Raw genomic sequence first — 144179 nt, 5'->3', positions numbered from 1 at the left:
GCAAATCAAACCAGAGGTCAGATGAAGCATCACCAGAAGGTGCTGTGGTGTAGGGCACATGGACCGTTATATTTGGTGTAGGGCACATGGACCGTTATTTGCCCACCTCTCTCCACTACTAACATATTTTGATATTCATGGCAGGGGTGAAGGCACTGGGGACACAGAGTAAGTGAACTAAGTTTTCTACAGAATGAAGTTGAGTCATATAGCCTCTGTCATTCCAAAACTATTCTCTGCTGCCGCATTCCTCTGTAACTCTGGAGAGGGGTTCCGGAAGTCTGTTCCTATCATGGATTATGAAAAAGATGAACTGTTCCAAAAAGCTGGAGATCGTTTCTAGCCTATGTTTTCCTAGCTGTGGCTACATGACTGAAGTTCAGTGCAGACGAGACATCTGAATAAGGTGCCAAAATGTCCCCATGAGCGTGTAGAGAACCACCCTGTGGAGGCTGGCTCCTTTCTTGCTTCTCTTTTTTTGCAAGTTAACACATTCCTTTGATTTAGAGAGACTCCTTTTCGTTCAGTGGTGTTCTTACCTTCAGAAATATAAAATAAAATTTGCGAATCACTGTAATCTAGTTTGACTTTGGAGAATTACAGCCCAAGTTTTAGAAAATCACAGAATTGATAACTGAAGAATCACAATATTGTAACACTGTGGTTAAAATATTGTGGCATTTGATAGGAAACGAGTTATCGCCATGCCTCCATTATTTTCAGACTTTCGCAGCCCCTTTTCAACACAGAGACAGTTCTGGTGGAGGAGCCTGGGCGCGGTGGGTGGGTGGCAGGTGGCCGAGGCAGGGGTGCCCGGCAGTGCCCGGACGCGGCGAGGGCTGGCGCGCGTCTGCCAGCAGAGAACCCAGGTTCTGCAGGAGATTAGATCAGAACGCACGATAGCGGACCATCTTCACGACCGCATGGAGGCATCTCTTTTCACCATCAAGTTTGGTTTGCTGAATCACACACACAAAAAAAGGGCAGGTCAAAAAAACTTTGATTTTTAGGTTGATATTAGGAAGGTAAGATAAACTGTGCCCGGCAGGTTGTTCCGGCTGCTCCTGAGGTCGGTGGCACGTTCCTCTTCTTTGAAATGGACCCCAGCAAAGACTAATGATGTGCGCGCCGTTCCTAAGCTTGGAAAATGATACAGCAAGAAAAAATACATGATTTCATGCTCACGCAGACCTTCTGAAACTTAAAGCTAACTAACACGTTCACGTAGAGTTCAAATGACAAAACTCGAGATTGAGTTGGCAGTTCCTGGAGCAGGATGGTGAGCCCCACGTGGCTGCAGGGTGATAGCACCTGCTTGGGCTCAGCTCCGCCGCCTGTTGACCACGTGATCTTAGGCCGGCTCTGTACCTCTCAGGGTCTCTCTCCTGCAGCCCTGCTGTGGGATGCTGTGAGGTGAGGATGCTCAGCACCTACTCAGTGCCTGGCGCAGGGGGTGCATCAGGTAAGTACAGTTCTGTGGCATCAGAGTAGATGAGGAGGGTCAGAATTTAAAAAGCTGGAGCTGGAAAATTCTGTTGTGTCCAAAATGCTTTCAGGATTAATTAGGGACATGAATGAGGAGAGAAATGGAACCCACAAGAAAGTTATTTCAAAGTATTACATTTATTAGAGGAAGTCATCCGAATGGAAAATGTACACTAAAGCAAATAAATGCCTTAACAAGCAAGCAAAATAATGATGAGGCCCTGAAAGGTTAGTTACTGGTCCATGACGTTCAAAACTTAAAATGAGGACCCCTCATTGCTCTGTGTCAAAAGAACAGTCATTGTTTTGTCTTGGCTTCTGTTTTGAAATATCAGAACAATAATAATTTTCCACAGACAAAAATCCTCAATCAACACCATTTTTCTGTCTCATATATTCTTTTCTTTAAAATTTTATATTGAAATAAAGTTGATTTACACTATTCTGTTAGTTTCAGATATATAGCCTAGTGATTCAGTTACTTTTTTTCAGATTATATTCCATTATAGGTTTTTACAAGATAATGGGTATAATTCCCTGCACTATACAGTGTATCCTTGTTGCTTATCTATTTTATGTATAGAAGTTTGTATCGGTTAATACCACACTCCTAATTTGTCCATCCCTCCCTCTCCCCTTTCGTAACCATACGTTTGTTCTCTATATCTGTTAGTCTGTTTCTGTTTTGTATATACATTCATTTGTATTATTTTTTAGATTCCACATGTAAGTCATATCATATAGTATTTGTCTTTCTCTGTCTGACTTATTTCACTAAGTATAATATCCTCTAGGTCCATCCATATTACTGCAAATGGCAGTACTTCATGAATTTTTATGGCCAAGTAATATTTCATTGTGTGTGTGTGTATTAAATCAATCATCTGTTGATGGGCACTTGGGTAGTTTCCATGTCTTGGCTATTGTATATAGTGCTGCCATGAACATTGGGGTGCATGTGTCTTTTCAAATTAGAGTTTTTGCCTTTTCTAGATATATGCCCAGGAGTGGGATTGCTAGATCATATGGTAGTTCTATTTTTAGTTTTTTAAGGAACCCCCATACTGTTCTCCATAGTGGATGTACCAATTTACATTCCCACCAGCAATATAAGAGAGTTCCCTTTTCTCCACGTCTCTCCAGCATTTATTATTTGTAGACTTTTTGATGATAGCCATTCTGACTGGTGTGTGGTGATACCTCGTTGTGGTTTTGATTTGCATTTCTCTAATAATTAGCGATGCTGAGCAGCTTTTCATGTGCCTGTTGGCCATCAGTATGTCTTCTTTCAAAAAATATCTATTCAGGTCTTCTGCCCATTTTTATTAGATTGTTCTTTTGATATTGAATTGTATGAGCTCTTTGTACAATTTTGGATACTAGCCCTTTGTCAGTCACATCATGTGCAAATATTTTCTCCCATTCTATAGGTTGTCTTTTTGTTTTGTTGATGGTTTCCTTTTCTGGCAAAGGTTTTTAAGTTTAATTAGGTCCCATTTGTTTATTTTTGCTTTTAATTTTTTGTGCCTTGGGAGACTGATCTCAGAAAATATTGCTACAGTTTATGTTAAAGAGTGTTTTGCCTGTGTTCTCTTCTAGGAGTTTTATGGTATCACCTCTTACATTTAGGTCCTTAAACTATTTTAAGTTTATTTTTGTATGAAGGAATGTTCTAATTCCACTGTTTTACATGTAGCTATCTAGTTTTCCAAGCACTACTTGTTGGAGAGACTGTCTTTTCTCCATTGTGTATTCTTGCCTCCTTTGTCATAGATTAATTGACCATAGGTGTGTGCGTTTATTTCTGGGCTGTCTATTCTGTCCCATTGATCTATGTGTCTGTTTTTATGCTACTACCATGCTGCTTTGATTACTGTAGCTTTGTAGTATAGTCTGAGATCTGGGAGGTTTATACCTCCAGCTTTGTTCTTTTTTCTCAGGATTGCTTTGGCAACTTGGGGTCTTTTATGGTTCTATATAAATTTTACGGTTATTTATTTCTATTTCTGTGAAAAAATGTCCTGCATATTTTGATAGGGAGAACATTAAATTGTAGATTGCCTTGTGTAGTATGGCCATTTTAATAATATTGATTCTTTCAATCTAAGAACATGGGATATATTTCCGTTTCTTTGAATCATGTTCAGTTTCCTTCATCAGTGTTTTGTAGTTTTTAGTGTATAGGTTTTTCACCTCCTTGGTTAAGTTTATTCCTAGGTATTTTATTTTATTTTTTGATGTTATTTTAAACAGGTTTGTTTTTACACTTTCTCTTTCATTGTTAGGGCATAAAAATGCATCAGATTTCTGTATATTAACCTTGTATCCTGCATTCTTGCTGGATTCATCTCTTAGTTCTAATAGTTTTGGGTGGAAGTGTCTCATATAGTCCTCATAGACTTCAGGCTCGATATTGAAATTCTTTTTCTGAAAATAGAGAAGGATACAAAAACAAGATTCAAAAGAATCGATGTCAGGCCCCTTCTCTTTTTTATCTTGTTTCCTGCTCCCTCAGCTTTCCTTGGGGATGGTGTTTCTGGTTATTTCTGGTAGCAGCACATCCAGATTAGACAGTGGTTTTCTTCACAGATAGTCTGCAGTGAGACACCGAACGAGGTCAAAGCAAAGATTGCCTGGTACAGTGATGGTCAAGTACCTGGACACTCCCTGGGGACTTGCCCTGGGTGGTTACCATCCTCTCCTCCTGCCAGTCCTCACCGAAGCCATGACCACAGTGCACGGTGGGAGTCAACGTGTCAGTGCCTTCAGCCAGGAGGCAGTATTCTGTCAGCATCTAGGAGCAAACTTGGAAGAGCTGAGAGAAGAGAGAAGCTCACCTCCACGCTCATGTTAGAAATGTATGGAGGTGAGCAGATGAGCAGGGCTGGGGTGGGGCAGCAGGGCAAGAGCGTTAGGACATGTGTTCCAAGAGGAGAGGTCTGGCTTTGTTACGGAACTTCCAGGGCCCTTTGGGAACAGTAGCCACTTCTTTTTGCTACTGTTTCTTTAGAGAAAGGTCGTGAGACTAAAGTCTCTTATGAAGCAGTTTTGAGACATTCAGTTCCAGACTGACTACAGAGATGAGTATGAAGCTTATTTTTACTGTATTTTTTTAAATGGAGTTCTCATTTCAGGAAAGGCAAAGAAACCAGTGAGAGCTCTGGAGTTAATATTTCTTCTAAAATCAGATAATTAAGACGCATGAGCATGTGAAGAGAAAAATTTACACTGGTGGCCCTGGAGTTCCATGTGTTCAGCTGCAAAATGAAGTCACTTATGGTCACCTATTTTAGCCCTTGTCATGGCTCTGCTCTGCTACACATATATGTCCAATAAGTATTTGTTGAATAAATAATAAACAGCCTCAGAAGAAGAGACAGTGGATGGTGCCAGGTCTAAAAGAACCCCTCGCTCCACCCATCCTGACTCCCCCCGGGGTTCCCACAGGCCAGACTGAGCAGACTCGTCAGACCTAGGTCTTGCTCAGTCCTGGGTGCCACAGAGTCCAGCAGGTACTCTACCCACCAAGACCAGACTCTCTATTCCCTACTCCCTTTGTCCTCCTCTCAAGGATTGGAGACCTTCTAGGTCACAATACTGTGATGAGCACCCACCTCCCTGTGACATTGCTGACTAGAGTTTACATATCAGACCACTGACAATGGGGTCGGGTAGATGCACTGAACCCAGGAAGATGCCTGAAAAGACTCCCCTAGTGTTTGAGGAGAAAATCCTTACAGGCCATGTGCCCCAAACTGATCTACCTGCTACCTGCACTAATCACAGCGGTTCAATTACACACACAAATACACATTCTCTCTCTCTCTCTTTCTCTCCCCACCAACCTCCCCCGCCAACACACACACACACACACACACAGAATCTTGTTGCATAAGTTTCAGATAGTCTACTTTCAGAAGAGTTTCCAGAAATACATCATGTACCAAACGGAGATATTACCAGAGCTTTTTTTTAGTTCTAATAGAGAGCAACACAGGCTGCATTATTTTTCAAATATCACGCTTGAAAAGCACAGACAGGACACAAATATATTTAGAAAAATAGGTTATTAAAATTCTTTTAAAAGAAGAATAACGCTACATGCCTTATCCCACCTTTCTCTGAATGTGACATTTCTCCCCTGTCCCAGGCTGCATCTAAGAAAAACGAAAGGGAATACACTATGTCTTCTTTTCTGAGTAATGAAGCTCCAGTTTTTCCCCACCTTTTCAGTGCATAGCACCTTCTTTTATTTCTGGTCAGACAGGCGTAGGTTTGGATCCCTGAAGTTCACTCTTCTGAGTCCCCTAATATCACTGACTGACTTATTCTCATCTAGGTGATCGTAAGCATCACCAACTTTCCTGCCTCAGCAAAACCTCCACTGCTTGAAATATAGCAAGCTTATCCATTTTGGAAAGGACCGCCATAACTGGAGTGGGAAAAGAACCAAAGTGTTGAACTTCTTACCTAATTTCCATTTAGAGTTCTGGGATTTAAATACATCTGTGCACACATACCCACATGCAAGAAAGTGGCAAAAGCATTTTATTTTTTTTTTAACTTTATTTATTTATTTATTTATCTTGGCCGCATGGGCTCTTTGTTGCAGCACGCAGGCTTCTCTAGTCGTGGTGCGCGGGTTTCTGTAGTTGCGGCATGCGGGGTCTAGAGCACATGGGCTCCATAGTTGTGGCGCATGGGCTTAGTAGCGCATGGGATCTTAGCTCCCCGACCAGGGATCTAACCGCAGACCCCCTGCATTGGGAGCATGGCGTCTTAACCACTGGACCACCAGGAAAGTCCTGGCAACAGCATTTTAAAAAATGATGAGGTGCTGGAGTTAGAACAGGACTTTTCAGTCTCCACTTCAATGCTCCGCTTTTACAGATGAGAGAGTTGAGGCCTGTGCAGATGGTCATTGGCAAATGATCCTCCAGTCTTCCAGTTTATGTTGTACTTCACAGTGAGTGCTGATTTTAGAAGCAAATAAACAAACGTGCAGGAAGAAATCACACAGACTGTGGCTTGGGTAACCTCCTATCTTGGTAGGATCGTTGATCAGTGTTGCATTCTTCTCATTCCCCCACGCCAGTCCCGCAGAAGGGCAAGGAAGTGGAGAAAAGAAAAAGGAATGAACAGAGCTGATGGGCTTTCATCCCAGAAGAATCCTATTTAATCCCAGCTTTATAAAGTTTTGCTTTATTCCATGGTAACGTGGGTGTATACATCCCGCTGGATGTTTCAGTCGCTTGGAGCAGGTGAGGTCTGTGCCGAGCTCAAGCAGGAGGCAAAGTGGAGACGGGCCCCAGAGGTAGATGCCGGGCCTGTCATCCCATCTGTGCCTCGGCCTTTGCTGTGAGATCCAGAAGGATCCCCTGACGCTGACCATCGAACCAGAGCAAACGCTGTGTAGGCAGCTTCCCACGTGGCCAGGAAGGAGAAGAAGGGAATCGGGCAGGAGGTGAAGGGGCTGTCCCACCCCACTAGTTGTGTGCTACAGTGGAGAACTTAGAAAAGATGCAGTTTCCAAAACTGACTTTGTATGTTTTGGGGTTAAGGCTTTTGGGGGCAAGAGGAAAGAAACAGTTGTTTTGAATACATACTTCCTTTTGCTTCTGTTACTTATAATTGTGTTTTGCCTATTTTTTAAAATTCAGAATCTTCAAGAGATAGATGAAAAGTTCTCTCAGAATGTTTTGATTGAAAGGAGAATTGAAACCAGGGAGCCTGAGGGTGTCCGTTAAACCAGGGCCCGATGACTCTCTCCTTGCAAGCCGCCCATGTGTGTTGGCAGAGTCCTGGCAACTCAGTGGCTTCTTGGGTCTCTTCGTCTCTTTCAGACTGTGACCCTCCTTCCCTTCTAACCACTCTTACCCATGTGCCTGTGTGTGCGTGTCTGTGTGTGCTCACGTGTAGCTCACAAGAACTCTAAAGAGATATATTTCTGCTTAAATACTGGTATGTTTGCAGTCTACATTTCAAATCAGTATAGAATCACAGGATTCTCTCCAAATTGTAGTTGAAAGAGAAAGAAAAAACAAAATTTATCTTACAGATATACTCAGGTCACACACACAGAGATGTTCCAGAATGTAGCTTATCTCTTGAGAGACAATTGACATGGTTTTCTGGGCAAGACAAGGCAAAATATTCTGTAACTTAGCAACATAAACAGAATAGAGCCAGTATGGCAGCACACTTTTCTCTTGGACTGGGCCAGAAAGTAACACAGAGCAAACAGTGCCGAGAAAGCTGAAAGACTCCTGCAACCAGTGCTGGGATTAGCGCTATCCCCGCAGTAGGTATTCTGCCAGGTATGCACCAGTGCCAGCACCTCCTTGACCACGACATTGAGTGCAGCTCTCCCTTTGTATGTGACCTCCAGGAAAGTGAAATGGGTATGCTTTATAAAGTTCCAGTGCCTACTTAACTGTTACTTTACAGAACACCAGTCCAGGTGTCATAGCTATTACTAGCAAAGTAATTTGGGAGTGACCTCCTCAGGGGACTTTGCACAGACTTCAGCACATAACAGCCCGGCACATGGTGTGTTGACCACTGTCATTAGTGGTGCTGGTTTATCTTTTTAAGGAAGTGACTTTTCTATGCAAAGGCACCAGCTACATAAGGACAGCTTCCTGTCAGCACATTTGCCCATTAATTGTTTCCACTAATAGGACCAGGAACGGTTGTTCAGCCTTTTTATGACTCATGGATGCACTGTAGTCAGATTGCTTGGATGGGTTTAGATAAATACTGATAAATGCTTTTAACAATGTGCTGTTTTGTCTCCTTAAAGAGGTCCTTGAAAGATGACAGCACAGGTGAAAAGATGTCAGGAGTCACCTGACATGTCCAAGTGAACCTGTTTTCTTTACTTGTGAATTTGCCAGCTTCTAAAATGTCATATACCTAGGACTTTCGGTACATGGCTACAGTTCAGTTTAATTCACCATCTGGAAGGTTCCCCAACAGTCAGACTAAAATTTCTCATGCTAACATCTCACTACTTGTACATAAGCATGCAGGCTTTGCTCTGTACGATCACTTTTGCTCACTCCCTGATCACCTGTCATCATTTTCCTCCCAACCTGTCAGCCTTTCTTCTGTCATTTAACCACTTAATTATCTATGATTTTTCCAAAAACTGAAGGAGTTTCCTCAGTTCAGTGAGTCCCGGATCAATGAAGGGTTGATTCTGTCCTGGGCAGCCTGAGTGTGCTGACTGCTGTCGTCCACATCAGCCTCCCAGGTCTCCCACTCAGCCTGCTCCCTTGTCTGTGGAAAGCTGTGAGTGTACTGCCTTCCTACTAGGATTTTTTGTGAGAATAAAATCAAATACTCACTGGAAAACTTTAGCACAGTGAGTGGCTGAGGCACGTACCACTGATGGAAGGGGTGTGCAGTGTAGATGCCTCAGCGATGCATACAGGTGTATATCACCCCAAACTCCCCACTGCGACTTTGAGTGCAGTTCACACTTTGTATGTGGCCTATGGGGATGTGAAATGTGTATTATTCCATAATGTTCAAGTGTGAACTCAGTTTTGAATTTACATAGCATTATGGGCTCTTAGCTGCTGTTAAGAGCATTTATATCCACTTTGTCCCATTTTTCCCACGAGGAAACCAAGGAGCAGAAACTAGAATACTTTCTAGAATCATCTGAACCACATCCCTGTTAAGTAGAGAGACAGGAACACCTACATCAGATTTGGTTTTGCCCACCTCTTAAGATGTTATCAGTTTCATTTAAAAAAAAAACGGGGGGTGGCCCTGGCGGTCCAGTGGTTAGGGCTCTGCGATGTCACTGCCGAGGGCCCAGGTTCAGTCCCTGGGGACTGAACTAACATCCCACCACCCTGGCGTGGGGTGGCCAAAATGTTTTTTAAAAGGCAAATATGTTGTCTACTCTCACTTAGTCAAGCAATTATAACATATTTTTCTTTGACGACTGTGAACTTACTGGGATGTGTATCTTCCACGAGGAATAACTTTTAGGCAAATTATGGTTAAAATACTGTTTGCATCTTTTCCCCTTTAGAATCGAAATAATCATGTCTTAGATTGAGTTAAACTAGCTCTTTCTGAGCGAGTGAGTGTAAGCCACACCCTTCGCCTGGCCTGGAGAGGCAAGTGGGCGGAGCTACTGGGTGTGGGCGGGGCTCCTGCGGCGCTGGGCATGGCCAGCAGTCCCCGGCGCGTGCTCTGTCTGGTTTCCTGCCGGTCCGCCAGGGGCACCGGCTCTGCTCCCCCTGAGGGGCCCTGGCTCAGTCTAAGGTGCTCACTATTAACCCCAAGAGAAAATCAAGAGGCTGGCTCCCCGCCCTGCCCACTTGCTCTGGGGCATGCTGAAAAGGTTTCAGAATATCTGTTTCGACCATGAGTCCCCATCCAGATCCACAAAAAAACTTATGTAGTGTGTTCACGTGTTCACTGAGAGATGCCATTTTGAGTCTCCTCCTGGCTAACCAATTACTTCATGACTTTAATACCTTGCTGCGTTTACATCCTGGTGGTCTCAGTTAGAGCTGAAAGTTATGAGGATGTCATCAAACTAGAGCCCTGGTTTACAGCTGATTCCCCTTGTCTGGTTTGTGTTTATAAAACAGAAACAGAAAGTGTAAGTAGTGACATATTCTTTTTTTTTTTTAACATCTTTATTGGCGTATAATTGCTTTACACTGGTGTGTTAGTTTCTGCTTTATAACAAAGTGAATCAGCTACACATATACATATATCCCCATATCTCCTCCCTCTTGCGTCTCCCTCCCACCCTCCCTATCCCACCCCTCTAGGTGGTCACAAAGCACTGAGCTGATCTCCCTGTGCCATGCGGCTGCTTCCCACTAGCTATCTGTTTTACATTTGGTAGTGTATATATGTCCATGCCACTCTCTCACTTCGTCCCAGCTTACCCTTGCCCCTCCCCGTGTCCTCAAGTCCATTCTCTACGTCTGTGTCTTTATTCCTGTCCTGCCCCTAGGTTCTTCAGAACCATTTTTTATTTTTTTTTATTTTTGGGGGGTAGGCGGGCCTCTCACTGTTGTGGCCTCTCCCGTTGCGGAGCACAGGCTCCGGACGTGCAGGCTCAGCGGCCATGGCTCACGAGCCCAGCCACTCCGCGGCATGTGGGATCCTCCCGGACCAGGGCATGAACCCGTGTCCCCTGCATCGGCAGGCGGACTCTCAACCACTGCGCCACCAGGGAAGCCCAGAACCATTTTATTTTTAGATTCCATATAGATGTGTTAGCATACGGTATTTATTTTTCTCTTTCTGACTTACTTCACTCTGTATGACACACTCTAGGTCCATCCACCTAACTACAAATAGTTCAATTTCTTTTATTTTTATGGCTGAGTAATATTCCATTGTATATATGTGCCACATCTTCTTTATCCATTCATCTGTCGATGGACACTTAGGTTGCTTCCGTGTCCCAGCTATTGTAAATAGAGCTGCAATGAACATTGTGGTACATGACTCTTTTTGAATTATGTTTTTCTCAGGGTGTATGCCCAGTAGTGGGGTTGCTGGGTCATATGGTAGTTCTATTTTTAGTTTTTTGAGGAACCTCCATACTGTTCTTCATACTGGCTGTATCCATTTACATTCCCACCAACAGTGCAAGAGGGTTCCCTTTTCTCCACAACCTCTCCAGCATTTATTGTTTATAGATCTTTGATGATGGCTCTTCTGACCAGTGTGAGGTGATCCCTCATTGTAGTTTTGATTTGCATTTCTCTAATGATTAGTGATGTTAAGCATTGACATATTCTTTCACTCAGTGTGAAAGGCCACTCAAAGTCTTCAAAATTATTTTTGAGACTAATATGGATTTTTTAAAAATATCTAATCATTTTACACATCTTCTTGCCTGTTCCCCAAATACATGATGTTCTTACCTAGGATGTATCAGGGAGAGGATAATTTCTCCCTACCTCTCTTGAGTTCTTTAGGCTGGTCTAATAATTAAATTGACACAAGACATTAACAGGAGGAAAAAACCAATTTAATTCATATGCATGAAGGTCTCATAGAAATGGGACCACCGAAGTGACCAGAGCAGACTGTTTTTATATCATTTTTAGACTAAGAAACACTTGTGAAGATTTAACAAACAAAGGGGCTTGTGCTTGGGGCAGCAGCCTAATGAAGAAGTGGCCAGAGTTTGTTTATACGGCCTTCTTAGCCTTGATTTCCCTAAATCCGGTGCTAAGTATGCCCTCTATCCTCTTGGTACAGGAAGGACACCGTCACATGGGAGATTATTTATTTCCCACTTTCTGGGGGAAAGAGGAGGGTCAGAGTGTGGGGTTTTATACCTTTCTTTCTACCAGCTGTTTGTTAAGTAACTTTAATTCAAACTAATCAATATGCCTTTGAGGCATGTTTTGGGGTGGCCTGCCCGGGGGCCCAACAGATGTATAGTATTACTAAAGAATATCTAATATTTAGGAATGCATATTTTCATGTTATAAACTACTACGACTACAAATTGACCCATTCATTGAAGTCAAAAGAAATTTGTAATCAGTGAGTAAGCTTGTTGGCTGTCAAAATCAAGGTTGTATTTTCTTAAGGTAGCTAACCTGTCATTCCAATTACCAAATAAAGAGCTCTCTTCTGAAGAGTTTCAACAACACCTTTCCATCCAGAATCTGAACCATGAGATTGTATTTCAGAAGTCTATTTTAGACAACTTTGGTGAAGATTCTAAAAGTTACGTTAATGGAAAACCGATATAAGAACAACCTCAAGAAGACATTTCACAATACTAGTGAAGTTCCTTTGTCACCCTCTTAAAACTCTTACAGAACATTTGGAAGTCACTGAGTGAGGGTCAGGGGTGTCCAGGTGGCTGCACGGTCAGCCAGCTGCTAGAGTAAGGTCAGATAGCTCCAGGCTGCGGGCTCGTGACTGGCACGGTGAAGACAAAGCTCAAAGGAGCCAGTGTCAACTTCACCAGCCGGGACACCACCTCTGACGACCTGGCCTTCCTCGGCACCTACAGCCACATTCCTTTCGCTCAGCCCTTCTCCTGGAGGTCATTCTGTCAACCAAGTTGTAAGCACGGTGGCAGAAGTTCTCGTCTCAGGGCTTTTGGAATAGAAACAGTTTTCAGACCGTGCTCACGGGGGAGTGGACTTAGCAACGACAATAACACAAGCAAAAAAGAAACCCGTGTATCTTGGAACACAGTTGGCAATCTGAATTTTTCCCCAGATTCGGTCACGCTCACGTCGCAGCTGATACATAGCCGTGCCCCTCCCGGATCTTGGGAACACATCTTCTTGAACTCGCTTACAAACGGGCTCCCTGAAGCGCGGGCTCCTCTGACAGGGACACCCCAGGGCAGGGCCAGAGGCAGCGGGGAGACAAGACGGGAGCTCGGGCCCATCACAAGTGCACCACAGCTGCCTTGGCTGGCAAGCGCTGAGCTACACGATGTACTCCGGGATTGGAACCCCTTTTTCTTTTCTTTTTTTTTTTTTTTCAGTTGGTTTGTAAATAGGATTGCACAAAAATCCATGCAAATCAACTCTCCGGATCAGAATTTGCTGAGCTAAGAAGACCGATGAATCAGAGGGGCTGCTTTCAGGTGTGGGACTGTGACAGAGTAGCTCTGCAGGGCAGGGCTTTAGAAAGACAGACAAGCTCACTGCACGGTAATTTCCAATAACCTAGAAATGTCAACATTGTTTAGCTCGATTAATTGTCCTTGTTCATTTGTCCAGCCTAGCAGTTATCCATTACTAACTAGAAATGAATGGGGTGTTTGCTGTTAGAACATCTCATTTAAGTAAGGTACTGCGACATTCTATTAGCGATGTTTCATCAGCTTGAAAGGTATTACAATCCAGACTCTGTGTGAGCTTTATTAGTTTTTCAGGTGGCATACCTAGCTAAAATTCTAATTGAAATATGATTTTCATCATAGTTGAATAAATAACCGAAATGGTAACACATGTTAAATATCCGTAAAACGTAAGAAAGACCTGTAAGTTCCTTCAATCTGAGGGGCACTACAAGACAGTTTTGTTATCAGACTCAGGGATCCCAGTAAAAGCTGGATGCATCGGTTAGAGAGAATCCCAATAACCCCTGTGCTTATTCACTTTGATGATTGAAATTTCCAGTATGTTATGTGGCCTGGACTTAGGAACACAATTAATGTCGAGAAAATAATTCTCCTTTTTATTGCTCTCATCTAGTTCACCTATTTTCACACACACCAGCCAAAAACAGCCAAGCAAACACACACACGCACACACGCACGTTCACCTTTTTCATCTCTATCGATTTTTCAGAGCTCATCTCAATAAGACCTGTTTACTACTTGATCCCTGCTTCTTCCAGCAGTCTCCCCTGCAAGGAAATAGTTTCTTCTGCTTTGTATTTCAGTTTTAGAGGATACAGCTCATTCACCCTTGAGGAAGAGTTACTTGGGCATGTATTGTCCCTCCCCTACTAGAACATAACACCCATGGAGCTCTGAGCACCCCTTCATTTATTTTGGACCTTTGTAATGCTACCCCATCACTGGCATTGACATGTAGGATGTCAATAAATATATGATGAATAAAACAGAGAATGAGGGAAATTGACTAGCAACCAAAGTCCTGAACCTTCTCTGCTTTGGTGTTTGAAAACCGAATTCACTACCATCACAGGACATAAAAAGGCAGAATGAAAATTGTACAAAAATCTGTGTTGGTACCAGTGTCTGCACGGTTGTTGAACAAATACCCATGTAGGAATAGAGGAGTTGCTGAGTCATTCAGTGTCTTGGTGAGATCAATTACAGATTATTATTTAGACTCAAAGATTCCAAAGAAGATATTTGGATCAAATCTTCATTCTTTGTAAAGCTAGGTGGAAGCTGGCCGTTTAATATTCTGTGCTAGATGTGGTATTTTTAAAAACGTATCAGTGTGCCTGGCATAGGACCTTGGCCACACAGAAATTCCCTGATAATCGTTGAATAAAAGTTCAATGTAAAAGATCACATTAAGACTGTGAAATTATTTTCCTGGATGGGTAAAATAGTAAATAAAATAGTAAAATAGTAAAATAGTAAATATTTTGCATAAGCTGTAGGACAATTTGATTGCTTAATTTTCTACTCTCAGTCTTGGTATTTACTTGGAAAGTAAAACTTTGGCTTCCTCCTCTTTCTCTAACAGTGAAAAGCATTTATGTGTCATGTGTCCTACTGCACACTTCCTAGTCTAATATCTAGATCGATGATGCGTGATTGTGATGTAATTAAATGACAGAAATGTTGACTCCCGAGTGGAACCAACCCAGGGGAAGCCAGGCTGGGCAGCGTGTAGACTGAAAGATCCAGGTCTGCCAGAGTGCCAGAAACAGGCCAGAGCAGGAACCCAGGTCCCTGAGCAGGAGTGGAAACGTCCTGTGAGGCCGCAGGGGCTCTCGGGTGCTAGATTTAGTGAAATGCTCTTGCAAAAGAAGGCTTGGAGAGGTGCTCTTCTGGGTGCACTGTCAGCTTTTCTTTTAAACTAAGGCAGTGACAGAGAGCTGGACGTTCTCTCCTGGGCTGGGGGCTGCAGAACAGGCTCTGACGCCCTCGGGCTCTGCTTGGTTTGAAGCTCACAGAGCTTCACAGGATCGCAGTGTTTCACCAGTTAAAGGCGATGGGTGGTGAGCCAGGATGCTGTGGGTGACGGAGGGAGTGGGGCGGGCACCTTAGCTGCCTCTCCTGGGGTAAAGTACACAGCGGGCCTGCCTTTCCTCCCTGGGCGGGAGAACAGCCTAGAATAGGCTTCATATGTTCCTCCTGGCTTTCTAGAAACTCTGGAGTGTTTACCCTTCCCCTGCGGTATGTTCCAGTCCCCGTGTCCCCTTGCCTGTGGGCACGGGGGGAGGGGAAGGGGGGGGCAGCGTGACAGCTGTGGGGCCAGGGGTGGGAGGGCGGATGAGGGCCTGCCCTCCACACCGGCGTATCTCCCTAAAGCCCACAACAGTGCCAGAAAGGTCCCTTCTCACAGCCATACTTTAGGTACCTCACTTCTCCAGAGGTGCTGCACTTTTAGAGAAATACTTTTCTTTTGCTTTATTTTCCTTAACACTTAGACTCTATGCTGATCATACTAAGTCAAACAATACCTAAGTGTGCAAAGAGTCTGTAAGTTTCCTCCTTCCTTCATCTGGTCCCAACCCCCTGAGGAGAACCGTTCTTACACGCTGTTACATGTCTTTCCACCTGTAGAAAATGTTTATCTCTACCTGTCAGCTTGGGGACCACACTGATGCTGCAATTGCTGAATCTGTCGGATTAAGGAACTGCCAATGTGGCTGACGTGGTGAGAGCCTGGAAGCCGTGATGGGTCCACGGTGTGGGGCTCTGCTCAGAAGGACGGAGGCGTGGGCAGCCGCTGGCAACACTAGGTCTCTGGGTCTCAGAGTATCCCCTCCATCACCTGGGCATCCTCCACAGAGACATGGAGTAAGAAGAAGGTTCAGGAACTCTGCTGTTTCGTGCAGCCCTACATCCTTGTATGGCCTAGAGCGTGGTAACAAGCACAGGGCACCAGACTCTCCTCCACCTCCAGGTACCAAGTACTTATGTTCAGTTTTGGTTTCAAAAGAGAGAAGAGAATATAAGATCGGCACGTAGGGGTTCTTCACTCTTTCCTACCCTGAGTGACAGGCTGTTGCCAGAAGTGAACATTTGTGTATTTTGCGAGCTCTTCCTATGTTCTATTTATGAGTCCTCTGTCAGATATGTGGTTTGCAATGTTTACAGACCACATGCAACCAGATGGACTGTTTGCCCAGTCCGTAGCTTGTCTTTCCAACCCCTTAGAAGGGTCTTTGCTGAGCAAAGAATTGTAGGTGATGCGTTTCTTTTTAGGGATCATGCTTTTGGTGTCATATCTGAGAATTCCGCACCAAAGTCCAAATCCTGAGGGTTTTCTCTTATGTTATAAAAGTTTCATAGTTTTGCATTTTAGACTTAAATCTTTGATCCATTTTGAATATAAAGTGTGAGCTTTAGGTCGCCGTTCATTCTTTTGCCCCTGAAGTCTAGTTGCTCCTGCACCATCTGTAGAAAAGACGCTACCCTATTTCAAGACATATTACACAGCTGTAATAATCAGGAGTTCTTGTTTCTTTTTGTTTTGATAATAAATGCCGGTCACTGCAACGTGGACATGGTGGGGACAAACAGGGGACGTTCCTCCCTGTGGCACTGTGACCTCAGGGTGACCCGGTGGTTGGGGTGCTGGTGATTGATGACAAGACCTCCCCGCAACCCAGCCACCAGACACTTAGAAAAATGCCCACAAAAGGTGCGCTGCAAAGCATGAAAGCTCAATCCTGGACCTGGAATTTAAATGCTTAAAAAAAGTACTTGGCTACCCAAATGTAAAATCGATAGCTAGTGGGAAGCAGCCCCATAGCACAGGGAGATCAGCTCGGTGCTTTGTGACCACCTAGAGGGGTGGTATAGGGAGTGTGGGAGGGAAATGCCAGAGGGAAGGGATATGGGGATGTATGTATGCACACAGCTGATTCACTTTGTTATACAGCAGCAACTAACACACCATTGTAAAGCAATTATACGCCAATAAAGATGTTAAAAAAATAAATTAAAAAAAGTATATGGTTACCACGTTTATGTCAAACAGTTTTTCAGGTGGAATTTTTCCTAACGTAAAACAAAAGCAATTTGAACAGAAAGCGTTTTGAAACATGCTTTTGGTGGGGCTCCTTGCAGATAGGGAGTGGAAATGATTAACAGGGCAGTTATCAACTGTGGACTTCCGGCAGCAGAGGCAATGTTATTTTTTGACATAGTGTGGGCCTGAGGCACGTACCCCAGACATTCGATTTTGTGGACAGTCTCTTTCCTCGTCCACGGCAAGGAACAGGAGGAAAATGCAGTGCTGGCAGAGGACGTGCATCTTTTTCTTGGTCATTCCTGCTGCTGGTAAGAAGCAGACGTATTTAGCCTGGCTCTGCTTTCTTCTTTGCTGTGTGTTGCAGAACCCCAACAGAGGCCAGGTCCGCAGGAAGCTGGGGTGTGGGTGAACTGGAGCTGCCGTGCCGGAGCGCACCTGCCCTTGGCCACGGTGCAGATCGGGGAGGGCAGCCTCTAAATTCCCCGTGGGCAAAGCCTCCCCTTGGCAAGCAGGCCGTCACCAAGTTACCCACCAACCTAGGGTAACAGTGGCTGTTTCTGCACAACTCCTTGGTGTTACCGGGAAGAGAATGGGCAAAGAGATCATTTTGGAGTAGTGAATTTTCTTTCTTTTTAACCTTCCAGCTCTTTTCCTCTCTTCAGAACATGCTGTCAGTGTTTTCTTGTTTATTCTATAGATTTTGAAGCCAGTCGTAGACTCACAAAAAGTTGGCACAGGAAAGGTGTCAAGATAACATTTGGTTCAATGGCTTTCAAACATTACCAAACTGAGAAATTCATTTTAAAAATTATGACATTTACACATGAGTATATATGAAGCTTTATGAAATAATAATCTTTATTTAATAGTCTTTATAATATCACTCTGATACTGTCCATTTTCTTTTCTTTCCATTCTATTTCTTTTTCTTATCTGTTATGCTGGTCTTAACCCACTAAGATGATTTCACAGCACTGCTGGGTTGAGACCCACAGTTTGAAATAGCATCTAGGGCATGACTCTCATGTACAGAACAGGAAATTGAGGCCATTAGTAGATAAGTGATTAACCCAAAGTTGTTTAAAGCTAGTTACAAAGTGGCAGAATCTGGATTAGAACTGTTTTGGCATCAGGAACTTGGGTCGTTCTTTGTACTTCAATGAGTAGAAAGATAGTCTTTGAACCTCACACATGGATAGAAGATACGTTACCTTACATTATTCCCCATTTTCCTTTTCTCCTTTCTGCCCCAGTCATTGGATTAGGACCCGCCCCAGTCAGGTATGACCTCATTTTAACTTGATTACATCTTTAAAGACCTTATTTCCAAATAAGGTCACATCACAGATACCAGAGGTCAGGACGTGGACACCTCTTACTGAACAGTTCAAGTCACAGCACACTGTCATCTACATACTCCACTTGGAATTCCACCACTGCAGTGTCAGTGTCGTAGACGGCTTGGAGCATATGATCTCTGAAATGCATCGAAAACATTGTGCTCCCTTCCTTAGTCTGCAGTCAGTCAGCCTTGAACTCCAGTGAAGGGCTTCCTTTGGATTCTCTTCATGACTCACTCCACTGAGCCCTCCCCATAGTCCAGAAGGACTGTAGCAGATACCTTTGCCAATGGTCTAGAGCCCTCGCTGAAAGCTTTCTTTGGTGAATACAATATGAGAATGACACACAGTAGGTCAGGTCACTCTTGCAGGGGAATGACTTACCTGCAGTAAAACAAAAAGAGTGATATGGTGAGACACTATATAAATCCCAAGTTTTAAATGACAGCTAGGCTGAGTGGAGATCTCTGGTGGGTCTACAGATGATAACAAAGACTGAGGAAAGGGAATCCTTTTTTGCCCTTCGAAAATTGCAACTCATTAATCAAACTTGTGTTTTAAAAATATGTGAAGAGGAGATCAAGATGGTGGAGTAGAGGGATGTTGAGCTCACCTCCTCCCACAAATACATCAAAAATACATCTACATGTGGAACAGTTCTCACAGAATACCTGCTGAAAGCTTGCAGAAGATCTCATACAACCAAAGCTGCAAAAAAGATCCCCATGTAACCAGGTAGGATGAAGGGGAAAAGGAGAAGAGGAGGGATCGGGAGGGGACCTGCACCCCTGGGAGGAAGCCGTGAAAGAGGAAGGATTCCCTCATCCTGGGAACCTCCCTCACCAGCCAGGAGGTCAGCCTGCACAGGTGGGGAGCTTCAGAGGATGGAGAGGAGAGTGTGGGAGCTGGCCTGTGGCCCCACAGGGTAGAGAGAGACCAGGACAGACGGTCCTGGCCACATCACTGCACTTCCCAGCCCAAGACGGGCACATGCTGGTGTGTGCTGCAACTGGCTTCAGTGGACAGACCCAGGGAGAGGACTTGGTTTGGCCACTCGGAGACAGCCCAAAGGGTCTGGAGTGTGACCACGGAAGGGAAGAGGTACGATTGTCATTGTATGTAGATTTCTATATACTCTATATAGAAAACCACACAAAAACTATTGGAACTGATAAATGATTTCAGGAAGGTAGCAGGATACAAGATTAATACACATAAATCTGTTTCAGTTCTTTACAATGACAATGAAATATCAGAAAGAGAAAGTTAAAAAAAAAAACCTGTTTAAAATTGTGTCAAAAAAAATAAAATACCTAGGAATAAACCAAGGAGGTTTCTGAAAGACTTATACATTGAGAACTAGAAAACATTGATAAAGGAAATCAAAGATGATTCAAGGAAATGGAAAAATATCCCATGCTCTTGGATTGAAAGAATTAGCATTGTTAAAATGGCCATACTACCGAAAGCAGTCTACAGATTTAATGTGATCCCCATCAAATTACCCATGATATTTTTCACAGAACAAGAATAAATAATTCTAAAACGTATATGGAACAACAAAAGACCCAGAATTGTGAAAGCAATCCTGAGGAAAATGAACAAAGCAGGAGGCATAACCCTCCCGGACTTCAGACAATACTACAGAGCTACAGTAATCAAAATGGCATGGTATTGGGACAAAAACAGACATATGGATCAATGGAACAGAATAGAGAGCCCAGAAATAAACCCATACACCTACGGTCAATTAATTTTCGACAAAGGAGGCAAGAATATACAATGGAGAAAAGACAGTCTTTCAGCAAGTGGTGTTGGGAAAGCTGGACAGCTGCATGTAAATCAATGAAGTTGGAACACACCCTCACACCATACACAAAAATAAATTCAAAATGGCTTAAAGACATGCCACCGTAAAACCCCTAGAAGAGAACATAGGTAAGACATTCTCTTAAATAATCTTAGCAATGTTTTCTTAAGTCAGTGTCCCAAGGCAATAGAAATAAAAGCAAAAATAAACAAATGGGACCTAATCAGACTTACCAGCTTTTGTACAGCAAAGGAAACCATAAACAAAACAAAAAGACAGCCTTCAGAATGGGAGAAAATATTTGCAAACAATGTGACTGACAGGGGCTTAATTTCCAAAATATACAAACAGCTCATACAACTCAATAACAAAAAAACAAACAACCCAATCATAAAATGGGCAAAAGACCTAAATAGACCTTCTCCAAAGAAAGTATACCGATAGGCAATAGTCTCATAAAAAGATACCCAGCATTGCTAATTATTAGAGAAATGCAAATCAAAACTACAATGAGGTATCACCTCATACTGGTCAGAATGGCCATCATCAAAAAGTCTACAAATAATAAATGCTGGAGAGGGCATGAAAAGAAGGGAACCCTCCTATGCTGCTGGTGGGAATGTAAATTGGTGCAGCCACTATGGAGAACAGTATGGAGGTTCCTCAAAAAACTAAAAGTAGAGTTACCGTATGATCCAGCAATCCCACTCCTGAGTATATATCCAGAAAAGATGAAAACTAATTTGAAAAGATACATGCACCCCAATGTCCATAGCAGCACTATTTACAATAGCCAACACATGGAAGCAACCTAAGTGTCCATCAACAGATGAATGGATAAAGAAGATGATGTGGTGTATATATATACATAGATGTGTATATATACACACACACAGTGGAATATTACTCAGCCATAAAAAGAGTGAAATAATGCCATTTGCAGCAACAAATGAGATTATCATACTAAGTGAAGTAAGTCAGACAGAGATAGACAAATATCATATGATAATCACGTGTATGTGGAATCTTAAAAATAATACAAATGAACTTATTTACAAAACAGAAACATAGACACAGAAAACAAACTTATGGTTACCAAAGGGGAAGAGAGGGGAGGGATAAATTGGGAGTGTGGGATTAACAGATGCACACTACCATATGTAAAATAGATAAACAACAAGGATTTACTGTATAGCACAGGGAACTATATTCAATAACTTGTAATAAACTGTAATGGAAAAGAATAAAAAAACAAATATAGGTACATACATATATATATATTACTGAATCACTTTGTTCTACACCTGAAAGTAACACAATATTGTAAATCAAGTATACTTCAATAACAAATTAAAAAATAAATAAATATGAGCTATAATGCAGACAGCCATTAGTTAAGTATACTGAGAAGTCTTTGGTGAAATGAAATCCACTGTCTCTGTATATTACTCACACGAGTCAGTAGGCGACATGCTGGGAAGGATCGTCCAGGTTCAGTAAGTACCCAGGTTTTTCTAATACAAGAAACGATGAGGGGTTTGAATATACAGGTTGGCAAGATCAGGACCCTAAAACACGAACCACAATGAGTGGAACAGAATTAGGGAATTCATTAACAGCAAGGTCAAGGCAGAGCCAGCTGCAAAGACACAGGATGGCGGAAAGCCGGCTTAACAGATGCACCCATTGAAGGTGAGGCTTAGTTTACCATAAGGAAATAACAGCCCCACCTGGGATGTTGTAACAAATTACTGCAAGTGCTGTGGCTCAAAACAATACACATGCATCGTCACCCTGTTTGGTGCCTGGGTTCTCAGGGGCTCACAATGCTGTTTTCCACCTGGGTTCTCATCTGGCACTCCCAGCCCTCCTCCATGCTCATCCCTGTTGCTGGCAGAATCCACTTCCTGGAGGTTGTAGGACTGAGGCCCTTGAGCCCTAGCAGCTGCCTGCCCATCCACAGCAGGACTGTTTGCTTCTTCATGACCACAGTGTCTCTGCCAGGAGAGACATTTGTTAAGAGCTGTCACCTGATCAAGTCAGGCCCACATAGATACTCTCCCTTTGGATCTGGGACCTTAATGACATCTGCAAGATCCCTTTGCCTCTGACTTAAAACCTAATCACAGGAGTGAGATCCAGCATGCATTTGGATCAAGTCGTATTAAGGAATAAGCAAGGGACCTAAAACTGGATAAGCTTATATTGATTGGAAGTGCTCAGCTCCAGGACTGCACTTGGGAGGGATGTTTGCAAATTGAAATGGGCCAAAGGGTGGGGAAGGCACTCAGAAAAGTCACAAGGACAGATGAAGATGGCCTGGGGCTGCTTGTTTGGGAGAAAACTAAGGGAGGATATAATAGTTATCTTCAAGTATTTGAAGGGCTATTATTGGGAAGAGGAATTTGACATACTGGCTTTTGGCCTTTGGAAAGGCACGATGAGACATCTGGAAACATCCATCCCAGCCCAGCACTCGCCTGCCACATTCCTTCCCAGCTCCCCAGTTCAGTTGCTTGTCTGAATTCCAGAGGAGCACAGCCCTGGCCATAGTCTCCAGCAATCACACATATTGTGGACACTCAGGAAATAGGGAAGTAACCGTGGCAAAGGCCCATTTCCATCGGAATGATCTACTGAAGGGCATGCTCCAGTCCAAGGAGGGTGTGTCCTCCCCTTCATTTCTCTAGACCCCCAAAGGGTCAACTAGCACCAGAAAATCAGGACACCAGAAGCCTTGAGAAGTTTCCGGTGCCTAAGTGGACAGTAGTCAGCTGCCTAGAATAAAAAACATCCACACAGGTATTCCGTATTCAGTCATATAAAGAATACATACCACTTTGAAAAATTGCTGCAGGTATGTCTTACCTGAGGCATCAGAGTTGGCATTCAGTTGCCCCTTTCCACTGCATTCATGCAAATTCTTCTAATATTGTGAAAACTCAGTGTCATTTCCATCTTCTTTAAGTCTTCTGCGTGTGTCTGCTTTTCCATGGGATGGCATGGCGGAATGGAAAGCTGGTGGGCCCTGGGGTCAGGTGGGCTCTGGTTTCAGGTCCCAGATCACCGTGTGCTCCTGGACCCGTAGGCATCTGCTCTGTCACACTGAGCCATTTTCTTTCCTATAAAATGGGGATGATTCTGTCTCTAAAGGAGTCCGTGAAAACCTAATAGAGCAACACAGAAAGAACAAAGTGTATAGTTGGTGCTTTATAAATACTTCTACCTTCTGAAAATTACTTCTGAAATAGCTAGACAAGAATCCTTGAACATGTAGAATTTTCATTTTAACCATACCATAATGTCAACGGTGTGGTGAAATTCTGCTAAATGTGATCTGCTAAGTATCAGGCAGGGAGAAGAATTGACACCCAGGGTCCCTGTGTCTCCTGGCACGGTGCTGGGTTCTTTACCCAGCATGTCCTTGATTCTCACAGGTGCCCCCGGTGACACAGTGGCAGATGCGATGGCCGAGCTCACGTGTTTTGGGCTCCATGTTTTGTCCACTGAACGTGTTGCCCTGAGTCTGACAACGTGCAGGGCTGCGTAGGGACGTGCCCCCTGCCCCTGGGGAAGGTGACCCTCTTCCACGGCTAACTCCTTGTGCGTCTCACACATAGTTTAAAACCAGTATTGATAGTATTATAGTAGCTGCTGTTTACCAGGTACCAGGCCCTGTGCTGGGTAATTATTATGAGTTATCTAATGTCTATATTGCCTCACAATTTTCCTGCTTCAGTATCTCCACTTCACAGGTGAGGAAATTGAAGCTCAGGGACTGAATAACTTGCTCTCGTTCACACAGCCAGGGCTTCCAATTCAGAACGTTCTGAGTGTCTTAAAACCAGTCATTACAGGTTGTAAGATTTACCCCCCAAAAAAATGACGGTCTGTGGTAATCCAGAAAAGTGAGGTTATTTGGCTCCTGTGGAGGAAGACAGAGCGCTGGAAAGACGTATCACCAGAGCATGGGAAAAGTGAAACTACCGCTTCTCTGTGAGCCAGTTCTTTCCTGGCAGCGTCTTGGAACAAAACCAACTATAGCAGAATTTTCTGTTTTAATATGAGCTGCAGGGTGACTTTTTTTCTTTATGCTTCCACCTCTCACCCCGTCTCTGCCTAGTTCATTCCGAGGAGCCCCTGCCTGGCCCACCGGACAGCCGTGCAGCTGGCAGTGCCCGGGGCCAGCCTCCGAGGCACAGGGGCCACTGGCCTCTGCTCCTGCCAGGAGGCCCGGAGGCCCGCGCAGCCCAGGGCGGGGTGGGGGGGTGAGGCGGCAGCTGCTGGCGGGCCGGGCAGGGGGTGTGGGGGGCTGTGAGCTGGGGGGAACTGAAGTCTTGCCTTTCTTTTTGTCTCCCCTTCTAAGCCGTGAATCGACCCCAGTCTCCCCCCACTCTGTCTCCTCTGCCCCTCTCCGTCAGTGTCCCGCTGCAGGCTCGCGTTCTGTGTACACAATGCTGTCCTAATATTTCTCTTTTCTCCGGGCAGGAAATGAGAAACTCATTTTTTAGAGCCATTCAGGAAGTTGTCCAGAGTTATAATGGCCCATTATCTAATGGCCAGAGTTTACTTAGGCTTTCACTACTTCCACTGCCCACTTGCAACAAGGAAAAATATTTCCCCCGCTGCCGCAAGTGTGCTGTTGAGACGGACCACAGGCACCCGGACGCCCTGCTGCCCCGCAGCACGCTCCAGGCTAACCCTACTTCGCGTTCATTTGCAGAAGTTTCTCAGTTGTCTCTTTTAGTCTGTGCTCTGAACTTTGTGCTCAAAATCCCCTTATGTAACCCGTCATTCCTTAGAGAGTCGATCAACCCGAGCCGTGGCACTCTTAAAAATGCGTATTCCTAGGGCTGAGGAGGGAGGGGACGGTGGATCTCCAGAACGCTCTTTCTAAGCCTTATTCTCTGCACCCAAAAGAGGCAGAGTGCACGCTTTAACGAAAGGTGGTTTGCGCCTGCAGCACGTAAAACATTTCAAATGTGTGGCAAAATGCGTCTTATTGGCACCAAAGATTTTTTATTTTTATTAGGAGCGTGAATGACAAGAACTGACTTTGAAGGAGCATTAAGAGAGCAGCCTTTTCTTACCTGCGCTTTGTGCTGTCGGGACAAGTCGGAAGCTCCCCTTTGGGGTTCATCAGTGCGTGAGCACCCACGCCCCCAGCTGAGACCCAGCCCCGTGGGCCGTGCTCTCACCCAGGATGTGGGAAGGCCTGGCCATGAGTCAAGGCTTACAGGAACCCATGCAGGTGAGCGGGGAACATTCCAGCACCCGGTGTGCAGCCGCCCCTCCCAACGGCACTCCTCGGTCGGTGCAGCACAGGCTGCGGAAAGGAACCCACAGTAGTAACTCTGGGTGCGTATGTCCGTAGCCGCTTGAGATGGGCCCACGGGGGAGGTGATAACATGGAAACAGGGATCTCCTTCCTCAGTTCCTGGCGTAACGCAGGGAGTAAAAGTGCACCCGCTCCCACATCCTTGATATCTGCCACACCTGCTCGGTGCCCATTCCCCTCCCGTCTGGATGAACAGCCCCACAAAGCCCGAGGTACCGAGAAGGGAATGAGATGGCCGCCTCCGCAGAGAAGAAAACTTGGTTTCAGACTCTGCACTCACCTTCCTCTGCCCTGCTCTGAAGCTGGGATCCATCAGGGCAGGCCCCCTTGGCACAAAGGACCCCATGAAAGAACCTGAAATCCAATCTGTAAAACTGCAAAACAGATGCCAGCGATGTTCCTAGGACGTCTTCGTGAGTCAGAACACAGGTGCCTTCAAGAACATTTAACTTCTCGACCAGTGTGCCCTGAGTATGTGCACACTCCCTGGATGGAGCCCTGGCCACACTTGTGGTTGTTCAGATTACAGGAGTAATTTTAGAGTAATTTAAAAGTCAACTGGGGCTTCCCTGGTGGCGCAGTGGTTGAGAGTCCGCCTGCCAATGCAGGGGACACGGGTTCATGTCCCGGTCCGGGAAGATCCCACATGCCGCGGAGCGGCTGGGCCCGTGAGCCATGGCCGCTGAGCCTGCGCATCCGGAGCCTGTGCTCTGCAACGGGAGAGGCCACAACAGTGAGAGGCCCGCATACCACGGGAAAAAAAAAAAAAAGTCAACTGCTGGGCATCTGCACTTGGAAACTAAATGCCTGACACATACATGACTTGGTTAAGGTCATTACAATACAAATTACAGGGGCGCACCTGGGCGACCTCCACAGTCATCCAGCTCCTGTGATTACCAAGGACAGTCACCCTCCCTCTCAGCCCTGATGAAAGCCTCCATCATTCTGCTAATGGGGCACAGCCCTGTTATCAGCCCCATTTTTTTTTTTTTAATGCTGACACTGTTTTCTTTCTGGAATGAAAGGCCTCTGCCCACCTCACTCCCATCCCTTTGAATGTGAAGACAGCAAGCTCCAGAGGTTTGCCAGCATGCCCTTCCTGCACTCCACCATCCTTCCTCTTCCCTCCCTCCACCATTCTTATCTGTCTCCATTTGTTTATTTGTTTGGCTGTATTTTAATTCCTTAATACAAAAACGCCTCCTCCCTGTAAAAAGTTCAGTGGTCGCAGAAAGTCAGAGAATAGAGGGAGTCTTGCTCTCCACCTCCCAGATCCCACTTCCACTGGCCAGAGTTTGGGAGGTGCCTTCCAGAATTTTTCTCTGTATTCTACATACAAACATATGCACAAATAAAAATACTTTAGGTTTGGTTTATAGTTTTATACAATAAGTTTATATGATGCAAATTGTTTTGCTACTTGCCCTTTTTTTTTTTTTTAAACTTCACTTTAACTGAGAGCTTTCCAAATTGCAATCTGTATGAAACAACCTCATCTGTGTAATTGTTCCTCGTCCTCAGGGTGGCCTGCCACTGCTGGTGGGCATTTAGATTGCTTTGGATTTGTTAGCCAGAACAGTGAGGGCTGGTGTGAACACGTTTACACAGTTTTTCTCTGCACACAGGAAGGGGTTTTCCAGAAGAGAGCTAGAAGGTGAGGACCATTCAGTGGATTTTTCAATAAATTGTTTTAAAAATTTCCATTATACCCAGAAGCTGTAATACACATCCAGAGTCCCAAATCATCAAGATTATTTCACCATCTATCCTTTCATTTCTGAAAAAGTTTAAAGCCAATCCCGTCACACCAAGAAATAATGTCATTTCACCACACCATCCTTCATTATGCATCCCTAAAACCACGAATTTTATGTCATCCCAAGGAGAGTGGAACAGTTCAAGGAATGCTCAAGCTGTTGGTCAAAAGAGCCCGGACTGTGTTCTAAATGTGGCCCTGGGTAGTGTCAAGCAGGAGTCCGTGAGTATCAGAGCTTGCCTTAGACAAGGTCCCTCGGCCTTCTGCAGAGCTGTACACAGGTGACAAGACCCAGTCCTAACTTGGTGTGCACACCCATGACTGAAGTTTGGCAAAACAACACATACAACACACACCCTTAATGACTAAGCAGCCTCTGTTCTCCCACTGTGCCCATGATTCCTGCTGTGCTGGGAACAGAATGGCCTGAAACACAGTACTGTGGGTGAAATATCGTAAACTGTCCCTTGCTTCACTTTGCATCTGGCCTGACAATTCCAGTAGATGCTGAGTTCTGCAGATGTATTTGAGGAGGCCAGGAAATGCCCTGGAAGCCGAGATTAGGTGCTCCCTGTCATGGAGCAGTCCCCTTAATGGCTGCAGCAAGGTCTGCATCAAGAACATCAGCCCAACCTCATTGCAGCCCTGCGGTGCAGCATGCCCTAGGGAGGCTCCAGTGTCCTTGCAACCGCATAGTCGGGGGCACTTGCAAATCCAGGCCAGCCCGAGAGCCCGGCACACTCACATTCCACCTACCCCCACGACTGCAGCACATAAACTATCCCGCTTTTCATCCCCGAGGACTGCTGTTTTTTCTATGTTTATTACTGTATAATTGATTCTGAAGAAAGTGTTGAAATTGTATATCACGTGGAATACGTTTATGGAATCAAGTTTATATACCTTTTTCACCGGTTCGTAAGAAGCTGTCCTAGCAGATGTCACCAGGCACAGTGACAAGCAGGTCACGTCATCCCTGTGCCAGGCTTATTACAGCTGCCTGCCCTGGCGTCAGCCACCGGGCAGGGCCAGCTGGTGGTGCCTCTCCAGCAATTTGCAGATAATAAATGTGGTTTTGATGATGTTGCTAAAGATTTGTCAGTGTAGAGGGGGATCAGAGATTAGGAATTTGGAGGGCTTCTATTGCTAGCATTTCTACAAATGACCAGTTAGAGGACTGAGTCCAGCCTGCACACCTATGTGAAAACCTGTAATGGACAAAGTTCACTTAATTGGTTACTTTTTTTTTTTAATCTTTTTATTTTTGGCTGCGTTGGGCCTTCATTGCTGCACACGGGCTTTCTCTAGTTGCGGCGAGTTGCGGGATGGTGGCTTTTCTTGTTGCGGAGCACAGGCGCTAGGCTCATGGGCTTCAGTAGTTGTGGTACGCAGGCTCAGTAGTTGTGGCTCACGGGCTCTAGAGCACAGGCTCAGTAGTTGTGGCTCACAGGCTTAGTTGCTCCGTGGCATGTGGGATCTTCCCGGACCAGGGCTCGAACCTGTGTCCCCTGCGTTGGCAGGCAGGTTCTTAACCACTGTGCTGCCAGGGAAGTCCCTGAATTGGTTACTTTTATGTGTCCCATCTTTCTAACTTGCCCAACATTTTCACGTTTTAATTTTAGTCAAAAGAATCCAAACTAAAATGGGACTTTGAAAAATTATTTACCTTATGTGTGACTTAATTTCCTCAACTGACATCTCGGAAAGAGAAGATGAGCTAAGATGATCTAAGATGGTCCCAGGGGTCCCCTCCAGCGTGCGTGCCTGTCAGCTCCTCACAATGGGCAAGGCTTCAGGGCACTTCTGTTGGTCATGTCCTGTGAGAACAGATTTACCTTCTACCCTTTTAGTTCTACTTTCCATGTTTGAAATTATAGAGGTCATGTGTCCAGGCTTTTTAAATGAAATCGCCTTTGTGTTGGTGGTTGTATTGGTCATTTTTTACTCCACTTAGTTTTGGAATCACTAGCTTGGCCAATTTTTTTTTTTTTTTTTCCGGTACGCAGGCCTCTCACTGTTGTGGCCTCTCCCGTCGCGGAGCACAGGCTCCGGACGCGCAGGCTCAGCGGCCATGGCTCACGGGCCCAGCCACTCCGCGGCATGTGGGATCCTCCCGGCCCGGGGCACGAACCCGTGTCCCCTGCATCGGCAGGCGGACTCTCAACCACTGTGCCACCAGGGAAGCCCTCTCCTTTTTATAGAGGGGGAAATGGAGACTCCGTTTGAGGTGAGAAAGCACGGAAGTGAATCCCGGGCTCCACCTAAGCCTTTTCTCCATGAAAGTTTCCCTCACTCACACTCTACACATACTCAAATGTTGTTTAATGTCTTTTTTTAAACTCTTAGTCCTGTATGGTCTGATAGCAAGAAATGATTATAAGTATGCAGCTTACCTCAAAGGAACTGAGGATAAATGTGATAAGAAACCCAGCAATGTCTGTGGGAAGAAAAAGTCAAAAGAACGGTGACAAGAGCACCAAAGGCTAGATAGACAGCAGGGCATTGTGAAAACAAAATAATTACTTACTGCCTCTATCCTCATAATTAAAATACATATGCACACCCAGGCAACCTTGTTTAAATCCTGGGCCCACGTAATATCCGGCAGCTGGGAGCACACACATCAGCTACTTCCGTGCAGCCAAGTGGAAGGCGGTCCGGGGTCAGGCAGCTGACCCTCAACAGCACTCAGCCAGGTGGTTCTCAACGCTGGCTGTTCACTGAAATCATCTGAAGAGCTTTCAGACACCTGTGCTACCCCAGAATGATTGATTTGCAAATACTATTTTTTAAAAACCTTACCATGACTTACTGAATATCTGACCCAATGATTTGGTCAATAAGTTCTTTCCCTTTCATTTCCTTGTTTGTAAATGCAAGCTTCCCACCTTTGTCTTCTAGGTTTGGCAACTTTGGGTTCTATTTCATAGCAGTGCTGGCTCTGTCGATCAGAATTCACCAATGACTCCTTTCTAGAAAATCATGGGGGACGGAGTTTGTCTCCCCAGCAAGTATGGAAGGGTGAATCTGTGCATCAGTAAGTTTCTCCTTATTGACTGCAGCTGTCTGATTACTGTGCAGCAGTTCCGTTTCTGAACGGTTTACAGTAACGCTGGGTTAAGCAAACGCGTCAGCACACCCTGAAGCACCATCAGTGATGGCTACTGAAGGATCCGTTCACTCGCTCATGTATTCAGCAGGTTTCTCTCAGGGGTCTGCTGAGCGTTTGCCGATTGTTGGGCGCTCAGGCACGAAGCAGGCACAGCCCGTTCATCTCCCTGGTTGGTTCAGTTGCTCAGTGGATTGACTACACCTCTTGGTACCATGATCAGCCTTCTTCGCTCCCTTGCTTGTTGTCGACCTGAACCTTACCTTTGGGGCTCACTTTCTTCATATGTGGCATGTACGTGCTAACAGATGCTGCTGGCGGGGGCCTTAACCTGCGCCATATGCATCCCCTAGTCCATGCCCCCCAGCTGCCTGTCGTCTCTCCCTCTCCTGCTGTGACTGCTAACGCAGCCCCTCCCCAGTCCATTTCCCTGTGTCTGTGCCACCCAGGCCCACATTAAATCTTGAACCTGTTCACTGACCACTTGCTCTGGCTCTCCTCTGAAGGGCTCCCCAGTCGCTGCACCGTAACTCGTATTTCGGGTACCGAGGTGCAAAGAGGGGTGTGAAGAGGCATCTCAGAGCTCTCAGCTGCTCTCAGTGGGACAGTCTTAGGTACCCACTTCCTCATCCTTGAGGTTTATCACTCAGTGCCCTTGAGGGTGACATTCAGAACCCCAGAGATCTGCACCTCCAAATCACCTTTCCTACCTACTCCCATGGCATTGGAGCTGTTTCACCTCAGAAATCTTGAAGCCTAATTTCAGAAACCAAAATCTAATGCTCGTTTTACAGTGCTTTGCTCTATCACGCTTCCGAGACACTGCATTTTTTTTTTTTTTTTTTACAAATTTAAGGTTTGTGGCAACCCCACATCAAACAGGTCTTTCAGTGCCATTTTTCCAACAGCATTTGCTAACTGTATCTCTCTGTCACTTCTGGTAATTCTTGCAATATTTCAGACTTTTTCATTGTTGTATTTGTTATGGTGATCTGTGATCAGTGACCTTTGATGCTATGATTGCAAAAAGATCTCAGGCTCAGATGATGGTTAGCATTTTTTAGCAATAAAGTATTTTTAAATTAAGGTATGTACATTGCTCTTTTAGACATAACGTTATTGAACACTTAAAAGATTATGGTATAGTGTAAACATAACCTTTATATGCACTGGGAAACAAAAAAAATCTGTGTGACTCGCTTTGTTGCGATTTTCACTGTATTGCAGTGGTCTGGACCCAAACCCAAAATACCTCCAAGGTCTGCCTGTTCTCTGGTTTAAAAAAACAAAAAATGAGCAGCTAGGGTTGCACAAACACCTCATACTATTTTATTTTTTCATAATGAAGCCTTGTCCCCTCTTATAAGAATGTCGCCCCTCTTCTCTACTGGTTAAATTCTAGCGTTCCTTCCGGTCCCCAGTCTCTCGTCATCATGTTTCCAGATGTTATAGGGCAACCTTCCTTTGCAGTTTTGGTGAAGACTAAAACCTGTGTGCAGGTAACTTACCATCACTGATTTGGAAACAGGCCTGTCTGGAGCGCAGTTCCTCCCGGTGTTCTCGGGGCACTGCCTCTGTGTCTCTGATATACGTCTGTGGGCTGTGTTGAAAGTGCCCCGGCCTGCTAACTGCCGAGGGAAGAGACAGGTTTGGACGAGCTGACCAGACACGTCTGCTGTGCTCAGCTGCGTAAGCATTCTCACAATCATTGTCATTCCTCCTGCGATTTGAAGCCCTGTTTTTCTCCTGCTAATTTAGAGAAAATTTCCTTTGCAAATCCTTGATAAAATGAAGACTTTAAACTTGTAGTTGATTTTCCAGTTACGTAGTTGTATTGACCAAAGTTCTTGGTAACAATTCAGAATCTTGTAAAATATACCCATGTGTACGGAGATCTGTTTTTGAGTTAACTCTGGCACGCCAGTGGACGAAAGCCTAAACCATGTCATGGGGGTAAGCTGTCTTTGCCATTCATGCTCAGTTTTTCTGCTCATTTATAAAAAATTCTATCAAGCAATGGGAATTAGATGACAGAGATCACCTGTTATTTAAAAAAAATTCTATTTATGGATATTTTACTTGCAGGAACATGTGAAGCATCATGATCTAGGGACCAGGAAACCAAAATATTTTTCCCACTAGGACATAAATTGATTGATCAGGGCTTCCCTGGTGGTGCAGTGGTTGGGAGTCCGCCTGCCGATGCGGGGACGCGGGTTCGTGCCCCGGTCCGGGAGGATACCACATGCCGCGGAGCGGCTGGGTCCGTGAGCCGTGGCCGCTGAGCCTGCTCGTCCGGAGCCTGTGCTCTGCAACGGGAGAGGCCACAGCAGTGAGAGGCCCGTGTACCGCAAAAAAAAAAAAAAAAAAAAAAAAATTGATTGATCAGGTGGTCCAGGCCCAGCTTCCACTTTCACATTTGTCGACTAGGAATGTATAGGTTTCCTTGGAAGAGGAGACCTCTCCTTTCCCTTGCACTGGTGACAGAGTCTGTGCCGCGTTCTTGCCCACCCGCTCTGGGGTGGCTGTGAATGGTGGCTGTGTCCTTGCTGGGGCCAGGCAGAGCACTGGGGTGGCAGTGTTTCTTGATTGCTCCCTTCCTGAAGTTACTGGAGGTTCTGCCTAGATTAGATGTTAATAAAGCTGCCCTGTGCCATGCTTGTGCAATGGAGCTAATGGAATGGAATGAATGTAATGTGAATTCATTACCCCAGTCCCTCACCAACCCTCCAGATGCATATTATCATCCTCCTCCTTTGCCCGATAAAGAAAGGGAAGCAAGAGACAGTGTGACTTTCCCAAGGCCAAGCCTGTGCTCTTTCTGGAGCTTGAATAACTGGTTCTAGAATGTTAGCATGCAAAGAAACTCCTGAGGACGTTTGTCAAAATGCAGACTTCTGTGTGCCGCCCAGATCTACAGAGCCAGAATCTCCCGAGGGGGCTTGAGCCACTTTCCGGGAATGCAGAACCGAAGCCTCCTTGCTGCTTTCCTGATGGCCTGAGGGCTCTCAGATCCGCTGGGGAAGGAAGGCAACAACACAGCCACTGTGAGAATGACCTCAGCTGACAAAGCTCCCTCTCACACCTCCCACCCGGTATTGTTTTTTTTTTTTAAACATCTTTATCGGAGTATAATTGCTTTACAGTGGTGTGTTAGTTTCTGCTTTATAACAGAATGAATCAGCTATACATATACATATGTCCCCATATCTCCTCCCGCTTGCGTCTCCCTCCGACCCTCCCTATCCCATCCCTCTAGGTGGTCACAAAGCACCGAGCTGATCTCCCTGTGCTATGCGGCTGCTTCCCACTAGCTATCTATTTTATGTTTGGTAGTGTATATATGTCCATGCCACTCTCTCGCTTTGTCACAGCTTACCCTTCCCCCTCCCCATATCCTCAAGTCCATTCTCTAGTAGGTCTTTGTCTATATTCCTGTCTTACGCCTAGGTTCTTCATGACTTTTTTTTTTCTTAAACTCCATATATATGTGTTAGCATACGGTATTTGTCTGTCTCTTTCTGACTTACTCCACTCTGCATGACAGACTCTAGGTCCATCCACCAGTATTGTTTTAATAACACAACAAAACAAAATAAAACTGACCAGCCCAAATATCCATCAAAGAACAAATGGATAAGTAAATCGCCTAGAGGGAATTTACTGTAAAGCTAGTGAAACTGAAGCTCCTTCCAAGGCCCTGGGTGGTCCTAGCAGTATGCTGGCAGGGTCTTATGTTTTATGAAATTTGCATAAGGAAAGCATCTTGTGATTTTTCATTCCAAGTATTCACTTGCACTTTGTAACTAATTTTATATGCATAAGTCTCAGGGCCCACAAGCCCTGTGTCCACCTTTGGGGCCACCTGGGGGATACTGCCCAGCAGCAAACAGATTGCAGTAGATCCCAGTGTGTCTGGTGAGTGATGGCCAAGATGGGGTCTGTACTTTGCCCACAACATCCATACGACAATCCCATTTGTGAAAAAAAAGGAAGTGATATATTTGTGTGCACCTAAGCACCTCAGAAAACTTTTTTAGCCCTATACCTTTCTGTACTCTTGATCTTGCCCCAAACTTCAAAAATGGTATTGATTCTATTATTTCTCCTAAATAGAAAAGTATAAATTTTTATAGAAAGCTTGAAAATAATTAAAAGTGTGATGAGAAAATATGCTTAAATCATGCCTCACAGTAATAACTACTGTAATGTATTTAAAATTGGCATTTCTTCCAGGATAGACCCCAGAGCTGCCCTATGCTTTGATGGTGTAGTTGCTGAAACAAAGAATCTCCTTTACTTTAAAAAATAAGGGTGTAGATAGCCTTATTAGAAATGGAAAGCTCATTGATTTTTTATTCCACACCTAAACAGTCTGTGTTTCTTTGAATAACCAATTTGTGACCTGGCTGGGACCAGGGGAGGGAGCGCTCCTGTTCACCTACTGCGAGCACGGTGGCAGACCTGAAAACATGCATGGGCTCCAACAGTGGAGGACCCGTTACATATGTAACTCGACTCTATATGATGAAATACTCCTCTGCCAGTAAAAAGTACTTTGTAGATAAATATTTATTAAAATAAAATAGTTGGCAGTCTATTAAATGAAAAAAGGCAAGTGAAAAATTATGTGTAGTAGAGTCCCATTTTTATAAATAAATTCTTTACCTACCCAGTATGTGTAGAAAGAATTCTGAAAATACAAATACCATATGAAGATCATTGGTTCTGTCTTTTTTTCCTGTTTGCTTATCTATAAGCCAGTTAGGCTTCAAAGAACATGTTCCTCCAACAATATAAAAATGAAATAATTGAACTATTTTAAACAAGGGCAGGCAAACCTGGCCCTCCAAGCTATCATCCTTCTGTGATTTGAAACTTCAGTTTTCTCACTTGATAAAAAGATTCAACAAGGTATTGAAATAATATGTGAATAAATAAACCATAAAAGGTGTGGAGGTGTTGTCAGTGAGCGGAATTATTAAGTGATTTGATTCCTTTGAAATCGCAGTCTTCTGATTGCCAGGCAGCAGTGGCTGCCCCTGGAGCTGCCGTCTCCAGGGGGAGCGGGTGAGAGGACCCGAGAAAGGCCCCCAAAGCACGCGGCCCTCCAGCCTCTTCTCAAGTGCCTGTCTTCTCCCCTTCTCACTCCTCTCTCCCGTGGCCTCAAAGAGGAAATGGAAATCATTCGAGAAATACCCCAGTGTTCTCTCCAACCTGTTCTGCTCACGTGCACATAAGTGGCTTCCTCTGTATCCCTCTGTTGATTTATTCTCTGGAAATCAGTGGATCGCAATCCCATCCCCGGCACACTGTGAAGATTGTGGTGAAGCTTCCCCACATCTCATCCATTACACAGACATTTCAGATGAGCTAACAGATGCCTGTTCTAGGGCAGGGCGGTCCCATTTCACTCTTTTTTGTTTTGGGCCATGGGATGAGTGATATATTTTTTTAATGCTACATTCTTTTAAGCATTAAAGACCACCGTTTGACTTTCAGAATTGGAAGTCAGTGTGATGGCACCACCATCTGACTTTCAGAATTGGAAGTCAGTGTGATGGTACAAGACTTGAGAGTGAGGGCAACGTTCCTTTCTATGAAAAGATGAAATAATTGCTTGGAATAGCTGAGCAGGACACTTGGTCCCAGAGGCACAGGAGGAATTCAGGCGTGAAGTAGGAAAAGAGCACTTTGCACTTAGCAGCCTTGAGGGCTGTGATCAGCCACTGCAGGACCTGCTGCTGCCAAAGCCACCTTCTGGAGGGGTGCCCCACTGTCACCAGCTGTGGCTGTCCCCCAAGGGCAGTCTCACCAGGCTGTGCCTGCACCAAGGCATGCTAGGGTGGGAGGCGTCCTCTGCTGACAGCTCTGTGTGCCCCCTCCCAGGGTCTGATTCATGAGAAAGCGCGGATTTCACAATTTCGCCCAGTGTCTTCTGCCAACTTCTGTGAACAGATGTGGAATTAAAAAAAAAAAATAAAAGCAAAGGATCTCCATTCTCAATAACTGGGATGTTTATTATATATATATATAAAAGAAACATAAAATGTATATATATATATATATATATATACATTTTTTTAATTTGTTTATTTTTGGCTGCACTGGGTCTTCATTGCCACGCGGGCTTTCTCTAGTTGCGGCGAGCAGGGGCTACTCTTCGTTGTGGTGCAAGGGCTTCTCGTTGCGGTGGCTTCTCTTGTTGCAGAGCACAGGCTCTAGGCGCACGGGCTTCAGTAGTTGCGACACGTGGGCTCAGTAGTTGTGGCGCATGGGCTTAGTTGCTCTGTGGCACGTGGGATCTTCCCGGACCAGGGATCGAACCCGTGTCCCCTGCATTGGCAGGCAGATTCTTAACCACTGTGCCACCAGGGAAGTCCCAACTGGGATGTTTCTGATAGAAGAAAATAGGCTAATGATTTGTTTAAAATCTCAGAGATGGAACTGATGCATTAAATGCACCAGTGTTTACAGATACAGGCAGACCTTGTTTTATTGCAGTTTGCTTCATTGCACTTCAGAGATACTGCGTTTTTTACAAATTGAAGATCTGTGGCAACCCTGCATTGTAAGATGATGGGTAGCATTTTTACCAAAAAGTACTCTTTAATTAAGTACATTTTTAATGTACATTTAATGTACATTTTTTAGACATAATGCTATTGCACACCCACTAGACTACAGTGTAGTGTAAACATAACTTTTATGTGCACTGGGAAACCAAAAAACTTGTGTGACTTACTTTACTGCCATATTCGCTTTATTGCACGGTCTGGAACGGAACCTGCAGTATCTCTGGGGCCTGCCTGTGTTACAAGGTGGGCTGCTTATGATTTTAATCTTTTCTTTTAAAATGTTTCTGAGAGCCGCTGGGTCTAGGAGCTCTCCGTGCAAGCCAGGTTTGTCAAAAAGAAGTGGGCTTTCATTGTGGCCTTGATGGTCAGCGTGCATGGCTAGCCAGCCTTGCAGCACCTCCAACCCTTCCCCGGGGGACATGCTCCTTGAGCGGAGCCTTGAGCACCCTCCCGTGCTCCTCTAGAAAGGAAAGCACTAGAAGATCACAAGCCTTCACCAAGCTGCCGCGGGCCTGTTTGCTAAAGTTAACGATGTCAAGTGCTTTGAGAAGGCCCCGCTCCCTGCACCGTGGGCTGCCGGTCGAGAAGGGCTCCAATCGCAGCTGTGCCGTGTGCGCCCCATCCCCTCCAAGCCAGGATGTTCCGCGTAAACAGTGGTGTTGATTCCATCTGGCCAGCTCCCCCGGGTTCGGTGGGCGGGCCCCCAAGAGAGCCGAGCCTACAGGACCTCCCCTCCCCCCAGCTGTCTGCTTTCTAAATTGTCTCAGAGCCACCACAGCTGTGCACTGCGGTGACCCTGCTCACAGCTGTGGTGCGCAAGGCCCAGGAGGGGGTTCGCGGCTTCCGCCCTCTTAGAGCGCAGAGTCCTTGGGGTCCTGGACTTGCAGGACACGCGACAGGAAGCAGCAGCCTGAGCGGCTTGGTTCTCAGGTCTGGGAGGGCTGCCTGGGGCCTGAAGTCCGTGAACTCTGCCAATGGCAGGGACCTCACCGCTACCCGAGACAATCTGTGTTCCATCTTATTCAGCAGCTCTAATAATTTTTTTTTTAATTTTTGTCATTAGTACATTATCTGTGTCCCCGCCTCACCTTTCTTCTGGCCCTCCGACGCCACATAGGACGCCTTCTTTCTTCATGCCAACCCCCCAGTTTAAAGACAGCTGAGCGTCCTCTTCCCGAGGCTGAGAAGCCCCCTCCCTGCAACCAGCTGATGGCTCCTGTCACACTTTGTCACTTGCCCAAGGGACCCCATGCTTCCCAAGCAGCCCCCCGACCGCTCCTGCCCTCTCCCAGCTGCTGCTAGCTATCCTGGTATGTCGGGGTTTGGGAACCTAAGTAAAGCACTTGTCATTTGCCCCTTTTAAAATTAATGCTGTTATCAACACTCCTTCATTCTAGCTTCTTGAGGACACCTGGGATCCGATCCTGCCACCCGGCACATACAGTTCCGAATCCCAGTGTTTCGTAATGATTTCTGTGGCTTTATTTACTGGATCGTGGCACAGATGTTGACCAAGGCTGAATTGTATGTGGTTAACTCCGCTACGCTCATCTGCTTAGAAATCAACACTCAGTCAACAGGCTCTGTTTACCCTATGGGAATCCATGAAATCCTATCAGCCACCACATCTTTGCTAATTAATAGTATGGTTTAGTTAACTAGATGGCCTCATTGCAGTTCATAATCTTAATATGCCTTAAAATGTCTCTACATTCCTAAAACTCTCTAATGCGTTTTTGTAAAGATACCCTTGCAAAATTAACTGGACATTCACGAACCTGTAGTGTCACATTAAGAGAGGGAGTGAAAGCTGGCATATTTCACCTGAGGCTCAATCTGAGGAAGAAAGTTTTTATAGACAGAGCTGTGTAGGTAGCGTGATTTGGGAAGAACAAGGTACCAGTGGATGGTGGTGTCTGAATCTGAGCAAGGAATATTGTCAAGGAAATTTAGACATCAGACTACATTCTTCCAAACACAAGAATCTGTAGAATAATGTCCTGCAGGAAACCTATAAATATCTCTTGATTGGGAGCTATTCATACAAGTTTTGTCATCTCTGATTACAAGAATAAAGGATGCTGTATGGGAAGTTCACATCTTTTAATTCACGAAAATTAATTTTTCTTGAATGATATAGTTTCTAAAAATTTATTACTTGCATTACATTGTTTTATTTTTATTTTTTCGTGCCAGAGGGTAGAAGTGCCTGTGCTCATATTAAAAACAGCAGTGTTAATCTCTGCCTGAATCAAAACCCAATTTATAGGATCTGTAGTGCTTATGCGCACCCAGAAGCACCCATGGATGTGCTGAGGATAAAAGAACATCTGTAGCTAATAGGAATAGGAAATGTTTATCAAATGCTTACTGTGTGATAGGCACTGGCATGTGAGCTTTAGGGTCTCATTAACAACGCTTTGTGGCAAAAAGCATTGTAAGCAATTCAGCAGGAGAAAACTGAGGCATAGAGAGTCTAGGTAAATATACCAAGGCCACGCAGGTGACAACCTGCCAAGCTGAACTGAAGCCCACACACATGGGTTCCAGCTTTTCTGCATGGCTGCCGTGGATGAGTGACATCTGGGTAGATGGAGTTTTGAAGTCACATAGGATGCTGAGACAGGCTGGGTTTAAATCCCACCCCAGCTGCCTAGATGCTCTGTGACCTTGGCAAGGTCATTTTCTTGAGTCTCATTTTTCTCATCTATAAATTAAGAAAAACTAGGGCCAATTATGGAGGTAGTTATCTTAAGACTTCCAAGGGTGTGCATGGCACTCAGTACCCAGTATATACTACGTGGTCCGCGGTGGTTAGCATCGCTTTGTATTCTCAGGGTAAAGATGCTGGGTGTGTTGAGTCGCAGCCAAGTTGGCCCGTCTGCCTTCTTCTCCCAGCTCCTGCCCCATGGTGAGGCAGGGCTCAGCCCAGCGACTCTGGGGAAGCGCTGACTCCTTCCATTCAAAACCCATGTTAGTGACCCTGTGGAGTTTGTTTTTTGAGTTTTTGTTTTGTTTTGTTTTTATTTTTGTTTTTTTCTGTTGCTTTCCAGTGAAGTAGAAAGTGGGCAGCCTGGCAGGGAAAGTGATTTAGAATCATTTTTATTGTTTATGCTTTGGCGTCATTTGATCTAAGACAGATCAGCTGCTCTCAGAAAGCTACTCAAATGGAAGAAAAGTGGCGGGGGGGCAGTGAGGGAGGGCAGGGAATTTGGGTTAGTAAACTTTTCCATGATAGAAATAGTATTAATGATTAATAACAACTTTTTTTTGCTTAATATGGTCAATTTATACTACAGTGATGCCCCTTTAAAAATTAATTGTACAATGGATGTTTGCTCTTGATTTGAGGATTTGGAGTATAATCGGTATTTTAAATTATCGTTATGATCTTGCAGTTGTTGCATCCTTGCCCTTATTGCTCATTTTTAGCTGTCTCCCCTGATGTCAAACACCTAGGCAGGAATAGCACATTCGATTACAGTGTGGCTCCATGTACTTCGGGAAACCAAGGAAAGGGTGTGCCTTCACTGCTCCAGGTACTAGAGGGGAAACTAGTTCACTTGCTGTTTTACTTTTTTTTTAAAATCTCATTCTAAGTGGTTTTGTAAGTCAGCTCCCTGTTGTTAGAAGAGAAGGATTTACTCTATAACTTTCTTGTAAAACAGAGTGTTAGACATCCCTTCTATGATGAAAGATAAATTGGGTCAGAGGGAGGGGGAAATGGGGAGATGTAGGTACAAACTTTCAGTCTTAAGAGGAGTTTGTTCAGAGGATCTAAAGTGCGGCTTGTAATGAGGTGGATGGACCTAGAGTCTGTCATACAGAGTGAAGTAAGTCAGAAAGACAAATACCGTATGCTAACACATATATATGGAATTTAAGAAAGAAATGTCATGAAGAACCTAGGGGTAAGACAGGAATAAAGACACAGATCTACTAGAGAACGGACTTGAGGATATGGGGAGGGGGAAGGGTAAGCTGTGACAAAGTGAGAGAGTGGCATGGACATATATACACGACCAAACGTAAAATAGATAGCTAGTGGGAAGCAGCCGCATAGCACAGGGAGATCAGCTCAGTGCTTTGTGACCACCTAGAGGGGTGGGATAGGGAGGGTGGGAGGGAGGGAGACGCAAGAGGGAAGAGATATAGGAACATATGTATATGTATAACTGATTCACTTTGTTATAAAGCAGAAACTGACACACCATTGTAAAGCAATTATACCCCAATAAAGATGTAAAAAATAAATAAATAAATTGCGGCTTGGTAACTGCAGTTAATAACACGGTATTGTATACTTCAGATTTGCTGAGAGTAGATCTTAGGTGCTTTCATCACACAGACAAAAAAAGAGTTTAACTATATGAGGTGATCTTGATCTTGGTAATCATTTCTCAATGCATATGTATATCAAGCATCACATCATACGCTTGAAATGTATGCAGTTAGATTTGCCAGTTATTCCTCAATAAAGTTGGTGGGCGGGGGGAGAATCTGGGTCTAGTAGTTTCAGTGCCTACATGTAGACGTGAATTGTTTCTCTCCTTTTCACCATGAAAACAGCTCCTGCATATGTGGTACATGTAGTGAATAAGGCACAGTCACAGCATGAGGGGCCCTCGGAGCCCTGGGCACAGAGCTGGACCACCTGTACGTGTCTCTAAAGGGGCTGACAGCATCCAGGTAAATCACAGAGCATAGGTTCACCCACGTTAGAACGCAGAGCCCATGCATAGAAAAGGAATCCTGGGCTTCCCTGGTGGCGCAGTGGTTGAGAGTCCGCCTGCCAGTGCAGGGGACGCAGGTTCGTGCCCCGGTCCAGGAGGATCCCACATGCCGCGGAGCGGCTAGGCCTGTGGGCCGTGGACGCTGAGCCTGCGAGTCCGGAGCCTGTGCTCCGCAATGGGAGAGGCCACAACAGTGAGAGGCCCGCATACCGCAAAAAAAAAAAAAGGATGCTTACTCATCCCCTCCCAGCACTGGCTGGGGGCTCACTGTTTGTTCACGCCCAGTCTCAGTTCAGGGATGAGCTAGAGCACATCTGGCCCTGAGTCAGGAGTCACCAGGAGTGTCGTCCTACCTAGATGTCCTGCCAGTGGGCCATGCCCATCTTTTCCCTTCTTATTCGCAGCTGTAACTCTGTATTTCATGATGCATTTTGCCCTGCTCCTAACTTGAAGTCGATCTCATTTCTTTGGGCACCAAATTGTCCAGTGGTTGTGTATAAGTGCTCAGTCCTGTTTCCTTTAAGCATCACTCTGCACGTCCAGGGATGCACTGTGTGCTCCACAGTCCACAGGCCTGAGGGAAATTTTTTACCGTTATCAAAGACATAAAGTAAAACCTTTCAAATTAATCATCTCATGTGAAAGTCTAGACTTGATTAATACAAAGTGACCTTTCAAATTAATCATCTCATGTGAAAGTCTAGACTTGATTAATACAAAGTGACTTTCCAGACTTTAATTCTAAGGCGTTTTCCCCAAACTCTGGCATTTTGTTGCATCCTATCAATACGTATCCTTAATACAGCAGTTTATCAATTATTCCTCAACACCTGCATTGTAAAATGCATATTTTACAGTCAGTTTTTAGAAAGTGGTGTTTAGAGATCTTGTTAAAAGTCTAGGAGTCGGGCTTCCCTGGTGGCGCAGTGGTTGAGAGCCCGCCTGCCGATGCAGCGGTCACGGGTTCGTGCCCCGGTCCGGGAAGATCCCACATGCCGCGGAGCAGCTGGGCCCGTGAGCAATGGCCGCTGAGCCTGCGCGTCCGGAGCCTGTGCTCCGCAACGGGAGAGGCCACAACAGTGAGAGCCCCGCGTACCGCAAAAAAAAAAAAAAAAAAAAAAGTCTAGGCATCAAGACATTACCCTATTAACCATGGAATTGTCTTCAGTTCTAACTCAGATGTTCCTGAATTCGTTTTCATAATGAACATGTTAAATATGTGTATAATATATTTGCATATAAAACATGCATATGTATTTGCAACCTTGCGTTTTTCTAAGTAAAATTACAATACAGGAAAAGTAAGTCTGCTTTGTCAGAAAAAAAATATGTTAAGCATAATCTGGCAGCATCTGGTTTATTAAAGCCCAGGCATTCTCATTGTTTACACAAAATAGTTCATGTTGTAACAAATGTCTTTCCTCCCGTCTGTCACTTCCTCTTTCTCCCCATTTTTTGTTCCTAATACTTGGTATATATTTTTTTTCCTATTTCTGTTGGCAAGCTACATGACAAGCAAATGATCTCTAGAAGAATATGATTCCTCAGTGAAGGAAAATGCCCATTAGGTCTTGTTAATTCGTGATATAGACTATTTTCCAGTTTTTTTGTTTTGTTTTCAGTAGTACCTATAGAGTTAAGTGATATAAAAAATCTATTACTATTTCAGGTGTTCATGTTTAATGAATTCCATGTGAAATATTGGCATTATAACCCAAAAGAAAGGGACTATGTGAAGAGTGAATGCTGCAGCGAGTGGGAAATATCAGAGTTCCTATTTTTCAGCATCTTGTAATGTCCCAGCCATGTCCTGCCAGACAGAGTGCATCATAAAGCACAGGAGTGAATTCCACTTGTCCAGAGTACATTTGACTTCCAAATTCCAGAGGCCGCAGATTTGGAGATAGAACAGTGTTTGCATATGAAATTGTGGGGTGATTTTTGCACAAGTGCCTATACATTATCTGGAGAGAATTTGCCCACTCACTAGATTTCCCCCCCTGTTATCTGAAACAAACTACTGAAAAGACAGGCGTACTTGCAAGATAAATGATTTGCAAACTAAGAAAAATATTTAAAATCCATGCAAATGGTTATACTGTGTTACACTATGCCTAAAAATGTCAATAAGCAAAGAATAACTGGAAAACAACTCCACTGCTGTGTAAATGAAACATCTTTTTACTGGATCCCACTGGGTTTCTTACAAAGCTCTGTATTTCCTCTTCAGGCGTTATCCTTGAAAGATGAAGTTGAAACAAAAGTTCTATTCTTTTTAAGTTGGCAGAACTTCTGAAAGGTGATTCTTAGCTGTACTATGACTCATTCCAAGTACAAAATTCTCTGACCCTGAGCTAGTCTATTTTTCATGTAGGAGCCTAGAAAAGCCACGAGCGATGGGAAATGGCTATATGCAGACTCTTCTGAGAAGTGCGGGCCGGGAGGTGGACAGACCAGGAGTTGTGGTTGCCTGCGTGCAGACTTACTCTCTGCGTTCCAAAACACACCTTGAGCACCTCTTATGAATTGATGAAAGGATGGCTGGTGTTCAGAGCCAACGAGGAACTGGTGCTGGCCTGCTTCCCTCGCCAGGCCTCTCCTGGAGTAACATTTTGCTTTTCTGATATTCCAAGTAACCTTATAACTATATATACATATATATTTTGAAAACTTCAAAAATTATAGAAATATATGACATAAAGTAAAAATCCCCATAAACCTGTCGCCACACAACTGAGAAATAACAAGTTTATAGCTTTCCCCCAAATTTTGCCTTTCATATAGCATATATGTGTGTGTATGGAGACATATATGTATGTGTGTGTATGTATATATGTATATACGTGTGTGTATATATATAGAGAGAGAGGTGGGTATACGTAATGAATTTTCAACAAAAATAGAATCATATCCACGCTCTAACCTATAATTTAGAGTTCGTAACTCATGTTTGTAATCGTGTTCTAAAAGTTCCTTTTTAACTTCATACTACAACTTGACCAGATTCCATGTGGATGCGTTCTTTTAGTAGCCGCCCTGTACACCAGGATTAGAATGTGCCCTAATCTGTCTGACCAGCCTTCTACTGCTGGATATTTGGCTTATTTCTAGAAAAGGTTGCATACTTGTTCATACATTTTTACGCACTTAGGTAAGTCTCTGTTGGATAATTCCTAGAAGTGAAATCTGGTCAATGGTTTTTGAGAGTTTTAAGTGTTACATTTTAAGAAGGTGCGAAACTAGGCTAAGACTGAGGAAACGTAGCCTGCCCAGGATTCATGAATAATAGTTGAAAGAGCCGAGGCTGCTATTTAGTCCTGACAGGAGAGATTGGGAGTGGGCTGCAAACAGGACAGCCATCCTCAAATCTTCAAAGAGCGTTTCTCCAGAGCAGGAATGGACTCCACCTGCAGGGACGCGGGGCTGGGGGTGGGCAGGGCCTGGGCCAGACTCCAAGCTATGGGGCTTCCATAGGCTTAGAAAGGATTCACAGAGCACCTTGGCAGCAGGATCACAGGCCTGGCCAGTTGCCTGCTCTCGTGGAGCTTACATTTTAGTTCGGAAAACAGAAAATGCAGACGTAAACTTATAAAAGAAAAAGGAAATTAATGATACTGGTCCATGATGGTTGGAAAAACAATAGGGTGCTGTGACAGAGTGACTAGAAGGGAAGAAGGGTGCAGGGCAGCATTTAATAGGATAAACAGTAAAGGCCCAAATGGAGAACGGTCTGCCTTATTAGGCAGTGCATTCCTCAGCCTTGGAAGTTAGAAAGGGAATATATTAATATACACAGAGGATGAAATTATGGGATCTGCAATGTTATTTAAAGTCACTTTCAACATAAAATAGATGGATGTAATCCCAACAAAAGGTATCCTCAAGGACTCATATTCTTCCCAAGGATCAAAGTTTACTGTAGTTACACTGGAAGACTGACATCCGTGTCGGGAGAATCGTAAGGAATATCTGGAGGAGTGAAAGATCTGCGGGCATTGCACCGTGTTCCCAGATAACAGTCACTTCAGGCTGATTTCTGCCTTGAGGTTGTGGCCTCATGGCCGTCTTCAAAAAAACCAAGGGCCGGTCCAAGGCACGAAGCACAGTGCTTGTTACAAGGGATCCTATGGCCGGAGACCAAGCAGAAAGCAAGATGAGACAGGTCCTGACGCAGTAACGCAAAGCCTTCCTCTCTTTCCCATATGAGTCATTGTTAGTCAGAAAATTACCTTTGCAGAAGGACTTAAATCCTTTTCAGACCTTAAAGTGATTCTTCCTCTTGGCTGAGGTGTCAACTTTTGTCTCAAAGGATAGATTCTATTAATCTGTTGAGCCTAGGACTGTGGCTGTGTGTTTATTTGCATGACAAAGAGGTGTTTATTTGCATGACAAACAAAAACAGGCATATAAAAACATTCTCTTTTTGAATGAGTACCAAAATTGTTCTCCGGTGAACTTCTTTTTTTTTTTTTTTGCGGTATGTGGGCCTCTCACTGTTGTGGCCTCTCCCGTTGCGGAGCACAGGCTCCGGACACGCAGGCCCAACGGCCATGGCTCACGGGCCCAGCCGCTCCGCGGCATGTGGGATCCTCCCAGACTGGGGCACGAACCCGTGTCCCCTGCATCGGCAGGCGGACTCTCAACCACTGCACCACCAGGGAAGCCCCGGTGAACTTCTGAAGGAAGAGAAAACCTGGGTACCACTCCAAGGCTGGTTGTGTAGTTTCCTTGCAGGAACTCCAGCAAGCTAGCCCTCCGCTGAGAACAAGGTCACCTAGATAACCAAATGTGGAAGTATGTTAGGGGGTGTAAAAAGATAGAAGAAATTGAGAGGTATAACGATGTAAACAGATATCAAGAGGTGTGATATTATCACTGTGAGGGTCTGTGGGGGAAGAGGGTAGGAGAGAAGATTTTCTATGAATCTCATGAGAATTTCCAGAGAGAGACAAGGGGTCTCGATAGAGAGACATGGCTCTGTGAATCCATCCCCACTAATCCCCACTAGGTGATAGCACAGAAGTGTGTGTCTGTGTCCCTACAGCCAAGCCCGTGCAGCCTTGCAGGGACAGCCCGGCTGCTGGGGCAGCCCTCCCAGCCCCACCCGGGGGAAGGCAGCAGAGATTGGGCACGACCCAAGGTTTGCATCAGCACTGCCCTCAATCATTTATAGGCCTTTGTCTTAAATCTTCAGTGTCTTAAGATTATTGAGTTATATATATAGAGAGAGAGAGCTCAATTAACATGTATCCGAAACCTAAGATATTCATAAGAGACTGTATCTGCATGAACAGAATCAAGGACCCAGGCCACTCTCAGTCCTGTAATTACTGCATTTACATGTTGCTTCCTGTTCACACCCAGAAGTCGAATCTCAAATATTGCTTTTCAGACTGTATTTGGGACCAATTTTAGCTCCGCTTTCCTTTCTCTTGCTTCTTCTGGCCACCAGCCATCAGACTCTGCACAATGACCAGCTGGCCCCTGGCAGATCTTGGGCCCAGGTGTGAAGTAGCTAGAGAAACGTTTCAGAGCCAAGAAGGGAGTGATTTCATTTTCCATTGGCAGTATGCAGAACTGAGGGGGATTCAAGTGCCTTCAGAAAAGCTTCCTTCCAATGAGCAGAGTTTTGGGGAGTTTCCAGACTTATACTGCTTTTATTCTTGGAAGCATCATTGTCCCTTTTCCCCCTTCCATTTATATCCCAGGAACTGATTGAGAAACCATAACAATTGGATTTGGACTTGCTGAATGCTAGCAGACAGCTGCCCGCGCTCTTCCCAAGATCCTGCCAGCTGGGTTAGGTACCGAGTGCGAGCACCCCTGAGCTAGCCGGCCAGGTCCTCCAGCTCTAGCCGTGCCACAGCAAAGTGACCAGAGCTGCAGTGCTGTGCTTCGTTCGTTAGACACTTGGTGGTTTGGGCTCAGTCAACCAGGGTATGATTTCAACCCCCAGTAACGGGTTTGGGGCAGCTGCCCGGTGAGGCAGGTTTCATCCTGCTTCCTTGGCTGGTTTTTCTTACCTCACACCTTTTTTTTTATTAGACTTGGATTTCCGTTTCCTGAGCCTGTTGTTTCCACAGATTCAGACAGGCTTCCAGGAGGACCTACCAGCCTTCTTGAATAAAAGGCAGCAGTGAACGTCTTAGGTTTAAAGTTTCCGAAAATGTGGTCTAAAAAGCACTAAAAATATTGTTACCATCCAGATTGAGTAAAATCCTATAGAGACGAATTCCTTGACTTGAACCATTAGGTGAGCTGGCCTCACCTCAAGAGTAAATGTGTTCAGTTAAATAAGATGAGATCAAATAGAGGAGTGTTACCCTGGGAAGCGGCCTGGCCTCTGACGTCAGCAGCCCACCAGGTAAACACCATGGAAATGCCACATTTAGGAGGGCTTAGGATGGTGCCACTAAAAGGAAAGGTTTTTAAAACAGGGAAAAAGTGAAATGTGTACCCCGATCATAGTTCCCCTGTGCCAGGCATTGTGCTAAGTGCTTTCGTCCACATCGTCTCCCTCAGCCTGCGGGCACCCCAGAGCTGCTGTTAGGGGGTGCAGGGGCTTGGGGGCATGGGGTTGGAGGGGTGGGTTGACGGCTCGCGCTAAAGGCCTGGCAGAACTAGAGCTGGGCTCTTCCGTGACCGCTGCCGACCCCGGCCCTACCTGAAAGCCCTCCGCTGAGCCGTGCACAGGATTCGTGGGCAAAAGGGCAGCTGCCCTTTACCTCCTTTTCAGGCTGGAAAAAGCCCACTGCAATAACAGCAAGCCTTTAACCTGTGTGCCACAGTGACCTCCCAAAGATACATGAAAAAACCCGCACGGAGTGAGTGTTCCACCCTTCTGCGTCTCATGGACATTCACGGTGACATCAACACGATCCTGGGGACATTCTGACGGCCGCCGCTCAGTGTCCTCCCTGGTCCCGTGGTCACAGCGGGCAACAGAATCTTGGGCCAACTATGGGGACACGACAGCCCGGTGACCAGGCAGCTGGTGGGAGGGGGCCATTGCTCAAACCCGTAACTCGCAGTCAAAACAAACAGACGATTAGCTGGGGGTTGTCACTTTCAATCAAGGCCTTTAGCATCGTCTGGACGTGGACTCAGAATGAGCCCCGTGGGGCTCCTTGGCAGGCTCTGCACAGATGGGGAAGCGTTGAGGCAGGAAGGACTGCACGGATCCAAATCAGAAAGCCCACCTGGGCCTCCGTCACCTCACATGAAAAGTGAGAGGGGGTCTTCCTACGAGGCTTGCTACTAGAGTTGAAAAACAAGAAAGAGTGGCTGCAAAATACTGTCTGAAATGTGACATCACGACTATCCTTGTTAGGCTATGAAATTGCTGTCCAGAGGGCTTTTGTAACCGGCCCAGGTCGCCCGGGCACTTCGTGGCAGAGCCAGCCCTGGAATCCGTCTCATGACCTTCAGTCCTGTGTGATTTTCATCAGACGCACAGCCTGACAGTCACACAGGAACTGCCGCCCAAGTCCCTGGGTTCCAGTCCCATCTTCTAAAGATAGGTATCTTTTTATCCTGGTGATCCTGGGGCAGTCATCAAAGGAAGATAAAATTATGCCGTGTAGATTCAGGATGTCCATACAATTTTTCCCTCCAAACTAGCACACTTTTGCGAGTGAAATGAGGGGATAACTGGACCAGACCCTGGAGCCAAAGCACTAAGAGAAGCGCCTGGGCGGGCAGAACAGGGATTCCCACACACCCGGAAAGGTTCGCACGAGTCAGGTTTGTCACTCAGCTTCAGTTACATGGAGAATTCAGTGAACTGGGAGAGCTCGTTCCCTAAGCATTCTGACTGCTAGTGACACAGTCCCATAGTACTGTTCACCCTGTCTCATGGTCGTGGTGACTAAATAAGATAGCGTGTGTGCCTCCTGCACAGGGACTGCTCAGTAAGCATGTTCATCCCATGAAAACGCTTCCTAGTCAAGTCCCCTGGCATCCAGGCAGTCGCTCGTCTTCCAGGGGAAGTGTACAGTGAGATGTATGCCCAGCTCTTGCTCTCCTGGATGTTGGCAAGGGGGTCCTTTTGGTCTCCTTTTTCCTCTGAAAGTGTGAAAAGTCTTTGATGTGTATAAACGTTATGTTTTTGCCCTGTAGACAAGTAAATCACCTTCTTCCCACATTCCCGATATTTTTTCAATGGATGTCCTCCAGTAAGGAATCAATAAGGGGAAATTCATTGAAAGCTTTAATTAGGTTCACTGTTGATCCAAAAACATACCTCAGAAATCCAGCTTTTGTTCAACATTCTAGCCCCGTGTATTCACAGAACTTCAATTCTGATACAAGCAATTTATCTGCGACAGAGACCCCAAGGTGAATTGGTAAGAAGCAGGGCTGTGTATGGGCTCTGGAATGTTTTGATAGGAGTTCAAGTCCCACCCAAAGGCCCGCAGACCTCTAGAAAGCAGGACACATGCCTTACTGTGGTAGCCTGGGGCCACCTGGGGAGCTTTGAAGAAACACTGTTGGCCCAGGCTCACCCGACCTCGACTCGCTGTTTCCCAGGTCTGGGCCCTGACTTGGGGGTGGGGGTTTGAAGGTTCCCGGGGTGGGGAGAAGTGCCCCCCCCCAGAGACACTGAGAATGGTGCTTCCCTTTCTCTCAGCACTTAATACCTTGTCTTCCATCTAAAAAGTAAGACATGGCGATCCTGGAAAATGGCCATGTAGTAAATAAAAACCTTGTCGTCCAGAAACAACCATTGTTAACAGATTAGTATGTATAAGTGTTTTTTACTCATTAGCAGTGTATTCTGAGATTTTTCTGTGGCATTTAATGTTTTAAAAAGATGTTTCATTGTTAGAGCACTCAATTTTATATCTACGCGCAATCATTTATTTATAATAGTTTCTTAGTATTGGACATTCAGCAATTTTTTAAACAAATACTATTTTTTAAAATGTCCATTTCTAATTTTTATCATAAGGAACCATTGGATTTGATGTAATTGGAGAATTCATTCTCTTCTATGGCATCGTGTCCAATAGACTCAGTCTTTTTTGTTTGTTTGTTTGTTTGTTTGCAGTACACGGGCCTCTCACTGTTGTGGCCTCTCCCGTTGTGGAGCACAGGCTCCGGACCTGCAGGCTCAGCGGCCATGGCTCATGGGCCCAGCCGCTCCACTGCATGTGGGGTTTTCCCGGACCGGGGCACGAACCCATGTCCCCTGCATTGGCAGGCGGACTCTCAACCACTGCGCCACCAGGGAAGTCCAGACTCAGTCTTAATATGTGTGTTTCTGGGGGTTTTTTCCTGGCATTTCAAAAAGAATGAAATACATTGTTACAACCTATGTAAATATCAGCTTTTGAGAGAAGGAAATTTCATAGAAATAATGAAACATTGCGGCCTTTTATTTATTATTCTTTAAGTTTACATGAAAACCTAAGATGATTTCAAAAAATACCCTAAGTTAAAATATCACCAAGACTCTACTTAGACAAAAGTACAATAAAAGTGCATCAGGGGCTTCCCTGGTGGCACAGTGGTTGAGAGTCCGCCTGCCGATGCGGGGGACATGGGTTCGTGCCCCAGTCCGGGAGGATGCCCGTGAGCCATGGCCGCTGAGCCTGCACGTCCGGAGCCTGTGCTCTGCAACGGGAGAGGCCACAGCAGTGAGAGGCCCGTGTACCGCAAAAAAAAAAAAAAAAAAGTGCATCAGGCTCTTGACAGGCATGATCTCTTAACGCCACGATAGGCTCGTGAAGCAGGATCTTACCTGCCAGGATAACTGCAGAAACGCCGCGTACAGTGCCCACACAGAGCACGTATTCAGTGATTGCTGTTTTTATGAATTCTGTTTAATAAATGTGTATTGTCCAGTATCACACTGAAGAAGTTATATTTATCATTACCTAAGACTTTAACTCTTCCGTCTTTTAAAAATAGATTCTGAAAAAAAAATAGATTCTGTAATCAGTCGCAGGATTGCAGAGTGACTCACAGATCTGTAAATCTGAAGGGTTTCCTGGAAGCCTTCTCGGAGGTGGAGGCTGTTAGGAATCCCTCAGGCCTGGCGCAGGGGCCCCTGGGACCGCAGGACACGGGTTCCTCAAGGTTTCACTCCCCACCCACAAGTTCCCTTCAGATGCTCAGGCTGCTACTAATCAGACCCGGTAATGTATTGACATCAACTCTGTCAGTTCCATGGAGAACTTCCTGTGTGCCCTTCCCTCTTCCATGTAACTCCATTTACACAACGACATGCCAGTGTCGTTGCTGGGTACTTGGACTGGTTGGCCCCTGGACTGCATAACTGGAATGGAGAATGACCCCAGTAAACTTTATAATCCTCAGGGCAATCGTGTATTGTTAAAATTTTACGTTTTAAATGATAGCAGGTGTGTGAAGGAAGATGCACAGGGTCCCAAAACACAGATAAGCATCTGAAGTTGGAAAGAAGTGTCTGCAAGTCGGGGTTCAGGGTGTTTTATTAGCTTCCTCAATTTGGAAGAGGGGTTAGAGTGTGTGGGTTCATGGTTATTGTTATAACCTTACTTGTTTGACACTTGAAAATACAGCTTAATCATGCTAGAAAGGAGAGATTGCCCTGGGAAAAGGGAGACTTGACGGCATGGATTTGAGAGAACCATGCGTGTTCTTTGTTTAAACGCCTCTCCATGCAGGTGGATCCCTGATCTCAAGTGCGGGGAAAGTCCAGGCCCTCTCTGCTTCCGATCCAGGGTAGGTGAGCGAGATCTCTGTGCCCACACTGTGCTTAGAACTCCAGCCCTGGCAGCTCTCCTCTTTTGCAGGCGACTTGGTGAGAGGACGTGAAGGGTCCTGAGCTGGACTGCACTGTCCTGGCCCCCGCAGGGATCTCCTAGAATTTTTTCAAGGAAAATTTCAATTCATGTATCACGTAGAGTCAGAAAAGTGCACAGATCAAAGGGGTGCGATTTGATGAATTTCACAACCCAAACCCCCCTTTGTAACCAGCACCCAGATCAGGATAACAAGCCTCTTATGTCTCCTTCTGGGGCATGGTAACCATTATCTTAATGATAATACCATGGATTGGTTTTGCCTCTTCTTGAATTTTGTATAAATGGATTCATCCAGCAAGTACTCTGGTGGGTCTGGTTTCTTTCACTCAACATTACGTGTCAGAATTGTCCATGTTGTTCTATGGAGTTGTATTTCTCTCATTCGCAGCTGTATAGTCCATTATGAGAGAGTTCTACACTGCATTTGTCCATCTACCATGGACGGGCGTTTGAGTTGTTCTCTTTTTTGCAGTTGTGAGACAGTGAGTACTATCGCACATGTTTCTAAATACTATATCGCACAGTGAATACAGCGCACTCCTCTGCATTTCTGTTGGGTACCTAGGAGAGGAATTGCTGGGTCGTCGGGTGTGGGTTTGCTCTACTTTAGTAGATATTACAGAACAATTTTCCCAAGTGGTTTTAGCAAACTATCCACCTGCAGTGTTTGAAAGTTTCAGTTGTTCTTGGTCTGCCCCAATGCTTATGTTGTCTGATTTTCTTATTTTAACTATTCTGATGACTGTGCTCCTGGAAATCTAATGGTGAAAGTCAATATTCATTAACCTTCTTAAAATTAATTAATTTTCTTAAATTTATAAATATAGCCTTTATGCCAGGGAGGCAGCATGGGACCTGGAACAGGCTATAAGGCAGAGATGGGCTTGAAGATTGCTTCTGCGTTTGTCAACTGAGTAGCTTATCTTTAAACCTCGGTTTCTCCTTTTGTAAAACTGGAATAAAGGACAGGATTAAGTGAAGATTAAATGACATAATGTCAGAAAACAGAAAAAGCCTGAGGCACTACATTCAATAATGGTTTGTTGTTTATACCCCACTCCCTGCAGATTTTTTTTAAATTCACATTTGCTACAGAAAAGCTTGTCTTCTTCAGCAAAGCGTAAGGGTTGTGTAAGGCCATGGGCCACAGTCAACTCTGACCAAGGACCATGAGCTGACATGTGGTCTCTTTGCTTTGTTCTCTCCCTAGACGATATGAATTTTCACAGTTTTCCCAGGGCCATTCCCTAAATCCTAGAGGACGACACTTAAAAGAGAACTTGGGGACTTCCCTGGTGGTCCAGTGGTTAAGACTCCATGCTTCCAAGGCAGGGGACAGGGGTTTGATCCCCGGGCAGGGAACTAGGATCCCACATGCCGCAGGGAACAGCCAAAAAAAAAAAAAAAAAAGTGTGGAAATCCTCCAGCCCAACAATTCACTCCATTAAACCGTAACTAAGCCTCAGGAGGTAGAATGACTCTCTCGAGACCCTACAGGTGGTTGTGGCCTGGATGCTCCTAGAACTCAGACCCTCTGATTCTAGAACTAGTGCTGGTCCCACACTGTTTGGTGCCTCTAGTCAATACAGCATGAATCTGTATTTAAGCCGTAATGAAAATGAAAATAACTTCTGACATATGCAGTTAATATAACTTCTATCTTGTTCACAATAAACCTAACACCTCTCATACTAATGACAACTATTCAGCAAATTCGAAAGGAAATGTATTTGCTCTTTTGATAGCAGTGGTTTATAAAGTGCGAGAGGGGTGTGGTTAAAGGTTTTCTTGCCCCATTTTAGATCAGTAAATGTTTATTGAATGAATGTGTGGGTGGAAGAGAGATCATGGCACCCAAAGAAAGATGTAACATTCTAGAAGGGAGGGGCATTTCCTCTGGGAAAACCCATCCTCTCTAACTTCCACAATTAAAAGCATGTTACAGTTAAGCTGCAAGAATCAAACAAGGCAGCTTGTCAAAACGGAAGGCCTTTTGGCCGTGGCTGCTGCGTGGAGGAACATTTGGTCCTAGGAAAGCCAGGGCGACCCTGGAGGCCAGGCACTGAGTGAGGGGAGACGTGCATCCAGGTCATGGCCCTGTCCTAACGGTAGGAGCTCTGTGGAGTCACCCAGACCCTCCGCAGCAGGTACCACCTGTGGGCCATCTTCTCAGACTGGTCCACCGGCGTTTTGTAGGATGCCCTTGACGGACACCAAGGAAATGGGCTGACACCCCCAGCCTTCATGTCTGTAAATCCACGTTGGAACTGCACGTGCGCTCTCACCTCGTTGAGAGCTTCGCAAGTCTCCAGCACACATTAAGTTTTTATTAATGAATCCTTTATTTGTCCTCATAAAATACTTAGAAGGAAGTTCCCCCTGCAGGTTTTCAGCAGAAATGCTAGAGCAGGGCGGGCCCAGCAGGTCACTGAGGAACAGGTCCGCCCACTGCCGGGGAAGCTGCTTCCCATGGGGTCAGCACTGTATCAGCCACCACCCTCCCCCGACCAGGTGTCAGTGACATGGCTGCAGCAAGTCCAGCAGACACAGTGCCTGCCCCGCGGGAAGTTCACATCCACTGGCACACGGCAAGTCAGTCGGTCACTCACAGCCCGGGGGTCAGCGGTGTGAGCTCGGGAAGGTGCCAGGGGTGGCGGGACACTGCAGTGGCAGATCAGGAGGCCCAAATCGTCCCCATAAATGTGCCCTCAGTGCCAAACTGGCAGGAAAATTGGTGGTTTCACTTTGCGAATTCTTACTGGAAAGCTAGAGTTTAAAAATATACTCCACGGGCTTCCCTGGTGGCGCAGTGGTTGAGAGTCCGCCTGCCGATGCAGGGGACACGGGTTCGTGCCCCAGTCTGGGAAGATCCCACATGCCGCGGGGCGGCTGGGCCCGTGAGCCATGGCCGCTGAGCCTGCGCGTCTGGAGACTGTGCTCCACAACGGGAGAGAGGCCACAACAGTGAGAGGCCCACGTACCGCAAAAAAAAAACAAAAAAAAACCAGAAAGGTATCATTATTAAGACCTTAATTTCATAATATTGTCTAATCTGATAAGAATATGAATGCTGTGACATGCAGGCCTTTTGAAAGTCTTCTCTAATACTACACTGAGTACTCTGTTCTCTGTGTGCACAGCCTGTGTGATGGTCTGCAAGTCCTTTCCCATGAGATGTAGCACAGTGAGATTACAGGCTCAGAATTCAACATCAGACTCTCCCTTTCTTTGATAGGATAGGATATGACCTAAGTGTCTGATCCCAACGCAGCCTTTGGAGTGTTTAAAAATGCATGGTGACTATAGATAATCATACTGTTTTGTGTGCTTGAAATTTGCTAAGAGAGTAGACCTGAAGTGTTGTCACCACAGACACACACACACACACACACACGGTAACTCTGTGAGGTGATGGATGTATTAACTTAATTATGGCAATCATTTCATAACGTGTGTTATTAAATCATCACATTGTACATCCTAAATAGATAAGCTTTTTATTTGTTAATTATGCCTGAGTAAAGTTGGGGAAAATATATGGAAGTAATGTTGGCTCTAAAGTTGTATATCTCCAACAAATGTTTGATCCTTGGAAACTGGAATTTCAAATTGCAATGTAGTCAGAGATGGTCTTATCCCAGCAAATGTGAGAAGAAACTGCCACTGTGCATTTTCTCCTCCTAGCCAGTGTGTGCATTTCCTCAGAATATAATCCGTGTGTTCTCACCACACCACTGAAACTCATCTGGGAAAGGTTCGGAGACTGCCTCTGTAGTTGAGGTCTGGTCTGTGCCTTTCCTCTCACCTGCTCCGAGCTTTTGCAGCTTTGGACAACGTGGTGTCTGCTTTTGCCTCGTGGCCTGGGGGACCGCCCTGTCCCAGCTCTCCCATCTCCTTCATCTCTCCTTGTTGGTGGTAATTTTAACAAAATCTCAGGTAATTCATAGGCCCTCCAGGGCTTGAGAAGCGGTGTCCTGAGCTCCTGAAGTACGATTATTGCTGAGGTCAGTGCTCTAATCGGGTGGCTAGATGTGACTGGGGACGCTTTTTCTTTCATATGAGTCTGGACGGGCCCAGGGCCATCCACCTGGCCAGAGCAGGCTTGCGTTCTGGGTTTTTCCCTCGCGTTGTGTGTCTCTCCGTCCTCCTGCCATGTGTGACAGCACGCTGCAGCGGCTGCATCTCCCAGGTTAGGGGCCCGCAGGGGTGTTGGGCAACTTGATTAATAGCAAAAGGAAGTGCTTGCTTTCTTGGACAAATCATCGCTTCCACTCTTTCATTTGAAAGTTGTTCACATTGATAGAGAAAAGAATGTATGACCTCCATGAGGACATTCACGTGGCTACGACCCATCTGGAAAGGCATCTACTCATTGCCCTGCAAATCAGCTCATCAGTGGTGGTGTCAGGAATCCCCAGCTGTACTCAGTGTCGGTCTTTCTTCCCAGACTGTCAGCTCCGTGAGGGCGAAGACCATTCACCCCTCCAGTAACAAGCACAGGGCCTGGCACGCATTTGGGGCCAGTGAACGTTTGATGGATGACGCAGAGCTCGTTCGTTCTCCTGGGAACTTCGCTGGTAATCTTCAAACACTCATTTGGAACAGAGGCTGCTTGTCAGGGGCTGCCAGTTTATTATTATTTTATTTTCCACTGGTTATGGAGCCTTCAGACTTAAAAGGCATTATGAATATTGCTTGTAAGAAGAAATGTTGATGGAAACGAGTCAAATGGCATTATGGTTAGAAACTTGCCAGGTGTCATTTTTGGGAGATTAGATAACTGTGTTGTCTGGTAGAGTGAACTGCCTGTTTGTTGCAAGTTAGGACTTTGCTGGACTGGTTTACGGGGCTGAGGGGAAAGAGATAAGTGAATCTTCTAGTGAGAGGTCATCTGTTTTGAAAGTGGGGACGATTCCATGAACCGATCCAAGTGTTACAACATAGGGAAATGTCTCAGACCGTTCAGTGTAAGGAAGCCCCCAGTTGAACGTTAAAGCAAAAATTCTTCACGCTGTCCTCTTTGGAAACCCCATGCAATCCAGACCTCTGAGTACACAGCCATGAGTAGATTTGGGGATGAAACTCTGATACCAGAGAAAAGGTGAGCTTCTTCCATCAGGCACCCAAGGACGAGGCTGTCCTGCTGTCCTTGCCACTGGCTGGCATTCAGAAGCCATTTCAACAGAGGAGGTCAAAAGCAGACGGGGCTGCTCCTTCCCACACCCGAGCAGGGCAGGTAGGGCGTGTCCTCTCCATGGCATCGTGCCATCTCTTCCTGTCAGGTAGTGGCTTGGCCATTAGAGTAATGTCTTGGACATCTTTGCATTTTCCATGACAAGAAGAGCAGAAGATCCTGCCCTTCTAGAGATTGCACTCGTCCTCGTAGCCAGCCGGCTGGTCCATGCTTTCTGCTGCTCTGTCTTCCGCTCCATCCCCAGCCCGGCCACCACCCCTATTACTTTCTTTCTCTATCTGAATTCCATTCAGAGAATCACCATTAAAAACAGACTAGAAATACACCACTCTGCAGCCTAATGGGTGGTTTTTATCTTTTGTTTTAGATTACCAAGCTTTCCTGGATAACGTCAATTAATTGAACTTAATATTAGAAGGCCCTCCCCTTTACCAGACTAAAAAGGTATTTCAGTGATGCAATCGAGTGTGTGCTGTAATTAATTTGGACATCTGACAAGTGTGTTTGTCGGAGTCTGTTCTGTGCAGGGGGCTCCTTGCTATCTGTTTCCATCAAGTCGTGCTGTATTGTGCGCTGAAAACCAGTTTGGAGGATAGGTCTCACGTTAAGTGTCTTGACACGATACAATGTTTAAAAATTAAATAGATACACTGTTAGATTTTTTAAAGTCAATTCACACCCTTAGAGTCCATCCCGAAAAGATTTAGAGGGTGGATCTGAGCCCAGTTTCTGAAAGAAAGGGTATCAATTTACTTAGGTTCTCTGTGAAACAAGCAGTATGGGAATCTCCTCCCTAAGAGCCCTCTGAGACCTCACCATGACCCAGGAGACTTCGCCTCTGAGACCCCAACACCCACGCCTCTCACTGGCCTCCTTTGCTCCCAGCCCTCAGCCTCCCTTGTGGCACCCAGGCCTCGTCCTCCCTGCCCTCTGGCAGCGCGCACGGTGATGGCGGCCCCTGCCTGCCAACCAGCCACATGCCCTCCCCGCACTGCCAGCGCTTTGTGTGCTCCTTGCTTCTAATCAGTGCCCGGCTCACTTCTGGAGCTGCTGTTCCGGGCTGTCATTCGCTCAACGGATGGACCTGTGTCTCCCTGCTTCTTCCCACCCGCTCCGAGTCTTCTCATGTTCCGTTCCTTTGTTCTGTCTCCCCCGTGTTCCTCTGCACAATGAAAAGCCACTCTTCACGATACACGCAAGCATCAGATCCTTTAGGAAGCTTTTGTTTTAAAGGTGCCCTCTATCCTCGCTTGGCCGAGAATTAGCAGCCTGAGCAGTTGCCGTAACTTCTTTCCAGCGTGTCACGTCCTGTCTCTGCCATGGACGGAGTTCCTTCAGGGCAGGGGCCGGTGCACAAGTGCCTTGTGTTCAGTATATGGTGACAGATAGATGAATTGATTGGTTAATTAGTTAATAGTTTACAGTAGCAGGCCTTCAATGCAAAGATCACATTAACATAATCCACATGCTCGGTTGTTTTAGAGTGATGGCCTGTGATCAGGAAAAAAGTCACAAGACTAGGTCATGAATTCTTTTTTAATTCCTCTACTGGCTTCTATAGAAGATATTGAAAATGACCCACCTGGTTCCTCCAGTTTTACCAGGCTGTGTCTTAAATTTCTTGTATGGAAAAAATGTGATGTGCGGCTACAGACCCTTCTTGGTGTGACCTAGTAAGTTTCAGGTGAATTTGTGGAATGACGGTGATGCTGTGGTAAAAGAGGTATTTTTTGCACACAAATATCTATTCAAGCAATTAAGAAATTAACATTCAAAATGCACTTATAGTAATCAGCATAATCATTCCTTTGATAAACAAACATGAAGAAAACTTAACTAAAAATACTGCATATTTCTGCTCAAGATTATATGCCCAGAAAGGATATATTCTTCTTAAGGTTTTTGGTCTTTACTTTCTGTTTAGAATAGAGTCTGTGGGGAAATGCATTTCTTCATACTTGAAGTGTACCTCCATGTAAAGTGTTTTCAGAGGTTACTTATGTAACAGATGACTGCTGGCACCATCCTGAAGAGTTTCATCCCATCTTTATCATGTGCTTCATTTCATGAGGCTTTGTAAGAGGAGCTTTAGAGCTGCAGTGTCTCACTGGTATAAATGTCAGTGTCAGTTTAAATCTAAGATGCAGTTTCTGAGAAGGAAAGCCTATAGGATAAGACAGAGAGGCATCAAAATATGGGGGAAATGTAATGAAAGACTAGAGCAACTGAACTTTCCCAGCTCAAACACAGAATTAAAGCTCTGGGTGTGTGTGTTTGTGTGCGTGTGTGTGTGTGTTTCTAAAGCCTAATTAGAGAGAGTGCATAAAGGAATAGGGACACGAACAGGAAAGCTATAGCTTCAGTTACAGGAAAACCCTTTGCTCTAGATCAGTCATGGTTTTAATATGTTCAGACTTGTCAATATTTTCCCCCTGTGCTATTGGCACAAAATGTCCCTGTGACATTCCATACCACTTCAATCAAATCTAAAAGCTTTGTTTCAGCATGTTTTATTGAAATCAGTATCTTTCAGATCTCTACCAGGTTTTTGTATAGGAACATGTAGGCCTTAAATTGGCTCAGTTATTCACGATGGAGGCTGAACCCCACACAAAGTGTGGACCCGGGCTCTGGAGACTTGTTTGACATTGTTGGTGTTTACAGAATCTCAAAATTGCGAATTTAAACTCTACAGTTACGATGTTGTCCAGGATATCCTTTGGTTGTGGCCTCCAGTTAGAAAGCTATAGGGGGTCCTATGTGAAGACCATGGATCTGGGGACTTTCTTGAAGTCTGCATTGTCATGATATGCAGGTTTGGACTCGGCGTAACTAACTCAAAGGATGGACCCTTGTGGGCAGTGCACTTGGCTGGCGGTCAGGAGCCATCACCACCTGCTTGTCCCTAGGATGCACCACTGTCATCTGCAGCCCGAGCAGGGAGACTAGGCTCCATGCAAGGCGGGCAGCCCCTCTCGCCTGGTCTGGATTGAACTCAAGGTCTTTCCCTATTAACTAGGCCTTTCGTTTTTCCTTGCTGCCATGACGAGCTCAAAACAATCCAGATATTTACTTGGAAAGGCCTCTTCTGTGCTTCTATAACAAGCTCTCCCCAGTTCTGTGGATTCAGACTCTTTAACACCTGTCGGGGTTGCCCGTGACCCTGCCACCATGCTAGTGCCAGGCTTGGAAAGCTCAGTGCAGGGGCATCTCCTAGAGACCTTGTTAAGATGCACATTCTGATTCTGTGAGTCTGCGATGGGCCCAGGACTCTTCATTTCTAACAGGCTCTCCCAGGCGAGGCCAATGTTGCCAGTCTGCAGACCCCACTCTGCGTCTTGAGGCTCTAGACTGTTCTGCAGCTGCCTAACTGGTCTCCCCACACTGCTCTGGAGACCTTCTGGGCCCTTCTCCATGGGTCAGTAAGGCCTTTTGCTTAAGTTAGAAGAGGGAGATTATTTAATTTTACGAAGGTATGACATGGCATAGAGAAAAATAATTCTTGTGCACCATAGAAACCGCATGCTTGTGTAGCACAGGAACTCTACTTAATGCTCTGTGGTGACCTAAATGGGAAGGAAATCCACAAAAGAGGGGATCTATGTATACATGTTTCTGACTCACTTCGCTGTACAGCAGAAACTAACACAACATTGTAAAGCAACTATATCCCAATTAAAAAAAAAAAAAGGATATGGTAGTCTTTAAAAAAAAAAATAATGGCTTCCCTCTTTACAAGAAAAAATTGCAGTGTTTGAAAATTACAAGCTATTGATATCCCACCTAGAGGTGAAGAGTCCCCTGTCACCAGAGCACTGCCAGAAGCCAGGCTCATTACCACCAGCACTGGGCTCCAGCCTCAGGCTTTGGCTCTTCCGACAGCTGACACATTCTAAGGATGACAGTTTCTGCCAGACTTCTGCCTTACAGCTTGTGCTTCTGAAAATGTAATGTAATTAAACTTCTTGTTTTGGGAAAAGTGGAAACTCACATGTTGTAAGAACTGGCACCGAGAAGCCCAGTGCAACCTTTTATGTAGTTTCCCCAGTGGAGCATCTTGCAACATCAGGATGTTGGCACAGAACATCCCCTCCCACAGGACCTCGTACGGACACGCCCTCTTCGGGGCACCATCTAGGTCCTGCTCCAAAAAGCAGCAGGTTTTTCTTTTTTTTTAACATCTTTATGGGAGTATAATTGCTTTACATTGTTGTGTTAGTTGCTGCTATATAACAACGTGAATTAGCTCTACGTTTACATACATCCCCGTATCCCCTCCCTCTTGCGTCTCCCTCCCACCCTCCCCATCCCACCCCTCTAGGTGGTCACAAAGCACTGAGCTGATCTCCCACAGCAGGTATTTTTTAAACACAAATCTGAGCATGTTCCTCCTTGTTTGAAACCTGTTGGTGGCTTCTCATGCCTTTAAAATGGAATGGAAAGTCCTCAGCAGCAAGCCCTTCGGCGGCCCCCCTGCCTCCCCTTTCGCTGCTCTCTGGGCTGCATGTCTGCTAGACTCCTGTCCTGCCAGGGAGCCTTCCCCAATCGCAGCTCCTCATGCAAGAAAGCCCCCCGAGCGCTTCCCCACACTTGGCCAAGCTCCTCTTGTCCTTAAGAGCTCAGCTGAATGGCCGTAGCTCAGGGAATCCTGCCAGGGCCGCTCTGACTGCATCAGGGTCGACCCTCGACACCCTCCCCCAGCCACGCTGCAGCACCAAACTGATCCATGATTTGGTGGCTGTCTGTCTCCCCACTGGAGTGCAGGCTTCACGAGGCAGGAACAGTGTCAGACCTATCTCAGCCGTGTGCCCGGACCTCACGTGTGCCTGACACACACTGACGCTACAGTGACAGTGCTGATGACAATGACAACAGCGATGGCCTCCGTGAGCAGACACGGTCTTGCAGATGTTAACACTTTCGTCCTCACACCGACCCCAAGAGGGTGGCACTTTTACCCCCATTTTACAGAGGCTGAGCCAGAAGTCATTTGCCTGGGGTGACCCCACCAGTCCCCTCACAGCTGGCTCAAAGGCAGGCATCGGAGCTGGAATCCTTGCGCTCAGACAGGAGCATCCACCACGGGCAGCCTCTGCGCTGGTCCCTACACACGGCGGTCAGGTGTCCAGTGGGCATCTGCCATACAAACGCTGAAGGGAAGTGGTCCCCGCGCTGCCCTCGCTAAGCGGGGTGCAGTCACAAGGGGCTTTCACCCCAGTGGGCTAGATTCTCCGTAGTTTCCTTAGTAGGTTGATTTTCTTTAGGAGCTTAAGTATTAGGTAGAGATGAATTAGAAAGTTGACATTATTTGCAAGTATGAAGTATAAAGCATTTTGTAAACGTAATTCTATTTGTAAGTGGATGAGGGTATAATGAATATAACATTCATTATATGAAAAGTATTGTGGGATTTGGGGCATAAAATTGACTTAGGAATTGTCCTATGAAACAGCCACAAACATCCAGTAATACCCAAACACGCCCTTTTAACTTCAAATCAACACTAAATAAGAAGTGACTAGACTTAAGGTGGGGGGGAGTGCATGTGTATTTCTAGTGGTGAAAACCATTCCCCAGTGAAAATTAAATTATTATCTAGTTAATAAGAGTTTCCCTGTCCCTTAGCACATTAATACTTGCTCCCAATTGCTATTTAATATTTTTGGTTTTGTATGTCTTTTGCAAATTGAGCTAGCATTTGGCTAGGTTCTGCTACCCCAACTTTTGGACTGTTTCCCACATAAAAATTACAATTCCAGATAATCATGCCACAAAGATCTGGGTCTCATTAGGAGGGAGGGATGCTGGGAGGTGGGCCAGTCTGGCCTCCCCCAAACCAAAGAGCCATGGCTTTCTCTCATCGTCCTACAAACGATTCAAATTTTTCAGTAATTCTAAAATCTGATGTGCTTTTTCCATGCAAGGAAGTGTTACGGCATTTTCCAAAGGGGGAGGATCTATATCCCTGCTCCTTTACCCTCTCATTCCCACCCCCTCACCAACACCCACACAACATCTGTAGTTCTTAAACTAAAAGCACAAATTATTGTAAAAGTTAGTTGAGCTTACAAAGAAATGTTTGTGTAGGAAACTTTCTCGGCTTCAAGGAGAAAAGTCTGGTTTGCATGGCCATTCCACAGGGTAGAAATTGGTTCACTGGAGGCATTCCTACAGCCCCACTGGGTAACCCCTTCTGCTGCCACCAGCCCCTTTCCGCAGATTTGACAATGTGCCAGAATAAACAGCTTAATGATGAGTCCTCAAAACATAAAGCACACACTTACAGTTTTTCACTTCTCTGGTTACTGGCCTCAATAACCAGATAGCTTAAAAAGCAAAAAATAAACAAACCAAAAAAGTACTTTAGGTTACAGATTACCAACTTACTGAAATATGTCCATTGCACCTAGGCCCCCCCGGCCATTTAAAAGACCTTGGACACCATCCTCACACAGCACTGGCCTTGCAGGGACCTGCAGGGCCCCAGGTTGCCAGGAATGACTTGATCCCTGTCAGCATGTTCTGTCGGATTGAATGGGACAGCCCAAGAATCCGGGGCTGGCACGAGAACAAATAAAAAGTTTTCCCATCTCCTGGAGTGAAATGTTGAGCCTGAATTTCGTACTTAGACATATAGTGCGGGTCAGCAGCTTTCACTTGCGGTGGTTTTCCAGACCCAGGTACTTGGCTCCAGCCCCATCACCCCACTGTTCTCCCTTAACTACCAGGAGTGACTTAGAGTCACAAGCAAATAGGTGGAGGCCGTCTTGGTGAAGCCTTGTAACTTCACTTACAGTACCTGCATTTTGAAAGACACTAACAATGGTCAAAACAGCATATGTAGCTTCTGGAGATTAGTCTCCGATTTTCCCCAAGGGGAAAAAATTCAAATAGTCCCCCACTAAGAGATAAGGAAACCCCACTCCAGGATTCTTTGGCCTAGAATTATTTTCATGGTGGAGCAGTTTCACCTTGGTCACTGAGCTTAAATGAAGGCTATTTTAGAAAGCTGAGCAAGGAAGAGAATTACAAAATGTCTTCTGTGAGCAAGAGAAAAGCAGAAGAGAGAAGTTGAAGGTAGGAATTTTTTCAAAAGAAGATATGAAGTATGTTTGGTGCATCCCCTGTGTGAGTTATTTTTATGTATTCCCTTGGGTAATAATTAATAATGCAGCAAGGATGGCAATGATAAGTTTTCTTGTCTGTTATTCTAACAGACCATGTTTTTGGAAGACATCACTCTGGTTCAATCCCAGATACATTCAGTCAGAAAGTGGGCTTTCAACAACAGAATTCTGTACCTGCAGTCGGTAGCAAATCCAATTCCATTAGGCCAGGAGGATGTAATAGAAACGAAAACCTAAGAGAGACCCGAGCAGGGAAAAATACTTCCTCATCCAAGCCTGAGAGGAATTTACGGTCAGCCCTACTATTAATAGATGCAGTGGAGATTCCATGTTCATTGCTCAACTGCCATTTTAGTTATTAAACTTAAAGGAGTGAAGCAAGTGTGCTGAAAACTCATATATGATGCTAGTACAGATATTTTAGTAATTTAGCAATATTTATTCATCCCTTATTGCTTGCTGCATTTCTCAGCGTAATAAGCTAAAGAGAAGCCAAAGGAAACAGCCTGTTTGCTGTCGTTCTCGGGTGACATATTGTTCTTTAAAGAGACAGGATGTGCTGTGAAACAACAGAACTGCTTTCACCACCCAAGTATGAGCAAGTGCACATCCACTAGAGGCAGCCGGGGCTGAGGAACCAGGACAGGAGGAGGAGCTGATGGGGAAGCCTCTCTGGAGGGTGTAGCTGTGAAGGGAGACCACACACGTGGAATTCCCAAGAGCACTTGGGAGGTGGAGTCAGGGTGGGGAAAGCGCTGCGGTGAGAACAGCAGTGAGAGGCTACTGTTGTCTTCAGTATCTGCAGGGCCAGTTGCATCTGTGCTAAGTCAGAGGAAATTATCATGGGTCTAGCTTCAGATCAGTGTCAGGAATAATTCTGGGATAGAGTTGTAAGTCAGGGGTGGGCTGCTACGCAAACTCTTAGCAAGATTAAAACTCTTAGTCACTTGGAAGGGCCAGCAGGACTTGATAACCATTTGTCGTGAATATGGAAAGCCAGGATTCCTGGATATGGAGTTGGATGTCCAGTTCTTTTTTTTTTTTTAACATCTTTATTGGAGTCTAGTTGCTTTACAACGGTGCGTTAGTTTCTGCTGTACAACAAAGTGAATCAGGGCTTCCCTGGTGGCACAGTGGTTAAGAATCCACCTGCCAATGCAGGGGACATGGGTTCGAGCCCTAGTCCGGGAAGATCCCACGTGCCGCGGAGCAACGAAGCCTGTGCACCAGAACTACTGAGCCTGCGCTCTAGAGCCCGCGAGGCACAACTACTGAAGCCTGCACGCCTAGAGCCAGTGCTCCGCAACAAGAGAAGCCACCGCGATGAGAAGCCCGCGCACCGCAACGAAGAGCAGCCCCCGCTCACCACAACTAGAGAGAGCCCGTGCGCAGCAACAGACCCAACTCAGCCAAAAATAAATAAATTAATAAAAAACAAAACAAAACAAAGTGAATCAGCTCTACATATACATATATCCCCATATCCCCTCCCTCTTGCTGATGTCCAGTTCTAAGAGTAGACGACGTAGCTTCGCACAGAACCATAACCTCACCGGCCCCAAACACATAAATGACAGCTTCCAGCCCCGCACTTCCTTATAAGTTCTTACGTATATCTTCAATTCCTCTATTTAGCTGAGGATAAAATAGGAAGAGCTTAACCTTAAGAAAACCCTTCTGGAGTTTGGCCTTGGAGCAAAATGACTCACTTTAACCAGGTTTATCTTCTAGAAAGTACAGAATAAAGGGAATTCTAATCCCGTGCTTCCCCACCTTCTGTCAGGCCTTCCTCTAAAACAGAGATTGGCAAAGTACAGCCCAGGGGCCAAATCCAGCTGCTGCCTGTTTTGCAAATAAAGTTTTATTGGTGCACGGTGGGGCCTGGCTGACATTGCTTGTTGTCTGTGGCTGTCTTTGGGCCACAGCAGGGTTGAGTGTTGGGACAGAGGCCCTGTCATCTGCAAACCCAGAAATATTTACTCTGGCTGTTTTCAGAAAAAGTTTGCCAGCCCCTGCTCTGGACCAGCATACAGGATGCTTCAGACTGTATTTTCTGGACTCAGACCTGCAGGGTGCGAGGCAGCTCTGGTTGGCATCACTCGTTCATGCATTTTTCCAGGCACGTGACCCATCTAATAGCAGATGCTTCTGTAGGAAAACTATTACCTTGAATTGCTAGCTCCTCGTGGAGAGATTATATGTTCTAGAAACAGTAGTATCTGAGCAAAATCAAGATTCTTCTGTGGCAGAAAGTTGGCTCAGGCTTCTTGTGAGTTAGCTTAGAAGTTTTTAGTGATTTCTGAGTCAGTATTTCCTAGTCACTGAGCCCAGGAATTGGGGTGGGCTTTGGGTCACACTGCCAACCAAGGAAAGAGAGGCTGCAGGCCTCCCCCACTGGGACCATTTTAAAATGAAACTTAAAAGGAATATTTAAATTAAGTAGGAGTAAGTGAAAAAATTGTTCATTTTAAAACAAGCGTTAATTAAAAACATGTGCATACACACAGCACACAAATCCAACTGCACTTACAAAACCACCACAAAGGGTCAGGCGAGGCTTTCTTCTAAATGAAAAATAACAACAGTAGAGAATGTTCTGAGCAGAAAGCTGGAGCTCTCCTCAGGGAATTCTTCTAAAAGGCGCACAGTAGGTGTGGCCTCCTCAGCCTTAAGTGCCCGGCACAGACCCCCTGGTCAGATACAGGCCCAGATGCCCCTGCTTTCAAGCCCTGTGCTCGTCCCTGTGGCCGATTAGCTGTGGTCAGTGTCCACTGCTCTTTCCCTCAGTACAGGAGCCACGGCTGCTCACCAGGCCACAGACGGCCATGTGAGCAGAAGGCAGAGGGGTCAGCCTCTGGGAGTGCTTGGAAGGAAGGAAACAATTTATTGGACTGGACCCCGTCCAGATTTAACTCAGATTCAAGTCTTAGTAATATTTACTGAGTCTACCATGTGTCACTGTATCCTCCCAAGAGTCTCTATTTTATAGGTGAAGAAAAGGAGCCTCAGTGTGATGGAGAAGTGACCTCCGTAGTGGTGGGACCAGAGTTCTTATCCAGTCCTTGTGGCTCCAAGGCCATTGGTCATTGACAAGTCATTGTAAAAGTCGGATGCTATTGTTCTGTAGTCAGAATGGGGCGGGGGTTAATTTGCCCCTTTTCTGACTTTTCAAATCCTTTATGACCTGAGTATGAAGCACTGGTTCAAATAGTTGTGCTGAGGACCTGACATGTTTCAGTAACTTTAAAAAAAAGCAAGCGGCAGACTCTGCTCGTGGGTGAAATCAAGCCCATCACCTTTTTAGGGAGATTACTTTTCTCCTTTCACTGCTTCTGATTTGTTCCCAGCAGCAAAAAGGACGACTTCCCTGCAGAGAGCAATTCCAGCCTGAAGCAGCACAGTGCAAGTTCAGACTCGAGAAGTGGCTTAGAAATCTCAGCCGTGTTAGCTTTGTCCCCTCCACACTCGCCCCCCGGCAAGCCACCCTTTCTGAAGCAGCACCCCTGTAGACCAGCCTCCTTCTGCACCTTTGCTTACTTTCCCTGATCCTCGTTCCTATAGATCCCCCCGCAGGAGGGTCAGAGGTCCTCTGTGACCTCCTGCGTATCGTCTCCTCTGGGCTTCCCTGTGGTTCTGCAAAGGCCGCCTTTGGAAGTCTTCACACAGCAAAGGCCGGGTGGATCCCAAACACCACGGGGCAGCTGAGGAACTATACGTAGCCTTACCATGGCCCGTGCTGCCCAGGGAGCACCGGGGGGTGGGGGATGCTGGGAGCATCTTGGTTTTCAGAAGAAAACACTGTTGTCATGGCCTTTCCCGGTGTCTTAGTGATTACTCCCTTCTTTGGATTTTCGTTGTTGTCATTTGCTTTGGGTTTTTGTTTTGGTGGGAGGTAGTGGCTATTTGTGTGTTTGGGTTTTTTTCTAATGCTCATGAGTAAACCAGCTTAAATGTGTATATGTTTAGAGAGATGACCTTGAAACACAATTGTGCACTAGAGACTGATTTCTTTAAAACATAAGTAATAATAGATGAAAAAATTTAAAAGGACATTCAAACCATCTTGGGGTGGAGGGTAGGCATGCACAGCCGCATAGAGCCCAAACACAGTGCTTCTGCAGAGAAATACTCGCCAGAAAGGTCCTTACCCCCCATTCTGGATTGGAAATCTTTTATTTCCTTGCAAATTACAAATCTTTTCCAGAATTTCCTTCAATAAGAAGAATGCATGGAGAAGTGATTCTTAGAGGTAACTGTAAAGAACCCAGGAAGGATCACTTGTATCCCCAGGCGGCCCAGAGGAGGGGAATGCAGTGGGGGGAAGGAGAAATGGAAGAAACCTTATTTTCTTCGTGTAGCAAATTGTGTGACTGGGTACAGTGAAGTACCAAGCCCAACACCTGGCACGTGTAGGCAGCCTGCTCTTTACTGGGAACGTGGGGTAGCGTGGCTTCATTTGCTTGACGGTGAGGAACGCGAGGACTGTTCCCAGGTAGCTCGCGGTCGGCGACTTCTCCCCTTGTCGACCTGGGTTCCTTTAGCGGCTCTGCACCGCTTGGCTGTGGGATGTCCTGTGATTATTTCATATGTAAAGTCATCTCCCCAAAGGACTAACGCATTGCTTCAGGGCAGTGAGCACTTCGGATTCCTTCCTGGCAACTGTTGTAGAACCATTTTATTAAATATGAAATATGTTTTAGTTGAAGAAGAACAAACAGCCCTCGTGGCCCTGGTGCAGACCACAGAGCAGGAGGGAACCAACCCTCACTCGGTGGCCAGCGACACCCAAGGCGATGGCTCCCCAGGCCAGGGCGCTCCTAGGCCGGGCTGGGATGAGTTCCAGAGGGACAGCTCCCACCGTGGGGCGTGTTACCCAGCCTTTGTCATTAAAGGGAGTCATGCAGGCCTGAGCAGAATGGAAAGCAGAAGGGATGTGAGTTGGGCGGGGACATGTCGGCCTTGCCCCACTGTACCTCCGCGCCATCTTGCTGGGAATGACACCGATTGTGAGCTCGCCACAACCTTTCTGGTGCCTTCTACTCACCAGGTCTCTGCTGAAGAGGGTCAGGCCAAGTCAGAGGTGAAAGGTGGTGAGGGACAGCGGGCAGTCTTAAGTCAGACTCTGAACCGTCAAGTCACGTTTTGACCCTGGTTTCAAGCAGTGGTCTTTGACACCAGCCCCGTCTGGGATTTTACATTTCCCACTTTCTTAACCAGCCCTCCTCTGGGCTTTCCTCTGTGCTAACCATCCGTGTCCCCTTTTCCACCCCGCCCCGCCCCCTGTCCTGCCCTGTTCTTTCAAGTCTCCTAGCTTTCAGATGGGCAGACCGTCCCATTCCAGTGGGTGCTTCGGCAGTGAGAGAGGGTAACTGGCCCTTCCTCATCCAGGTGACAGGCAGGTCTCCGCGGTCGCCTTCTTTTTTTTTTTTTTTTTTTTTTTCCTGCGGTACGCGGGCCTCTCACTGCTGTGGCCTCCCCCGTTGCAGAGCACAGGCTCCGGACGCGCAGGCTCAGCGGCCATGGCTCACGGGCCTAGCCGCTCCGCGACATGTGGGATCTTCCCAGACTGGGGCACGAACCCGTGTCCCCTGCATCGGCAGGCGGACTCTCAACCACTGCGCCACCAGGGAAGCCCCGCGGTCGCCTTCTTGAGGAAGAGCTTTGCAAACTGTCATTGCAACTGTGCAGTGGCAAGTACTAATCTTATGGTGGACTCTGTGCCGCCCCACACCAGTCGGGCTGAAGTCATCACCTGGGAACGCAATGGGGCTCTGAAGAAATAGGTCAGAAGCACCAAAATCGCTGTGCAGGCAAAGCGTCCAAGCAGCGGTTTGGCCAGCGGACCTTTGGAGGGGAAGTGGCATTGCTCACTTCAGAAGTATGCCTGTGTGCAGAGAGACAGCCCTGAGCATGAGTAAGCAATAGTCCCCAGCTAGGAGATTAGAAAAACAGAACCCGGGTCGGGAGGAGGCGCTTACCACAATATATCTAGAAAGGAACAGCCAGACACACTAAATTCACTCTTGTTATGTTTTCACATAGATTTTAAACCAAATCCAGCCTTCTGTCCTTTCCTCAGGGCATCCTGCTCAGCATTCAACATTCAATCAAGGAACACTCCAATCCCATAGAGGTCTAGTTCTATGTTACCTGATATAGATTCTGATGTATAATCTGATATGTATCATTCATCCATCCATGAATTTTCATTCAGTACATGTCCATGTATTTAAAAATACAGATGACCAGAGACAGAACGTGTTGCCAAGTACTCAAAAGAGATTTATTGGACTGAATGAATAAAAGATCAGTATGGCTTTCTGGAATCTCCTCTGGTCCAAATCCATTCCTGATAGTCCAAAATAGGTAAAATTCATTTCTGATCTACCAGCCATTCAACTACCTATAAAAATTGAATTGATGGCCAGCCCTGTGATTCAAGATTTTTCATTTCCATTGTCAGGACCATTCTCTGGACAGCATCCTATAAAAATGAAAAGTGATATCTTTAATTTCAGAATTTTAAAGCATCCCAAATTTCAACACAACTCATCAAATTCTGTTGAGTGGGGCTTCCCTGGTGGCGCAGTGGTTGAGAGTCCGCCTGCCGATGCAGGGGACACGGGTTCATGCCCTGGTCCGGGAAGATCCCACATGCCGCGGAGCGGCTGGGCCCGTGAGCCATGGCCGCTGAGCCTGCGCGTCCGGAGCCTGTGCTCCGCAGCGGGAGAGGCCACAACAGTGAGAGGCCCGTGTACCGCAAAAAAAAAAAAAAAAAAAAAAAAAATTCTGTTGACTGTATTTAAAAAAGAAATCCTGGTGGGGGGTAAGCAGGGGGATAGTTTGCTGGTATCCTTGAAGACACATAGGCAGAAATAGACTGCAGTGATTTGGCTACTGGGAATACTGCTATGGTGAAGCCTTAGTGTCAGACATGATTTGTATTTAGAGAGATATGTGATTTATGAAGCACGTTCATGTCCACGGTCTCATTACTTCCCACAACTACCCTGTCAAATGCATCAAGCTGGTCTGATTTTAACCAGTGGGAACACCAAGACCCAGAGAGTTGCGATAACTGGCTGGAGATCATCCCATAATGATACATCACAATCTTCACACTGATAGGGCAGATGTTTGATGCTGTCACTGGAAACCTTCCACAATCCCTCCCAGAACTGGCCTTCCCGGGATTCATAAACATCAGTTAACTCCCAAGAAAGCGGATACAATATGCACAGGTGTCCTAACTCAGAGTATTTTTTAAAAGTCATAAACTGGGCTTGGGCTTATTTTAATGGCTAGGAGGAGAATCATGAAGAAGGAAATCAACCAGTTTTGGTATTCTGTGCCCCAACTCAAAAATAAAATAAGTGTAATTTTAAAGTCTTCTGCTTGTTAACTTAATTAGAGCTACCTGAGTTTGCAAATGTGTTGGACATGCCGAGGCTTGGCATGTTTAGTCCAGTAGGCATATTATAACGCATATGGCAAATTATCAAGTATTTAAGAGGACTTTTTGAGTATTACTTGTGCATATTACAAGTTGCAATGTAGATTGAAATTCAGTTTGACAACAATCTTTGGATGCCTACAAACTGAGAACTATGTATTAGTTATGAAATCAAATATGATAAAATAAGGAACTACTGATAAAATATAAAGTTTTGGAAAATAAAGAAAAATCTTTTTCAAAATTATAATGAGACTTTTCCCCTCCACAAAACCTTTGATTAAACACACAGTGAAAATTTAAATACTATTTTGTATTTACTCTTATTATTTTCCCAATTATTTCATTATAACTGAACTGTAGATCTAGTTTCCTACAAACTGTTGTGTGGATTAAATAAGTTTCACAGGCTAGTCGGGTGCCGTAATCACAATTTATAACATTTTTCTATGGAATAAACTTACTCTCTGCTCCCCGAAATGGAAAATTGTATTGATAGATCAGGAAGAAAATGGAACTTGGGAACTCTTCAATTCTGTCATCATCTGAGGAGAAACCATGTGTGTGCTATGCATGGCGTTTCCCAGGGGCTGCCATATGCAGCTGTTCTGAACAACACTGACGTGCACAAGCTGCAGCTTACTCGCCTTTCTAACACTTTCTATATATAGTACTTCATTCACTTATTTCTAATTTTTAAACCACTTTCATAAAGCCGTTTAACATGCAAAACTTTGAAAATCATTTCTCCATTTTTATGAAGTGTATTTTATTAAAAATGTCCTTCTTTTGGCCTTGTTCAACACAGATTTTTGTAAATTGTCTCCTCGATAATGTTTTATTATAAAGAAATATATGGTCACTATAGAAAATTTGAAAAATGGAGAAACTGTAAGGAGGAAATAAGAAAAACCCAGAATCCCACTATTCATGAAAGACTGTTTTTAACAGCGTTAGGTGTATTTTCCTCCTGTCATATTTCTGTGCATTTTTGAATAGTTGAAATGTATATACATGTACATTTTGAAATTGCCACCATAATACAGTTTCAGTAAGGCAAAAGAAATGATAAATCCTGATACGATGAAACCTCTAGCAAATTCTGAGTATCTTTTCCTTATTTATTTTTAAATCCATTATGTAAATATCTTATTTGAGATTTCCTTAAACCTTCTCAGGATGAAAGTGGGCAAAATCTTCCTCTGGCTTTTAAAGCTTAATCAAATATGTTACCTAGCCTAGAAAGATTTTACAATAACCCTCCAGAAAGTTGTGAGGACTGTCACTCTTCTGAGACATCCTGCGCCCTCCTCCACCACCAGCAGACACATGGAAACAGGAGAGGCAGAGGGACCCATGTCAAGTCATCCAAGACTTTGGTCACATGGCCACCATTGACCCATTGCTTCCACGTCTAAAATGTAAATGCAACATGTGTATTCACATCCCAGCTGTCAGTCCAGTGAGATATATCTGTACATATTCCACCTCTCCCCATTCTGTGTGTATATTTACATAAACAAATAATAATTTTAAGTAGCGATAAATGCAAAGAAGAAAAGAAATCAGGAAAATGTGATAGAATGCAGTGGTGGGGACTTAAGCTACTCTGGTTCCAGACAGGCTTTTCTGAAGGGATGTCATGTCCACTGAGTTGGAATCTCAGTGATAAAAAGGGAGACAAAGATGCAAAGAGCTGGGGAGAAAGGGAAGAGCATTCCAAGCAGATGGAACAGCCCTGAAGGGAGCAGGAACCTGGCACCCGGGAGAAACGGGGGTGGGGGTGTGTGTCGGGGGAGAACATACGTGGCTGGGCCAGTGGACGGGGGAGGGAGCCTGAGAGGAGGTGGGGAGGCTGCGGGCAGGGGTCCGTCCTGTGTTCTGATGATACTGGGAAACCTGGATCGTTCAAACCAAGAGCAGTGCAATGTGATTTCTGTTTCAAAATGAGGTGCTCTGTGGAAAATGGGGTAACAATAAAAACAGACAACTTCGGAGAAGGGGATAGATTGGCAAGAACCCAGTGACTCTGGTTGCCATTGAAGTGTAGAGAAAACAAATTAAAACAATTATGAGTTTACTTAGGCAATTCCACAAGCGTCTAAGTGGATTTGGAAAAATCTGGAGAAACCTGTTTTCATGTTGTGTCTTAATCAGACATACACATTTGCCCAGGCTTGTGGGCAAAGAGAAGGGCCCACTCCCACAATGACACAGGAAAGCCACAGGCTCTCCCCCTCACATCAGGGGTATCCCAAGACTTAAAGGAGGCAAATTGTTTTATTTTCAGTTAAGATAATTTGGGGGGTTCTTGAGAAAAAGAACAGCCTGACTCTGGATTAGCCCTCAGTGTCCAAGTGTAATACACAGATAACTTCCCACAAGACTCCCTGGAAGCCACGTGAAGCCCAGCACCAGGATGAATCTCAGAAACGCCTGCTGTGCAGGAGACCTGACACCAAAGGATGGTGCTGCGTGATTCCAGGAGAACGAGGTCCCCAAACAGGCAGAACTATTCTAAGTGAAAACAAATTGCCGTGTGTGGTGTCTGGGGCAGGGATTGTCGGGGAGGGGCCATGAGGGAGCTCCTAGGGTGACCATGATGTTCCAGGGGTAACAGGTTACACGGGTGCATGCATTTGTTGAAACTCATCGATGCTACACTTAAGACTGATTGTCTCACTGTTTGTGATATTACCTCGACAACATCTGTCCACTCATCTTGAACTGTAACCAGTGGCATGTCAGGGTGAAGGGTACCTACATCTGTACCTTACTTTAAAATGCATCAAAAAAAAAATAAGATGGATAGATACGTGATAAAGTAAACGTAGTAAAATGCTACTTTAAGGATGTTCACAGTACAATTCTTTTAGCTCTTCCGTCCATTTATGAATCGTCGTAATAAACTGTGAAGGTGAAAAGCTAAGTGCTTTGCGGGCCCTGCTGCTCTTGGTTCAGTAGGATTTGTCTTCACATTTGCAGGAGGGAGAGCAAATCCCTAGTATACTGTACGGAGCTTCACAAACACTTTTAATTGTCTGGTTTTCAGCTTCATAGCCCTAAGGTAATATTAAATTTCTATTTGAATAAATTGCTTAAATATGCCTAAATACATATTTTAATGAAATTCTTAAAGTACAATGTATTTCTTTTTCTTTCTTCTTATGATTGGATAAATATTCTTCAGACAGAGAATAAAGTAACTCTGTTTAATGCCCAGTATTTGAGCAAGCCAATCGGCAGAAACAAACATGCCCAGTTCAGACAGCACCTTAGGACAAGGACACGTCCACAGAGGCCCCCAATGTCTGTCCAGAGGCACCTTATGTCAAACAGCTGTCACAGTTCCCAGTAGTTAGCGGTAACAAAAGAAAGTTGAAGCTTTTGTGTTCATTCAATCCTCAGAACCATTCTGGGAGGCCAGGATTGTTTTCACCAAGTCTGTACTTGAGGAAAGCGTGGCATAGAGCTCGGGGAAGTCGTTCAGTATTGCATAAGGATGAAGGGCTGACCAAGAAACTTTCTCCTGGCTGAGCTAAGGGCTCTCACTCTGGCAGTTTTGTCTTAAATCTGCCTCACTAGTTAGTGATTTTTACTTTTTAATATGACTGATTCAATAGCCTCACATTTAAATGTTCTCACTGCTTTATATTACGTAACATGAGATATCTGGTATAAACATGGAACCAAGATTATACTTTGTTCAGTCAAGAAACCTAGGCCAGGCCATTCCCATCCTCACCCTAGATTTGCTGTCTCCTTTTGGGCACATGACAGGGGAAGCCTCAGAAGAAACAGCCTTGTAAAATTTTCTTTTGATACTTTAGTAATTAACCCCAGAACAGAACTCAAGATGGACTTGCCTTAAGCTGAATCAAATAGCGTGTCAACTGCTTTTTCTTAGGGATAAACATGTTGGACAGTTGGACAATTTTTTGCCATTATTAAAAAATAAATCAGCATCTTGCCTGACAGTTTAGGTCTATTTCCTCAAAATAGGTTTTCCAAAGTGGAACATCATGACACGGAATTTAAGCATATTTATTTGTTTACACAGGTTGTCCAGTTGCTTCTCAAAATGTTTTACAAATTAACCTTCATATCAACAATGTGTAATGTTGCTGTTATCTTCCAGACACAGGATCCTTTATGAATGTAAAAGTAATTCATACTAATTGTAAACAGTGAAGGGTCATGGTAGGTATTCATCAAATAAATACTCATTCAGCACTTTTTGAATGAGTGAATGACAACACAAGTACAGTCTTTTTGCAATTATTTTCTTCTATAACAGGCTAAACTGACATGGCATGTTTTCCTTTTCTACTGATGAAAGTCACTTTTGCGTGATTTAATAATAAAAATTCTTTGGTTCAGCGAAGAGAAATTTACAAGCTGGTACCCCTGATCCTTTAAAATGAAAGTAGCTGGGGTTGTTTTCATCCTTCTGTGTACAGAAGAAACGCTCCAATTCTAGTCAATACTGGGCACCTGGCTGGTGTGAAGGGCATGATCAATACTTGGGGCTCCCTAGACCAGAGCTGACCGGTTAGGCTGAAATTTAGAGACCATGGTCTGTCAGCTGGAAGGCAGCTTTTGTTCCAAGGTGTGCCGACGGAAAGGTCACCCTTTATCGTCAAAACCCTGTACCTCCATTAGAATCGGGAAGACAGTCTGGCCCCGTCCACATGCATTGCAGCCAACTGTGTACAGCGGTTCCAACTTGAGGTTCCCATCAGAGCGGTCCACACTCCTGGGTGAAAGCAGCCAGAGATGTTGGGTCCACCCCGTGTTATGGTTGGGAGAGTGATGGAATCACTGTGCCCTGGAGCCAGTGCCGGGGGGCTCTGTCTTGTGGGCCGTCGCAGTTCCCGTGTGAACGTTCTCTCCCACCAGATTTGAATGAGACCACAGAAGGGGAAAAGAGGGAAATCCCCACATAGTTAAAGAGGAAGTAAGGGTTGTTTCATATTTACTGTTGGTGTAAATGCTTTGCATTGATTGTGTGGTATCTGAAAATGTGCTCGCTGCCGGGGCACTAAAATGCAAGAGCGGACGGTGACGCTCTTCAGAACACCTCTGTGGGGAGGGGACACAGGACCTATCAAAGAGAAATGAAGACTCGAGAAGAGTTCCTGAAGGAAGTCCCTGCCTATTGACTCTGGCCTTGGTGTTGTCCTCAACCACCTGGCTGCAGATTGCATCCGTGGAAGAGCCTGGCCTGGTCTGAATCTAACCTCCAAAGCCAGGGGCCATATTTCTTCACTTACGATAATTTGGGTTCAAAGTACAGTCTCTTAACAGCTCCCTGCTTCAAAAGCCCCGAACCTCTTTGTTTTCTTATGCTTGCCTGTACATGTTGTTCAAAGAGCTAGGTTTATAAACATAGCTTTATTATAATCCTCTCCTTTGCTTTTAAAGATAGACTACCAAATGTATTTTCATAGTCTAACTTTGTCCCCTAATTTAAAATGTTTTCCTATATTAAGTTTGATACCTGAAAACATCAGGGAGTTAACCGTGCCAAGGCCACATCCCGGCAGGGGATGCAAAACCCTTGGACCTGTGCCTGGGTGGGTGGGCTCCTTGGAGTGTAGGCAAACACAAAGGCATGTTGGTTTCTTAGTAGCTGAGTGTGTTTTTTAAATATATGTTTTCATGTCGTCATTTTCTAAATGTTATATAATATTTGATTTGATTCTTTGGTGCATTCGTTTAGAATATTTTTCATCTCCAGCCAGTGGGTTTCAATTTACACTCTTGTCATTGATTTTAGGTTGTACAATGTTATGGTCAGAAAATACGTTTGTAAATCTTCTTTGAACACACAATAATGTGACATGCTATTTTTTGCAAAGTAAAAAGTTCATTATATAGTTGTTAACTCATCATTGTAATGCTGAGATGCATATTATGATATGTATTTTTCATTTACTAAAGCTCTTGTAGACTGTTTTATCTTAAAGATTTTCATAGAATTCCCATCTGTCTCCCCTTGAACTTTTAACAGTTTTAAACAATTCCATGCATTATAGAGATGAACTAGTCCTTATTATGAACTGCACCTTATATAAACTTTTAAACATTTTCGTCACATTTGTCCTGAGTGGCCTTCGATCAGAATATCTGTCGTAAGTCACTGAAGTGTGCAGTTAGTTGAAGATTGCGAATATCGTTTTATTTTAGTTTTGCTCTTCTACTTGGCATTTCATGTGATACCTTTTTTCGTCTTGTTTCCAGTTTGCCAAGGGACAAGTAACAAGCTCACCCAGTTGGGCACTTTTGAAGACCATTTTCTGAGCCTCCAGAGGATGTTCAATAACTGTGAGGTGGTCCTTGGGAATTTGGAAATTACCTACATGCAAAGTAGTTACAACCTTTCTTTCCTAAAGGTTAGTTCAATGAATTTGATTCTTACCCAAATATAGTAGAAGTCAATATAAGTAGATAAAGGCCTTGGCAGAATTTAACTGGCAGTGTATTTACTTTTGCTGTGGCAATTATAAGTCCTAGGGACCTACACATGCAAGTTTTATAAAAGGCCACTTTACCAGCTAGTGTCAAGTTTTAGCTATAAAAGAACAACAAAGAGAAACAGACTAGTCTGGCATTCTGCTATCATCGTGGACACTAATCTTTTAACCGTCACTTCAGCCATGGTATCCTGACATACTGGCTCTTTAAAAAAAAAAAAGAAAAAAACTCCTGCTTTGTAGCATTTGCCTATTTCCTGGGTATAAATACCCCCACCATGGTTGATTTCCAGCTACCAAGAGTTTAACAACTCATTCACAAAATTCCCAAATGTTTCACAGTAGGCTCTAACGAGCCAATGGGAATCAGCCCTGAAGACTTCCGAGTTTGGTATAAACTTAGGATTTGATTGGTTTTCTTCTGGGTTTTTTTTTTTTTTTAATAGGAAAACCTGCAAGACAGATAGAAAATAAATTAATAAAACATTTCCATTGTCATCTCAGTGTGTTGAACAGCAAGCAAAATGAAAGTCACAGCTTTCCTAAGTAATACACATGGTCCTTTGTTATTGTTATCAAGCTCAAGAGGTAAAAATGCAGGAATCATTGTAAATTCTGTCACCCGCCCCCCCCATGGGATCCAGTGGTCATCACCTACATGCTTCGCATCTGTCAACCACTCCTGTTCAGCTAGGTGTCCTGGGCTCTCTGGACCCATTTCAGATCTTGCATTCGTGAGTTCCTCAAAAGAGAAATAATATGTTTATGTTTTATCTCCTCAGACCATCCAGGAGGTTGCTGGCTATGTACTCATTGCGCTCAACACAGTGAAGAAGATTCCTTTGGAAAAGCTGCAGATCATCAGAGGAAATGTGCTCTATGAAAACACCCATGCCTTGGCGGTCTTATCCAACTACGGTGCAAATAAAACGGGACTGAGGGAGTTGCCCATGAGAAACTTACAGGGTGAGAGGCCAGGGAATGGGGAGGCTATAAATGCAGAGAGTGACCTCAGATGGTACTCAGCAGACTTGGTGCTTTTCTGAATTCCATTCAGAGAATACATTTATTCATCAGACACAGAGGTATTTGCATGCCAGCCATGTGCAAGATACAGCAGGTGGAAGGTGCTAAGAAGATAGTAGATGGTGGGGTGGGAAGGGAAGATTTAAGTCAAGTACCAGTTCTCCCTGGTTCATGGAAAAGTATCCAGAGAGTTTGTAAAAAGTGGTAAAGGTTCTGGAAAAAAGAGAGTATGACCAGGTGACCGGAGCTGGAATGCTTAGGTAGTCTGCCAGTCTTACTACCTGGACCTCAGGTATAAGGGACATACATTAAAAAAATCAACCCTTATTTGAGACATTTTCCAGATTAATGCTGTTATCCAGAAAGCCATTTTTAAGTTAAGGATAGGGAATAAAGGTATTACAGGAGAAGTCTGAGTTCTTGTGAGTAGGGCACCTTTGTGAGTTCTATGAGAGGAAACTACAGAAGATGAAGAAAAGACATCCAGTTGATTTTTAAAAATTGAAGGTAACAGTAATCATGCCCTCACCACACGGCAGGTGCAGTGCCAGCCGTGTTAAATTGGTAACTTCATTTAATGCCCACAACCTTCCTTGAAAGCAAGTGGTAGCTCTGCCACTTTACAGATAAAGAAATGGTGGCAAAGTAACCCTCCTGAAGTCCCACATGAGCGAAAAGATGGCCGGGGATGGCCACCCAGCCTGTGCCCCCAGAGCCCTCGCCTTTGCATCTTCCACACAGCTCTGACGAGCCAGGGGGCCGACCCCAAATGGGGGATGAGAGCAGAGGATGCACGACAGACTGAGGGCGCTGGGCAGGGAGGGGCCTGGTCCCAGGCCGCGGTGCTGGGATGGCTGAGTGTCCAAGCCCCATGGAGCCTGACGTCTGCTCTCCAGGTTGCCTCCTGGGCTCTGCATTCAGGAGGCGGCCTTAGGGCTTCCCACCCCCTCACCTGCAGGGCGCAGCTCTGGCGCTGGGTTGTGCTGTCCGTGCTCGGTTGTGCTCGGCCCGCCTGGATGCCCATCTTGCCTCACGCTGCCGCTGTCTCGTGGCGACAGGCAGAGGTGGGTGGGAGCGGACTGTCGGGTGCCAGCCCCGGCTCCATCGCTCACCAGCCAGGCACCCGGGAGCGTGTTCTCTGTGTCTTCAAAAATGGGGATGGGGCTTCCCTGGTGGCGCAGTGGTTGAGAGTCCGCCTGCCGACGCAGGGGACACGGGTTCATGCCCCGGTCCGGGAAGATCCCACATGCCGCGAAGCGGCTGGGCCCGTGAGCCATGGCCGCTGAGCCTGCACGTCCGGAGCCTGTGCTCCACTACGGGAGAGGCCACAGCAGTGAGAGGCCCGCGTACCGCAAAAAAAAAAAAAAAAAAAAAAATTGGGGATGAACAATGGTGACAGACTTCCGAGGGTGGCTGAGAAGACTAAGTGAATTATTCCAGTTAAAGCGCTGGGCAGCCGTTTCTTCGCTTGGTATTATTTCCGTTGTGGGTATTGGGGTAGTATCAATCCCGATTATTTCATGTTATTAAATAATCCTCTAATGTGGGTTAGTGGACGAGAATTACACACTGTTTTTGATAACCAACGCGGGCCTCTGCTGCTTGCCACGCTGCCCGCGGCTTCTGTCGGTCCCTCGGCCTCCCCGCTGGCGCTCTCCCGGCCCCTGATCTGTCGTCCCGAGGGTCCCGCTGCCCTGACGTCTCTCTTCTGCGTCTCCAGTGCTGACCTCTCACCAGTTTATCCCTTGACTCTGGCTTCCTCCTGGGGAACGTTTTCACTTGGCTATCCTGCTGCCGTCTCTGACTTCGCATCCAAAGCTCCCTTTCCGACCCCCCAGCCTGCATCTGTAGCCCCCGCCCCACCCCCCACCCCACCCCACCCCCCACCCCACCCCCGTCTGCTGAAGGAACCGCCTCCCGAGCCCTCAGGGCCTCTGCTGCGGTTGTGCGTCCCCTGGAGCCCGCAGCGCCCGCCCTCCCTCCCTCGGGTTCCTCCACGTGCTCCTGTCAGCCTTCAGGAAATGTCATTGTTTCCATCAGCCTCAGAGAGCTTCCCACGGAGAACCCTTCCTCTGCCACGTCCTTTTCCCGCTGTGGCATGCTGGGCATTACCTTTGTATCTAGATTTGAGCCACAGTCAGAGACCTGTGTGAGGATTAGCTCAGGTCATGCGTACAGCCCAACTGGCCCCAGCCCTGTTGTGAGTCGTGGTCCTCTGTGGACGCGAGGTCATTAACTGTGTCTCCCACGCACGTCTCTTCTTAGAAAGGGACCGACAGAAATCACTCATCTCCGCTGACCCCGCAGCTCTTGCTGCTGTGCTCTGTGTACACAAGTCTTTCAGGAAACGTTTACGCAAATGTCACGGATGAAACGCTTGTCCTCTGCTCAGGCTTGACTTCTTGTCACCCCTGATGTTTCATGTCCTCCCCCTCCTTTGAACAGCTGAACAGGTTTACATCTGGGCGTTCCCGGCGCCCGTCCCGTCTCTTCCTCACACGTACAGACCCTTCTGCTGCACCTCACTCCCACCCCCTTTTCTCCAACCAAATACCCCCAAAGCCCCTCCCAGCATCCTCCCTTCCACCCGCCCTTCCTGTTGCGTCTGCCCTTTCACATCGTCATCACACGGTCATTCCGGTCCAGCCCAGACCAACCTCCCTGGGAACCACCGACTCACCGTACACTTGTCGTTTATGCTAAGTGACTAAAGCATTATCTTCTTTCCTCCCCATATTTCGAAATTCTGATCATTCATGGTTCAAAGACCCAGTGCAGGGGAACCCTGACTCTTCTTCCACAGAGGAGTCCATCAGGTCATCTTCCACTGCCCCCGGTGAAGTTCCAAGGGGAGTCTCATTCGCAGGTTGCCATCTTTTAGCAGAAGGCAAAATGTGAAGAAACGCACACATACTTCAGGAGAATTTAGGAGAGATGGCACATTTGCTCATAGGGGTTCCTTTCTCACGCAGAGATCCTGCAAGGCGCCGTGCGATTCAGCAACAACCCTGTCCTCTGCAACATGGAGACCGTCCAGTGGAGGGACATCGTCAACATCGACTTTCTAAACAATATGTCGATTGAATTTCAGAACCAGCCGAGCAGATGTAAGTGTTCCACAATGACCCCTGCCCCCAACCTGCAGCTCCTAAGGGGGGCAGAGCTGTGGAGCTGGGGTGGGGATCAGAGAAAGCAGAGTTAACGTTACGTTACATTAATCTAATACAAAAGTAAATATTGATAGTAAACAGATATGCTCACTAGAAGACAGAGGGGAAAAAAATCTGTTTTTCACGGTGACAGCTCCCCTGCTGGCAGATCACCCGTCCCCCACCCCCACCCCAGGACAGCTAAGCCCTCATGTGGCGTTAAGAAGAGCCCGTCCTGTCAGTCCTGGCGCGGGGGCTTCTCACATCTTGTGTGAGGAGACTGACTAGGCTTTTGTGAGCTTCTGCCTTGCTGCTGAGGCTCAAAGTAGCACCAGGCCCTCTGGAAGCTTTGGGGCTGAACTCTACCCTCCTGCTGATGGGCCTGGGCACTCCCACATGGAGCCCCCAACAAAAGTGGGGAGCATATGGGGACGAGTTTGTCCATATTTAACTAGTGCCCGTTACCTAGTCCCTGCCATTCATCAGTAAAGCAGCCCATGCAAGGGAGAGGCTGGCCAGGGCCAGGCCGCAAGTCAGGGCTGCCCCATTAGCGCTGTTGGCAGTGGGAAACTCTGAGGACCCTAAACTCCACTTAGCCGGCTGCCTTCCTGATCTCGCTGACCTTTCAGTCTTGAAAATAAGAAGCCATCATTGTTTCCCTACAACTATGCAGTGGATGCATTGGTGTTTTTTTTGTTTTTGCTTTTTGGGGGTTTTTGGGGGGTTTTTTGGTCTCAGAATTTGGAGATGATATGGATCATAAAAATCAACTGGAGGGTTTCCCTGGTGGCGCAGTGGTTGAGAGTCCGCCTGCCGATGCAGGGGACACAGGTTCATGCCCCGGTCAGGGAGGATCCCACATGCCGCGGAGCGGCTGGGCCCGTGAGCCATGGCCACTGAGCCTGCGCGTCCAGAGCCTGTGCTCCGCAACAGGAGAGGCCACAAAAGTGAGAGGCCCGCGTACCGCAAAAAAAGAAAAAAAAAATCAACTGGAGCTGCTTTGTTTTTCGGTTTTTTCTTTGATTTGATTGATTATGGTAAAATACCCTTAACATAAAATTTACCATCTTAATCATCGTTTTTTTAAAATAAGGACCTTTTTTCCTTTTGTGTATTTTTGTGGTGAACTTTTTTTCTTTAATTTTCTTTATTTTATTTATCTTGGTTATGCTGGTCTTAGTCGTGGCAGGCAGGCTCCTTAGTTGCGGCTCACTGGCTCCTTCAGTTGTGGCACGTGTGCTCCTTTGTTGCGGCTCACAGGCTCCTTAGTTGTGGCATGCAAACTCTTAGTTGCGACATGCATGTGGGATCTAGCTCTCTGACCAGGAGTAGAACCCACGTCCCCTGCATTGGAAGGCGGGTTCTTTACCTCTGTGCCACCAGGGGAGTCCCCATCTTAACCATTTTTAAGTGTGCAGTTCAGTAGCATTAAGTACATTCACGTCGTTGTGCAGCCATCACCACCATTTATCTCTCTGCATCTTGCCAAACTGAAACTCTGTCCCCATTGAACACTAACTCCCCACTCCCAGCCCCTGCATCCACCATCCTACTTTCTGTCTCTATGAATTGGACGACTTTAGGTGCCCTGTATGAGTGGAATCACATTGTATTTGTCCTTTTGTGACTGGCTTCTTTCACTGAGCACAGTGGCTCTTCTTGAAGAGCCGTCCAAGTTATAGCATGTGTCAGAACTTCCTTCCCTAATATGGCTGAATACTATTCCATTTGTTTATTCATTCATCTGTCAATGAACACTTGAGTTGCTTGAGTTGCTTCCACCTTTTGACAGTTGTGAATAAAATGCTGCTGTGAACATGGGTATTGAGCCCTTTGGTTTTGTAAATGTATTATTCCAACAGACACTCAGCATGATACCTAGTATGTTTGCAAGAAACCAAAAGCTTTCTTTTACAATGCAAAATTTTATATTATCCAGAGATCGAGGTTAGCCTTTCCTCAGCTCTCTGATGGACAGTGGGGGAGGTTAAATTGTGTATATTTTTAACAAGAAAAACTGACATGGAAAGGCTGTGAGCCTAATACGGGTTTGCCATGGACCAGATCAGGCAACCCAAAGTGGCATATCTGCCCTCTCACACCACAGCTGTGGGAAAGACCTGGCAAGAAAGTGTTGGGAAAGAAGAATGGTGGACAGGTTTATGCAATAACAAGATTCAAATATTACAAAGCTATGAACTTGAAACCAATATGGTATTGGTTTAAGAGTAGACATATACAAATAAGAATAAGATAATAAGAATAAGCCTAACTGAATCAAATGTCCATAAAGAAATGACATTGCAAGCAAATAAGAAAAGAATTCATTATTCAATAAATTGTTCTGGAATGATTTCACTACTAAGGGAAATATATCAAAGTGACAGAACTATTAAGGGTTTTTTTTAAAGGATCTAGGGATATTAGGTTAGTCACATTGGAAATTAAGTGATGTAGAAAAATATTTTTGTTCAAGAATGTTCCTTACAGCCTTGTTTATAATAAATTTTGAGAGAAACTTATGTATCTAAAAAGAAGAGATTGGTTAAATAAATTGTGGTTCAGCCATGCCATTAAAAATTCATGTTAGGTAGAAAGATATTTACTTTTTTTTTCAGGTTTTTCTTTTTTTTTAAATTTATTTATCTATTTTTGGCTGCTTTGGGCCTTCGTTGCTGCGCACCAGCCTTCTCTAGTTGCAGCAAGCAGGAGCTACTCTTCATTGCGGTGCGTGGGCTTCTCATCGCAGTGGCTTCTCTTGTTGCGGAGCACGGGCTCTAGGTGCGCGGGCTTCGGTAGTTGTGGTGCACGGGCTTCAGTAGTTATGGCTCTCAGTCTGTCCTGCACAGGCTCAGTAGTTGTGGTGCACAGGCTTAGTTGCTCTGTGGCATGTGGGATCTTCCCAGACCAGGGATCCAACCCATGTACCCTGCATTGGCAGGTGGATTGTTAACCACTGCGCCACCAGGGGAGTCCCAGAAGGATATTTTAAAGGCATGGAAAAATTGTCATAACGTTTTATCAGTTATTTTTTAAGTTATAATACAGTGTGTAGTGTGATATTAATTCTTATATGTAGATATACTTATATGCCTATATTGATTACCTCTGGATGATTCTCATTTCTTCTTCTTGCTTTTTCTATTATCCGTATTTTAAATAATGTCTAATTCTTTTTTTGTCACAGAAGGTTAAGAATAGAATCATAAGCAGACTTTGAATTCCTTGATTGGCAGATGTTTTCCTGTGTTACAGAAAGATGCCATTAAACGTTTTTATTTTAAATATTTTCTTTTATAAACATATTATATGCTTATAATAGAAATTTGGAAAATATGGGGAAGTATCGGGTAAAAACGAAAGATAACGTGATATCATTGTACAGACACAACCACTTGGAACATATCTATGTGTTACTCTTGCTCTTTCCTCTTAGTTTCTTTCTCTCTCTGTGTCTCCATCTCTATCTGTCTCTCTTCACAGTGTACAGCCCACACCATCCATTTGGGGCTTATCCTCCCATCCTTCAGGATTCTGAGAAGTGCCAGCATTGCACTAGTGCATTTCACCCGTGGGAGCGATTGTAAACCTTGTCGGTCTTATTGAAGGGGTGCCCTGGTCCAAAAATCACTTGGCAAATCGTCAGCTCTTCTGTTTGAAACCAAAATTCTCCCAGAGACTGAATTCTTCCTGACTGTGGGAGACTTTGGGACACATGTTAAGTCCCTTGGTTACTGTGTCTTTGAAATGGAAGTGATCTGCATGGCTGATCTCTTTCTAACAAATTTGGTGGTCACCTCTTCTCTATGTCTGTATATAGAAGACTTGGTCTTCAGATTTCTTAATGCCGATGAAAACAAAACACAGCTAATGAGATTAAAACCCTTAGTAGCTGTCATTTATAGTCAATCATTTACAAAAACTGCGCAAATGGATTGATCAATTAACATATTTTCAGACAGTAACTTGCAAATTAACAGCTGAAGTTTTAGATAATCAACCAGGTGACACAGACCGTGCACATCCTACCCTTTGTGTGGCATCCAGGCCTCTCTCTCTTTGGCGTGGAGTCTAGGAGTATTTATTTACAGGGCCCCAACTCCTGGGATCACTGAGGATTGGACACAGCACGAATGTGGTTGGTACATACCCCATCCCCCCAGATGAGGCATCCTTAACATCATTGTGGGAGGTGCTGGAAAATTCTCCAAGCCTAAGCAGATTTGAAATGTGGACCCATGAGTCCATTTAAATCCCAGTTTTCATGGCCTGTGACAAGTCAATAATCGCTCTCCTCCTCAGTTTCCACAACTGAAATGTAAATAAAAGCAGTACCTGGTTCTTTTTTTTCTCTCATGAGAGTCTTTTTTTAAATCATCATACAAACCAACCAGTTGAACAAACAGAATAAGAAATTTGAAAGCACTTCCTTGTTTCTAGGATGTGGCTTTGCCTAGGGGCTTGAGAAGGGGCCATCAGTTTCTTGTTCCCTTTCCCTGAAATATGAATTTAACAACTACTTTTATATTTTAGGCCCAAAGTGTGATCCAGTCTGTCTTAATGGAAGCTGCTGGGGTGCGGGGAAGGAGAACTGCCAGAAAAGTGAGTCGGGGGCAGAGTTTCACTGGCCATCTTCTCCCCTTACACTTGCGTTTGTTTTCCCTTTGAAGACTCCGAAAGCATTGTTGATTTTAAGGCCAGATGTTAGCAGTTATGTGAATGACAGTCTTGCATATCTCCCCGTGTGCAGTTAGTCCAGCGCGGGCTGTTGTTGGCATCCATTCTGTCGTAAGTCAGTGCAAGTGGGCCACCCATGTACCAGCCATTTACCTGAGTCATGGCACCTCTCACGTCCTCGCCTCTCCTGCCCAGCCCCCTCTCTTGAGTACCCACCTCCAGAGAAGCAAGAGTAGCTTCTTCTTCAAGGGGTTTTTTTCTGCGGGAATCCTAGTTCGGGAGCAGGAATGGCCAAGGAATCTGGGGACCTGTCAGCTTGAAAACTTTAAGTCTAATTGTAATGTGACTGTTATGTCCTTTTAAGCACTACTTTCTGGCAGGCGTCATGCTCTTTGTACATGCTTTCTGTTACCCACCCCCAAACTCAATTCTCGTCGGTATCTAATTTAGCAGTCTGAAAGTCCAGAGTTGATCTGAGTCAGTTCTCCTAAGTGATGAGAAACAAGTAGAAAAAAAAAAAAAAAAAGTACAGTAAGAAAGATCAAGACTCAGTTGAATTTAGCAGAATGTGAATGTTTGGGAACTTAAGCCGCAGAATCACCAAATGGATCCATCTTTCATCCGCCGTTTGCAAGCGCTCTGCGAGGTCCCGGGGAAGGCATCGTTCCTCCCTCCAGGGCCCTTCAGCTCACGGGTGGCCTCTGCTTCTTTCCAGTGACCAAAGTCATCTGTGCCCAGCAGTGTTCCGGGCGCTGCCGCGGCAGGTCCCCCAGCGACTGCTGCCACAGCCAGTGTGCCGCCGGCTGCACGGGACCGCGGGAGAGTGACTGCCTGGTAATACCCAGCCCAGCGGCTTCTCTGGTCCGAGATTCAGAGAGCCTTCCTGTGATTGAAATGTACTGACTGACGTCTGTAGCCACAGGAGTGACAAAGCATCTTTTAGTGTCCTGCCTTCCTTCACCACTTACTTGGTGACCTTGGGCAACTTATGTGACCTCTCCGTGCCTCGATTTCCTTGTCTGATAGTGGTGGAGAATGAAGTACCTACCTGTTTAGTGGTCTAAACGGCACAGTGTGTGTGGCATCCATACCCAGGAGCTGGGCATAGAATGAGCCAAAATACGAACTGTGTGTTATGGGCCCCTAATGTCTCTCGTGGCCAGCACCAGCCTCGTCTCACTGTTTATCACTCCACTCGATTCTCATTACAAAACCTAGGGCGTTGATGCCGCAGGGACCCCTAAAATGTGTACGGTGAAGTTAAGGGGCCACACAGATCCCAAGTGGCAGGACAGCTGCGACCCCACTTGTGCCTTTCGCCCCTAAAGCCTCTGCTCTTTCCACTCGGCTCAGAGGCCTCCTGCGCATATCCCTCCACACCCACCCCCCACCTCCTCGCCCCCCGGGGGGTCCCGATGCCCTCGCTGTTGTCCCTGTTACTGCAGAAAGCTCAAGCGAGACCTAGCGTCCCTGTGGGCCGTGGGTGTCACACATCTGATCACGGGCACCTTGTGAGTCCCGAGACACCAGGGCGGACAGACAGGGTCCCAAAGTCAGAGCTGAGCGAGCTCCAGACTGGGAGACTCACCTTGAATGGGATCCAAGAGAGTCTAGTTTTCAGGAACAGAGGGGCTAAAGATCCAGAGGCTGGACAGGCCCCCAGGCTTTGGACTCGGCTTGTCTGGGCCGGTCCTGATGTGCGGCTGGAAGGAGACGGCCCGAGGCTGTTGGTCAGGACCCCTCTGTGCGTGGTCTGGTCCCCTCTGCACGACACCCCCTAGTCCAGGTTCTCTGCGTTTGGCAATAAATTCTAACATGTATCCTCAAGTGTTGTTTAGGAGGGAAACCTGACGTAAGTGAAGCTGAAGAAATTTCACCGTAGAGTTAACTACTCTGGTGTGTGTACTCCTGCCTTGTTTTGAAAGTTAACGGAGACGTGTTTTTCCCTCATCGCAATCCGTCAACTCTGACAGCTGGGACAGTGGCTTTAAGAAAAACCATGCTTTTAAGAGAAGGGTCTTTCTGACTCTACCGAGAGTACTTTGCTAGACGTGTGTGCTCTGACCAAACACCTGGACACAGAGAACCACGGCCGCAGCTCCCCGCACGGACTCTAACAGCCACCACCCCTCCCCTGACAGGTCTGCCGCAGGTTCCGGGACGGAGCCACGTGCAAGGACACATGCCCGCCACTCATGCTGTACGACCCCACCACCTACGAGATGAAAGTCAACCCGCTGGGGAAGTACAGCTTCGGCGCCACCTGTGTCAGGAAGTGCCCCCGTGAGTGCCCCTCGTGGGGACCCTTTCGTGGTCAGGCACCCCTTTACCTGTTCTGTCTCCTGCTGGCATCCCCGTGTCCCCCGCTCACGTGTCCTTGGGTCCCTGTGTCTGCCTCGGCGTCAGGCAGGTGAGGGGACGGCTGCTGCTCTGACCTCGGGTCAATTCTTGTGTCCTGAGCCCCAGCTGTGGTCGCCCAGAATATCCCATCGTCTGACTGGCACAAACCCATGACCACTGGGCCATTTTTCCGTTTAGCTCTTTGCAGGTATTTAAAAGGCCTAAGTTAGAAGTAGTTAAAAGACCTGCCTTCTTTGTGGTTAAAAATCTGGTGAAGGTTGTGCCCTTAGGAATACAGAGGGGTTTTTGCTTGTCAGTTGGCTTTGTTTAATCATTTGGGTTTTGCTTATTTCTATTTGTGCTTTACAGATGGCTCTGGGATTTAGGGAAATGGCAACATGAATTATTTCGTGGTAGAGGAAGTGTAGAATTGTCTAATTAAATTGCTTTAGAAACCAATCTTGACTTCCAAGAGGGAAGATTAAGGGGAAAAAATGTTTAAGAACAATCATGAGGGGGAGGTTTGCCCTACCAGATCTGTGAACATGAAATTTTATAAATTTGGAACAGAAAAAAGAACACACAACTAGAATAATAAACCACTGTAAGGTAAATGACAAGCTAAGAAAAATTCACCACAGTCATGACACAGACATACTCTTTGAGAAACAGCTTAACAGGCAGAGTTTAAAGTGCACAGGAAACCACTCAGAGCCTCAGAGAACAAAAGTAGACAGTTTTCAGAAGGAAAATGACAAATGCCCAGCAAACAGGTTTGAGGATCCACTTGGGAAAGTCTCAAGGAACACATAGAGCTCCTGAAAAGTATAGACTAATATTTGTGTTAATAGGTTATTAACACAAACACGTTGCTGCACCAGCAGCAACGAGACAGTGACCGGCATCGGGGCTGGTGCCGAGCGTGGGCACCACCACCCGCGGTGGCCGGAGGGGACGAGGGCAGCCCCGGCGGAAGCGTGGTCTTTGTGTAGCTTCCCATTTTTTAATAAATAGTCAAGCTACAACCACAAGTCCTGAAGGTAGACCCTACGGGAACACAGGCTGCAGGGAAGGTGGGGGAACACTGTGACCAGCGAGCAGGCGGCGCCCCGAGCAGCCCGACACTGTGCCTGGTGGGGAGGACCTGAGAACCCGTGAACCCCGCATCCCTCTCTGTTTGCAGCCTTTCATTCTTTGTCCTTAAAGTAAACAAAACCAGAGGATCAGCCCGTCGTGGAGGGTTGTGAGGCCCAGGAACACCTGGTGCCACCTTCGCCACCTTCCTTTCACTGTCCCCCAGGTAACTACGTGGTGACGGACCACGGCTCGTGCGTCCGCGCCTGCAGCTCTGACAGCCAGGAGGTGGAGGAGGACGGCGTCCGCAAGTGTAAAAAGTGCGACGGACCTTGTGGCAAAGGTGGGAAGCCGCCCAGTGCGGGTGAGGGGCTGTCTCTGCTCTCTGCCCCCAGACCTTCAGCATCGCGCTCAGACGAGATGTGAGGGCATCTCCAGGCTCGGAAATGGGTCCCTTCCCTTACGCTCTGCCCTGTTCCTGGGTGTCCTCAATGCCAATTTATCCCTGCTTATCCTGTACTTTATCTTTTATCGTGAAATTTTTCAAACAACACCCAGAAACGTTGCAAGAATAGTGTAATGAACACCCGTATGCCCTGCACTTAAGTTTACCAATTTTCAGTAATCGCCACGTTGCTCTCACTTTGTTTGTGTCTCTGTGTGTGTGTGTGTATGTGTGTGTGTGTTTTCTGAGCCCAGTGACAATTACAGGTGTTATAACACTTCACCCCACATTCGCCAGCACACTTTCCTACACACGGGACATTCCCCTAAGTAACAAAAGACGGCTTCACTCTCATCCTGAGTTTAACATCGATTCAATGCAATTCTAGTTTTCAGTTTAATTTCAACTCCCCCACTGTCCCAATATGTCCTTTTTAGCTGCTTTTCGATCCAGAGTCCAGCTGAGGGCTGTGGGTTCCATGCTCTTCATTAATTCAGGACCATTTCTCAGCCCCCTTTTCCCTGATGTTCTGCAGAGTTGAGGCCGGGTGTTTTGCAGGACGTCCCTTGTCTGGCCTGGGCATGGTTTTCCTCCGGGTGGGACTCAGGTGGGCAGGAGCCTTTCCCCTCATTGCGTCCCACCAGGTGGCACAGCCATTTCATCCCGTTACCACGATGACAGACTTGATGATTTGCTTGAAGTAGCGTCAGTCAGATTTCTTGCTGGTTATAAAGGAGTGCTTTCCTATTTCTATCATGTCTTCTACATGTATTAGTTGACATTCTTTTCTAAGATAGCTTTTTTAGTACCCATGTGAGGTCCTTGAATCCTTTTTTATTCAGTTTATGGTAATCTCTCCTGTCATTATTCACTTTGATGTCCAGACTGTCTCCCACGTGGCCCGTGGGAGCCTCCCCAGTTGGCACCTGAGTCCTTTGGGCACGTGGCAGGCCTAGACCACGTCTTCCAGTTCCACAGGAGACGCATCTACACTCTTTGTACCTTGCCACTTAAACCTAGCATTCCCTGGAGATCACTCCAGATAACTTCGTATGAATCTTCCTCATTCTACTTAGCAGGTGCTGGGCGCTCCCCGAACCCTATCCATAATCCCCTGTATCCTGTCCCCTCTACCATAATTTATCCAGCCAGTCTCCCTGTATATGGTCATTTAGATGGTTTCCGCTGTTTTGCTGTTATAAAGCAAATGCCTCAATGAATAACTGCTTATCTTGAACATCTGCTTCAGATGTCACCTTCCCTAAGAAGCATCTGTGATTTCAGCTGAAACTGATGACCACCTCTGTGCTCGTACATTGCACGTGTGTTCTTTCACAGGGCAAACTCAGCCCCCGTGCTCCATGTCATCGAGCCCCTCCAGCCCCTCTAGGGGGTCTGTGCCGTTACGATCCCCACTTTACAGACCCACGAGCTCCCAGCGGGGCTCTCTGGCCACCTGGTCTTGTAGCTCCTGTGTGGCAGGGGTGTCGGGGCCCTGAAAGATGAGTGTCCTTAGGCTCCAGGAGACCTCCCGGCAGAGGGGACACAGAAGGAAGAAAATAAGAACCTGGGGCAGTGCCTGGCACAGAGGAAGTAGAAGAGTTAAGCCCCTGAAGAGAGAGAGGGTTATACCATCAGCATCCTCAAATGGATCAATAAAATCAGAGATTACTTTTGCCTTTGTTCTGTTTTGTGTTCAACGAACACTTCGATTCTCCCGTAATCATTATGCTCTATTTTCTACCCAGCCCCAGTTCATATCCTGGAGTGGTGGCCAACTCAGATCCCTTCGGGTATAGGGCGATGCCAGGAAAACAAAGTTTGGAAAATGCGTGTGTTGATGGTCCACAACTTCTCCAAATCTGATCGGTCTAGGGGTGAATGTGTAATTTATCTCCAAATTTAGGAATTCAGGTAACCCCACGATCACATCACACCTAAACAGAGAGAGAATGGATATTCTTTCAAACACGTGGAATTCTCTTCCAAACCTGTAATTAAACAGCAAGTCCCCGTTGGCAGGCATCTGCCTCGGGGCTTATCTTGCCGAAGCCGGCTCACTCTGTTGTCAGCCAGAGCCTTGGAATCCTAAAAGAGCCTCGCCCTCCCATTCCCAAACCCACAGCGAGGCAGATGCAGCGCAAGGCGAGCCTGGAGGTCCAGGGGGGCTGATGGGACAGGCCCCGCTGCCAGGTGGCGACCCAAGCAGCAGGGACTCCGGACAGAGTAGAGCAGAGGGAGACGGAGTGACGGGGGACCTCGTCCCCAGGGAGGCCTGGGTGAGGCCAGGGGAGGACCTCGTCCTCATCCTTTAATCCTCCCCTTTCAAAAAAAAAAAAAAAAAAAAAAAAAACCTCATTGAAAAACAATGAGATTTTCCATGATTATTCTTCAAAGTAAGATACAATCTGAAAGAGAGGTACCAAAGATTGCACTGTGAATTCTAGACGTAGAGCCACAACAGATAAATGGGCTTTGGAGGGAGCTGGCATTTGAGATGGAAATTCGGGAGTGAATGTAAATTAATAAATGGGCTCAGAGTGTGGAAAAAGGCATCTGAGACTGACGTCACAATAGGACACAGATCAAAGCACGTGGTTTAAGTAAACACTGTGGAAGAAAAGCAATTTATCCGATAAGAGTTATTCCAGTATTTCTTATGATATAACATCAGACGGCTATTAAAAACCATGTTTGTGAATGGTTTTAATGACAGGACAAATGTTCACAGCATAATAAGTGGGAAAAAAAAAAAACAAAAAACAGCTACATATCTAGTGTGACCTAACCATGGAGGATAGCTAGCAGGAAATTTTCTAAAATATCAAAGGTACATAGTAGAATTGCTTGTCATTTTGTTCCTCTTTATTCTGTGTTTTCAAGGTTTTCTCAGATGAATGCATCTTGCTCTTTCCATTAAAAAAAAAATCTATGCATATTGTTTCTTTCAGTTAGAAGACCAAGCCGCAGGCCCAGTTAGGCAAGGGGAGGCTTTGAGGGGTAGTCGGGGCATGCGGGTGAGCACAGGGCAGCACTGACAGCGCAGGGCACACTGTCATGGAGCGGAAGCTGGAGTCCTCAGGAGCAACTGTACTCTGGCCCAAGTGGGGAAAATGAGGAGGAGAAAGCAGGTTCCTTGAGGACAGCCATGGCGTCTCCTGTAACCACTGCAGCCCCAACCCTGCCATGGTCCCTGGGCCCTAGCAGGCCTAGCAGTGTTTGTTGAGTGAATGAATGACAGCGTGGCGGCAATAGTTCCCACAGCTGCAGTTTCCTGCCTGCTCCCCTCTGCCTGTTGTACACTATTCTTAATTCAACAAATGCGAGTGGACTAAACACCTCCCTTATCTTTACAGTTTGTAACGGAATAGGAATTGGTGAGTTTAAAGATACACTTTCCATAAATGCTACAAATATTAAACACTTCAGAAACTGCACCTCGATCAGTGGAGACCTTCATATCCTGCCAGTAGCATTTAAGGGGTAAGTAAAGATTAAGTTACTGATATAATAGAAAAAAAACAAAATCAGCTTTGTTCACCGGCAGGTTGTTAACTGATCGTCCTGTTACTTGTTTCAGTGATTCCTTCACACGTACTCCACCTCTGGACCCAAAGGAACTGGACATTCTAAAAACTGTAAAGGAAATAACAGGTGTGTGCCGCTAACATATCATATGAACATAAACAGGAAATCAGTGTTTCATAAAGAGAACTTTTAGCAGTATTTTCTTCTCCTTTGGCATAAAAACATTTATTCTGAAATTCTACCATTAATGAGTAATCAGTTCTTCGATATGTTTCAAAAATGCAGTTTCCCCTGCACTCGAGAGGTGAGCTCTTTCAGCAAAGAGTTAGGTCATTCATGACGTGGTGTGAACATGTCTGATCTCTCACCGCCCAGCCCAGGCCAGCCGTCCGAGGACCAGCCCAGGACGTGGTGGGTAGAGGGAGGCGGGCAGCGGCGAGCGGACAGGACAGCAGGCTCCCGGGCCTGGAGACGCACTTCACACCCTGCTCTGCCACCGGCAGGCCTGGGCCCGGGACCCATCAGAGCTCCACTTCCTCCGTCCCTAAAAAAGAAATAATCAGACTAAATAGCAAGGTTGTTTGGAGAATTGGAACTAAATAAGGATACCATGTCAGCCTCCTTGTGGCGCTACAGCTCGGCACTGGCCGCTGTCATTGAGCGCGACAGCCTGCTTGGGGTCTTGCCCTTGGAGCACAGCCTGTGGAGTGAGAGTCGGGCGGTGGCCCAGGGGCAGCGTGCCTGGTGCACAGCGACGTGTGCGTGCGTGTGCTCGGGAAGACGACTAGAAAAACGTTCACCTCTCCTGTACATGGACACTCTCCTGAAAATCCTACAATAATGTCTCATACAAAATAGAAATTTCTAGGGCTTCCCTGGTGGCGCAGTGGTTGGGAGTCTGCCTGCCGATGCAGGGGACATGGGTTTGTGCCCCGGTCTGGGAAGATCCCACATGCCGTGGAGCGGCTGGGCCCGTGAGCCATGGCCTCTGAGCCTGCGCGTCCAGAGCCTGTGCTCCACAACGGGAGAGGCCACAACAGTGAGAGGCCTGCGTACCGCAAAAAAAAAAATTTCTGAGTGGTGTGTGTCTGAACCTTCCTTCTGCCTTATAGGGTTTTTGCTGATTCAGGCCTGGCCTGCAAACAGGACTGGCCTCCATGCTTTTGAGAACCTGGAAATCATACGTGGCAGGACGAAGCAACAGTAAGTTGACCCCATCCAAAGCCTGGTAGACCCTTATTTTTTGTTTTTGAAATAAGACTTACAGAAGTACTGCAGAGACACTACAGAGAGTTCTCACATATCCTTCACCCGGCTGCCCCGATGGTGACACCCTACATCAGTGAGGCACAAGAATCAAGTAAAGAAATTAGCAGTAACTGAACTGCAGACTTTCTGGGATCTCGCCAGTTTTTCCATGAACGCCTTGTGTGTTCTGTCAGCCCACACTGCATGCGGCTGTCACGTCTCCTTGGTCCCTGCAGTCAGTGACAGTTCCTCTGTCTTCCTTGTCTTTCATGGCCTTGACCCTTTTGAAAAGTATTGGTCAGTCATCCTGTAGGATAGCCAGTGTTTTCTCCTGATTCAGCTGAGGTTTTGCGCTTTTGGCAAGAATAGCGCTGAGGTCACACATCCTTTTCAGCAAGTCGTTTCAGGGGACCTGAGAGGCTTTTTAACATTGAGTGTTTCTTTCAGGATTTCCACTTTTCCAGCTCCAACAGTGAAATACACCCACACCCACACACCCCACCCCCACCACCCCCACCCCCACCCCCCCACACAAGCACCTTTAACGTAATAAGGGTAATGATGAGTTTTGTGGTGAGGGGAAGTTTGGGAGTCTCTTGTTCAAACCTGCCTTGGAAACCGTCTGGCTCTGAGAACTCTTTCCCATAATTGACTCCTAAGAGGGCTACATAATATTGTGCAATATTAAAGAAAGTCAGACGACAGTACATGTAAAATAAGCATCACTTTCCAAAAACCGTCTTGGCTTTGCATCGCTGATGCTAAACATGCAGCTCATATCACTTCCCAGAAAGGCCCCTGTGCTCTGAGTTCTCAGGAATACTTCTTTTGCCCAAAATTCATACAGAGATGAGAGATTTAGGTCAGTTTTCTTGGGTGACTAGCATGTACCTCTCAGCTTAGTTTTAGGGATTTAAACAAGATAATGATGACTGTTTTCCTTTTCACGTTTGCTGAGAAGTCCAATGATGCACCGTCCCTCCTGGGGCAGTGTGACCCCTGGTTCTCAGCAAAGCCAAACCTGCCCTGTCGGGAAGACCTCAGCTTTGTCTCTGCTGGCTTGCCTCCCCTGGGCACAGTTTGGGGGGATTCCTAACAGCAGGGGCGCAGGTCTAATACACAGGAGCCAGGCTGTGGGAGGACAGAGGGAGGAAAGAGTGGGGAGAGAAAAACGAGGAGAAGGAGGAGTCTCCGAATTATGCTTTGACTTCTGTCATCTCACGCCTTCGTTATCGCTCTCTCTACTGTACTGTCTCAACTGGCTCCACGTCCTGGTGTCCAGTGAGCTTCCTAAAAATGCAAATCTCCTTCCTGTGGTTTCCCATCATTTGCAGACAAAAACCTCCTCCACGTGGTGTCTATGGTGGTGCATGCTCTGGCCTCTTCCTCCCTCCCCAGGCCCCCCTCCCAGGCCCCCCCCACCTCCACCAGTAGTTCATGGTTCTCAGTGCCTGTCACGTGCTCCTGCGGTGATTCAGGACTTCCATTTAGTCGGAATAACTTCCACCTGGTCACTTGACAAACACGTACTGATCACCCCGTAGGATCCTAGCACAGGGTTGGGTAGCAAAGAAAATATCATAGTTCCTGCTCCCGAGGTCCTGACAATCAGGCCTCACCACTTCCGGGAGACCCCCTCCCCAGACTTGTTTAGACCCCTCCCTACTCTTTTCCTCCGTGGTACCCCTGCTGGGTTAAAATTATCTACTCATATGATTGTGTCATCACTAGACAAAAGGTTTTTTGAGAATAGGAAACACACACTTGACCTAGAATTAGAATTAGTCACATATTACCTCAAATGTTTGTTCAATAAATGGATGGGTGGATGGATAGATGGACGGATGGGTAGATGGATGGATGGAAAGATGAACCTATGATTTTTTTAAGTGTATTTGGATATTTGAGAAGTTAGAACATGTTCTCAATTCCCAGGCAAAATTAAAATGCAGCAAATCAAATAATGACATTAAGACATTTATCCAGCCCCTAGTCTGCCACTGGGATTAGAGATACGAAATGAACAAGGAACTAGCTTTTCCCTGAACTAGCTTTAAAAAGCACTTGCAGTTTTCCAAAGTTGCAGTACATACCTTCCACAACATGACTTAACAACCTGTGGAAGCAGTTTGTGGTAAATCTGAAGTGATACAGAAAAGCAAAGTTTTAGTGATGCTGTGTTTTCATAATTTTTCACGACATTGTTTTTCTTCTCTCCAACTTAGTGGTCAGTTTTCTCTTGCGGTTGTTGGCCTGGATATAATGTCCTTGGGATTACGCTCCCTCAAGGAGATAAGTGATGGAGATGTGATCATTTCAGGAAACCGAAAGTTGTGCTACGCAGATACAATAAACTGGAAAAAACTCTTTGGGACCTCAAGTCAGAAAACCAAAATTATAAACAACAGGAGTGAAAAAGAGTGCAGTGAGTCATCACTTTGGTCGATTGTGGAGATGGTTCCAACGGGTCATTTATTTTGATTTAGAATATTGAAGAACCATTCCCAAACCTTCAAATTACTTTTTACATTCGTAAAGAAGCAAATTAAAAGAAATCTGTATATTCTTAATGTGAAAATCATCAGAATTGTTTCTAGATCATTCTCATTTCATAGGATGAACTTGCCTTGAAGTCTAGGCTATCAATTATTGGTAATTTACAGAACTAAATTTAGTATTAACTATATTGCATTTTTAAATTTTATTTCTTATACAGCAGGTTCTTATTAGTTATCTATTTCATACATATTAGTGTCTACATGTCAATTCATCCCACCATCCCGACCCGCCCCTCTTCCCCCAGTTATATTGCATTTTAGCTGTGTGTTCCTCCCTGCTCATTTCATCCCCAATAACTATAGCTAGACACACACGTGCACATGCACACACACACACACACACACACACACCGGAATGGGATGACTGTTTCACACAGGCATTTCCAGTTCTGAGTTTAGAGCCATAGCTTTTGAAGTAGGGCCTGCGCCAGCATAGCCTGTGCTGAGACCCTGGCCACCGGCAGAAGCAGACCTGAGTTCACATCCTGGCTCGAGCCCTTCCTAGCTTTGAGACCTTCATCAGTTGACGTAAATCTTTGGGCTTTGGCTTCCTCATCCATGAAATGGAGGTAATAATGATTCCCACACCATAGTGCAGTTGAGAGAATTGGTGAAATTCTGTGTGCCTTGCACACAGCAAGGAACCACATGCTTCCCGTGCTGTTCCGGCAGTTCTGAGTGTTTCATCCAGGTACACTCAGCACCCAGCAGGGCAAAGGGGACTTGCAGTGGGCCTCCAGAAGCCCTTTTCTGCTTGCATCACTGCTTCTTCCGGGGGACCCAGCATGTGTTTGAGCACCTCACCCACAGGGCCCTTGGCCACTGTTCCTTGGCTGACCCGTGTGGCTCACCCTGTCTTCGCAGAGGGCATGGGCCACGTCTGTAACCCGCTGTGCTCGTCAGAGGGCTGCTGGGGCCCGAAACCCAAGGACTGCGTGTCCTGCCGAAACTTCAGCCGTGGCAAGGAGTGTGTGGAGAAGTGCAACATTCTAAAGGGGTAAGAGGCTTTGTTTTTTAATCCCTATGTTTTGATTTAAAAAAATAAGACTTAAGATTGTTTTATAGGTTTATGGTTAATCAGTCGGATTATTTTCCTTTTCCTTTTTGTTTGTTGACAACTGTTAATCACAAAGGGAAGTGAACAAACTTTTTTCATTACTTAATCCATTCCAATTTATAGAGTCTCTCTTTATCTGGAATTATCTTATATTTTTCCTAGCTGCACAATGTTCCCAAGACAAACAGAACAGTCTTCCATGGTTCAGATGACCAAGACCATGGCCATTGTAGCACAGCATTCCTGCTGTGTCAAAATACAGCTCCTGGTTAATTTCTGTTTATGTCCAAGACACACTGAACAGTGCAAATAACTTCAAATATACCCATGGACAAAGAAATAAACAGTTGTATAACATTTGTTGAATTTATTGCAATCAATAAAAAGTAGTCTGTTGATTCTATAGGAATTTTGATATTGAGTAAGGCTTTGAATGACCACAAATAATGACTAAAATAAATTAATAGGAAAGTAAAATGGAAGGATAGAGACTGGCAGAGGCAATTTTTTAAAAAAATTTAAAGAAAAAGAAATTTCATGATAGAGAAGAGCGTAGGAGTTACAGATGGCTCTAGGAAATCTTACTTTCTGTTTCACTATCAGGGCTTGGGCTACAGCTCAGATTAGAAATACTCAGAAGCAGGATGAGAAGACCAAGTTCAATTCTGTAAGAATCTTTAGCTGATAGGCTCATTAGCCTAACAGAGTAATTTGCATAATTGATAGTATTGTTTCAACAAGTAAGAAATATTGGTGCAGTCCTTACAGCTGCAAACAGACACTAAGCTCTCACGTCTTCAGTGCTGACGTCTCTCTGAAGCGACAAGGTGATTAAAATAGCCACGGCGGTGGTGCCCAGGTCTGCCTATTAGAGAACCCCAGTGCCCAGCAGCACCTGTTCCACTTGCGAGCCTGGCTCCTGCAGTAGATGTGGTAACCCAGAGAAGAAGCACAGGGGAAAAAGTACCGCGGCATATTTGGTTTAATTGATGCCATCTGCCTGAGAGGACTCACGGACGTCTTTGGGTGTAAACACTTCTTGTTCACTGCCTAGTTAATTACCAGTCGTCTTAACAGCTGCCACAACTACAGTGTCTTTTCAATCAAACATCAACTTGTCGCTTAACGTTAATCTAAGTTTGAGGAATGGTTAAAATAGTACAAGCAAAATTTTTCACGCCTGTGTTCCCTACTTGCTGTTTTTAGGAATAACCATTGAGGAAACTTTTAATAGCTGTCTTTCCTTTTCCCAGGCATTAGTCTAGATACCATTTCTTTGCAGCTTAATTTAAATATCCATGAATCTGATATTGGAGGGGGTATCTTAAATCTTAAGGACTGTTTCTTCTTTTGTTTTTTCCCATGTGTTGCCTTGCTTATCTAATATTCAAAAACTGCGCCTGGAGAAAAAATGTAGGGAAGATGTTTTGATTATAACGGAAGCTGATGTTTTTGTTCCAAGAGAAGATGACCAAAGATTCCGCTGACAAGAATCAGTTTATTACATTACAGTATAGTCCTAGATTCCCGGCCATTCGGCTTTTACCTAAAACTGTTTTGACTTTCTAAGAGAGGTGATTTGTGTCATCTGAGCTCTCAGACAGGTGAACCCAGACAGCATCCTGCAGCAGGGTCTCCAGTGACAGCACTGACCAGTTTCCCGTCTTCTCCCGTCAGAGAGCCCAGGGAGTTCATTGAAAACTCCGAATGCGTGCAGTGCCATCCGGAATGCCTGCCCCAGGCCATGAACGTGACCTGCACGGGACACGTAAGGAGCATGTTTGATGTCACCCCACACGTCAGCCGTAGCCCGCAAGGATGACCCCCACCCCCGCCACCCTGTGCCTGCTGGGACGCGCATCCAGCGCACTCTCCGCCCACACTTGAGGCCTTGCCATCTCACAGCCATCGGGGGCTGTGACTGAGGGGAAGTCTGCACATACCCTGCTGGCACAGACATTCCCCTTCTCTGTCCAACCCCAGATGCACGTGGTGATGCCCGTCCTCACACCACAGATCAGGGCGCCCTGTGGACGGGGCACACCCACAGGCAGCCTTCAGTGTTCCTGACATCTGTCTTCATTGCTTTATCATCTTAATCAAACATCACCAAATTCTTATTTAACATGAGTTTATCGTTATTTGAAGAGTTTTTGTTTTGTTTTGTTTTTTGTTTTTTTTTTGCGGTACGTGGGCCTCTCACTGTTGTGGCCTCTCCCATTGCGGAGCACAGGCTCCCGATGCGCAGGCTCAGCAGTCATGGCTCACGGGCCCAGCCGCTCCGCGGCATGTGGGATCTTCCCGGACCGGGGCACGAACCCGTGCAGGCGGGCTCTCAACCACTGCGCCACCAGGGAAGCCCTGACGAGTATTTTTTAATCACAAAGGAAAGGTTTTCAAAATTCAGTTTCACATCTACATGTTCAGTAATAATCTTTTAGAGGGTGTGAGAATGCAGGTCCCTCTCACACCAGTGTGCCCATGTGGTTAATTCTCAGTATTATTTATACAAGGAGCTCTGTTTGGATTTGAATTTCAACAGCCATATCTAAGTCTAGTAACGGAAAACATTTTTCAGAAGTTCTTTAAATCAGACAGAAGACGGTAAGGCTCAGTTTTGAGGTACAGGCTGCCAAAATGGCTGGTTACAAAGGAAACCACTGGTTTTTAGGATGGTGTTTGGTTAAATTTTCATCAGTGAAATAAAATAACTGGGATGTTGACTGACTTAGTCATCTGATTGTTCTGGCTCTGGGAATCCTCAGTCTTTGAGACGTGAGAGCACTGAGCCAACAGGCAGACCCTCCCCTACCCACGTTATTTCAGCCCTTTGTGAAGTGTGCGGACACAGCCCAAGCAGCCCCGATGCATTCATTTCTGTGGGTTTTACCGACGCATTCACATTTGACCAACAGAATCAAATTTAGCATGTTGCACAGTTAATTATGCAGCCACCACTGCACTTACACGTGCTACCTTCTCAACACTGGAGAAATGTAGGTGTGGGTTTTCTCAGCTTGGCCTTGGTGAGTACAGCTTCCCACAGAGACCCCCTCAACTCCAAACACGATTCACAAGGAAGTCCATCTGACCGCTAAGGATATAAATATACATGTAGGCCAATCAAGAATGCTTTGACAAGGAAAGATGCCCACAGTGTATTAAGTAAAATGTAATAAAGCAAATAGTACAGTTTCTTTCATGTTTTATTTATATATATATGTATGTATATAAAATATACATTTAAAATCAAGAAGACTTTATTCTCAGCTGTTCACAGTGGTCACATCAGGCAAGCACAGTCACAGAAGAGCTTGTCCACTTTAAAAACTTCCACATCGTTTGATTTTTTTTTCAGGATAAGCATTTTAAGTAAAAAGTTACTTCATTCTGGGGCTTCCCTGGTGGCGCAGTGGTTGAGGGTCCGCCTGCCGATGCAGGGGACATGGGATCGTGCCCCAGTCCGGGAAGATCCCACATGCCGCGGAGCGGCTGGGCCCGTGAGCCATGGCTGCTGGGCCCGCGTGTCCGGAGCCTGTGCTCCACAACAGGAGAGGCCACGACAGTGAGAGGCCCGCGTACCGCAAAAACAAAAAAAAAACAACAAAAAAAGTTACTTCATTCTGAAAAAGAGAGAGACATAAGTAAATGTTTGATTTATGAAACGGTTTTTCCACCTCGGTGCAGGGACCAGGCAGCTGTGTAAAGTGTGCCCACAACATTGACGGCCCTCACTGCGTCAAGACCTGCCCTGCTGGAGTCACAGGAGAAAACAGCACCCTGATCTGGAAGTTTGCAGATGCCAATCATGTGTGTCACCTGTGCCACCACAGCTGCACCTATGGGTGAGTGCAGGAAGCTCTGGGTCTGCAAAGGAAAAGGCAGGAGAACAGGGTGCTTCCCATCTTGCAAATCTGTAGATTGAAAATGTCTCCAGACTTTCCAGTCAGTCAAGTACAGAGGTTTGTATCTGAGTCAGTTCCTCCAGGTGTTCTGGACCCACGGCCACGGCAGCAGCAGTGATACGCTCGTGGGCAGATCATGGTGCTGGCGGGAGAGCCTCTCAGCCTCTCCAGGTGTGTCTTGTGCCAGGGCCCTGTTCTACGGTGCCAGGATGTCCCAACAAGAAGAATAAGGGACAGGGGGAACAAGAGCAGAGGTCCTGCCCCGTCCCCAAAGGTTTCTATATATATATATATATATATATATATATATATATATATATATATATATATATATATATATATCTTTCCAGAGGACTGGGATTCCTGTGGGAATCTTTTATTGGTTTACAATTAATAGAAGATCACATTGCCTGGAATGTTGCCTAAAGGTGCTTTTTCTTTTAGCTAGTTGACTGCTAAGCTGTTAATAGGGAAATTAAAACTATTTTGACTGTAATTAGCAGATGCACTCAGAACGTATATATCTTATTTACTAACATGATAAATTTGACAATGAAATTGGACTACCAGAAATCAGAAGAAGTCCCATATATTTCACATTCCCTTCTATCTCTCATAATCCTCAACTTTATTTGGCACCGTTACTCTTCTCTGGAGCCATCTCTTACTAGCTGTGTGGACTTGGGGAAGTGTCTTAACCTCTCTGTGCTTCACTTTCCTCACCTGTAAATTAGGATAATAAGACTGCATTGCTCACAGGATTTTTGAGATCTTGAGTTAATACATGTACTGTACTTAAAATAGTGCGTGGACCACACAAGCACTCAATCAGTGATTGCACAGATGGCGGTGCGGAGCTGGTGACGAGGTGGCAGTAACGATGGTGGCGGTTATAATGCTGGTGAAGGAGGTAATGGTGCCAGTGCTGCTGGTAGTGACGGTGGTAATTATGACCATGACAGTGATGGTTAGTGTTCTGAAGGGGTGCAAAACCTTCCAGTTAGACTTACAAACATCAGGAGTCTTGAAAGTTTTCCGAGTATGTCCTAAGTTTTTACAAAAAACCTATTTTAACTGCATTTATATGGAAGAGCCTGGGCCTGGAGACAAGTGATTTGGGAATGACTGGTACCCTGGTCAACTTCCATCGTTTCACCTTCCTTCTTGAGTTTCAGCCATCATGAGGGTAAACAGAAGGGCTCCATCATTCCATGACCCCGTGGTCCAAGAGTTTCAGTCCCAGGCAGCTGACTCCCCAGCTAACATGTAGGAAGCCTGGGCATTTCCTGTGTGGTTTGCATGTGACTGTCTTCCCCCTCTAATCTTAGTCTAAGCCAATTGGTGTGTTGCAAGTGACCTGGAATATTTTACCAAGTTTAACACACACACACACACACACAAACCCCACTAAAGCCAATTAATTAATTTGAGTAGGGCTAACATTTTTACAATGTTTTGTACCCCCAGTCAGGAAATGATAATTTCTTCATACATTCAGATATTCTTTTTTATATTTCAGTAAAGTTTTAGTTGTGTTCTTTCCTGTTCTGCCTAAACATTTTGTATTTATTTTTGCTACTGTGAAGTGGACCTTGTTTTCTAGTATATCTTCTCATTTATTATATCTAATATATAAGATAGCCTTTGATTTTTTTTGGTGGAGGTGTATATTCATCTCATATTGGTGGTCTCTACTGAACTTCCTTTGAAATTAGCGTTTTAGTTCATGGTCTTGAATTTTCCAGGAAAACAATTATATCATCTCCAGTAATGGTATCTGTATCTCTTTTCCAAAAGTTTCAAGTCATATTACAAGGGCCAGAATTTCTAGAATAATATCAGATACAATGGTAGTGGACATGAGAATTTTATATCTGATGGTGGTGGGAATGGCTGTAATAAATCACCATTAAGAACAATATTTGCTATTAGTATGAGATTCTTATTATCTTCTTAAAGAAACAGTTATCTATTCCTATTTTTAAACTCTTTTTTTAAATCCAGAATGAATTCTGAACTTTACCAAATACCTCCTTGGTAGGAATTTCAAGATTTTTCATATTTTTCCCTTTGGGTATACCAGCACACTGGTTATACTGACCACTCTGCAAACTCTACAAAACATAGTATAAACTGTAATTTGCTAGTTTTTCAGTTAGTCTATTTTTTTCATATTCCCCAAAATAAGCAATTTCGGAGCAGATTCTCTAAAATAGAATTATACTACCTATATAAAATAAATATATTTTTCCTGTTTTTTCTATCTTTGGGAAATAAATGTGTTTCTATGTGTGTGTGTGTGTGTGTGTCTGAGCATATAGCATTGGTAGAAACATATATAGTTTTCCGCAATCTTGTTATTACTATCTCTGTCTTCTCCCAAAGGAATTACATACTAAAAATGGATTTAAGTTTTTAAATATGGAGAAATATTGATGGGGTGAGGGTAAATAAGAAAACATTTCTTTTATTGTGTATCTGCAATGTGCACAGCATCATCAAACACATAGTCTCAACCATGACTAAGAGCGAACGCGCTGCTTTCCCCATTTGTATTGTTAAAGAAACACTTAGGAAGGCTCTGGGGTCACCATGACTCATCAGCCAGCAGTGACAGAGCCCAGGTTACAGGCGCATGCTTGCTCCCAGAAGCCGTGCCCTTCCCACAGGGCAGGTCTGCTTACCCCAGGGAATGGGTCGGCAAACTTGAAGCAAATCCACTTTTATTTACTTACTTACTTACTTACTTATTTATTTTGGCTGTGTTGGGCCTTCGCTGCTGTGCACAGGCTTTCTCTAGTTGTGGCGAGCGGGAGCTACTCTTCGTTGCCATGCACGGGCTTCTCACTGCGGTGGCTTCTCTTGTTGCAGAGCACGAGCTCTAGGCATGCAGGCTTCAGTAGTTGTGGCTCGCAGGCTCTAGAGCGCAGGCTTAGTAGTTGTGGCGCATGGGCTTAGTTGCTCCGCGGCATGTGGGATCTTCCCGGACCAGAGCTCGAACCCGTGTCCCCTGCATTGGCAGGCGGATTCTAAACCACTGCGCCACCAGGGGAGTCCACAAATCCACTTTTAAATGGAACCACATTTTATAGTAAGTCGTCAGGGGATGGTTTCTTTGAAATTTTATGCCAATAAATTAAACGAAAGAACACGAAATTTTGCCTATTTTAATTACATGGAACAACAAAATAATAAATCAAGTGGGAGACAAGGAATAATTTTTCTGACAAAATTAAATGATAGCATGATATGGCCTCTTTTGCTTGATATTTGCTAATCAGTTCTGCAGAATTATGCAGGGCACCATCAGCTTTCCCAAGGACCCCTTAATCCTTTGATACTCAGATGGTTCCCTCTTAGGGCACCTGTCCAGTCACTGCCCTTGTCCATCATCTCTTCAAATGTAAACTGGCCGAGCGCTCCCTATGAGCGTCTCCCTTGTCCATAGCTTCTTGCTAGAAACCCCATAGGTTTCCCAGCAGCACTTTCAGAGGCTGCATGAAACCCTGCTTCTTGTCCAAAGCTTGCAATTCCAGTTTGCACCACTATGCATAGAGTTCCCATTCTGTTACGGTCTGGAAACTAAACAGGCATTATGGGAAAATATAAAAACACTAGTGAGGAGGGGTATTTTGAGGAGGGGTTAATTTTACCAATGGTTATCCATTAGAGAATGTTGTCTCTGACGATTATCCTAGGAGATAAAAGACTGTCAAAAAAGGAGAACTCCTTGTGTGTTCCACTGCCTGAAGAAGCCTGTGTCGGGTGGAGGGATGAAGGCCCGAAAGCTTGCAGGGCCGAGACTGCATTGTCTGCCACCACGGAAAAGAGGTCTCAGACCTTCAAAACCAAGAGGAGTAGAGTATAGAGATCAGAGCCCTTGGAATGAGACAGAAAATGATTAGAACCAGTTGACAGTACGCATGTAACAAGCACCGGTCCTCTTCACATACCTGAACCAGGCTTCTTCGCCTTTCCCCAGGCCGTGAACATCAGTCTTCTCCATTTAATTGGAATATTTTATTTTCCTGTTGACGTTTTTATTGACAAACATTGCTGTCCTTCAAAGCCAACTTAGTCTGCCTTTTCAGCCATCATCCTGTCATCAAAATAACAGATGGTGGTACCCCACAGAACGGGAACCCAGCTGCTGAGGGGTCACGTTAGGACAGATGGTGTCCCTGCTTGACGTACAACATCGCAGTTGTGTGGAAGTGCATGGAGCCAGCCCCTGGCTTTCTGGGTCTGAAATCATCATCCCCGTTTCCCTGCCCATCCCCGCCCAGCTCCTTCATCAGTGTGCCCCAGGAAATGGTTCTGGTCTCAGCTCCCTCTAACTCCTGCCCACATTGATGTTCTAGAGCCAGCTGTGGGCTCTCTGAACCTCTGTCAAATGGAAGACATGAATGTCAATAATGAAGACCAGAAATGTCTACTTTGTTCAATGCTAGAACAATCCCTATCACGAAGTAGACACTCAAAAATACTTGCTGAGTGAATGAACAAATGAATAAATGCATAATAAACAAATGCTTAAGCAATACTGAGACGCACTGTGATTGTAATGATTTGAAAGGCATTTAACACACATTGCCTTATGATTTAATAAAAACTCTCCAAGAAAAAGTGCTAAAGAAGTAAAATGATCGAAATGTGTATTTCTCTTTCAATTCCTACAGCTGTGCTGGGCCAGGTCCTGAAGGCTGTGCAGTGAGTGGGTAAGTGTGACACTTTGTATGTGATGACCTGATCAGAAATGACCAAGAGCGCTATGGGCGAGGGTACTGCTTTCCCTCTTCTCCGACTGCCCTCTGCTTTGGCCGGTTCTCACTTCACCCTGGGCCAGCCTGGGCATTCCTAGCAGAGCTCACCCTGCCCACGCTGCTGGCTGTACTTTGGGGGTGGGGGGGGCACGGGGGAGGGCAGGACAGGAGTGCTGGGCCTCCTCCATCCACGCGGAGCCAGCCTCACTGCCCAGCGCTTCTACATGCAGACCTGCTCCCTAGGTCACCAGGGTTGCTGGGTCCTTCTCCTCCCCCAGCTTCCCTTCTCTTTCCTCGCTGACCCAGTTGGCCCTACCACAAACCTGTGTTTGAATGACCTGTCTGTTCAATGACAGAGCTCCACCTTGGGAGAATTTCTCCCCTTACTTCCTTTCCTAAACACAGGACTTCCTTCAGCATTTCAGTTGTGATCACTTTGCCGTCACTGCCTGAAATGCTGCACAGAGAAAAGCAGAATTGGGACTTCCTGTTCAGACTCATCAGGAAAGAGTGATATGATCAATTAATAATGTCTATCGAAGAATCAGAATTATACACAAGACACTGACCAGATATCCCCAAACACCGGCCAAACATCCAGGAACCTCTGCCATCTCCAGTAATGTTTACCAAATTCCTCCCCTCAACAAGCTTCCTCAATGCCAGTCAGCTCAGTCTCTTGCCGAAGAATCAGCCAAGATAACTGATCCCTTCTGCTACCAAGTGTGACATTAAAGACAAATAGGGCAGTTTCTCAAAGATAAAGATTTCCTTTTACGCCCCTCTTCACTTGAGCCACGAGGACACCAGCAAGCTTCGTCCTCTCTTCGTGCTTCAATCAGCGTCTTAGTAATGAGGTTTTCCGTCACATCCCCACCCTGAAACCAGTCAACGACCATTCTTTGTTATATTTACCCTTTTAATTTTTTTTCTTCTCTTTTCACTCCCCCTACTTCCCATGGAACACGTACTCTGTACAAATTATTCCTTATATCTTTCAGTGTCCCCTTCAAAATGGTAAAAACCCATTAATTCAAACTGCATTAATTGGGAAGATGGTATAACTCAGGAGATGACTTTTGCACTTGCTAAGAAGAAAGTGTCATAAATACTATTTACGTGAAGTACATTTGACCCACTTATGAGAAATCCGTAAGAACGCTGGCATATTTTTTTAGGTGCAAACGATGCTACTGATTAATCTTTGATATTTGTTAACATTTCTACCTGAAAATATGAAGCTTGCCAGAAGCTTAGATGGCACAGGTGCTGAAGAATAAGAGCTTTATGAAGATTCTGAATTCAGAATCTAGTAATTCAGACGGTTCTTTCCCCGTGAGCTTTAGAACCTGCGTTTTGGGTGTCTGCTGTCCCCGAGCTCTATGGGGGGAGGGGTGGCTGCAGGATGACATCATTCATCCATGACAGCTCTGCTGTCCGTGTGGAAATCCTGTCACTTCCTCACACCCCCCACACTCATGCATACAGCACTTCCTACGGCTCTGGTCCCATCTTGAAAGCCCCGGACCCCTCGGGAAGTCTCCACAGGTTTGAAAGGGTCCCTCCTTCCAGCCTGGCCAGCAGACATCGCAGGTGTCACGCGCGGAGGGCGTGCCTCAAACGCATGGAGACACCCCGGGGAGCCACACAGATTCATAGGAAAAGCAGGACTGAACTCTGAGTTACTTTTTAAATGATGTGTTTTCTTAATCAACAGATGAAAAGTATGATTGCTATAGGGAGAAGTCCAAATGATACCTCAGTGTAAAACGTGCGACAAAGCAGGCTCCTATACTGAAGGAAGTTGGAAACCCTGCCCTGGGGCTCCCAAGTCCGCCCTCCTTTCTCCTTTACGAGCTGCGCCGTATTCCACTTTCTGAGCTAGCCCTAAATGACGTCATGCTATCATCAGAACGTACGGAAAATATGTGAAATGCCAACGTAACAAACCTCACCCCTTTGCGTGTCCACCTCGTTCCAGGCCCAGGATTCCGTCCATCGCCACCGGGATCGTGGGCGCCCTGCTGCTGGCGCTGGTGCTGGCCCTGGGAGTCGGCCTCTTTCTGCGCAGGCGCCGCATCGTACGCAAGCGCACGCTGCGCCGGCTGCTGCAGGAGCGCGAGGTGAGCGCCGCGCGCGAGGGGACGGGGAGGCGCCGCAGCCCGAGGGTTGAGTTTTCAAGATGTATTACTGTGCTCTTTTTATCGCGAAGAAAAAGTCGGAAGAATCTCTGAAAGTCCAGTTATAAGCAACTACATGCACATGTTAGTACTTGTATCCAGGGGAATGCAGCTGTGTCTAGGGTAAGTCCCACAGCCGGTTACCAAGCCAGGGCGCCCGCTGCCTACGTGGGGCGGCCGCTCGGGCCGGCAAAGGGGAAGGCTGGTGCACAGAAATGTGAGCTCAGGAGGTGTTACTTTGGAAAATGCCATTGTCCACACCAGCGGCTGCTCCTTTTGGAGCCACGTTTGTGACCTTGTCCGTGATTCCTCAGCCGGCATCCGTGTCCGGCAACATGTCGGAAGCCAGAGGCCCTGGGAAGAGGGACCCACTGCAGCTACAGCATCACGGCTGTGAGGGGCCTGACCGGTTAACAAAGTGACCACCACAGAACACTGTCCTTCCCCAAGTGTTCTCGGCCCGGACACAGAAATAGAAATTGCACTTATTGCAAAGGAGCTGTTCTGTTCAAGGATGCCTTTTTTTGGAGGGCGGGGGGGCGGTGTCAGTCCCTGTTCCTTCCGAGTGTCTCACCAAGTTCCTTAGAACAGGTGTCCCTGTCTCCGGAGTGAGAGCCGTGAGTTCTGTCCCCTGGTGTCTGGACCTGCCACCCCTCTCCCCAGCCCGGCGGGCATCGTCTCTTCCTCTTGTCTGTCACAGCTTGTCGAGCCTCTGACGCCCAGCGGAGAAGCTCCCAATCAAGCTCTCTTGAGGATCTTAAAGGAGACGGAATTAAAAAAGGTCAAGGTGCTGGGCTCCGGAGCATTCGGCACGGTGTACAAGGTGAGCCCCCCGAGGGTCCCGGGCACCTTCCGCTGTGGTCTTTATCAAGGTCACATGCTCTTTGTGTCACTGAGGGTTTAGGAAATTCCAGTGTTTTTTTCAAGTTGTCTAGAGGAAATCTTTTATAATCACAGTGACAAGTAACTGGTCCGGTGAGATCTGTACACAGGCACAGGCATTTTCAGGAGGACAGTGTGAGCTTTCCGAGGGGTGGGTGGCACAAGTCAGTCTGGAAGAGGGTTGCCTATCATGGCACAGCAGCATCTGAATAAAGCCCAGCTCAGAAGAGCTTCCTCTTCATTTCTTTTTCCTACATCCCCATTGCATAGTCTGATTTCAGTTAGGCCTAGACCCAGAATCTCAGAATTCTGGACAAAATGACTCACACTGACTGTGTAACTGGCACGAGCTTAGGGGTTTTGTCTAACTACTCTGATTTCTGGAACATGATAGCTAAAGAGCTGCTGAGCCGTCGTGACTCCCAGCACCAGTGGCCTTGGGTACAGAGCTGTGCTCGAGACGCTCGCCCTTTGGGGTGGGGTCACTAACGACGCCCAGCCGGCCTAGGAGCCGCATGTTACGTGTATGATGATTGCCAGCCAATGTCTTCCCCTCTCTTTGTCACAGGGACTCTGGATTCCAGAAGGCGAGAAGGTTAAAATTCCTGTGGCTATCAAGGAATTAAGAGAAGCCACATCTCCAAAAGCCAACAAGGAAATTCTTGATGTGAGTTTCTGCTTTATTCTCTAGCTATCTGCAGGCCTGGAAGCCAGAAGCCACCTTTTTTTCGTGGTTGGCAAAACATTGCTCTGTTTTAGACTCTGTCATCACCGCATTCTAAACGGTCACTTTTCCTGTCTTTTTTCCTTCTGGCTATAGTTGGTATAATTCTCTCTTGTAGAGAAGACTCACTCTTCCGTTCTCTTATCGGCCCCCAAAAGTATGGAAGCCTGTGGTCCCTGGGCATCCACCAGGGGCCGTCCCCGTGCTAGTAGTGGCTTTACCCCTGCCGTCTCAGTGACTGCCCCTGGCGGGCCTGTGCTGCTCTAGGTGTTGTGCTCGCCAAGCTTTCAGTGAAGAAACGGAGGCATGAAGCAGCCTGATGCTTAGGGTCGCGTGGCTGGGGTAGGTTTCCAGCACGTGGTTACTTCTGACTCTGAAGTGCATGTTGGTTTTCTTCCACCAGCTAGCTCATCTTTGAAATGGCTTTGTAAAGGTGCCTAGGATTAACACTGTGATGCTCTATGAACTCTATAATCTGTTGCTCCCCTTCTGTACTTTTTCTCAAAGTAATTTAAATGTTACTTCCATCGTCTGCTGATTGCTACTTTATGGACTCTCTGAAATACTCCACAAGATTATTGCTACATGTTTTTACTTGTGATTCTCTTGAACTTTTTCCACCTTCCCTGGACCCTCACTAACCAGTGAGGGGGCTGCACAGTCTTAGAAAGAGGCTGGATGCAGGAGGGGTCAGCCTGGAGCTGGGCAGAACCCTCTGCAGGTAGAAGCTCAGGAGGTTCCAGTGGACTCACCCTTGGGGTCCGGGGCTAACAGCGCTGGCCTCCGCTTGCCGTGGTGGATGTGGGTTTCTCTTGCTCTTGTCCCAAAGCAGAGCCAGTGAAAGAGGAGCTGGAGGGGCTCAGCGGTGAATTAGGGAAACAGTCAATGAAAAAGGAAAACGACTGCCTTTACGGAGTGAAAAATCTAGAGAACTTAGTTCGTGTTACAGCCACGAAGGACAAAGGTCAAATATAACATTTCCCCACTCTTGTATCTAACCCACAGAATATACAGTAAGCAAAGCAAACATGGGCCTTTTTAAAAAAGCATTCAGACAGTGAGCTTCCCAGGAGCGCACTCTCTCCAACCCCATTTTCTCCAGGCAGCCTCCTCTCCTTTCTTCGCAGCAGGAAAGCCCCACCCCAGTATCTTCGACATGAAGGATGATGTATTAACACAGTGCAACAGAAGGTCTCACACACTGATGATAGCTTACCAAGCAAAGTTATCTTTCGTTGTAACAGTTTACAAATGAACGTACAGTCTGTTAACGTAACGTCGACTCCTATTTCCATAACCACAAGAAGTACAGCAAACAAGGGATTTGTGAAGTCTCTTCACTTTCAACCTCTAGCTCCTTCTCCTACACTGTTAAAAAGAAAATCTTTTTGCAGAATTTGCTTCCTTAATTCATTTGTTACTCATTGAAGACATTCTAATCACTTTCACAAAACGGTGTTGAGATGTGAATTTTAACAATATTCACTACGCAGAGTAAGGGCGATTTTGAAGACAGTAGCTATACTTTGGGAAGGAAGTAGCTTCACTGAGAAGGGCCCTCCAGGACCCCTAAAACTGGAGGAAATCTGCTTTCGTGGGCCAGAGTTGGGGTAGAAGATAGAGAAAGGAAAGACTGACAAGGTAAAAAAAAAAAAAAAAAGTGTGACGTGCCATTTCGCCTCTTGCGCCGTCTCTGTCCTGCTCTCCTTCTCTCCCTGCGTCGCCCCACCCCCACCCCGGTTTCTTCCTGCTCTAACACCCGTCCTGTGGCTGTAACCAGAGGGATGGCAGCCCGAGGCCTTCCGCCTGCTTTTCCCGAAGCTCCCTCTGCCCCGCATGCACAGGGAGCCTGTCTTTCCTCGCAGGGTGGGCGCAGCCGTGGGGAGCCCCTGAGGGAAGGGAAAGCGGAAGCAGCCGCCAGTGATTTGAGGGCCAGTTTCAACAGTGAGTTAAAGGGCAAGTTAATTCTGTGACAGGCAGCCCAGGGGGCTGAGCGTGGGCTTTTTTTCTTCTTTTCTTTTTTTTGCGGTACGCGGGCCTCTCACTGTTGTGGCCTCTCCCGTTGCGGAGCACAGGCTCCGGACGCGCAGGCTCAGCGGCCATGGCTCACGGGCCCAGCCGCTCTGCGGCATGTGGGATCTTCCCAGACCGGGGCACGAACCCGTGTCCCCTGCATCAGCAGGTGGACTCTCAACCACTGTGCCACCAGGGGAGCCCTGAGTGTGGGCTTTGAAACACTCACACGCACTTGTAAATGGCTCCAGCAACCCCTACTCTTATTCCCCTGCCCAGGCCAGCACTGAGGCCCAGCACGCACACCCTCTAGCCCTGGCGCACGCTGCGGTCAGTGGTGGCTTAGTTAATGGGACACTTTCAGAAATATTCTTAAAGTTAAGCGTCTGCCTCTCCTGAAGGAGTTTAAAGTCTAGTGGAATCCTTTTTCCCCAATCTTTAATGTAAACTAGTTCACAGCTGAGGGAGACGGCAAGAAGGAAGGCCCCCCAGATTTCAACGGTTGGACAAAATAATAGACTTTCAAGGTCACCGAGCCTCAGAGGCCCTCCTGCCACGTGACTCTGACCTCAGCCTTGGGAGTCTCCGAGCGTGGGCTCTGCCTGCCAGTCTGCACGCCTGGCGGGGGTGGCCGATCAGAGATGTCTGGGGAATACCAAGCGTTCTTGCCGTAGGTCACAGTGCACCTTTGATATTCCAAGAAAAACAAAGCTAAGAACCAAGCTCATGTTAACTCCTGCACACACTGAATAGGACACACGACCAGACAGCATCCCCATTGTGCCTGGGCTTCAGGGTGCAGAAATCTGCGGCTGTACCAGATTTTAATAGGAGCGGGGACCTGGCAGGGCTCCAGGCTCTGTGTGGCCGGACACCCACGCCCATGCCCTGCTCCCTGAGCCCCAGGTCAGCTCCCCACAGCCCACAGCAGATGGGCTGCTCAGACTGCTCTGATCTGCAGATTTTTCTCCCCTCTAAAATGAATACAGCATGTTTCCAAGTCTCAACCAGATCTTAAGAAAATAAGAACAGCCAGAGGATTTCTTTGGTGTTATGGTTGTACAGTTTCCCAGACTGGGGGAGAGGCGTGATTTGTGCTTTTCTGGCGATCGCATGGCCTATTGATGTTTCCATAGACTTTCCAGTTTAAATTTAGGGCAGGCAACAGAATGAGAATGCAAAACAGATTTATATACGTGCTCTTTCTGTGTCATAAGGTGTGGAGCTTTCTGGTAGCCCATCTGCCGAGCACTCAACAAGGCCTCACGGTGCGTGGGGTAAGCACGGGAGTGCCAGGAGGGCCTAGGTCGGGGGAGACCTGGGTGTGGGCCCCGCCCTGACATAAGAAATGTGGTCTCGGGCTTCCCTGGTGGCGCAGTGGTTGAGAGTCCGCCTGCCGGTGCAGGGGACACGGGTTCGTGCCCAGGTCTGGGAAGATCCCACATGCCGCAGAGCGGCTGGGCCCGTGAGCCATGGCCGCTGAGCCTGCGCGTCCGGAGCCTGTGCTCCGCAACGGGAGAGGCCACGACGATGAGAGGCCTGCGTACCACAAAAACAAAACAAACAAAAAAAGAAATGTGGTCTCTGGTCATCTTTCACTGGGCCTCAATTTCCTCTTCAGACAAATAATGGCTTGAGAAGAAACCACTTGCAGGCCTTTTCCAGTTCTAACTTTTTATCAGTAGCAAAGGGTCAGAAGGTCCATAGTATTAAACACCTGCTCTGCTGTTGTGATGCTGCGTTTACAACACAGACAAGGAGAAGGGCCGCCTGCCCGTGAGAGCAGGGCGTCTCCACTTAGGGCAGCGTCCAGACAGACGGTGGCTCTGCAGTGGATGTCAGAGCTGTGGGTTTCTTTCCGTAGTGGACGTGGCATGGTCTCTGTCTCGTGTGATTTCAGTGTCGTTCAGCCGTGGTGTTTCTGAGGCAGCTCTGTGCCTAGAGATGTATTGGGCACCACGGGAATGACGCAGCAGGAGCAGGTGTTGGGGAGGTGAGGTGACAAGGAAGCCCCAGCTCGTGCATCTCACACGGCTCACCTGCCCGGGTGAGGCCCAAGGATTGGCATCTCTGGCCCGTTCGCAGGCCGTGCTGAACCTGCTCCCCCGAGGGAGAAACTGCAAGATGCCAGGAGAGTCTAACTTAGATTGGGGTTCAGGGAGGCGCTCTGAGGAGGGGTCAGCCAGGGAAAGAGGAGGTGGAAGGGCATCCCAGACAAAGGCCCTCCCGGGTACAGGCGAGCAGAGATGGGGAGCAGAGAGCAGGAGGACCGGGGGGTCTGTGGGAGGAGAGGCTTTGCGAGACCTGGCAGGCTTCCCAGGAATAGGGAGGCCAGGGGAGGGGTTCAGGCCAGAAACTGGTGCCATCACGTTTGTGTTTAGGGGTATGTGTACATGCCCCTCCACCTGTCTGTCACCACTGTCACCTCTGGCTCCTGCGGTGCTTCCCCCAGCATCCCCCTCGCATGCCTTCACCTGGCCCAGGCTGTGTTCCCTTCTGCACAGAGGGGCCACACCCCGAGCACAGCAGCGGTCAGATGGGGAAAGGCGCCTCTGAACTTTCTCTTGGAGACCAGGGGATCCCTTTTGTGTCTGAATAAAATGTCACCCCCCCACTTTGGATTCTAAAGGGAAAGAGATGGAGTTTCTTGGTGGAAATTGAGGATTCCCTAATTCGTAGTCAGACAAAAGCGAGGCCCAGTTGGTGTGCATGGTTGTAAATGAAATCAGCTTCCTCTGCCCAAGGATAGCAGAAGGGTTCACATAAAGTCCATGGCTGTGGGTCTGTGCCAGGCTTCCGCCACGGCAGCCTCCAAATTAGCAGGAGCGGGGCTCTGGGGAGTGGGCTTCGCAGAGCAGCATGGATTTCCCTTCCCAAGGCTGAGGCAGGGCGACACAGACCACCTCTTCAGAAATGAATCCTGGGCCGCCGGCAGAGTCTGCGATCGCTGTAGGTGTAACGTCCTCCGTCCAGTTCTGAGCCGGAAACGGTGCACTGAAAGGGCTTCTCTGCCCTGCGTGGCAGTGGTGCCCGCGGTCCCGGCAGTGCCGGGGGGGCTCCCCCTCTCTGCCCCCGGTGCTCTGTGGGGAGGTGAGGTCCCCCTCCCTGTCCCGATCCCCCCAGAGCTCTCAGCATCTCCTTCCACGGTGCCCACGGCCGGGCTTCCGGAGTCAGCGGGCAAGTCTTCACCGGGGTGTGGGCCCCAAGCACGGGTTCCCACCGGCCCTGACACCATTTTAAGCAGTGGCATCTTTGGCTTTGAGGTGGGGGTCTTCGTAAGGACTCGGCATCGCCCAAACTTGGAGACATCAGGTCTCATTTTCACCCAACGCTTTGCCGATGGCGAGTGCTGCCTTGGCCACTCTGCGACGCAGCATCTGCACGTGCACTCAGAGGATGCCGTCTCTCATCAAGCACCTGGCCACTCCACAGCCTCGCGTGCAGGAGACCCTGCGGGAACGTCCACAGCACTAGACGTTTCACGGGCCCCCTTGTCCTCCACACGCGCACATTTCCAAACTCAAAATCATGTTCGACTTTTTTTGTACCCGGAAAGGGTCTGTCTGCCTTTTCCTTTAGCCAGGGCGAGGAGCCTTTCTGATGCGCCCTCTCCTCCTCTCCCCCCAGGAAGCCTACGTGATGGCCAGTGTGGACAATCCTCACGTGTGCCGCCTCCTGGGCATCTGCCTGACGTCCACGGTGCAGCTCATCACGCAGCTCATGCCCTTCGGCTGCCTGCTGGACTACGTCCGTGAGCACAAGGACAACATCGGCTCCCAGCACCTGCTCAATTGGTGCGTGCAGATCGCAAAGGTGAGTCAGGAGCGTGCTCAGAGCAGGCGCCCAGCTCTGCAGGGAGGGCGGGCGGGGCCACGAGGCAGCACCGGCAGCTGCCGTCGCTTTCCCGCCCCACCCTCACCTCCTGGGATGACGGGATCCTGAGGGGGAGCCCCAAAGACCAGCGGCAAAGGGGAAATAAAGACACCCAAGAAATTAATAATTACGTTCTCCATCCTAGGACAGCATAGAGTTTGCCAAGAGGGTGTGCGTATGTGTGTGCACACGCATGTACATGGCATGCACCCTTCTTTAGTTTGGATTAAACTGAATCAATTGTCTTTTGCATCAGATCAGCGCCTGTCCCACTGCACATTGAAAATCTAATTATTCAGCTACATTTGCACAGGTTTCTCTGTACTGGGGGCTCTCAGTATGGTTGATGATAGTGTTCTTATTTCCCCAGCGTTCTTTCTGTTGAATACTGTGGTAATTGGGAGCCGAGGAGGAGGTGTGGCTTTCACCCAGGCAGGACTTGATCACAAGGCCAGCAAACCAGGCCAAGGCTGTCAGGTGACAGAGTGGCCGGGCGGACAGACAGGTGCTGGCTCTGACGTGCGGTGGCAGGAGGTGAATAGACGTTTCTGCTGCTTCACGGGGCTCCGTACGCGTCCCCGTCGACAGGCTGGATCCGGAGCGAGGGAGGGGCTGAGGGGCCAGACAGTGGCCAGGTGGAGCTGAGACCAGGGGCAGAGCAGTGCGCCAGGTATTTAGCTGCTCACACGGCCTCACAAGGACTGTTCTTCCATTTCAGATCTCCCTCTCTTGATGCCCGTAGTGCATCAGTTATCTGCAACCCAGCTAGCTCAATTCTGTTTCTCCTGACAGTGGGTGTACCTTTCACTCCGTTGAATGAATGCAATCTGTGGGCAGGCCCCGCCCTCAGCCCCCGGGGCGGGTGTTGGGAGCCTGCAGGAACCAGGGAGGACAGGGCGCCCCTCGTCCCCCAGGCCCCATCCAGGTCCCGGTTGCTCGCCTCACCCGGGGCGGCAGCACCGTCCGTCCTGCAGATTTACTCCTGAGGATGCTCTGAACTCGCTCGCTCAACCCCCAGCAGGCGTAGAAGGTGACTTAAGACAGACAAAAACGTGTTCTGGGCTCCGCTCAGCCAGCAGCTGCCTGAGCCGCTCGCTACAGGACGGGCTCCTCTGGGGTCAGCGGTGCAGGGTGAGGCTGGCGGTGGGAGGCTGCCTCAGCCCTCTTCTTCCAGTGCCCACCGGGTCGCTGTCTCAGCCACAGCCCCGGAGGCTCCGGCACGCTGCGGTGTGGGCGCGCCTCTCGGACCCCCGCCCATCGCCTGGTGCTCTCGGCACTCTCACGGCCATGACCCCGGTCACACAGCAGAGGAGTCACGTGGCCGCTGCCAGGCAGTGGTCCTGGTAGAGCCTGTGTGCCTCACGTGCTGTGGTCTCATGAAAAGGCTGGTTATTTCTGTCTGACCGTGTTAGTTTCCTAGGGCTGCCACCCAAAAAGCACGACAAACTTAGTGGCTTAGCACAACAGAAGCTTACTCTCTCATAGTTCTGGAGGTCAGAAGTTCAAAATCAAGGTGTCAGAAGGGCCGTGCCCCACCCAAGGCTCTAGGGGAGAATCCTTCCTCCCTCCCCAGCTCTGGTGGCTCCAGGTCCCTCCCATCTCTGCCCCGGTCTTCACGTGGCCTCCTGCCCTAGGCCTGAGTCCACATCACCCTCTCTCTTAGCAGACACCAGTCGTTCCTAAATCCCGGGTGACTTCATCTCAAGGTCTTTAACCGATTAGATCTGCAAAACCCTGTGTCTAAAGAAGGTTACATTCTGGGGTACTGGTAGGCATGAGATCTGGGAGGACCTGTTCAGCCCAGAACAGAGGCTGGTGTCGGGGAGGAGGTCGTTAGCCCCAAGTAGTTTTCGCTGAATATGGCATTTTTCCTGGAGGTTTACTCGTGTCCTGACTCCTGTCCCCAGAAATTCTTCCTTAGTCTCTTCCCTGATTAGCTAAGGCAGGAGAATCACCAAAGCTATCCCCCTCCACCCCAGGCAGCCTCTATTACCTTGCTTAACTTGCTTTATTTTTTAAAAGCACATCTTGCTACCTGCAAAGACCTGGTTTATTTACTTGTTTAACTTGAAACTGGGAGGTGAGCTCCGTCAGAACCAGGCCCTGGCTCCTGCCTCCATCAGGCAGGGCGTCCAGAACTCTGCACACCTGCCTGGGTGATGAGGCCCAGCTCACCAGAGGGTGCCCGGATATTTAGCATTCTGATTATCTGTGTCAGTTGGCAGCTCCACAACAGTGACTTCTTATGTGATGCGACACATAGCCTTGGCAAGTTCTGCCTGGTATGGAACCGGGCTTGTGACTCTGGGGGATTCACATGTCAATTCTGGCTTTTCTTAGGCGAGTTGTCTCTGGCCGCAGAAGGGCCTCTGCCGTCTGTCCTCCCGGCAGCGAGAACGGTGCTGGGTAGCCTCTGTGAGGTGCCCACTCGGGCCCCAGTAGGCACCCCATGCTCACCTCTCTGGGTTTTTTCCCCATATTTTGACTAATTTAAGTTAGATTAGTGACGAAAATCTAAGCTGAAAGATTGTCTTATTCTAGTTCTATATCGACTTTCTCTCCCTAGAGCAGCGTCTCCTATTTCCGGTTGTCTCTCGTTCATGAGCTTTTCCCCTTCTCTCCTTGGCAACCCTACATTCAGATCTGCCTGCTCACAAGTGTCTGCATAGATGGAAGTTTATTTGACCCCAAAAATCAGTCTTCTGCCAGCACGAGGAAGAAACAAACACCTGACCACAGCAGTGCCCGCCACGGGGCGGGCCCTGGTCAGCCATGAGTTTCCAGAGTTCCTGGGTTGACTTTCCAGGGCCTGCAAGTTTTCCAAGATAGTGCTGTATATAACATTACTCAGAATTTCACCTTGTTATTTCAATCCACTGCTCTGCCTGTTGAACTTTGTTTAGGTTCACTTTCATCCAAAGTCGGTTCACGTCGCAGCTGTTAGATCTGTCTGCGATGGAGCTGCTCTCTAGTTCACAAGGGAAACCTAAGCCACTGGACCTGAATAGCTGTGGCGATGCAGTGTCTGTCCTTGCAGGGAAAGGAATATAATGGTTTCTTCAGCTGTAAAGAGAGAAATTTGCTCTTGGGTTAGTGACTGTTTACCTAAGTATTGAACAGCTTTCTCTGTAAAAGTTAGAAGTGAAACTACCCAGAAACACTTAGTGGCTGACCAGAAACTAAACTTGCTGGCGTTTTCAAGGTGGGATTTATTGACTTATAAATGTCCTCCCTGATTCACAAAGGCACAGGCTCTCTTGGGAAGTTTTCCAGTATTGATGGAGACCTGGGTACCATTACGCAGGTTTATTGTCCTGGCTAAACTGCTAAGAGGACAAATAAAATTGTATCACGGGCAAAGGAAAAAAAGAAAAAAAACAGAGGTGGCCTAGTGGGGAATCTTGCTGGGGTTGGGAAAGCAGAGGTGCCCTTCCACACAGGGTGAGAGTGGATTCTAGACTCAAGTCTCAGGAGGCCGTGGAGACGTCACCTGCCCCCTCATCACCACTTCCTAAGCTCCTGGCTCGGGAAGGTACAGGGGGCTGTCACTCACGGGGGGTGACTTAGGTGCTTCGGAAAGCGTGTACATTCTTCCTGGCTGCATAAGCCAGCTAGTGAATCCCAAAATAATTAGATGGGATAATAATGTAGTAAAATGTCAGCATCCAAAAGATGCTGTCTGTCATCGATTCAGTTTAGAGAACACCGCTGCCGTGCCAGGCTCATTCCTCTTAGAGCACCGCAGGGCACGTTACTGCCAACTCCTGCATAAATCAGCTCTCTAGGCTGTGATTAATTTAACATTTTCACAAACCTTTGGGACCACAGAGCTTTCTTTCACCTAACCTGGATTAAGATCTCACAGAAGTGAGCTTTTAGAGAGACGATATACGTTTCAGATACTTGACCAGGCCCTGGTGAGGTTTGAAGGTAGCTGGGGGCTGGGGTCGAGGGTTGGGTGGATGCTGTCAGAAGGAAACCGACCACAACTTCAGAAGCACCGAACTATGCCTAGTTCATTCTATAAGATGAAACTTAATAAGGATGAACTTCAGAAAACATTCCATTCGAAGGATCCATTTTTTAAGCAGACGGGATACTTAGTTTGGTCAAAATTCATCTGAAAAAGCCCCAGCGTTTTCACTGCTCACACATTTATAGGTGCTTTCGGGGCACGAGAGCAGCGAAGAGAAGACCCATCCAGGTGGTCCTGCCGATGACGTAGCAGAGCGTGCTGGCCACTCGTGTCTGGGTCTAGGTGCCGTGTCATGACACCCACATCGACAGATTATAGCCTGGTCATGAGAGATGAGCAGGGGTGGGAGAGAATGAAGAGCATGCTGGAAGAGGGGCCGGAAGAGGGGCCGTTGTCGGTCAGCCTCGCGCAGCCTTCGGGGGCAGGGAGGAGACGCTGACCGTCCTGTGCACGGCCTCCTGTCTGGGCCCAGGTGGCTCTGGCCTTCGCGCCCAGGTCTGCTCCCCCCTCTGCCTGGCTTTCCTGTGCTCCAGATCAGGACTCCTAAAGGTGAAAGGTGAGGTTCCAGGCAGCCCCCACCCCGCTGACTAACTGTGCAGCCTGAGGGTGGTGATTCAGCCTCCGGCCTCCAGCCTCCATCCACGCGGCCAGAGAGGAAGACGCTTCCTAAGAGCTGATTCAGCTGCAGAGCAGGTACCTGCGTAAAACCCTGGGCAACAAGACCGCAGACAGGGACAGAGCCACACAGCAGATCCGGTGACCAGATATTTCAGTCATTTGAATGATTTTTTTTATTTATTCTCACATCGTTCCACAAGATTACAGTTGAACTTAATCAAGCTAAGTGATCACTTTACAGTATGTCACTATAAAGCCAAAAGTTGCTGTACTGTTAAAGCATATTCGTCAACTTCTGGTCATTTCACTTGGTGATTTCTTGAGCATTTATCTGTGTTAGGTATCATGTGAAATATGTATATAAAGAAGACAAAATTTCCTATCTCCCCAAACTTGCAAACAGGTGAGGAAAACAGATCCATACAGAGGTAACAACGCAGCAGGAAATGAGTGGGTCAGAGCAGGAGGGCCGAGGGACCAGACTCCCAGAGGCTGCTGTACGAGTCACATGGGGACAGCCAAGTGGGCTCAGTCAGCCAGCCAAGCGCCAGGTGCGGGGACGGCAATGGTGAGGCGGCCGCCCTGCACCCTCAAAAGCCTGGACGTGGCTGTGGTGCTGTGGACATGAGTGAGAGCCCGTCCCTGTCCTGGGGACCATCTGAGGGGGCAGTGAGAGGTGACCAAGAGACCCTGAGGGCTGCCAAGGGATGAGGGGCGGGCGGAGGGGAGGAGAGACCCCGCAGGAACCTGCAAGCGCAGCTTCATCACGAAAGCAGAGGGCGCCACGCGGGAATTTATTCATGATCAGACTTTGTTGGGAGGTGTAGCAGGACACGGCAGCAGCCTAATTCAAGGTCATGGCAAAAGGGGTGGAGAAGAGAGGATGGATTTGGCATTTAGGAGGAAATTATGACAATCACAGCACCGGGGGAGGACTCTCACTGGGCACCGTCCCAAGTGTGCCCTGTGGATTAACTCATTTAATCCTCTGAGTAGCCCGTTTTACATATGGGGGAGAGGGAGGCAGGGGTGTTGAAGTAAGTTGCCCAGGCCTCAAGCTAGGAAGTAACAAAACCAAGATTCCACCCCAGGGCTCCTTGCTCCCAGGTCTGTGCTTTTCCCCAGCACTTGATGTCACGGGTCAGAGTGCAGCCCACAAGCTGGTGAGCCTAGCAGGCCTCCTGTCCCTGCACAGCAGGAGGTTGGGGCCTGGAAGAGGAAATTCTGACACTTTCCTGCCTCTTCTGAGGGCAGGGGTTCAGTGGTGTGGACGCCATGCTTCACTTTACTCTGCCAGAACCCTCTGCCTGGCCCTCTGTTTCCTATTCTGCCACCTCCGTAGCCACCAAGTCAGTGTCCGTCCCCCCTACCCACCACTTCCCCACATGGTGGTGAAAAAATACACTAGAAATGCAGCTCATTCCTGCCTCTCGCTCTGGGCTCCTCCTAAGAGTTGCAGGATGCTGCAGTGCCTGGGAATACGGTCCATACGTGTCACACCCGGCCCAGGCCTCTCTCCTTCCCCGGGTGTTGTGCGAGGAAGGTCTTTAAAACCCTCGTGAAGCATCCTGTGTCTCCTGTGCATTCAGGTCCCAGGGTGGCTCTTCAGATCCCCTTTTAACCTCAGCATTGCAGCATCCATCCTAGCTGTCCTGTGTTAACTAGCAAAATAAATACGTTCCATTAAATTAAAGTGAGGATCTCAGAGAGAAGAATCAGGGAAATGCGTTTGCAAGAGGCCCCGCGAGGCTGACGCTGATACTGTTTCCCGCGGTTCTCTGTTTGGATTCTGAGAGTTCACGAGCGATGCCAGGCCTCTTATCTTTGGTGCTGGTTAAACTGTAACTCTGCTGGGCCTAGAATTATAACTGAGATGGCCTTTCAAACTGCCGTATCATGTGGGACAGAGACCAAGGAATAGAGTTTTATCTAAGTTCAGATGAGTCTAATCTTGTCCCGACATTATGTCTGATTTCAATCCCTCTAGCTGTGTGCTCCAGACACGTACCGCTCTTCCCTGCCCTTTCCCAAGCCTTCTCTGAAGGCTGGTGGTAGGAGAAAACGTTGCAGTTTATTGCAGCTGTTCTGCTCTTTTAAAAATCTGAGGTGGTGGGAGGGGCGGGGGTGGAGCTAGTTCCTTCGTTAGATTCCCATCCACCTGCCCTTGGGCACCTCAGCGGCACAGGGCCAAGATGCTGGTGGGGTGTGGCGTCGGAAGCAGTCTCTGGGTCGGCAGACAAGTCTCACTTGGAGGCCCCAGCCGGAACTGAAGGGCACGGTCCCAGTGGTGGCCTCAGAGCCCTTGGTCTGTGAAGCAGCACCAGCCCAGGCTCTGGGCCCCTGGGTCAGCTGTCAAGGCTGTTGTGTGGGTACCAGACCTCCCAGCACCAGGAGAGGCATCTGCGCAGGTGTGTTGGAAATGCCTGGCTCGGAACTGTCGGCCGCTATTATCATTCATTCATCCCTTCCTTCCTTCATCTTCAGCAAGCTTTTGTAAAAAATGTATCCAGTGCACCAGATCCTCTGTTAGTCACATAAAGAGGCAGAAAGAAAGTTCACGACGATAGTTAAATGTAGCTGGAAATGCCCTCTGAAGAGGGCTTAGTGAACCACAGGGGAGACGGTTGCTCCTGAAAGGAGCCCTGTGAAGCGGGGAAGGTGCCAGGGAGTAGGAAGTCCTCCTCTGCCAGGAAGCCCTGCTTCTCTCTCCCTCTCCATGCTCCGTCCCTAAGGAATGATTCCTAACCTGGAAGTGCTATTCCAGGGAAGCACCTGCCCACTTCCTCTTGAATAGACATGAGCCCATTAACCTTATTTCCCGGCACCTGAGACATCTTAGAAAGGAACCATTTAAATCAAACAGCATCTTAAAGATTCAGGAGCTTTCTAGATAATACAGTGGACACATGGGAATCATTTTTTTTTTCCCCAAGAAAAGAAAAACATGAAAGGCCTCAAAAATAGCCCTCAAAGGCTAATTCCTGGGTAGTGTCTTTATAAGATCCTGTTTTCCTGTGATGGCTAGTTTAACTCTAGAAAGAAAATTTGTGAACTTCACTTTGATGTGACAAGTTTATTAGTAATTTTTACCTGATATCTATGCAAAAGGAAGCAATGAATTTGCCAGAAAATTTGAGATCTATCCTTATCTACAGGTATTCCCTGCATTTGCACTAAAATGAAGAGAGCTACATGCAAAAAGCTTGAGAGTAATGCAGAGTTGGTTTTGCCCAGTCATTTCCATTTTGTGCCCTTCGGTAAGCATTTCTGTGGTGCCTGTCCTTCACTGGAGAGTTCATGAGTGTCGGCTGTAAAGGAGGCTGGAAATGTGGTCCATCTCCCTGGCTGGGGAGAGGAGAGGCGCCTTTGTGAGCAAGTAGGAGAGGACGTGGTTCCAGCCATACGGGCCGTGTGCAGAACTTGACCCTCCGGCTTCTCCTGCCTGCCCGTCTGGCCCTGCACAGGGGCGAGGGCTGCCAAGCTCATGTCAACGGGTTAGAGCTTGCGAGGGTCCAAGGGAAGCTTGGCTCAGCTGGGCAGGCTTCAAGCCATTAGTAGGGGCAGGAAGTGAGCCCGCCTGTCAGGGGAGAAAGGGCAGGTGACAGAGCCACCAAGGAGGCTGTGGCCAAGGGCTAGAGGTGAGGGGTCACACAGTTAGCCCTCCGTAGCCGCGGTCTTGCATCTGCAGAGTCAGCCAACAGTGGATCAAAAACATATGGGCAGAAAATTCCAGAAAGCTCCAAAAAACAAAAGTTGAATTGGCTGGGTGCAAGCAACTGTTTACATAGCATTTACTTTATGTTTACAAGTATGTACGTTGTATGAGGTGTTAAAAGTAATCTAGTGGTGATTTAAAGTATGCAAGAGGACGTGTGTAGGTTACAAACAAATACTTGCTCCCTTTTTTACAAGGGACTTGAACATCTACGGATTTTGGTTAGGGTGGGTGGCAGGGACAGGGGGTCCCGGAACCAGTCTCATGGGTGCCAAGGGGTGACTGTACATCCGAGAATTCACTATGTGTCGGGCACTGTGCTGGGTTCTTCTCAAGTATTCTTTCTTTCTCTTCCAGCCTTGATTCTGATTACAGCAGTTATGGAGGCAGCCAGGGAGTGGGTAGGGAGTGGCACCTTGTATCAGTAAAAGCAAATTCAATATCCATGTGATTTCAATTTAAAAAAGAGAAAATAAAACAGGACCAAAACCTTCACTGGTAGTGAATCATGTAAGATGGTCCAGGAAAGCGTGATGAGAGCCCTGGGTCCTGGGGAGGTGGCGCGGGGAAGGCGAGGCCAGGCAGGTGGGGTCGGCCATCCCGAGCAGCGAGCAGCGTGTAACCAGGTCGTGGCCCAACGGCGGGGCTCCGGCTCTGTCACTGGCCTCTTCTGTTTGTTCAGCTGAGTTTGAAACTTGAGTAACTGGATGGCGATACGTTAGTAAGTCAGCAGCTAGTTATGTCCTCATCTCTTCCCCTTTTCATCCATGGAGCAGATAGACTCTGGTCACTGATGTTACCAGGTGCAAGTCACTGTGTCCGTGGAGGGCAGTCCGTCCGCAGACAGGCTCCGGCTCGGAGGCTGTTGCGTACGTGACACTGCACCCTGCGCTGGGCCGCCCGCCCTCTGTCTGATCCCCGCTGTGCCCTCCAGGGGAGCCCGCTGAGCACCCACCCCTCACCGCGCGGCCCCGTGTTGCAGGGCATGAACTACCTGGAAGACCGGCGCTTGGTGCACCGAGACCTGGCGGCCAGGAATGTGCTGGTGAAGACGCCGCAGCACGTCAAGATCACAGATTTCGGGCTGGCCAAACTGCTGGGCGCCGAGGAGAAGGAGTACCACGCAGAAGGGGGCAAAGTAAGGAGCTGGCTTGTGGAAGGGCAAGCACTCTCCTGCCAGCAGGCTGACCAATGTGAGGGCCATCCTCAGGACCTTCTGGGTGAGCTCACAGCGGCCACCAGCACCTGGGTCTAGCCAGGCTCTTCTGGCCGTGCAGCCAGAGCTGCCCGGGGAGCAGGACTTGCTGGGAATGTGCGTAAAGATGTTTCTGACACACCCGGAAGTCAAAGGCAGTACACGTGAGTTCAGCTCCATCTCTAGGTGACCGTTAGCCACGGGTAGGTTTCAACCTCCCACTCCTGGGTAAAGCCCCTTCAGAAGAACAGCTGGGAGAGCGGCACGGAAAGGGCCCCGTGTTGTTCCAGCAGCTCCCGAGGGGCGCTGGCCGCGGCGGCATTGGCTTCTTCCTCTCGCACGGGCCTGGGGCTTCTCCAGGGGGCTCTCCCAGCAGCGAGGGGTGCGGGTGTCCTGATGGGCCCTCCAGAACGCTCTGGCTCAGGTGCTCCTCTCTCCGCTCTCACTGTGGCCCGCATGGCTCCAAGCGGCTAGCCCTGCAAACAGCCACAGACGCAGGGCACAGCCAGGGCCCCCAGCTGCCAGCACGTGCACCCAGCTCAGCAGAACAGCCCACAGACCAAAGGGCCTCAGCTCTGGGCCTAACAGAGGCCCTGTTCTCTACCAGACTAGAGCCTCTCCCCCGGCCGGGAAGGAGCACTGGGCCTGGGTTGGGCTGGGGGTGGCCCAGCTTCCTCACCTTTGTTGCTTGTAATTTATTCCAGTGTGATTTACTTTTGTTCAACAGAGGGAAGCTAATTGTTGTCTTATTACTTTTCTCTGTCATCATCCCTAGGTGCCTATCAAGTGGATGGCTTTGGAGTCAATTTTACACCGAATTTACACCCACCAGAGTGACGTCTGGAGTTACGGTGAGTCCAAATCCTGAGGCTGATGAATCAGGGCCGAGGCTGCACTGGCTTGTGTTGTTGATGCACATTATACGCTCTGCCATCCAGGACAGTGACTAACAGTCACATCATCACCACTGTCTGTCTGTTGTACTAGAAAATGTACAAACGGAAATTGAGTCTAACTACCGTACCAGGTGTCACTGGAGAGAACAGTGAGCTTGTCAGGAGAGCGGGTAACGGCGGTGGGGGGGAGGAACTTGAACCTAGGAGACGCCTGTACCCCAAAATCAAACCAAACGTGACCTCTTGCCCTGAATTTGAAGTGAACCAAAGGGAGATGACAAATCAGGTTTCACAGGGAAGAGTTTCCCGGTAGAGAAATGTGGTTTTGTGATGGACTAACTCGCAGTGGTTTGGGTTTCATATAGTGAGTGGTCATCTTTGTGTATCAGAGAGAACGGCTTCATGAAATGCACTGTGAGGGTGTGTTCGTGGGGAAATGTGAGGGAAGGGACATAGTTACTGTTTCCGGCTCTCGTGAAGGCCGTCTCGGCAGGGTCTGATTCTTCTTCCTTCAAACCCCACGCAGCCCTGTGCTCCATCCTCCGACGGGCTCCCTGTCCTCAGACACACCTTTCATGCTCTCGTCTCGTCCTGTGTACAGAGCGTTTCCTGAGTCCGTGGGGGCCTTGCCTTTCAGGAAGGCATTTCCACTGGCTGCCGTGCTGGGGTGCTTCCACCTGTGTTACTGCAGGCAGTCCTGTCACCCAGAATCAGCCCAAAGGTTGCAAAACACCTGATCTGCATTGAACTATGCATTATCAGCCTATCCCAGCTATCAACGCATTGGAGGTGAAGGGGTCACCCACCTCCATGGAAACGTGTATTTGGGGAGAGCTATAGTGAAAGGAATCTCCAAGGGGAATTTAGCCATTATCACAAAAACAAGATCATTCAGGAGATTGTCCATTTAGCATTTCTTTCATAGCATTATTAACTTCCTGATATTCCAAATGCATTTTTTAAAATGGCGTGGGTCTTTGTCTTTTCTGCTATAATGTAAGCTTTACAAAGATGGAGATCTTTGTGAATGAATATGTGAATTTTCATTTAGACCTGTGAGCTGAGCTGCTCACAATGAATGAACTAGATAAGGAAATACAGCTATTCTGATGCCTTATATTCAGTCATGTTCTAGAAATGTCTACTCCCCCAGAGGGATGGGAAGAAATGCCGCTTTCCCATTTGTGGTCCTGCCCAGACCTGTCATTGTCATTGTCACAGCCCAAGCCACCCACCCCCACCCCCAGTGACACCAAGGAGGGGCTCCTCCTGGGTCTTCTCTGGGCTTGTTTTACACCCACTCATCTATTCTCCAAACAGCAGGAAAATATATTTTTAAACTACATTAGACGTTCGCTTCTCTGCTTAACCTCCTTCTTTGGTTTTCCAAATATGTTCCTGATAAAACCTGAGCCCCTAACCATGATCAATAGGATCAAAAGTGGTCTGGGGGGCTTCCCTGGTGGCGCAGTGGTTGAGGGTCCGCCTGCCGATGCAAGGGACACGGGTTCGTGCCCCGGTCCGGGAAGATCCCACATGCCGCGGAGCGGCTGGGCCCGTGAGCCATGGCCGCTGAGCCTGCGCGTCCGGAGCCTGTGCTCCGCAACGGGAGAGGCCACAACAGTGAGAGGCCCGCGTACCGCAAAAAAAAAAAAAAAAAAAAAGTGGTCTGCCTTTCCCAGCCTACCGGCTGCGCTGTCCCCTTGCCCTGTGTGTCCACTCGTAGCCCGCGCTTAGGCCACGTTTGTCCAGTAAACGAAAACTCTCCGACTCAGTGACTTAATCCCTGTGAATGATTACAACTGACATCAGAAAATCAGCATCTCCACGGGGGCTGTGTCTTTCATCTCAGTGGAAATCGTGTTGTCAGTGATTCTAATCTGCTGTCCTGGCAGTATACTGGACCTGTTACAACATGAACCTGAGTTTTGAGTCTAAAAACGTATCCTGTTACTCCACTCTCTAGGCTCCAGTCAAGGCAAAATAGTTTAGTCAGTTAGGGACCTACGTGTTCCACTTAGGAGTTGAAAAGAGAGAGAATTCATAGCACCTTCCGGCCCCGCTCATACCCCACAACCGGGTACACACACCGCCCTCTTTCACCGTTTGTTCCGAAACCTGAAAAGCTGCCTTCCCGCAGGAATTCATTGTGTGTGTTTAAACGCAATGTCTAAACCTAGTTAGAGGAGGACCAATCGACTTTAAAGATCTGGACATGAGATTTTCTTTCTTTCATCAAGTCCGTATTGATTCCGTGGTGGGCAGGACAGAAGAATCTATTTTCTTGTCCCCGGACCACTGCTTTTCTTCATTCTTCAGCCTTGCATTTTGCGAGTTAATTCAGGTCATTCGGTTTTGGAATGACCTCTGGAAAATCTGTGCAGATCCGTGGTGATACGCATTTAGAAGCCAATCTCAAGAAAAGGGGTGGTTAGACTAGTTGGAGACCAGGAAGGCCCCGGGTTCCTGTGTCTGGTCCCTCCGTATGTGGTCTGGGAACCCAGGCTCAGGCCCACTGCGCTCATTGCTAGTGGCACCTTGCTGTCCAGGTGGGGACGTACTCCCCACAGCATTTGTGTGTTTCTGGAGCAGAGAATTCCATCAAGGGAGGCAGGGAGGTGGAAGGACCATCAGAACTTCGGAACAGTCTTAAAAAACACCAATTCTAAAATTACTCCTGCTTTGACTTTTTTAATCGTGACAACTGATTGATGTTGAAATTAAAAGTATGGCGTTTTTATATTTATCAAAAGGAACACAGGGGGTTTTTCTTCCAATTTTTTTATTCTTTAGAAACACAGTTTATAACCTTGCTGGTAAGTCACCTGGTGCCGATGATGTCTGGGTGTGGAACTCCAGCTCCACAGACCATAATCCGTATGTTTCAGAGTGGCCGTATTCTCTTTGCTGTCATTACTAAAGTTTACTACTTACTGGCCACTTACTATTTGCCTGGCAGTGTCTGAACATTGCAGTTGTGTTATCTTGTTTGATCCTCACAACTGTCCTATGAGGCAGATGCTGTCATCACCCCCCTTTTACAGGGAGCTGAACTGAGACTTCCAGCATCAAGCAAATTGCCCAAGGCCACAGAAACATGGGTTTTTAAACCTTAGAAACAGTATGTCAACAATGATGACTCAAGACAAGGTGCAGTGATTACTATTGACTCACACGGCAACGCTTCTTCCTCTTAGGAGTCACCGTTTGGGAGTTGATGACCTTTGGGTCCAAGCCTTACGACGGGATCCCCGCAAGTGAGATCTCAACCGTCCTGGAGAAGGGAGAACGCCTGCCTCAGCCGCCCATCTGCACCATCGACGTCTACATGATCATGGTCAAGTGTGAGTGGCTGGCTGCCCCTGGCCCTGGGCTGCCCTGAGCCAAGCGCCACAGGCCTTCGACGCCCCGAAGACACGCTGTCCCAGTCCATAGGCAGGCACATCTGTAAACACCCCCTCAGACACTTCTGGAAGCACTTACCTGACGCACTGAGCACTGTGAGCTGACGTTTGCCCATGTTCACAAGCAAACAAGTAAAATCAAAGTCCTCCATAAGCCATTACACCAAAATATTCTTCTGAGTTGCTCAGTGAAAAAGCTGCCCCAGTTTTTGAAGCCTGTTACCAGAGAGACGGTTTTTAAGTGCCTAACAATGAGTAACCACAAGAGGTTAATAGAATCAGCATTTCTGCTTTGACATAAACCTTTTCAGATAGTGGACTTATGTGAGGCCTTCTGCAGTGTAGCAAGTAAACATTTTAATCCAAGTAAGAGTGTGTAGCTTGACTGTGACACTACCGCGCCATCAGAATCACAAATTCAGTAGGCTCTGCGGGTAACAGTACATGTATGATGAGCATTTATACAGAAGGTAGCACAGGGAATGTGATAGAGTTAATGTAAATATTAAGCCTTTCTGAACTTTAGACCACAGAGTTAATCATTGTTAACGTCCTTGCTTTAGGTCACGGAAGCTGGGATCCAGAGAGGTTACATGATTTGTGTAAGGTCACATAGCAGTCTGGCCCAAAATAGCTTGACATCCTGCTGATAGAAAATAAATAAGAACCCTCAGGAATCATGAGGACTTCCAGTCAATAGCTGTTCCTTCAGCACGTTTAATCTAGACTTGGATCACTGGGTACTCAAATGCACTGGCATGGTTGACAGAAGTATCCCCCCCATGAAAGGCATCCCTGTCACGTGCACATGTGATTGCTTCAGCGTGTAATACAGTGAAAGCACCAGGGTGTGGAATTCCCGAATGCCAAGGTTCTTAAGAAAGTCCCTAATTTTCCCTGAACCGAATCTGGTTTCCAGCTTACTAGACTGCTGAGTGAATACGGATGAGGGTGAATGTCAAGGGAGGGCTTTACTGAGAGACTGGACTCAGGGCGCCCAACAGTCAGAGCAGTTCACAGAAAGCAGAGCATATCATACAGCTGCTGGGTCACTTCAGGTGATGACACCGGAATGCTGGCCCTTGGAAGGGGAGGTGCAGAAAATTAGAGCATGTTATTGCCATTCTGACTCAAATATGTGATGTCATCGTGGTCTTTAAACAGTAATCAGTGCTGGTTTGCCAAGACTGAAAAACCTGTCACAGAGATTAGGTTTCGTCCTCATTTATTTGTCTAAAAGAATCTCACCGTGAGTGCTTTCTTTCCGCAATGCCATCTTTGTCACTTCTTTCAGGGCTCCAACTGCACTGACTTTCCTCCTTCCTTCCCCAGGCTGGATGATTGATGCAGATAGTCGCCCAAAGTTCCGTGAGCTGATCATTGAATTCTCCAAAATGGCCCGAGACCCCCAGCGCTACCTTGTCATCCAGGTACCAGATCCCAGGCTGCACACCCACTGGGAAAATCCCTCTAATAAGCACCAAATGTCACTGTGCTCAGTCCGGTGCCGACACAGCCTCCCCGTCTCGCAGGTCACACCGTTAATCCTCAGTGCGTTAGAACAAGCACAGCCCAAGCTGTGGACTAAGTGGCGTGCGCCGTGGGGCCCCCAGCTCCATCTGCCATCCCTGTGAGCCCCTCACCCTCGGCTCCCCGTCATTTCATGGTCCCCTTAGCCAAAGCCTTATGTTGCTCTCATGGAGGACCAGGGCTTTGGTGTCGGGCAAACCTGGCTTCAGATCCCTGACTCTGTACTTACAACGTTAGGTTAACAAAACTAAGCTTGCAGAGCTGCTTTAAAGATTCAGTGAAATAATATATATGCAAAATACTTTGCAAAACGCTTAAAGGTTCTGCTCAGCAATCGCAGGGTGTGTGCGTTGGAGGGGAGGGACCCCACGCCGCCAAGCAAGCAATTCTCCAGCACCAGCTGGTGTCCTTCAGTTCAGCTCGATCTGACACCGTCCACCTGGAGACGGCGTCAGATCCCACAGTCCTCCAGGGCCGCTTCCCCTCCCCCCAGTTCAGATGCCCGTCCCAAATCCAGGTTGTCACCTGGGCATCTGACCATCTGGCAGAAGGTTCCCACAACCCCCTCCTTGGGTTCCATTAATTTGCTAGAGTGGCTCTCAGAACTCAGAAAATCTTTTTACTTACTGGATCACTGGTTTACTATAGAAGGGTATAACTCAGGAACAGCCAGACAGAAGAGATGCACAGGGCAAGGCATGGGGGAAGGGCACATTTTCCGTGCTGTCTGGGTGCACCACTCTCCCCGGATCTCCAGGGGTTCACCACCCGGAAGCTCTGAACCCCGTCCTTTTGGGTTTTTATGGAGGCTTCATTACATAGGCCTGATTAAATCATTGGTCATTGGCAATAGATTCGACCCCTAGTCCTCCTGCCCTCCCTGGAGGTTAGGGGTGAAACGGAAAGTTCCAACCGTGTGATCACATGGTTGGCTCCACTGGCCACCAGCCCCCATCTTTAGGTGCTTGCAGAAGTCTCCTCGTTAACATAAGAGACACATAGAGAATTCCAGGGGTCTAGGAGCTCCGTGCCAGGAGCAGGGAAGAAGACCAGATGTGTATTTCTCATTGTACACAGCACAGCGCTCAGTGAATGCTGTGGCTTTGGCCCTTCCTTTTTCCTCCTGAGCTGTTTGCATTTCCTTTGAGGACCTGAGACATCAGGGAATTTTCAGTGTCTTAGTTCCAGGTCTGGGGAACTGGAAGGAGGAGCTGTACTTCGCAGAACGGGGCAGGTGGAGGGGGACGCGTGTATTAGAACTAAACTGGCAAACACGCAAGCAACTGCCGATAGCAGAGCCGCCTCGACAGCCAGGGGTGTGGAACAGCAGCTCTCTGGACCTTTCTAACGGTCTCACAATCTCTGTGCCAGGGGGACGAGAGGATGCATTTGCCAAGCCCTACGGACTCCAACTTCTACCGCGCCCTGATGGATGAAGAGGACATGGAGGATGTCGTGGATGCGGACGAGTACCTCATCCCCCAGCAGGCCTTCTTCCACAGCCCCACCACCTCCCGGACGCCCCTCCTTAGTTCTCTGGTACCAAAGTCACTCTTGCTCAAGCTCTGCCTCCTGGTTTGAACAGATTTGAGTTTTAGCAAAAAACGATACCCATCTTGTGGAACTCACGTAGAGACAAAGAAGTAAACGTTAACCAGATGGTAAAGCCAAAATCAGCATGAGTCAATTCGGTGTATTAATTATCTTACTGCATTGCAGCAACTGGATCATAACCTTTTTTGGTCCACTAAGGAACAGCGTTAAATCAGAACTAAACCTAGTTTTTCTAAAGCTAAGGAGTCAAGACGACATCAAGCCCCTTTAACTGTGCCCCCTCCCGGAGGCCCCCCGTCCTGCTCTCAGTGGGGATGGGTGGGCGCCCACGTGCACCGTAAACAGCTGTGATTCTTTTTCAGAGCGCCAGCAGCAACACTCCCAGTGTGGCTTGCGTTGATAGAAACGGGGTAGGTATCAACTCCTATAAACCAGAATTAAATAACAGCTCTGTACCATGGCTCTATTAGACACAAAACATGCCCAGCCGGGCTTCCCTGGTGGCGCAGTGGTTGAGGGTCCGCCTGCCGATGCAGGGGACACGGGTTCGTGCCCCGGTCCAGGAAGGTCCCACATGCCGCGGAGCGGCTGGGCCGGTGAGCCATGGCCGCTGAGCCTGCACATCCGGAGCCCGTGCTCCGCAAACAGAGAGGCCACGGCAGTGAGAGGCCCACGTACCACAAAAAAAAAAAAAAAAAACATGCCCACCCTAACCCAGAAAGCTGTGATTTTCCTTCCTGTATTGTCTGATCCCTACCCTAAGGCCAGCAATTAGCTATCACTTATCAAAATGCTATTAAAAATATAGTTGATGGTCCAGCAGCATCATGCATTTCACGGACCTGGCAGTTTGTTACAAATGCGAACTGTCGGGCCAGCACCCCACACCTACTGACTCAGGATCTGCGGGGAGAGGCCTGGCCATCTGTATTTGAGCCCACCTTCCAGGTGGTACTGTTGCTTGATGCATGAAGCCTTGATTAGACCCACACTCACCAGTGTAGCAGCCACCAGCCACATGTGGCTGCTTAAACTTACATTTTCATTAAGTTACAATTTAAAATTCAGTTCCTCACACATGTGGCTAGTAGCTACCACGTGGACGAGCACAGATTACGGACCACGTCTGTCATTGCAGAAGGCCCTGCTGGACGGCCCTGGCCAGGGTCGTGCCACTTGCCCTGTGGTCTGTGGGCCACTTGTGGGTGGTGCGGGTCCTCTCCCAGACCTGCTGAATCAGAATCTGCAGGTGAACGAGCTGTCAGGTGATCCTGGTCCCCCCGCCGAAGTGAGTGGCACTGGCTGGAGTAACGTTGCCTCATATTCTCCCCAACAGAGCTATCCCCTCCAGGAAGATAGCTTCTTGCAGCGGTACAGCTCAGACCCCACTGGCACCTTGACCGAGGACACCATAGACGACGCCTTCCTTCCAGCGCCCGGTGAGTGCCTCGCTCTGGAAGCAGCCATGCCCCTCAGCCCCCGTCCCCGGTGCCCCGGCCAGCTGCTGCTTTCAAGCTGGTCCAGAGGTGGGGCCCATGGCATGCGTGCAGACACGATGGATGGAGGAAGAGGCCGATCAACAGAAACCGCTAGGCGTGCACACGGGTCTCTGAGGGGCTCAAGGCCTGTCCAGGTTGTCTTTAGAATGAATCTGCACATTTTCTAGAGTTTGAGGCAAACAGCAGAGATATACATGTGTGAGTGTGTGAGCATGTGTGGGTGTGTGTGACACATTTGATCTCTGTTCTCCTGGCTCCATTCTTGGCCTGTGAAACATGTATTTCCCTAATCTAAGCTTTATCCCCAGACACACACACACACACACACCCTCAAGGGAGGCTGTCCTCTGAGGACTTTAAATTGGCAAAAGATAAACGTGCCCATTGCTTTGAGAAGGACAGAAAAGAACTCAATTTATTTTAGCCAGAGTCGTCTCCCCAGGCTTCCCTGCTTTTGTCATCCGTTGCCTCATTGAAGAATATTCACGGATTCAGAATGAGCCGTGGAATCCTGCTTACGATGATGCTTTGCTGATGCTTTGCTTTGCTGATTACGTCTTATTTCTTTTCAATTTCAGAATATGTAAACCAGTCTATTCCCAAAAGGCCTGCGGGTTCTGTCCAGAACCCCGTCTATCACAATCAGCCTCTAAACCCGGCTCCAGGCAGAGACCCTCACTACCAGAATTCCCACAGCAATGCCGTGGACAACCCTGAGTATCTCAACACCATCCACCCCACCTGCACCAACGGTGTGCTCGACGGCCCTGCCCCCTGGGCACAGAAAGGCGGTCAGCAAATTAGCCTGGACAACCCTGACTACCAGCAGGCCTTCTTTCCCAAGGAAGCCAAGTCAAATGGCATCTTTAAGGGTCCTGCTGCTGAAAATGCAGAATACCTGAGGGCAGCGCCAGCAGGCAGTGACCTTACTGGGGCCTGACCACGGAGGATGGCCTCAGCCCTAAAAATTCCAGCCCCTTCAGCCCCCAGGACCAAGCCACGGCAGCTACTCAATCCCGTCAGCCATACTCACACTAACTCTTGGACCCATGGACTGGTTTGGCCACATCTGCCGTGATCAGCCCATCTTCCAGCCAACAAGTGCCCCCGACTCGGATGCACTTAGGGGAGTTGCAGGGACATTCCTTTGTCTTCAGACTGTGAGGCTTCCACAAAAGGCATCCAGAAAGAATGTTGTCCATTTGGGCGGAAGTTCACCTTTCAATGAGGTATATTTGAAAAACACTAAATATGTTTAAGGAGTTTTATTGCTTGGGGACCTCTGGGGTTTTAATTGTCATTGATTTTGCTCTTAATGGCCTTTTCCAATGAGGGAAAATCTTGCTCGTAGCACCTGTGGCACTGAGTTGACCCAGGCCCACCTGTGACCAAGAAGCAAGGGTCAGTCTTCCAGCTAACACTTGATTCCATTGGCTCTGCTTGGAGACTCTTCCACTGCAAGACAGGTGAATAACGAACCAGTCCTCTGGATCCTAAGCAGGCCCGATTGGTACTATATCACATCACGGCAGGTGCAAGAGGATAAGCCACTTGAAACCCTTCCTGGGCAAGGAAGAAACAGAGGGGGTAGAATTCTTCCTCAGACTTACTTTTATATACATGTCTCCATGGTACGTAACTCTCCATTGGTTGACCAGTGTTTTCGAATTACAAGTATTAGATTTGTTTCTTTTCCATTCCATTGTTGTGAAATTCAGTACACTTTCCCTGTCAGCAGGAGGGGACATAACCAAGATCAGCTCATATTTGATTCATCAGCATTCAGACCAGTTGCCTTTAATTGAGATGGAATGACAGTGCAAAAAGGAACAAATCCCCCAAATTTGAGTCTCAGAGGAAATACATCAAGTCCTTTGGGGGTCGGGGGACAGGCATGTATCGGGAGACTGCAAAAACGAAGCTGCTCTTACAACTTTTAGCTCCCCCCGACAAAAAAAAAATTTTGTTCAAGCTACTCATGGAAGATAGTTTTCTTTTTATTTCACTTCCAGGGTTTTTTCCTCCTAGGGTACTTTGCCCCTCACTGGCAAGCAAGCCCGAAGCTCCTCCTTCCCTTGGTAAGCTGAAGGGTCCAGGCCCTGGGGCAGCTCTGCAGAAATGTCTCGCCCTCACCACTGCTGGCACGCTTTAGAATAGAGACAGCAGTTTGTGTCGTGTGGAATTCAAGTGGTAAATATGAAATTTGACTTTGATGATACTGCCTTCATAACATCTATAGGCATGTGAGAAGAAGAAAACAATTTCCCCTTAAAATAACTCCCTGTAGGGCTTCCCTGGTGGCGCAGTGGTTGGGAGTCCGCCTGCCGATGCGGGGACACGGGTTCGTGCCCCGGTCCGGGAAGATCCCACGTGCTGCGGAGCGGCTGGGCCCGTGAGCCATGGCCGCTGAGCCTGCGCGTCCGGAGCCTGTGCTCCGCAACGGGAGAGGCCACAACAGTGAGAGGCCCGTGTACCGCAAAAAAAATAAATAATAACTCCCTGTAATTGGAGGACCTGCTGCTTAGGACACCAGCATTTTCTCACCTGTGTCCCCGCACCCTGACTGTTAACACACTTCTTTGTAGACAGTGTTATAGACACTCTTAGTCAACATCCACCTCAGCCAGGAAGAAATGTTTCAGACAATATTTTCAGCCGCCCATTCCACATCCCACATACACGATTTTCCTTTAGCTTTTAAGTTATTTATTGACTGAGATGGATCAGGGCCCCAGTTTTGTTACCAAAGTATTTTATCTTGTCTCAATGGAAATATAAACTATATTCAATTCAATTCCATCACATCGTGTTCTAAATACCCTTGAACATCTTACCAGCCTGGCATAGGTACTGAAGATAAACAAATAAAACATAATCCGTGATTCCACAAAACTCATAATTTAGTGAAGAAAATCGACTCACAAATGCCAGCCTTAAAACGATATGACACATGCCAGACATGTCAGCCCAGCACCGTGACAGCACAAAGCAGGGAGTGAGGGGGACCGGGTCCTGGAGGAGCCGTGGTGGACTTGGGTTAAAAGACCCCCAGGGCGTCAGCCACTGGAAAATGGAAAGTGCATTCCCAGCAGAGGGAGCCTCAACCACGAAAGCATCTGCCGCAGGAACCACTCATGCAGCCGGTCTACAGGCCCACTGCCCCTTCCGGCCTGGGAGTTACATTCCCCGAGGGCCCTTCGGGTCCGTCCCCATGGGGGATTTGAAAATGGTCCGAGGAAAGGTTAAACAACACCTCTTAAGAATCTGAAATGTCCTTGTCAGTAAACCACTTTCATTATTTATTCACCTCAGAACAGAAATACTCTAGCCCACTATTTATCCAGCACTGAGAAACAGAACGATTCACATTCTGCTGTCACTTATTTGTCAGGAAACAGATGGTGAGGGAGGACCACAGCGTGCTGGTCCAATTGTAGCAGTAAAATCCTAGTATTTTTGTAATTTGAAATACTTTACTATAACATAATAAAACAGCAAGAACTATTCAACTTTTTTTCTTCTTTGTATTTCAGTTTTCCTGCGTAAAATGTAGTTGCTAAATTCTCTTAAAGATTGTGTTTCCCGGGCCTCCCTGGTGGCGCAGTGGTTGAGAGTCCGCCTGCCGATGCAGGGGATACGGGTTTGTGCCCCGGTCTGGGAGGATCCCATATGCCGCGGAGCGGCTGGGCCCGTGAGCCATGGCTGCTGAGCCTGTGCATCCGGAGCCTGTGCTCCGCAACGGGAGAGGCCACAACAGTGAGAGGCCCGCATACCACAAAAAAAAAAAAAAAAAAAAAGATTGTGTTTCCCAAAATGGTCTCAATGTGTCTGTCCAGGGAGGTGCAGGGGGGCCTGTAGATGCTTCAGAGCCCAAGAGAGCCTGAGTCCAGCCCGGGGGTCCCTGGGAGGTCAGGAGGGGGGCTCCCAGGGCTCCAGGATTCCCATGGCGTGGCTCTGACCGGCCGGACCTCAAGGCTTAACGCTCACCCCTTTGGTTCCTCCTAGTTGGCACGAGGCCCCGAGGTCCCACAGAGAGCCTGTCTTCTGTTTCCTCCCCAGCCATCCCTGGAACCCCTCCCCACGGCTCAGCTCCAGACCAGGCCTTTGGACACAGGTCAGGGGGAAGTAAGAGAGGCTAACGTTTACAGCTGACCCTTGAACAACATGGGTGCAGGTCCCCTTAGACGTGGATTTTTTCACTAGTGAACGTGACAGTTCTACACAAGCCCCAGTTGGCTGAATCCTCAGATAAAGAACCGGAGGCTCCAGAGCGCCGACTTACTAAAGTTACTGGCGGGTCCACTGCTCAGAGGGTCAGCGCCCAACCTGAGTCATTCCAGGGTCAGCTGTCCAGTGGGCCTTACACACATCTTCTCACATAATCTTTAAGGAGTCCCTGTTGTCACACTCTACGAAAAATTGTTCTGTCACCTCAGGAAGACAGAGATGAATCTTCCAAACTCTAGGTTTGCTCTGGTCCAAGCTGTCACTGATTTTACAGCTCGGAGCACAGTGGTGGAGACAGCAGGTTACATTCCAGTTGACGAAAAGGCTTAGGTATTTGTTGAAAGTTCTTAATTTTGAGCTTTAGCCCTCCCCCGCCCCAACTGCAGACAGACATGAACCATGAATTGCAGAAGCACAAAGGTCGTGGTTCTCAGGCTGGCTGCCCTTGGGAGTCTCCTGGGTCCCAACCAAAAAGGGTCTGAATTTGTCTCAGGTGCAGCCTGGGCCCGGGGATTTTCAGAGCTCCCCCAGGTGACTCGGACGAGCACCAGAGTTTGGGGAGCAGCCATGTAAAGGAAAGGCTCTGCAGGGGAGACTCAGCCACTGGTGGCCATTCCAGAAGCCTCTAATTCCTTGTCACCAGCAGCTAACTCATCCTGAAAGTGTCAGATACCCAAATCTGAGCCTTGAGAAAGCCCTGGACAGTTTCATTTTCTAAGAAGTACTAGAAAAATCCATCTCCTGCTGCAGGGAATGAGCTGCTCACCCAAAGTGACAGCTGTTGAAATTGCCCTTAACATCTACTCTGCATTTCTTTCCTGGTGGCAAGCACATTATTACAAACATAATGATCTTTGTTTTTTCTTTGCTGGGGCTGTAAAACCTAGTGAATAGAAACCCCTACCTCTATCACCAATCACACCGGCTGTATCAGGAGCACAGATTTTTTTACTATTAAAGACACATTCCAACAAGATTTTTAAATGTAAGCCTATTTTTGTAACTTTTTTTGAGCACTGAACTTTGTAAGGTATGTTTATAGGAAAACTCACTTTTCTACTAAAAGAAATAGCTTACTTTAGAGAGACGGCAAGAGAATCAAAATTTGAAACTGAAATTTTTGTTAAAAGGGATTTGACTGAAACAAGAGAAAATTCTCTCTCATAAAAAGGCACAACATCATTGCAGAGCTAGGCTAGGTCGTCATCCTGATGAAGAGGATACTCGTTTTTATATCTATAAAGTGAGAAAAAGGTGGAAAGCACATTTAGTTTCTTGGTCTGAAGCAGGTTCATTTGACTCTGGGGCAATTCAGTGGGAAAGAATCACTGTTACAACTAATACACAACTTCAACTGCATGCTGTACTCCACCCATCTGCCAACGGGACCCTGTAAATGTGAGAAAAACATTAGCGGAGCACTTTGTTGGTTTCTCTATCCCAGTCTGACTTTGATGCAAAGTATTTTATTTTTGTATTTACAATTGATATGCAATTACAATATAGACTAGAAATACCAGCAGAGCCCTCATAATGCTTAGCATGTTTGATGAATGCCACCAACTGCCTTCCAAACTAAGCCGTTCCCGCACCCTAGAGATGGGGTTCTCAACGCTGGCTGCACAGTGAAATCGAGGGGGGAGCTTTTGAAAATCTTGAGGCCCAGCCATGCCTCAGACCAGCGAAACCCAGGCATTATACTTTGTAAAGCTCCTAAAATCATTCTGATGTTCAGCCAAGGGTGAGAACCACCAGCCTAGGGATTAGCCACAGGTGTGTGGACTTGCAGGCAGATTCTGCAGTTGTAGACACCTGAAGATTGAGAGAAGTCCCAAGCACAAAGACCCCAGCATTGGACTTCCCTGGTGGTGCAGTGGTTAAGAATCCACCTGCCAATGAAGGGGGCATGGGTTCGAGCCCTGGTCTGGGAAGATCCCACATGCCGCGGAGCAACAGAGCCCGTGTACCACAACTACTGAGCCTGCGCTCTAGAGCCCATGAGCCACGACTACTGAGCCCGCGAGCCTAGAGCCCCTGCTCGGCAACAAGAGAAGCCACCGCAATGAGAAACCTCTGCACCGCAACGAAGAGTAACCCCCACTCGCCACAACTAGAGAAAGCCTGTGCGCAGCAACGAAGACCCAACACAGCCAAAAATAAATAAATTAAATTAATTAATTTTTTTTAAAACCCAGCATCACTTGCTGAGCATCAGGAACCTGGATGGACGGGCAGGGTCCAGGGCACGTGCCCAAGCACTAGAGGGGAGAGGGCCGAAAGGAAATACAGAACAGACCACTTTTTTCCATGTCTTCCATTAAACGTGGACTGATCATGAGCATCCTTGCTGCTTGTGCAACCAGCTGGCTGCCCTGCCCGGAGCTGCTCTGCATTCTTTATCGCCCAGGGAGAAAGGAAGCAGTTAGCCACAGAGGGAGCCGGCAAGGAGATTGCAGGAGTAGTTGGATGGCATTTGTAAAAACCAGAGCCAACGAGAGGATGCTTGTTTTAAGAAACACGTCTTATTTTTTTTTATATATTACATCCGGGATAAAAACTGAAGCAATTAGTACTATTTTCTCTTCCACAAGCACAGTATGCCTTCCGAGACTACACATTCCTATCTGAATTGCCAGCAGAAGTACTAAAAATCCCCACTCTATCACCTGGTAGATAAAACTACACATTTTTAGGTGCGTTTACTTATTTATTTTTTTAAAAAAAGAAACCCTTTTGACTTAATTTGGCTAATCTTGCTGTATAATATAAACTCTTGGAAACCAAGACATGCTATGGATCTGATGACTGATATTAGAGGTGATGATGTAACTGATTAGCCTCAGACACCAATAACTTCGTTTTGAAACAAGCCAATACTTTTTATAGCCTCTATATATGGTACGTTTTAACATTGTAAAGTTTTGCTATGATGAAAGCAATATTTGTACAAATGGAAAGCAAGATTTTCTTTTATATGGTTTACACTGTTGATCAAAACATGTTGATTGTATATGGAGTATTAAAAAATTAGATGTATACTATTCATTGTTTGTTACTCATACTTATAAAAAATAATATTGCATTCTTGTTAATGCAGTGTTGATATTAGTTATTAGTCATACCTGACCTACTGTAGATGTTCTTTCCTGACAACTTTTTAACGTTCATTAATAAACTTTATTTTTAGAGCAGTTTTAGTTTCAACAACTGCAAAACTGAGGAGAAATTACAGAGAGTTACCGTGTGCCCTCTGCTCCCCAGCCTTCCCGCTTCCG

At 46.9% G+C, this 144179-nt stretch overlaps 1 protein-coding gene across 2 annotated transcripts; it reads left to right on the top strand.

Annotated features, from left to right (window-relative positions):
* Window positions 1-78671: 78671 nt before the first annotated feature.
* On the top strand, window positions 78672-137617 carry EGFR (epidermal growth factor receptor; the record flags this gene model as incomplete). 2 transcript variants are annotated; one of them, XM_079712025.1, is made up of 27 exons in its annotated part: window positions 78672-78767; window positions 79631-79814; window positions 82847-82981; window positions 87557-87625; window positions 88416-88534; window positions 89842-89983; window positions 91341-91457; window positions 94916-95042; window positions 95140-95213; window positions 96200-96290; window positions 98561-98760; window positions 99758-99890; window positions 101628-101718; window positions 103638-103795; window positions 108535-108573; window positions 110600-110741; window positions 111499-111621; window positions 112249-112347; window positions 118045-118230; window positions 127582-127737; window positions 128570-128645; window positions 131888-132034; window positions 133427-133524; window positions 134996-135163; window positions 135541-135588; window positions 136515-136617; window positions 137256-137617. In XM_079712025.1, the coding sequence occupies exons 1-27, from the start codon at window positions 78687-78689 to the stop codon at window positions 137615-137617; spliced, it is 3468 nt and encodes a 1155-aa protein (XP_079568151.1). In that variant the 5' UTR covers window positions 78672-78686. The 2 variants fall into 2 exon arrangements, with proteins under 2 accessions (XP_079568151.1, XP_079568150.1); XM_079712024.1 differs by having other exon boundaries at window positions 136428-136617.
* Window positions 137618-144179: the final 6562 nt, after the last annotated feature.

The sequence above is a fragment of the Hyperoodon ampullatus genome (assembly GCF_949752795.1).
Source record: "Hyperoodon ampullatus genome assembly, chromosome: 9".
Taxonomy (NCBI): Eukaryota; Metazoa; Chordata; class Mammalia; order Artiodactyla; family Ziphiidae; genus Hyperoodon; species Hyperoodon ampullatus.
Note: the sequence above shows the minus strand (reverse complement) of the source record. Positions and strands in the feature narration are given on the sequence as shown.